Consider the following 144,179-nt stretch of genomic DNA (forward strand, 5'->3'; position numbering starts at 1 on the left):
TAGAGAAGATAACAGGACAGGCTAGGAGCAGTAGTGGGAAGCAGGGGCAGGCTGGAGTAGTAGTGCAGATAAAGGGACAGGCTAGGAGCAGTAGTGGGAAGCAGGGGCAGGCTGGAGTAGTAGTGCAGATAAAGGGACAGGCTAGGAGCAGTAGTGGGAAGCAGGGGCAGGCTGGAGTAGTAGTGCAGATAAAGGGACAGGCTAGGAGCAGTAGTGGGAAGCAGGGGCAGGCTGGAGTAGCAATAGAGAAGATAAGGGGACAGGCTAGGAGCAGTAGTGGGAAGCAGGGGCAGGCTGGAGTAGTAATAGAGAAGATAACGGGACAGGTTAGGAGCAGTAGTGGGAAGCAGGGGCAGGCTGGAGTAGTAATAGAGAAGATAACGGGACAGGCTAGGAGCAGTAGTGGGAAGCAGCGGCAGGCTGGAGTAGTAGTAGTGTGGATAAGGGGACAGGCTGGGAGCAGTAGTGGGAAGCAGGGGCAGGCTGGAGTAGCAATAGAGAAGATAACGGGACAGGCTAGGAGCAGTAGTGGGAAGCAGGGGCAGGCTGGAGTAGTAGTAGTGTGGATAAGGGGACAGGCTGGGAGCAGTAGTGGGAAGCAGGGGCAGGCTGGAGTAGTAGTAGTGTGGATAAGGGGACAGGCTGGGAGCAGTAGTGGGAAGCAGGGGCAGGCTGGAGTAGTAATAGAGAAGATAAGGGGACAGGCTAGGAGCAGTAGTGGGAAGCAGGGGCAGGCTGGAGTAGTAGTAGTGTGGTTAAGGGGACAGGCTGGGAGCAGTAGTGGGAAGCAGGGGCCGGCTGGAGTAGTGGTAGTGTGGATAAGGGGACAGGCTGGGAGCAGTAGTGGAAAACAGCAGCAGGCTGGAGTAGTAGTAGTAGTGTGGATAAGGGGACAGGCGGGAGCAGTAGTGGGAAGCAGGGGCCGGCTGGAGTAGTGGTAGTGTGGATAAGGGGACAGGCTGGGAGCAGTAGTGGGAAACAGCAGCAGGCTGGAGTAGTAGTAGTAGTGTGGATAAGGGGACAGGCGGGAGCAGTATTTGTATGGTTATAGCTAGGCTGCAGGGAATTATTATTAGGGTTAGGCTGAGTTGTGTGTAGAAGTAGGTTTAGGCTGCAGGGGGGCAGGGGGTGTATGGTTAGGTTGTGTGTGTGTTTTTTTTAGTTAGGGTAAGGCCTGTGAGGGATATGAGTAGGGTTAAGGTTAGGCTGCAGGGGTGCGAGTATGGTTAGGGTTAGGCTGTGTGTGTGTGTGGGGGGGGGGGGGGTTTCAGTGGCGTAACTAGAAATTTTGATCCCCTCAGCCAAAAACAATTGGACTGTTTCTTGGCAATTCGGCTCCCAGTGCAAACAGTAAAAAAACTGGAACAGTGGCCATGGCCTTACAATGGTGTGGTCTCAAAGGGAATGATGTAGAGAGGCAGTGGGTGACAGTGAAAAGGTAACAGGAAGAGGCAAAGAGTGATGTCTAAAAAAGTCAGAGACCAACAGGAGAGAGAGGGAAATGGGGAGATAGTGACAGTCACACCGGGGAAAGGTAGAGGGTGATGTAGTGGACGATGGGGATTGATAGTGGGAGAAAGAGTGGCAGTGGTTTACAGAGAGAGACAAAGGGTGATAGAGAGAAGCAGTGGGTGACCTCAGGGAGAGAGTAAAAGAGGATGGCAGGTAGAGGCATTGGATGACAGAAGAGAGAGGTGACAGAAATAGATAGTGGGGAAGGAGGAGGGGGGGGGGGGAGAGGGGACAGAGGGAAAGAAGGGAAGAGGGGTAAGAGGGGAAGGGTGGAGGGGGATAGAGGGGAATGGATAGGGAGAGAGGCGGAGAGAAGGGTAAGAGGGGGAGAGAAAGGAGGGGGATAGAAAGAGAGGGGTAGAGGGAAATGATGACTGTCGTCTCTCCTCCACCCTGATCACTGCTTCCCATGCTAGAGTACAGGACTTTGCCCGTGCTGCACCCCTTCAGTGGAACGCACTCCCTCGCTCCATTAGACTCTCCCCGACCTTGCAAAGCTTCAAGCAGGCACTGAAAACTCACCTATTCATCAAAGCGTACCCTTCCACTGCATAAACCAGCTGGTTCTCCGACCCCCTGCCTGTTTACATCCTGCTATCTAACCACCACCCACTCGCTTGCACCTCTTGCAATCTGTCTGTCTCCCCTTCCTACTAGATTGTAAGCTCCTCTGAGCAGGGCCCTCTTCCCTCCTGTTGTCAAAGCCCACTTCTCTTCACATGTCACTCACAGCTCTCCTATACTCCAACACTCAGTGACCATCTTTGTCCGCATACTCATCTCCATCATTGGCATCTAGCCTCTAGTTGTATGTTGATTGAGTCCTCACTACTTATATCCAAGCTGTAATGTGTATTGATCTGTGGCGCTCTTTATTTGTACTGTATTTTTGTTATTTATTCAATGTTATGCCAAGCTTTGTCTCCCTGTATTATTCCTTTGTACGGCGCTGCAAAACACTTGTGGCGCCTTATAAATAAAATTATAATAATAATAATGGAGAGGGAGAGACAAAGTAAGAGAGGATGAGAGGGAGGGAGGGAGATAGAGAGGCTAAGGATGGAGAGAGAGAGAAGGGGGGAGGAGGAGGAGAAGGAGAGAGAGGAAGAGAGAGGAAGGAGAGAGAAGGAGAGGAGAGAGAAATAGAGAGGAGGGAGAAATCAGGTGTAAAGGAAAGGAGAGAAAGGAAAAGAGTGACGGAGGGGTGGATAGAGATAGAAAGGGAGAGTCGGAGAGAGAGAAAGAGGGAGTTATGTAACATTGGTGCAAGTGTGGTGTGAAGCAGCTTGTGAGGTAGAGGGCCATACTGCCACATCCTAAGCTGCGCTCGACCCCCCGACTTACCTCCGGCTGTCAGCTCCAGGCTGCTGCACGGCTCCTGCTTCTAGTTGCCAGCTCCCGGCAGCTGCGAGTGTCCGATCCGATCTCCAGGCTCGTGCTTCTAGATAACAGCTTCCGGCTAGCACCAGGTTCATACCTCAGCTCCTGACTCTTGCTTCTGGTGTCAGCTTCAAGCAGCTTTGTGGGTCAGGCTCCCGTCTCTAGCTGTCTGCTTCTGGTTCCCGCAAGGTTCAGACCGCAGTTCCCGTCTCTGGTGTCAGCTGCAGCTTAAACTAGATTTAAAAAAAATAAGCACCTAAATGACGGGTGGATGTTAGGGTAAAGTCCCTTACAGCCCTACCACAGAAGGCATTCTATACGGCATAGTCTACCCTCACAACACAGGACCCCAGACTCTCTCCTTACTATGTAGCATCCATCACCCCTCACCCAGCACAGCACCCCTCATTTAAAACCCCTCTTCAAGCACAGCACAGATCACAGCAGAGCACCCATCCCTGTATGCCATCTCGCCACACTCACCACCCCTGTTCCAGCACAACACAGTCCCAACACCTATCCCAGCATGTCAGCACCCCTAATCCTTCTTCCTGCACAGCAACCCTCACCTACCAGCACCGCACAGATCACAGCAGCAGCACCGATCTCCCTACACAGCACTCAGTGGAGGAACTAATGTCTAGTAGGCCCAGGTGCAAACATATGTTTTAGGCCCCCACCAACCTGCCTCCCACCACAGGACGTCAGCCGCACGCCCAGGTCTAGGACCTGACTCCGCAAGTCTAAGCCAACCAGAATCAGGTCTTACAGTATATCTCTACACTGAAAGAAATCACTACATTACAGTACATTGCCCCCACTCCTCTACACTACAGTACATTGCTCCCACTCCTCTACACTACAGTACATTCCCTCAATATGCAGCACTATATCACTACACTGTAAATGCTACACTACAGTGACATTACAGCTTGTGCAGGAAATCGATTGGTACTTGTTTCCTAGCACGGCCACACCGATTAAGATCGGGGTGGTCGTGCTGAAAAAAATCGGGTCGATCGCATCGCATGCGATTTGGTCGCATGCGATGCGATCGACGCGACCGACCGATTTTTGACCCGATTTTTTTCATTGAATCCAATGTAAATTGGGTCCCTGGGACCCAATTTTACATTGTATTCAATGAAAAAAATTCCCAACCCCCCCAAATTGAAGCGCGTAAACAGCAGCCCACGATAGACGCCAACCCGAAGCGTGGCGAGCGCAGCGAGCCCGCGAGGGGCGGCGGTACGCGTCCTCCGACCTTTTCATGCCCTACTATCCACTAGGGCGTGGAGTGAGAATAGAATAGTGTGGCGAGCGCAGCGAGCCACTGAGCCCGAAGCGTGGCGAGCCCCGCGAGGGGACGCGGATACCTTCACAGGTAAACGCGTCCCTTCGCGGGCTTCACAGGTGTCCGCGTCGCCACGGACACCTGTGAAGCCCGCAAGGGGACGCGTATAACTGTGAAGGTATCCGCGTCCGCTCGCTGCGTTCACCACACTATTCTATTCTCACTCCACGCCCTAGTGGATAGTAGGGCATGAAAAGGTCGGAGGACGCGTACCGCTGCGCTCGCCACGCTTCGGGTTGGCGTCTATCGTGGGGCGACGACGGGGACATCTATAATGTGAAATGGGTCATATTGACCCATTTCAAATTTTTTGACATTTTGACACCATTTCAATGTTAAAAAAATTTTTAACATTGAATCCTATGCAAAAATCGGGGGCATCGCGTCGCATCGCGTCGGGACCAATGTTAATGGTCCCGACCGACGCGATGCCCCCGATATTTTACCTTTCCCGACAAGATTTCAATGTTAAAATATTTTTTAACATTGAAGTCTATGGAAATATCGGGGGCATCGCGTCGGTCGCGTCGGGACCAATGTTAATGGTCCCGACCGACGCGATGCCCCCGATATTTTATCCTAGCCGGCAAAATGGACCTGATTTCAAAAGAAATCGGGTCCATCGTGGGTAATCGTGTCACTTAAGTAAGGGACACGATTACTCACGATTGTGGCCGTGCTAGGAAACAAGTACCAATCGATTTTTTCACTGTCTTCACTCCCTCCAGCTCAGTGACCAAAGTCTGCAGTATGCTGTGCCCTGACCCTGCTCTTACACCCCCCCTGGGAGCCCAGCTTCTGTCTACTGCACCTATACTGTTAGCTGAAATATAAGTCACTAAGCATGGAGACGCAGTTGGTTAGACACATCATCTCACCGCTGGCCATGCCCAGAGCCCCATTCTGCCTGTATCAAAGCATATGACAGCTCTGGGATGGGGGAAGGGATCCAGCAGATTAAATGGGAAGGTGGGCTGCACTGTGGCAGAGGAAATGCAGATGGCATGCCTGCCCTGCAGAAACTGTCCCTTAAAGCAGTGGTTCCCAACCCTGGTCCTCAAGTACCCCCAACAGTGCACATTTCCAGGTCACCCAGCAGGTGCACTCATTATTCAGACACGTTTTAAAAGATCACAGGTGGAGCTAATTATGTCACCTGTGATTCTGTGTGGAGACCTGGAAAATGTGCACAGTTGGGGGTACTTGAGGACCAGGGTTGGGAACCACTGCCTTAAAGGATGGCCTCCCCTTTTCTCCTCCAGTCTAAACTGCCCCCCTCCTTCTTTGGCTACTGTACTCTAATGCATGATCCAGATGAAAAAATGACAGGGGGTGCACTGTAATTGGGGGAGAATGTTATCGCAAAGGTGGGAGAGCAGTAGAGAGGAGGATTAGTGGGAGAAACAAGAGGAGAGAGAAGGAATAGTGGGTGGATGGAGCAGGAGAGAGGAGGAAGAGTGGGTGGATGGAGCAGGAGAGAGAAGGAAGAGTGGGTGGATGGAGCAGGAGAGAGGATGAATAGTGGGAGAGTAGGAGAGAGGAGGAATAGTGGGTGGTGGATGAGCAGGAGAGAGAATTATGGTGTACATTGGGGCAGTGGGGCCAGGGATAGTAATCTCAGAGCAGCTAGGTGCCATTTTGCAGTGTCAGGGTCCTGGCTGAAAGCACTCCATTACAGCTGCTGTCATTGAAATGGGCAGGGGAGGGCAAACTAACATGCACACACAGTGACAAACACACTGTACAGTGGAAGTGCATTACCTGTCAGTACCCCGATGAATCATGCCCTCAGCCACCACCTTTATAGAACTGGAGCTTCATTCTTCTGACACAGGAAGTTCAGCAGCACGCAGCAGCAGCCTGTGCAGGGAGATTGTAGAGTGGAGCCCCAGGCATACAAATCAAGTGAGGAACAACACATTCGATCCCTGCCTGTTCTGCTTGTCACCCAGCCGGCTCCTCTGGCTGCTGATCCCCCGAGCCCGGCACCCCTCCGCATCATTTCAGCCGAGTTGGGTGCGGTCCGAAAGGGCCACCCCGGGGCGCGGTGCAGTGTGAGCGGGTGATTGGTCCCGTTCATAGTATGGAGGAGGCAGCGCTGTCAGCTCCAAGCTACATGGCTAAAGTCCACACAAGCATTAGGGTGACAATGCCTATGTCCACATGAGTTTCTCTTTATAAGGCCAGCATGTGCCGACAGGCGGAATTTCATGCCCTACCATCCACTAGGGTGTAGAGGGACAATAGAGTAGTGTAGCGAGGGCAGCGAGACATGTGGAATTTGGGACAAAAAAAAGTGATTGCTTCATGTTGACATTTTGACTGTTGACCTAGCCATTGTCATCCTTGTGTCGACCTTCCACCCCTGTGGACACAAGCATTAGGGTGACAATGGCGAGGTGGACCGTCAGGTAACTGCTATGACTGCTAATTACTAGTGTTACAGTTACCGGGATAAGCGGACGGGTCACACAATGGGAAATAGGCCAAATATTTGTTAATCACAAATTAATTTTTGAGAATAAAAATACAAAACATTCCCATGTCCGAAATAATGATGCAGCTGATAAACCTCCCATTCTCGGGTTACATACATGAGGATAAGATTGAATAATACACAAAAGATGATAACAAGAGCCGGATGCCCCCCGACAGTCACTATACCGACATTGGAATCCCGACTGCTAAATGCCTGATGAGCCACCGAACCTGCACGGGGCTTCTTTGCGCTCGCTCCCTTGTCGGAGTACCGGTAGTCTGTAAATAAAGATAAAACCACAATTAGAAGCCAAATTAAGGTGTAACTTGGCTTTAAGATAAAATAAGTCATAAGACATTAAGGAGTCTGTTCCTTTAAACAGCCCAAATACCTGTCTACTACTACCGGTGTACTACTACCTATGTACTACTTACTACCGGTGTAATATTACCTGTGTACTCATACATGTGCACTATTATCTATGTACTACTTACTACCGGTGTAATATTACCTGTGTACTCATACATGTGCACTATTATCTATGTACCACTTACTACGGTGTAATATTACCTATGCACTACTACCTATGTACTGCTTACTACCGGTGTAAAATTACCTGTGTACTACTACCTATGTACTGCTTACTACTGGTGTAATATTACCTGTGTACTACTACCTGTGTACTACTACCTATGTACTGCTTACTACTGGTGTAATATTACCTGTGTACTACTTACTACTGGTGTAATATTACCTGTGTACTACTACCTATGTACTACTTACTACCGGTGTAATATTACCTGTGTACTCATACCTGTGCACTACTACCTATGTACTACTTACTACCGGTGTAATAATACCTGTGTACTCATACCTGTGCACTATTATCTATGTACTACTTACTACCGGTGTAACATTACCTGTGTACTACTAACTATGTACTACTTACTACCTATGCAGTACTACCTGTGTACTACTTACTACCGGTGTAATATTACCTGTGTACTACTACCTGTGCACTATTATCTATGTACTACTTACTACCTGGGTACTACTACCTGTGCACTACTAACTATGTACTACTTACTACCTATGCAGTACTACCTCTGCACTACTTACTACCTATGCACTACTTCCTATGTACTACTAGCTATGTACAACTTACTACCTGGGTACTACTACCTGTGCACTACTAACTATGTACTACTTACTACCTGGGTACTACTACCTTTGTACTACTTACTACCTTTGCAGTACCACCTGTGTACTACTTACTACTTGTGCACTACTTACTACCTATGCAGTACTAACTGTGTACTACTTACTACCTGTGCACTACTTACTACCTATGCAGTACTACCTCTGCACTACTTACTACCTATGCACTACTTCCTATGTACTACTAGCTATGTACAACTTACTAAAGCAAAAAGGGTATGGAGGTTGAATAACAGGTGCTTAGGTTTGATGTAAAGATACGGAATGTCTAATCCCAGTATTAATGTAAAAAAGTATTTACTGTTACGCTCTGGAAACAATGGTTTTTTTTTTAAAGATAAAACCCATAAAAAGAGACACAATCCAGCTGCTGATGTCGCCAAAGTCCACACTGAGTAATACGGGGTGGGAAAGCAATCCAAGGTTAGTACCTCCACTACTGTGTACGGAGACTCACCTCCCTCCGCTGCAGCCATGGTCCCGGCTTCCAGTGGTGCAAACAGGCAAGTCTTTAAAGAAGGACCCCTACAAGGTGACCCTCCAGGACCTGGGTATAGCTGAATCGGTCAAATAGGAAAGATAAAATAAGGGTGACGTGCTCATAACAAAAAGGCAAAAAACTTTCCCCCAACAAAACCCGGGTGTGGTATGTTTTTCCGACAGTCGGGATCCCAACAGTCATTATCCCGACGTTGGGATCCCGACTGGCCGGACTCAGACAGTGTGGCCAGCGCAGCAAAGCCCCTTGCGGGCTCGCTACGCTCGCCACCTATTCTATTCTCCCTCTATGGGGGTCGTGGACCCCCAGGAGGGAAAATACCCGACAGCCGTCGGGAACCCGGCCGTCAGTGTTTTAGCAGTCGGGATCCCGACGTTGGGTTAATGACTGTCGGGATCCTGACTGTCGGGACCCCGTCCGGCACCCCAAAACTCTTTGAGTGCCAAGGGAATAAGTCAAAATCGGAGTGAAAATTGGCAAGCAAATATTTGTATTCCTCATAATGACCTGTAATCAGGGCTTAAAGTGGTTATGCAGAGGTGGGGGAACTCATTTCTCTATGCCACCTACTTACACCCCCTCCCCTCCCCGCATTAGGCAGAGACAGGGCCAGTGGTAGGGTTTTTTAGCATCCCCGTGCAAACTACAATGCTTTTCTGTAAGAATTACTGTGCAGAGCCAATGGGGGAAATTTACTAAAGGAAATTTGTAAAAAATATGTGTACTTGTATCCAGAAATACACTTATTTTTGACATTTAGGGGGAAATTTACCAATATGAAAAACCTAGTTTTTCGTATTGGTATTTTCCCTACGGTTGCATACGACTGTTTAAGTCGTATGCAAACTCGTGTTCCGGAGGGTCAGTTACAAAGCAGTCAGATACGACTGCTTTGTAACCCACCGATGGTGTAACAATTCGTATTAGCGGCCGTATATACGGCTGCTAATACGAATTATTTCTAGCAGTCTGCACGGATCAGTCAGATCCGTGCAGGCTGCAAGGTGTAAAAAAAAATAGAAAAATAAATAATAATAAAAAAAAAAAACGGCGTGGGGTCCCCTCCACAGCCGAAACCAGCACCAGGCTGACAGAGCCGGGGCCGGTAATTAAAAATCAGGGAACCCAACAAATAGGGGCTCCCCGATTTTTAACAACCAGCCCCAGGCTCCAGGTCCAGGGCTGGTTCCCAAAATACGGGGGACAAAATGACTAGGGGTCCCCCGTATTTCAAGAACCAGTCCCAGGCACAACCAGCCAGCAGGGTAATGCCACAGCCGGGGGGAGACTTTTTATGCAAGTCCCCCCGGCCAAAGCATTAACCCTACCGACCAGTCAGCCTGGCCAGGGGCCCTGGGGGAGTGGGGACCCCCCCAATGAAGGGGTCCCCCCCCTCCAGGACTTACCTGACCAGGCTGAAGCCTGGTACTGTCCCCGATGCCCCTGGGCCCACCGGGCTGATAAATGTTGTAAAAATAAGGATAAACTATTGTTTTTTACTGTGGCACTACAAGTGCCAGCAAGCTGGGACTTGGAGAACCACAAGTCCCAGCCTGCTGGGCATTAAAGGGCCCGCTGGCACTTGTAGTTCCATAGTTAAAAAAATAGTGCACAAAACACACTGACAAACTTTTAAAATAAAACTTTATTACATACATTACACACATACTAATACTTACCTATCTTCTTTCCGTAGGTATCCCTGGTCCAGTGTCGGCGTCTTCTGGTCCTGTGTCGTCTTCTTCCTCCATGTCGACCGTCGCTGTCGCCGTCCGGATCCGACGAAATCCATTTGGGAAGCTGTGGAAGGAAACCATACTCACCTGTCCCAGCGCGACGTAGTCCAGGTAAGTGTCTTGGCAAAAAAAAAAAAAAAAAAGGAACACCCGAATCCAGCCGGACACGGAGACGCACGGTGTTTGTTTACATCGTGCGGCTCCGCCTCCCGAATACCGCTATTGGCCGCCTTGCGGCCTAGAGGCCAATCAGGAGCCGCTAGGCCGCAAGGCGGCCAATAGCGGCATTCGGGAGGCGGAGCCGCACAATGTAAACACCGTGCGGCTCTCTGTCCGGCTGGATTCAGGTGTTCGTTTTTTTTTTTTTCCAAGACACTTACTACAGGGCTCAACTACACAAAAGCAGATAATGCTTATAAAGGGACATCAGGCACCCGTCAGACCGACATCATAAGATTAGTTCCGCCATTGTCCGCCTTCCATGCACACATGGACGCTGATCTCCAACACCACGCTGGCATCGAGGTAACTTCCGGCTTTTAGACGCTGGAATACATGGAGGTGCAGGTGGAACGCACCTACCACTTCCGGACTCCAGCACGCCAGTCTGCAACTAAGTTTACAATTGGGAACGCTGCTTGGTTGAGGCTGGAAGCGGCCAGTGGAACATACCAGTCACTTCCAGGACCTCACCACAGTCCGCCGATCTTCTCAGCGGATCACTCGAGAGCAGACTACGTCAGTGCGGTGCTCCCCCACGCAAACTGGTGCTGTTACTCAATCAGCGAACCGCCCCCTCAACCAGGCAGTAGCATCCATAGTAACAATTATAATTCTTAAACACAACTGTGGTGCTAATGTTCTAAATAGATACACTGGAAATTAGTATCAAATCCCTAATATTTCACATACTATTGTAACGGACACGGGTTCTGGTCATAATAGTAGCCTGACAGGCACCATCAACCCCATACTCTATTAAACCATGTTTATTTAGGATGCTTAAATCCATTTCCATGACCAATATCTATACCGTACTATCAACTAACAAATACGGCAACAAGAGAAGGAAACTACTATTACATGTAGGCAATTATGAATAAACATGTATATAAATTTAAGACGCAAATGCTTATCAAAGACAGATCTGTGTTACATATAAGAAAAGGCTATTCACCACTGGTAATTTGCAAAATGTCAGGTACCCAACCACACTTCAGTAGGCCCACCATGTACGTTATACCACAATAAACAATAAATCATAAAACATAAATCCTGTACAAGTAGGTCACCCTACAGAAACACGTTCAAATTAAATTCCTCACTCAGTCCTTTTGGTGTCATGGAATCGAATTTGTAAATGTATTTGCATTCTAGATAGATAGATAGATAGATAGATAGATAGATATATAGATACCAGAAAGAACCCCCACTGGGGGAATAAACAGCACTCACCAGTCTGTAGTTCAATGGAGGTACAACCAGGAGGTAATCCAAAGTTTATTTTCTGCAAGAGAGATCTTCTGACGTTTCGGTCCCCGCTGGGACCTTTATCAAGGCAGCCACTGTGTCAAATAGTCACAATTTAAATCTGTGTGGGAAGGGGGATATATAGCCTTTGAGTATAAAGAAATATAAAAATATATGATACAGCCAGTATAGGCTATGGCGGGGGAGCCAGTGACAGGGACTATAGAGAGAGTAGGGCAGGGAATGAGATCATTCATCAGACTGCATTTAGGTCTACAGTCATTAGGTCGACCCCACTAGGTCGACTGACAGGAAGGTCAACCGGACTTAATGTCGACATGGCCCAAGGTCGACATGACTTAAGGTCGAATTTGCATAAAGGTCGACATGGGTTTTCACTGTTTTTTGATCCGAATGTCAACACAGTCGACATGGACACAGTTGGCAATGAGAATCGGACCCTCGCATCACTCGCTTCGCTCGCAATGCTTCGGGCACGGTGCCTCGCTGCGCTCGGCACACTATTTTATTCTCCCACTACGCCCTAGTGGATGGTAGGGCATGAAATACCGCCTGTCGGCACATGTCGGCTCAAAAAACAGTGAAAAACCCATGTCGACCTTATGACCAGTCGACCTTCCTCATGTCGACCTTTATGCAAATTCGACCTTACGTCATGTCGACCTTGGGCCATGTCGACCTTAAGTCAGGTCGACCTTCCTGTCAGTCGACCTAGTGGGGTCGACCTAATGACTGTAGACCTAAATGCAGTCTGACGAATGACCGCATCCCTCCCTGGAGAGGACAAGGGCCTGTGCAGTGCTGTGAGCTGCTGACCTGTAAGGAGCTGGGGCTGCGCAGCTGTGTGACCAGGAATGGCGCCAGGAGAGCCAGGCTCCTCCAAGTCCCCTACTGCTGCCACCTGCCAGAGGGAAGGGAACCGCGCTGCCCCCACTAGCTGCCAACCACAGGAGGAGCCCCAAACCCGGAGAGAACAGAATGATGTGTGCTGCCGAGGTGTCCTACATAGTGCCTGCCCGTGGAGGAGCCGAGAGGATGAAGACTAGAACCTCGAGGAAGAAGGTGCTGAAGGGGTAAATTACCTGGGAGCACACCCAGCAGGAGGATTCTCCCGGGGTTGCTCCGAAGAAGATAGAGGACGCAGCAAGTGGAGACCAAGGACTGCAGGCACCGCGGAGGACACCCGCTCTCGAGGAACCAGGACTGGAGGACACGCAAAGGACCCCTAGCTGGAGACCTGTAGAAGCCCCCTCAGTGGTGCGGAGCTGCCCTTAGAGATGCCTGTCCGAAAGTAAGTTAAGAACACGATGCAATATCAAGGACAGGAGCTGCGCAGAGGACAGGGGACAGCCCAGCAGAGGAGAGGACAGAGGAAGATCCCCAGCCTGATAGGAGCCGGTGGTGGAAGCAGAGGCCGACCCAGAACAGCACGACAGGCGGAGCAGAGGACGACCCAGCACCTCCTGCTGCAGGAGCCGAGGACACAGGACACAAGGCAGAGCCTGTAGGAGTAGCCACAGGGAATAGTCAGAGCTATTAGACAGTCACATCATATGTACCTCTGCTTTCTTATAATACAGAATAAAGCCTGATTTACCGTTTTTTTGTGCTACTGCTTTCTCCTACTGGCATAATAAAAATCTGCATTACAGTATGTCATCCACAACACTATTATTTAAAACACAAATGTCGTAGGAAATGCAGTACCTAAATAACATAAAAGTGGTGTTAAATTATAAACAACACATACAACCAATTACCTGTCTCCATGTGTTTGTATAAGTGGTATATTCATAAAAGCAGTAACCACAACAATTAAAACATTCAGTGCTTTGAGAAATTGCAGTTGCATGTATCTATATTATTACTTATAGCAACAGTGGGATAACTACACTCTGCAACCTGATCTGAAAACATGTTGGTGCTACAATAAAGTATAATCACATACATGAATGCGATTATGCATCGCAGAAAATCACAAACTGCTTTATAATAAAAAGCACAACATATTAGTGGAACATACCACCTAGGGTGGCCAATCCCGGGATCGGGATCGGCGGGATCCCGGGATTTGGCCCCAAAATGTCCGGGATTTCAATCCCGGGATTGGAGTATCCAATCCCAGGATTTCGGGATTAGACTGCGCACGCGCAGTCTAATGCCGAGCAGCTTCTGAGCACCCGCTCAGAAGCTGCCCGGCTGTTCCCGGCGTGCGGCCTGCGCAGCGTGACCTCTGACTGTCACGCTGCGCAGGCCACAGCAGCCTATCACAGGTGACTGCTTCCGGCCGCACTGACCTCCCCTCCTGCAAGCTTCACCATCCGCAGCGCTATGTGCCCCAATCCAGCCCGCCTATGTAAGGTAATCTGCGGGGCTGCAGCAGGCACCCCCTGCAGCCAGGCTCGGACTGGCCAGGGGGGGAACCGGGGGATTCCCCGGTGGGCCCCTTTGATTTATAGCTCCGCCCACTTTGAAAGCAAGGCGGGGCTTAACACTATACATTATACGCTGCTGGTTAGTCAATAGCTAACCGCTACTATGCTACTAGTAGCGGATGACTCACCTGCCGGCGGAGGCAGTGAGCTGGAGGTGGAGAGGGCAGCTAGGAGGCGGAGAGGGCAGCTAGGAGGCTCCATATGCAGTGCGCCCTACAGTGACGTAACTAGTGCACACTAAAAAACTATTGGGGCGCGCTACAAAAACCGGAAGCAGGGGGGAGCGCAGCGGGCAGCGGGGTCTGTCAGAAGTGAGAGGCAGAGTGCCGGCATCCTGAGAGCCCAGATCCTGCAGGGAGCCATCCTCCTCCCATCCTTTCCCTCCGCTACATCTGTTCTCAGCGTCATCTGCCAACCAATCAGAAGCTGCCCAGGCAGGGTATCGGAAGCCGCTTCTGTGAGATGCAGGAGGTCCGGGACTTCACTACAAGTTGCAGTTCTCTGTGTCCCAGAGCAAGCCGGTAATTATGGACACAAAAGAAGGAGAAGAGGTCAGTAGGAGGAGCAGCTCGCTGTCGGACACACTCCGCTGCTGCTGTGCTGCTGCTCGGCAAGGGAAGGATCTAATGCCAGGATCTAATTCCGGGCACCCAGACCAGCGTTGACAAATGTCCTGTAGCACAGCGCCAGACGCCGGGAGAGCATCCGCAGGTACTGTATGTGCAGAATCTGGGTTGCCCCTGCAGTGCTGACTCTGGATTTAGTTGCAGAACTACAGTATGTGGACCTAACTGCCAGTGAATGTATTCCCTGGTATAGCAGCAATGGATGGGGGTTAGGGTGTATCATCATGCACATTGCACAGTGTCACTCTCATGCTGCATGAGCAATACTTAGGATCTGGGGCATCAGTAGTGAAGTCACATGTTTGATGGATGAGATGGGCCAAGCTTGGTGATACCATACTGACAAAAAACCCTCATTAATCCAGTTTCTATTTGCCCCCTATAGGTATGTGTTTTTTTAGAGTGACCAACTTTTTTTAAAATTAAAAATAAGTGCATTGCAAATTACTGCACAATGAGGCGTTAGAGAAATGTTCTCGTATTCAAGTTGTCTCCCTTCTAGTGGTACATATTTATACCATTGAGGTTCATTCATGGTGAACATAGGTTTTCCAATGTGGATCTGGCTATATCAATGTATATAATGTGGTTCTTGTTTTATATATGAATATGTGTGTGTGTAGCAACAATATAGCTTTCCCTATATATTTTGTATAGACTTTGAGACCCCAGGTGCTGCGTACATAGTGGGGTGATCACGCTGTGCACCTCCGAAGCAGAACTGCACATATTCCACCTGCTGCTGCATATACTGTAAAGAATACTCTATTATTCCATGTTTAGTGCCCCAGAGTCTCTATATCCGGCATGTCCAAACTGTGGCCCTCCAGCTGTTGTGAAACTACACATCCCAGCATGCCTTGCCATAGTTTTAGCATTCCTTTATAGCAAAACTGTAGCAAGGCATGATTGGACTTGTAGTTTCACAACAGCTGGAGGGTCATAGTTTGGACATGCCTGCCCTATATGGTTCCCCTGTCACCCACTATCTCCCTGTCACCCCTGCCTCCCTGTACTTTTGGCGGTACCGTTGTGCGGCCACACTCCTTTTACCTTCGGCATGTGCTATCCCTTTAAAATGTTTATCCCATCAAGGGGCACAAAAATTTTGACTTGGTTACCCAAAAATTGCTTGTGTGGGTGGGTGGTGGGGGACGACGACGACTTTTTTGGCTTGGGGGAGCTAAATTTCAAGTTACGCCACTGGCGCTGGACAATGTGCATGCTGCCACCGATAGCTTCAGGCCACAACACACAGGCTTCCCGGCCTCTCTTTGAGTCTCTATGGCGAATGCCCCTCCAAAAATGTCCGCCGCCTTGTACTGCCATACCTCTAGTGACTGTCGGAGGAGCGCAGCGCTACCCGGAAGTGCAGATTCCGGTAGAGCTGGCATGCTGTTTGAAAGGAAGCCCCCTTGGCCACAAGCATGTAAAACCCTTTGGCAACGAGCAAACATGTAAAATCCCTTGGCAATGAGCATGCAAACCCTCCTTGTCCCTGACAAAAGCATATACACTAAATCCCCCTAGCGACTAGCATGTAACCCTCCATAGCCACATGCATGTAATTTCCCCTAGCAATGAGCATGTAAAGTCCCCCCTCCCCCTGGCAACGAGCATGTAATCCCTCATGGCAACGAGAATTAAACCGCTAGCAAGAAGCATGTATCCCCTGGCACTGAGCAATATACCTCTGACAACGAGCATGTAGGTAAGAGGCAGTTATGTGGCATAATATGTAATAGGCATTATGATTTGTGTCATTATGTGTAATGGGCTTTACGGTGTGTGGCATTATGTTAAAGGGCATTACAGTGTGTGGCATTATGTTTAATGAGGATTATGGTGTGTGGCATTATGTTAAAGGGCATTACGGTGTGTGGCATTATGTTTAATGAGGATTATGGTGTGTGGCATTATGTTAAAGTGCATTAGGATACAGGAAATGCATGGGCAGACGCACCTCTCTGGTCAGGAGGCCACACCCCTTTGGTCTGGCAGCCACACCCCTTAAAGCAAATGACCCCGCCTCTCGGTGGGCCCCTATGAGTGATTTCCCTGGTGGGCCCTTTATACCCCAGTCCGACACTGTATGTGTGTATGGTTGGGGGATTGGAAGTACCAGCACGCTCTTCTCCCCCCTGACGCCGGTCTGACAGCAGGATATGGAGCCTTGGTTGGTAGCGATGCATGGAGTTCAGTATTATCTACATGGCGACAGGAGAAGAATGATCACTACACAGGGAACATACGGTGTATATATATGTATATGTATATATATAATATATACACTTAACATCGGCACTCACCTTTCCTAGTTTTGGGGTGCCCTATGGCTTGTGACCACATTGTTTAAACAGACATTGGATATCGCTGAAAATGGCTACAATACACATAGCTATCACATCAATGTTTGATTCCAGGCATGCTCATTCTCTCATGCACCATGCTTTAACTAAGATTCCATAGCTTATGTTAACCATTTCCCTAGATGATTAGTGACAGGTGTGTTGGTAGCTGCTCACCTATAAAAGCAGGGCCGTTTCTAGAGGCGGACAAGCCGTGCAGCAGCCCGGGGCGCCGCACGGCTTGTCCGCCTCTGTAAACAGCCAGGGCGCCTGGCAGCTCCCCCCCAATACCTCCCAGAGCCGGCCCTGTAATGCGGCAGCAGCAGCGGCAGGGTCATAACAAGTGACGGAACGGATCCGCGCCACTTCTCCCCCCTGTGACAGACAGCTCCCGGCGCAGGCTGCCCAATCACAGAGCTCAGAAGACAGCCGGCTGACTTCTGAGCTCTGTGATTGGGCAGCCTGCGCCGGGAGTGCAGGAAGAAGGCAAGAAGCCCAGCCTGCGCAACAGCGCCAGGACCCAGGACGGAGTGCACATGCAGGAACTGGAAGGAGAGAAGCTATGATCATCCTGCCTGGGTTCGCTGATGCGCTGGTAAGTCACTGTCAGTGGCACTGTGGCTTACCATCAAACAAGAAGAGGGACAACGCAGCTGCCACGTGTGGCACTGTGGGGGCATATCTGTAGCACTGTGGGGGCATATATGTGGCACTGTGGGGGCATATATGTGGCACTGTAGGGACATATCTGTGGCACTGTGAAGGCATATCTGTGGCACTGTGGGGGCATATATGTGTCACTGTGGGGTCATATCTGGCACTGTGAAGGCATATCTGTGGCACTGTGGGGCATATTTGGCGCTTTGGGGGCATATATGTGGCACTGTGGGGGCACATCTGGCACTGTAGGGACATATCTGTGGCACTGTGAAGGCATATCTGTGGCACTGTGGGGGCATATATGTGGCACTGTGGGGGCATATCTGGCACTGTAGGGGCATATGTGTGGCACTGTTAAGGCATATCTGTGGCACTGTGGGGCATATTTGGCACTGTGGGGGCATATATGTGGCACTGTGGGGGCATATCTGGCCCTGTAGGAGCATATGTGTGGCACTGTGAAGGCATATCTGTGGCACTGTGCGGGCATATTTGGCACTGTGGGGGCATATATGGCTCTGTAGGGGCATATGTGTGCCACTGTGAAGGCATATCTGTGGCACTGTGCAGGCATATTTGGCACTGTGGGGGCATATATGTGGCACTGTGGGGGCATATCTGGCCCAGTAGGAGCATATGTGTGCCACTGTGAAGGCATATCTGTGGCACTGTGCGGGCATATTTGGCACTGTGGGGGCATATATGGCACTGTGGGGGCATATATGGCTCTGTAGGGGCATATGTGTGCCACTGTGAAGGCATATCTGTGGCACTGTGCAGGCATATTTGGCACTGTGGAGGCATATATGTGGCACTGTGGGGGTATATGGCAGCGATGGCGGGGGACTGGAGGGGGAGACCCAGGGCCAGTGAGTTGTGCTGCTTGTGGCACTGTGGGGGCATATGTGTGGCACTGTGGGGGCATATGTGTGGCACTGTGGGGGCATATGTGTGGCACTGTGGGGGCATATCTGGCACTGTGGGGTCATATTAGTAAACGGCATCAGTTGTATGACAGCGGCGCGTAGGGCAAAATGTGTAATAGTCATTACGGTGAGGGGAGTATTGTGTAATTGCCATCACAGTGTGGGTGTAATGGGCATCAGAGTGGGGGGGTCTAATGGGCATTATGGTGTGAGACATAATGTGTAATTGTCTTCATGGTGTGCGGCGTAATGTGTAATTGTCATCACAGTGTGCGGCGTGATGTGTAATTTGCATCACGGATTAATAGTGTATATTGATTTACGTAGCCTGTCATTGTTTGGCCTTGATTTGTGAGGTGTACTAGGTCACTGTGTGGGCCTTTATATTTTTATGTCACTGTGTGGCCTTCAGCCTGCCAACTTAAGTGCGGGAGGACAATGACAATTCCTGCGGTAACCAATGTCTGGTCATGCAGGTTGCAAAAGTGAGATGTAAGGTAATTGTTTTCCTGCTAGGCCATGCCCCACGCCCCTATTTTTTGGCGCGCACAATTTCTTCTATATATTTGGGTGGGGTGGGGGGGGGGGGGGCGCATTTTTTATTTCTTTGCCCTGGGAGCTAAATTGTCTAGAAACGGCCCTGTATAAAAGCACAGTCTGCTGTGAGCTTCAGACCAGATAGCATGCCTGGAATCAAACATTGATGTGATAGCTATGTGTATTGTAGCCATTTTCAGCGATAGTGTTAGGACCTGCAGAACAGTGGGGTCCCTTGAAGGGGGCTGCAGGCTTAAATGCATTGATCAATTCATGAACCAAATCTCCACTATTTATTATCAGTTAATTTAGTGTGTGCAGAGCCTATCCAATTAGATAGATGTATTTCTATGTCTCTGCGCTGGATTCCTCTTACTAATACTTTGTTATATGTCACAATGTTGTCACATGACTCAAAGGCTGTACAGATAACATTACATTCATATATGTTTTTGACGTACAAGTGGAGCAGCAGGGCCAGCAACAGACACCTTGGGGCCCGGTACACTTGTAACTCTCAGGCCCCTTCTCGTCCTTAACATCCTCTGCTCAAATTGAACCCAAGAAACATGTGGTGGATATATGGCAATCCACACACATTATGCATCACTGCAGTCCCCACACATTATACCACACTGCAGTTGGATGGGGATGTACTAAAAGGAATGACAGTGGAATGACAGTGTTGTCTGCAGATAAGGAATGCCAATTGACTATAATGGGAGAAAATGACTTTTATATTAATATTTCTGAAATTATTGCACATAACTATATTTTTGGTATAATTCTTGCTAAGACCATTACACATATTTTACATGCAGAATGACGCGGAATGACGGCTGCCTCCTATGGAATGACGGGCGGCCTTTTAATTCGCCATCCTGAAGCCAAAATAGCATTAAAGCAGCTCCATTATGCGATATTAAGACCCCGATGTTACGGTGATCCCCATAGCGCACGCGCTCATCCTTTTCCAAATATGCCCGCCTACACCCCTACTCTCGTAAACATGTCACATGACGCGGAATGACGGCTGCATCCTATGGAATGACGGACTTTTCATTTGCCATCCTGAAGCCAAAATAGCATTAAAGCAGCTCCATTATGCGATATTAAGACCCCGATGTTACGGTGATCCCCTTAGCGCACGCGCTCATCCTTTTCCAAATATGCCCGCCTACACCCCTACTCTCGTAAACATGCCACGTGACGCGGAATGACGGCTGCCTCCTATGGAATGACGGCCTTTTAATTCGCCATCCTGAAGCCAAAATAGCATTAAAGCAGCTCCATTATGCGATATTAAGACCCCGATGTTACGGTGATCCCCATAGCGCACGCGCTCATCCTTTTCCAAATATGCCCGCCTACACCCCTACTCTCGTAAACATGTCACCTGACGCGGAATGACGGCTGCCTCCTATGGAATGACGGCCTTTTAATTCGCCATCCTGAAGCCAAAATAGCATTAAAGCAGCTCCATTATGCGATATGAAGACCCCGATGTTACGGTGATCCCCATAGCGCACGCGCTCATCCTTTTCCAAATATGCCCGCCTACACCCCTACTCTCGTAAACATGTCACATGACGCGGAATGACGGCTGCATCCTATGGAATGACAGCCTTTTCATTTGCCATCCAGAAGCCAAAATAGCATTAAAGCAGCTCCATTATGCGATATTAACACCCCGATGTTACGGTGATCCCCTTAGCGCACGCGCTCATCCTTTTCCAAATATGCCCGCCTACACCCCTACTCTCGTAAACATGTCACCTGACGCGGAATGACGGCTGCCTCCTATGGAATGACGGCCTTTTAATTCGCCATCCTGAAGCCAAAATAGCATTAAAATAGCTCCATTATGCGATATTAAGACCCCGATGTTACGGTGATCCCCTTAGCGCACGCGCTCATCCTTTTCTAAATATGTCCGCCTACACCCCTACTCTCGTAAACATGTCACCTGACGCGGAATGACGGCTGCATCCTATGGAATGACGGCCTTTTAATTCGCCATCCTGAAGCCAAAATAGCATTAAAGCAGTTCCATTTTGCGATATTAAGACCCCGATGTTATGGTGATCCCCATAGCGCACGCGCTCATCCTTTTCCAAATATGCCCGCCTACACCCCTACTCTCGTAAACATGAAAGCATGCAGTGCATTAATAAGATGGAATACAGTATTTCAACATTGCATACAAAGCCAAATCAAACGTGAATTACCAAAATAAATGTTTTCTAATGAGTGTTAAGCTTTTATTTACTTTCTTAGAATTGTTTTGAAAAATATTGATAAATGTTTTTGGATCTATAGATGATGTGTATGATTTTTTTTTAATTAAATTAGCCAGATCGAGAGACAAACACACACACACACACACACACAAAGGAGTCCATTTATCACAAAAACTGTTGCAGTGCAGTATACAATTACATCAGGTGCCACTGAGTCTTATTATCACAAATTTAAGGCTGAATCTAATGGCTATAGATGATGTGTGTGATTTTTTACACTATGCCGGGACATTAGGACAAGTTGGCCTAATGTCGGCCCCGACTTCCACTGAGCTCCCCCCGGCAGCTCCTGATATGATTTGGCACTTGATGTGGGGGGGGGGGGGGGGGCGTCAGGGTCCGTCCGGGGGAGCGGGGACCAGAGACCGGAGAGACTGGGCGAACGCTGATTGCCCGAGAGCTCAGCCAATCAGCGACCGCCCTGCCCACCCAGTCTTTTGAATAGGATGTTTCCTATTCTCCCGCTCGCCGATACCTGGACTCTGCTTTGTGCCGTGCGCTCCCCGCCTGTCGCTACCTATCCAGTCCACCCGCTAGCCCACTACCCCTCCTGCAGCTGGACCGGACCCCGCTCCCCGCCACCTCTCCTGCCACTAGCTGACTACCCCCTCTGCATCACCCACGGACCGGACCCTGCTCTCCGGTCTCTGGTCCCCACTCCCCCAGACCAGCTCAATGCCGGCTGCACATAATTTATCTTATGTGCAGACCGTCCGACATCCAGATCTGATCCGATGCGCACGGGACCACGCATCGGATGATATTGGATGTCATACCCTACGCGATTTGGGCAATTTCACCCGATTTCTTTGTCCGATCCTCCAGAATAGGGTGAAATCGGGCCCAAATCGTGTAGTGTATGGGGGCCTTAAGAGATGAAATACACATGAATGAGTGGCAGTGAGGATGCTGACAGTCAGAAAACCAACACCGGCATCCTGTAAGACGGAATCCTGAAAGGGGTCTTGTAAGTATACTTTACAGCCCCTTCCTATCCCTAACCTTCCCCCAACCACACAGACTAACCCTAGTACTCTGCTCACTAAACCGAACCCTGCCACCCCAAAGCCTAGCCTTAAACACATTTCTAAGTGCATAACCCTAACTCCCACCTACCCAGAATTGACCTATGTCATCCCTAGTGCCTAAACCTTAACCCCCCCAGCCATTCCTAATGCACATACTTGCATTCAACATTCCGGCGTAGGCATTTCCAATGATCTTGGTATTCTGGGGCAGGACTCCTGGTGGTAGTCGGTATGCAGGGGTGAGTATTGTGAATGCCAGCATACCCACCGCCCCAGTGCCAACTAAAAAGTTACAGCCAGGACCATGCTCAACCTACTGTACATACCAGCTTGGCCAATGCTGATGGACACCTGTCCACAGAGGGACACCTTTACACATAATGATGCTACTTTTCCAGAGCTGGGATGCCATACTCAATCCCAAGGCTGCTATTTTTCTTTCTCCGGCAAGATCAAAATGGTGGCCAGATCTGGCGGTATGTCATAAAGTTGTTTACTGCCACACTTCAAGCACTTTTGTGAAACCCCCCCCCCCGGTAATTGTGTATTATCACAGCGCCTGGCTATGCTACCTTTTCAGCGCAGGCCAAGCTACGTTAGCGTAGCCCAACAGCTGCCTAGCGTAGTCAGTGCAGTGTCCCCATCAGGCAGCCCTGCGTAGTCAGTGCAGTGTCCCCATCAGGCAGCTAGCCAGCGTACTGTCCCCAGAAGAGCTGCGGCTCTGTCCCCAGCATCCCTGGCCAGCCTAGTGAGTGCCTCTCACACAACGCTGGTAACCGCCAGATCCCCTGCGCTGGCAGACACCAGCGGAGAGGGGATCATGCGGGCGCCGGCGGAGAGGCGCTCCATCTGTCTGAGACGTCTCAGTAATTATTGCGGCAGGGTATGGCAGGGTTAGGGGTTCGGTAGCACGTGCGTCTCCTGCGCAAAGGGGGGGGGGGTTTGGCAGCAAGTATGTCTCATGCACAATAAATGAGTCATTTGCCAGTGCTCCATGTTACATACTGGCAAATGCCTCCATTTAAAACCCCCACTATCCACGTACGCCTGAAGCGTTGCGAGCCTAGCAAGCCCCGCAAAGGGGATGCGTTACGTGTCCTCCCGACCTTTTCATACCCCCACTATCCACATCAGCGGGGAGTTGATTTTAGAAAAGTGTGGCAAGCGCAGGGAGCCACCGAGGCCGAAGCGCGGCAAGCGTGCAAGGTGACGCATATTACTTTACATGTATTCCGCGTCCCCTCGCAGGGCTCACTGCGCTCGCCACACTTTATAAAATCAACTCCAACATGGATAGTGGGGGTATGAAAAGGTCAGGAGGATGCTTGACGCTGCACTCACCGCACTTTGGGCTGGCGTGGATAGTGGGGGTGTTTCAGGAACACATTCACACCTGTCATGTCAGGCAGGTTAAAATGGTCAATGGTTCCCACACAATACAATATGCGATCACTGACTACGCTAACTACGTAAGCTCCGGCTCGACGGGCGGGAACACTAAACTACGCTGGCCGCGGGAACACTACGCCTATTGTGACAGGGACGCTACGTACGGGCGCTGCAATAACACACAAGTACCAAAAAAAAAAAAAAAGTAATTTGACATATTAATAAGAGTAGGGGTGTAGGCAGGCGTATACGGAAAGAGGTTAGTGTGTGCACTTATTGGATCATAGTAAAATCGGGGTCTTAATATCGCATAATGGAGCTGTTTTAATGCTATTTTGGCTTCAGGATGGCGAATTAAAAGGCCGTCATTCCATAGGAGGCAGCCGTCATTCCGCGTCAGGTGACATGTTTACGAGAGTAGGGGTGTAGGCGGGCATATTTGGAAAAGGATGAGCGCGTGCGCTATGGGGATCACCATAACATCGGGGTCTTAATATCGCATAATGGAGCTGCTTTAATGCTATTTTGGCTTCAGGATGGCGAATTAAAAGGCCGTCATTCCATAGGACGCAGCCGTCATTCCGCGTCACGTGACATGTTTACGAGAGTAGGGGTGTAGGCGGGCATATTTGGAAAAGGATGAGCGCGTGCGCTATGGGGATCACCGTAACATCGGGGGGGTTAATATCGCATAATGGAGCTATTTTAATGCTATTTTGGCTTCAGGATGGCGAATTAAAAGGCCGTCATTCCATAGGAGACAGCCGTCATTCCACGTCAGGTGACATGTTTACGAGAGTAGGGGTGTAGGCGGGCATATTTGGAAAAGGATGAGCGCGTGCGCTATGGGGATCACCGTAACATCGGGGTGTTAATATCGCATAATGGAGCTATTTGAATGCTATTTTGGCTTCAGGATGGCGAATTAAAAGGCCGTCATTCCATAGGAGGCAGCCGTCATTCCTCGTCATTCTGCATGTAAAATATGTGTAATTGTCTTAGCAAGAAGTATACCAAAAATATAGTTGATATGTGCAATAATTTCAGAAATATTAATATAAAAGTCATTTTCTCCCATTATAGTCAATTGGCATTCCTTATCTGCAGACAACACTGTCATTCCACTGTCATTCCTTTTAGTACATAAAATGGGGCGAGGGGGGGGGGGGCAAACCAACCCACTGCACTCTATAGTTGCTATCCCGGCATGATACTGACTGGATGGAGGTAGGAGGTGAAGCTGCTACAAGTGCAGACTCTGAAACCTAGCAGCGGCGCCAGCAGTGTGCGGCTGCCGCTGATTGTACAAACATAATCATTGCGCGTCCATCAGCCACACACTGGCTGCACATGAAGCGGCTTTGCCTCCTACCTCCGTTGTCTGTCCTTCATCATCCCTCCTTGCAGCAGCCACAGTGACTCCTATAGAGGGGCTGGCTGCCCATAGTTCCAGGGCTGCCATGAGGGAGTACTGTATCATGCTCAGGATCATTTCTATACTACCCTCCCCACTGTCAGACACTGTGCAGGGCAGCATGGAAGCTCCTGCACAACAGGAAGAGGCAGCGATGAGCAGTCCACAGAAGCCCCGCCCCTAGGGTTACCACCTTTTTGTTGAGAGATTCCCGGACAGTGGCCCGCCCCTTGACACACCCACAGCCCCGCCCCCACCACGCCCCCAGCTCCGCCCTTTGACCCGCCTAATGTTGATTTTTTTTTTTAACCTTTGCTTCAATTTCATTCTTGATTTTGCATACCATAATGCCAGTTACATGATACATCATACACAGTAATGCCCATTACACGTTATGCCACACACCGCGATGCCCATTACATGTTACGCCATACACTGCAATGCCCATTACATGATATGCCAGGACTAAAAACGTTCTTTTGTAAAGGAGGAACAATATAGACAGTGCGCGCCGTAGGCGCGCGCAAAAAATTTTCAACATAATACTGATTACACGTCACACACCCATTACATGGTATACAAAATGCCATAGTATACCACATGCCATAATGCCCATTACATGTTATGCCACACACCATGATGCCCATTATACATTATGCTTATTATTTGTTATGCCAGGACTAAAAAATAATTCTGAGATAGGGACAACACAGGCACAGTAATGCTGATTACACATCATACACCTATTACATAGTATACCACATGCCATAATGCCCATTACATGTTACGCTATACACTGCAATGCCCATTACATGATATGCCAGGACTGAAAAAGGTTTTCGTAAAGGAAGAAAAATAGACAGTGCGCGCCGCAGGCGCGCATCAAAAATTTTCAACATAATGCCGATTACATGTCACACACCCATTACATAGTATACAAAATGCCATAGTATACCACATGCCATAATGCCCATTACATGTTATGCCACACACTGTGATGCCCATTACACGTTATGCCCATTACTCGTTATGCCAGGACTGACATTTTTTTAAAGTAGGGATAACATAAACTGTGCGCAGCAAAAAAAATCACCATAATGCCGATTAAAGGTCGTATACCCATTACATTGTATACAGTATACCACATGTAATATTGCCCATTACACGTTATATCAAACATTGTACCGCCCATTACATGTTATAGCAAACACCGTGATGCCCATTAAACATATGCCACACACAGTTATGCCCATTAAACATATGCCACACACCATTATGCCCATTACACGCTATGCCACACACTCTATGTACCCCACTATTGCCAGGGAGGGGGCAGATGATAGGTACCCCAATACTGTCACATGATTCCCCCCCACCCCATCACCATTACCTTTTCGGATCAGCTCCTGCGTGACCTTGTTAAAGCCCTCCTGCTGGCAGTTGTGGAGTTGAAGCAACAGCTGCACTGGGAGTCTCCAGCCAGGTAGGGACGAGGGCAGCCTGGGTGCCCGTGGGTGGCTCCTCTCCATGGCTCACCCCAGGGTCCCTCACTCTAGAGACACATTGCAGCTTGCCTTGCAGTCCCCTGTGCTGGAAAGTCCCACCCGCGGACGGCCCTGCTCAGTCAGGATGCCCGGGCGTTATTTCAAAACAGGTTTCTGTGCAGAGTCAGGCGTTGACCGGACACTCTCTCCCCGCCACGCCGCGGGCCGCCCTCCCGCCACTAACTTCCTCCTCCCGGAGCAATCACCCCGCTCTCACCACAGACACGAGCGCGACCTCGGTCACACACCGTCACCTGGCTCCGGATCTCCGACGTCCTGTCACTCACTCCGCATCTCCGGCTGCTCCTCACCCGGCAAAACGAGATTTGTAAAAGCCGCGGACTGTCCTGCACATCACACACAGCGCTGCCGGTATCTAGCTGGCTTTCTCCGGCAGCGCTGCGCAGGATCTCCCTCAGGTCTTTAGTTCCCGGACATTGTATAGTCCGGGAACGCCACCCCTCCGGACTCCGGACACCCGGTCTAATTACCGGACTGTCCGGAGTAATCCCGGACGGGTGGTAACCCTACCCGCCCCCGCCCTAGTACATCCAGCAGCACTTATCCCATCCATGATCCAGCAAGTGTGTAGATTCCTCACCACCACAATCTGCAGTGCGCATGGATTTGGGACAGACAGGAGGAGATGGAGGGTGACTTCTGCTGCACAGATAAGGTAAGAGTGAGTCACTGTGCAGTGTCAGGCTGCTTCCACCCATCCCCCCAGTTAAGTAATCTTCTTCCAGGGCTTCATTCATGATTTATGAGGGGTCTTTTATCAGGCACAAAACAATACTGTAGTTTGTGTAGGGATCTCAGGCCCTGTGTTTTGCATTTCTCTACCCCCCTCAGTTTCACCCTGCATCTATCTTTTCCCTTCCTACTGCTCTGTGTCTCTCCGTCCCCATCCTACCACCCCGCGTCTCTCCATCCCCATCCTACCGCCCTGCGTATTTCCGTCCCCATCCTACCGCCCCGCGTCTCTCCGCCCCATCCTACCGCCCTGCGTCTCTCCGCCCCATCCTACCGCCCTGCGTCTCTCCGCCCCATCCTACCGACCACGTCTCTCCGCCCCATCCTACCGCCCTGCGTCTCTCCGCCCCATCCTACCGCCCTGCGTCTCTCCGCCCCATCCTACCACCCCACGTCTCTCCGTCCCATCCTACCACCCCGCGTCTCTCCATCCCCATCCTACCGCCCTGCGTCTCTCCGTCCCATCCTACCACCCCGCGTCTCTCCGTCCCATCCTACCACCCCGCGTCTCTCCATCCCCATCCCACCGCCCTGCGTCTTTCCGTCCCCATCCTACCGTCCTGCGTCTCTCCGCCCCATCCTACCGCCCTGCGTCTCTCCGCCCCATCCTACCGACCACGTCTCTCCGTCCGATCCTACCGCCCTGCGTCTCTCCGCCCTGCGTCTTTCCATCCCCATCCTACCATCCTGCGTCTCTCTGCCTTCACTTACACAGCACCTCCCCGCTACTGCGGGGGCTGCGGGGTTATTGTTATGCCACTGCCCCTAACCTCCCTGACATCAGCCTTTAACCCCTTGGGTGATATGCCCGGAAATTTTCCGCAGCGTGCTGTCCCAGAAAATTTCCGGGCATACCACTTTGCATTAGGGGCAAGCCAGTGGTTCCTCCAGCGTTGTCCATAAATTTTTTCAAGATGATTTTTGTTATAAATAAAATCAACTGTTTAATGCAGTAGTAATACTGCGCTGTATATACTGTACGTACCTAATGTGTTTTTAATGAAGTGGTTCCTACATGATCTTTGTACAGCTTTGACACCATACGTGATGTACCATTTATGGGTCCCGCCTAGTACATTTAACCTAAAATATATATATTTTTTGCGAGCCGGATGGCTCCCCGACAGTCGGGATTCCGACAGTCATTACTCCGACGTCGGAATCCCGACTGCTCCCTCGTGGGGGTCTACAACCCCCATAGAGGAAGAATAATATAGGCGGCGAGCGCAGCGAGTCCCCAAGGGGCTTCATTGCGCTCCCCACGCTGTGCAGTCGGGATTCCGACATCTGACTAATGACTGTCGGAATCCCGACTGTCGGGTTTTTATACCACACCCATATTATTTTATCCCAGTTACTGATACTTGGTAGCCGTGGGCCAGCAGCTTCTTCTCTAACTGTTCAGTCATGTATATGTAACGCAGAGTTGCCTACCCTCCCGGAATGGCTGGGAAGGTCCCGAAAATCGTGTCCCCCTCCCAGGCCCCTCGGACAGGTGGGCAACCCTCCTAGATACCGGCAGACCCCCGCATTTTCCCGGTGGCAGATTTTACATTTAAAATGGTCGGCGGAGGGGGTGGGGCTAAATATGGAAATCACCGTTATTTAGCCCTGCCCCTTCCTCAGAGACCCACAAATTGCAGGATTTGCATTACTGGGGGCAGGGACTAATGATCTCTCCATCAGCCCCGCCCCCAGAAGTGCTGCTGACAGTCTCCTCTCCAGGGTTCTCCCGGAGAGGAGACTGTAAAAGTCGGCAACCCTGATGTAACGTCAGATGCTTTGCCAGCAGGGAGGGTGACATGAATCTACGTTCTGTGATTGTCCCACGACAGACAGTGGCCAATGATGATCCGCGTATCCTACTACAGAAGGAATCGCGCACGGTGCTAGTTGTCTGATATATAAATATACGCCGATCATTTTCTGTATTTATATACCAGTAACCTGTATTATGCAGTTCTACATTTCTACATCAGGTCATTTGTGGCTCTCAGTTTGGATGTGGATCACAGTCTGCAGGAATTAGGTTGACATGCACAAGGTCGACATGGTGGTTGAATATCGGCCACAGAATCCCAATCGGCAGCAACAACACCGTCCTTGGAATCCTGACATCAGTGGAGATGCCAGCTCCGGAATCCCGACATATAAGTACAGTATGTGGGGAGTTGTAGGCCGAGGGGGTTAGTACAGGCCTGATTAAAGGTTCCAGGTGCCCTGCGCTAATACACATGTAGCTCACTTTGTAACGCTGCTAAACACACGTGTATGAGAGCTCAGGGACTCGCCAGTCATACGGCCCATGTGCATGTATCTATCATAAGTGTGTGCACCCCCTAATGAGCGGCACAACCCCGCAAGGGTCCACATATCGCTATCGCTATGGCCCCTACACATTGCCAGATCAGGGCAGCAATAGCCGTGCTTTATGGCAGCCTGATCCCATGGCATGCCTTGAGGAATATACACCTGGTATGGAAACAAGTTGGTGCGGAGGGATTACCAGAGCGCTGTTATGGGGTGTACACACGGTGCAATATACTTTCTATTCAGTCCCGAATAAATTGGGATCGGATCGAATGTTGCGAGTACACATTCGATTTAGACTGTAAAGTACAGATCTGTACTATATAGTCTTGCCGCACAGTCTATTTTTCTATTCGATTTCGATGCCACTGTGCCGTGTATTGGGGATCGAATGAAAATCTAATACATTAAATTTCTATTTGATTTGAAGCAAAATCGAATAGCAAAATAGACAAACAGCGCGCCCCCTGGGAAATGGAGCCTTCCTCACCGTCGCTCTTGCCGCCCCGAACGCCCCCTAGCACGCGTCCCAGTTGAGTGAACCCCCTGCCGCCGGTGCTCGCCAGCGGGGAGGGTCTGGCAAGCGCCAGCCAAGGATGGCAGAGGCTCCATCTGTAATCAAACCGTGTGCACGCCCTATTAGACTCTGAGCCTGGCGGGTAACCTGCCGGGTAACTATGAGCCCGCCGGGTAACCTGGGGGCACCTGATGTACTGTACATGTTACTGTTGTGATTACGTTACCTTTTTCTATAGTAGACTATACAACTAGTGAGAGTCCAATTCACTCCTGCACTTTATGTTTTTATTCTTCTGCACTTTATTAAATAGATTTCTCCATTTGTTTCATAGGAGTTGTTGCTGAATGGTGACGGTGTGATTCCCAATATTGGCCTCATCCGAATAGGGTGTAATCCTCTCTGTGGATGCGCAATTGTCAGCCATAAAACATAGCGCATGTCCTCTGGTAGGAGACTCCACCTGACCTGCTTGGGGTTGTACTTAGAATGATGCTGTTATACACTAGGGCAGTGGCTCCCGAACATCATGGCGCCCTAGATAATCACATGCTTTTTGCGTCACCCCGAGACCAAAGGTTTCCTATTGAGATATTTCTCAAAGAATATGAAGTAATTTGTGTTTATATGTCATTCTTAGGTTCTTCTGTCTGTCCACACATCTGGATTTTCCTATCACAATGACCATAAATAATTGAAGTTTTTCCTGGACCCCCAACCAAAGTCACCCCTGAAAGTGTCCTGAGGCCCCCCAGGGGGCCATGGCACACAGTTTGGGAACCACTGCACTAGGGAGTTTTGCTTCTCCTCTCTGGGAGCGTCTAAGTTCGGGGGAATGATATCGCTGAAGATTACATTTTGCAGAATTAAATTGCAGGACATTTTATCAAGCTAGTGCTGACAGATGCTTTGGTGTAATTGTTCCCATAGTGTGCCCAGGGCTGTGTACGCAGCTTTACCAAATGTTGGCCAGTAATGTGAGCATTGTATAGCGGGGCGGGGACAGGATAATCCGACACAGATTTTCAGGACCGTTTTACAGAGCCGCGGTGGCCAATTTGTGTATTCTGAAGGTTATCCAGATAAGGAACGGTCACTAGGTCGACGACATATATTGGGTCGGCCATTGAAGGTCAACAACCTCAAAAGGTTGACATGGGTCTAGGTCGACAGGGTCATTAGCTCGACACAAGAATTAGGTCAACATGGGGAAGGTCGACAGCTGACATGTGCCGACATGTGGATTTTCATGCCCTACCATCCACTAATAAAATAGTGTGCCAAGCGTAACGAGTTACCGTGCCCGAAGTATGGTGAGCACAGCCAGCCATGCGAGGGGACGCGATGCACCGATACGGTGTCCATGTCCACTGTGTCGACCTTTTGAAAACCCCATATCGACCTTTTGAGTTTTATTGTAGATCTAGACCAAGAATAGTAATAGAATATTAGGACAGAACAAGGGTGACATGTACATTAAATACGGGGTTTATAGGCAACTTGTAATCCCTGTGGACAGATTGCCAGACTCCAATGTCCAGAAAGCCGATCTGCTTCATTGTGCGGACACTGAGGTCTGTGGGAACCTGATACTAATCCTGACCACCCGACTAATTCATTCAGAGTATTGGTTCAAGTTTGGGTCACATCAAGAATCACAGTACTGTAATAGTACGTCTGCAAGTACCCCAACACCCCATATTCCATTTGTTATGGCATTGTGTATTCCTGGAATTAGAAATGTATTCACATCACAGGATGAGAGATCACGCTCTTAAGGCTGCATAATATATGTAATACAGGAGCAATAAATAAACCAGAGAAATAAGGGTGATGGGTACAATAGATAGAATTTATTATAAAAAGAAGTTGTACAAATATTGAGAGAGAATGTAAACTTCCAGCAGATGTTATTTCAATAATAAAAGATCTGTGAGTAGCGATGTCTTCTACCATCCTGGACAGGGGGCGTTCCATGCTGCAGTATGCAGGGGACAGAGGACCTTGGCTCCAGCACATTGGATCTGGCAGTACCGTCAGCTGCCCACAAACATCTATGGGACCAGGGCATGCGCAAATATATTGGTTTCTAGGGTCTGCATAACTCATTATTTTGTATACACTGAAGCCTATTTAGCAAGATGTCAATTTATTAATTGCTGCAGGAGATAATAAACTACAGATCCCAGGGTAAACTGGCACTTGTGGTTCTCTAGTTGTATTGATATAAATACACATGCAAAAGTGTTTTTTATTTTTCTAATAAAATGTTTATTTACTCAAGGCATACAGAAGTATACAGACACTGCCCGCTTGCCTCTGTGACATCACAAGTTGGAGAGAGACAGAAGTTGGCTGGTTGACACTAATGATAAAGTTGGTTAGGTATGTGGAGCAGCACAGAACATAAAAGTTGGATGGTTGGAGGAAAGTTAGGGCCCATACACACTAGGCGCTTTTGAGCTCAATGTTGCCACTTTTTCCATTTTGAGCTACTTTTAACTCAAAATCTCCTAGTGTGTATGGGCAGGCAATGAGCGGTGAGCGCTGATGTACCACAATCCTTCACCCTGTATAACAGGATGAGTGGGAGACTATGGAAAGTCATGTCAACTCCTCTTTCTGCCAGCACTGCTTGCTTGTTGCGTCCCATTACCCATAACCTCCTTTTCTCTATCTGCCACCCCCGCCTGCTTTCTGTGTCCCATTCCCCATTACCTCCTCTGCTCTCTCTGCCACCACCGCCTGCTTTCTGTGTCCCATTCCCCATTACCTCCTCTGCTCTCTCTGCCACCCCCGTCTGCTTTCTGTGTCCCATTCCCCATTACCTCCTCTGCTCTCTCTGCCACCACCGCCTGCTTTCTGTGTCCCATTCCCCATTACCTCCTCTGCTCTCTCTGCCACCACCGCCTGCTTTCTGAGTTCCATTTCCCTTCACCTACTGTCTCTGCTGCCACCGCCTGCTTTCTTCATCCCATTTGGTCACCTCCTCTCCTCTCTCTACTGCCATCACCTGCTTCCTACTTCCTATTCTCCTATCACTTCCTCTCCTCTCTCTCTGCTGACACCACCTGCTTTCTGCATTCAATTCCCCATAGCCTCCTCTTCACCCTCTGCTGCAAACAGCCTGCTTTCTGCATCCCATTGCCCAACACATCCTCTCCCCTCTATACTACTACTGCCTGCATTCTTTGTCCTATTCCCTGTCACCACCTCTCTCTGCTGCACCACCTGCTTTCTGCATTCCATTACCAGTCAGCTCCACTCCTCTCTCTGCTACTTCCACCTGCTTTCTGCGTTCCATTCCCCTCCTCTCCTCTATGCCACCACTGCCTGCTTTCTGCATCCCATTCCCCAACACTTCCTCTCCTCTCTCTGCTGCCACCACCTGCTTTCTGCATTCCATTCCGCAACACTTCCTCTCCTCTCTCTGCTGCCACCACTGCCTGCTCTCTGCATCCCATTCCCCAACGCTTCCTCTCCTCTCTCTGCTGCCACCACCTGCTTTCTGCATTCCATTCCTCTCCTCTCTCTGCTGCCACCACTGCCTGCTCTCTGCATCCCATTCCCCAACACTTCCTCTCCTCTCTCTGCTGCCACCACCTGCTTTCTGCATTCCATTCCTCTCCTCTCTCTGCTGCCACCACTGCCTGCTCTCTGCATCACATTCCCCAACACTTCCTCTCCTCTCTCTGCTGCCACCACCTGCTTTCTGCCTTCCCTATCCAGTCAGCTCCTCTCCTCTCTCTGCTACTGCCTGCATTCTGCATCCCATTCCCCTCTTCTCCTCTATGCCACCACTTCCTTCTTTATGCATACTATTCCCTGTCACCTATCCTCTCTCTGCTAACACACCTGCTTTCTGCATTCAATTCTCAGTCGCCACCCCTTCTTCCTCTGCTGCACCACCTGCTTTCTGCATCCCATTACCAGTCAGCTCCTCTCCTCTCTCTGCTACTTCCACCTGCTTTCTGCGTTCCATTCCCCTCCTCTCCTCTATGCCACCACTGCCTGCTTTCTGCATCCCATTCCCCAACACTTCCTCTCCTCTCTCTGCTGCCACCACCTGCTTTCTGCATTCCATTCCCCAACACTTCCTCTCCTCTCTCTGCTGCCACCACTGCCTGCTCTCTGCATCCCATTCCCCAACGCTTCCTCTCCTCTCTCTGCTGCCACCACCTGCTTTCTGCCTTCCCTTTCCAGTCAGCTCCTCTCCTCTCTCTGCTACTGCCTGCATTCTGCATCCCATTCCCCTCTTCTCCTCTTTGCCACCACTTCCTTCTTTATGCATACTATTCCCTGTCACCTATCCTCTCTCTGCTAACACACCTGCTTTCTGCATTCAATTCTCAGTTGCCACCCCTTCTTCCTCTGCTGCCACTGCCTGCTTTCTGCATCCCATTACCAGTCAGCTCCTCTCCTCTCTCTGCTACTTCCACCTGCTTTCTGCGTTCCATTCCCCTCCTCTCCTCTATGCCACCACTGCCTGCTTTCTGCATCCCATTCCCCAACACTTCCTCTCCTCTCTCTGCTGCCACCACCTGCTTTCTGCATTCCATTCCCCAACACTTCCTCTCCTCTCTCTGCTGCCACCACTGCCTGCTCTCTGCATCCCATTCCCCAACGCTTCCTCTCCTCTCTCTGCTGCCACCACCTGCTTTCTGCCTTCCCTTTCCAGTCAGCTCCTCTCCTCTCTCTGCTACTGCCTGCATTCTGCATCCCATTCCCCTCTTCTCCTCTATGCCACCACTTCCTTCTTTATGCATACTATTCCCTGTCACCTCTCCTCTCTCTGCTAACACACCTGCTTTCTGCGTTCAATTCTCAGTCGCCACCCCTTCTTCCTCTGCTGCCACTGCCTGCTTTCTGCATCCCATTACCAGTCAGCTCCTCTCCTCTCTCTGCTACTTCCACCTGCTTTCTGCATTCCATTCCCCTCCTCTCCTCTATGCCACCACTTCCTTCTTTATGCATACTATTCTCTGTCACCTATCCTCTCTCTGCTAACACACCTGCTTTCTGCATTCCATTCCCTAATACTTCCTCTCCTCTGTTAGTTTATTGTTACATAATACAACATCACAAATATAAAAAAAAAAAACCTACTGGCCTCCAACCGTCCCCACTAGCCAGACCATCACACGCCTTTATTGTGTTGGTGTATCATGAAAAAATAAACTGACACAAAAATATAAGACCTCCTGTCTTTGCTGCCACAGCCTGCTTCATCCCTTTCCCCAACACCTCCTCTCTTCTCTCTGCTGCCACTTCCTGCTCTCTACATCCCAGTCAGTCACCTACTCTCATCTCTCTGCCTGCTTTCTTCATCCCGTTGCTCGTCACATCCACTCCACTCTTTACTTCAAACCACCTGCTTCCTACTTCCTATTCCCCTTCACCTACTGTCTCTGCTGCCACTGCCTGTATTCTGTGTCTCATTCACGTCACCTCCTCTCCTCTCTCTATTGCCACCGCCTGCTTCCTACATCCTATTCCCCTTCACCTACTGTCTCTGCTGCCATTGCCTGTATTCTGTGTCCCATTCACTGTTGCCTCCTCTTTGCTGCCACCACCTGGTCCCTGTATCCCATTCACAGTCACATACTGTCTTTGCTGCCACCGCCTGCGTTCTTCATCCCATTCCATCACCTCCTCTTCCCTCTCTGCTGCCACTGCCTGCTTCCTGCATTCCATTCCCCATCACCTACTGTCTCTGCTGCCACTGCCTGCTTCCTGCATTCCATTCCCCATCACCTACTGTCTCTGCTGCCACCGCCTGCTTTCTTCATCCCTTTCCCCTCACCTCCTCTATCCTCTCACCCTCCACCGCCTGCTTTCTTTATGCCTTTCCACATCACCTATCCTATAAAAAAGTATACTAAAATAAAAGTAGTAAAATGTATGTTGATTTCTAGACTTGTATATTTAATGTTGTATATCTTCACTATAATTTCAATAAACTTTTATGATTAAAACAAATATTACATTGTAAATTCTCCATCACCTCCTGTCTCTGCTGCCACCTTTCTTCATCCCATTCCTATCCTCTTCTTTCTATGCTGCCACCGCCTGTAATTCTGCACCCCATTCCTCACCACCTTTGCTGCCACCGCCTGCTTCATCTCTTTCCCCATCACCACCTCTCTTCACTCTACTGCCACCGCCTGCATTTTTCATCCCATTCTGTCACCTCCTCTCATCTATTTACTGCCACCACCTGCTTCCTGCATCCCATTCCCCATTACCCCATGTCTCTGATGCCACCTCCTGCTTTCTTCATCCCTTTCCTGTCTCCTGCTTTCTTCCATTCCATTCCATCACCTCCTCTCCTCTCTCTGCTGCCACTGCCTGCTTCCTGTGTCCCATTCCCTGTCACCTATTGCCTCTGCTGCCACCACCTGCTTTCTGCATCCTATTCCATATGTCTTCCTCTATGCTTTCTGCTGCTGCCCCCTACTTTCTGCATCCAGTTTCCCATTACTTTCTCTCTCTGCCACCACTGCCCCTTTCTAGCCATGTTTTGTGTTTTTTTATTTTTTTTTTTTCATAATACAACATCACAAAAATATTGAAATGAATAAAAAAAAAACCTGGCCTCCATCCGTTCCCCCTCTAGCCAGACCATCACACGCCTTTATTGTGTTGTTGTATCATGAAAAAATAAACTGACACAAATATATTAAACCTGCTGCCACCGCCTGCTTCTTCCCTGTCCCCATCACCTCCTCTCTTCTCTCTGCTACCACGGCCTGTTCTCTATCTATCATCTACCTGTCTATCTATCTACTTACTATCTGTCTATCTATCTACCCACTATCTATCTACCCACTATCTATCTATCTATCTATCTACCCACTATCTATCTATCTATCTGCCCTAGTGAAAGTCACCAATGACCTGCTGTCAGCCAAATCCAAGGGTCACTTCTCCCTGCTTATCCTTTTGGACCTATCTGCTGCCTTTGACACTGTGGATCACCTTCTCCTCCTCCACACACTCCAAAACATTGGCCTCTCTGGCACAGTCTTCAACTGGTTTTCCTCTTACCTCTTCAACCGTTCCTTCTCAGTCTCTGCCTCTGGCTCCACCTCACCACCTTCTATCCTTCCTGTCGGGGTCCCTCAGGGTTCCGTCCTTGGCCCCCTTCTGTTCTCTCTGTACACCTCCTCTCTGGGTGCACTCATTAACTCCTTTGGCTTCCAATATCACCTCTATGCGGATGACACCCAAATCTACCTCTCCTCTCCTGATCTGTCCCCCACTGTTTTCTCTCAAGTTTCCAACTGCCTCTCTGCCATCTCCACCTGGATATCTGGATGATCTTTCCCCCAACCAGAGCTATGCCCCCTACTAATATCTCTATCACTGTTAACAACACCATCATCTCCCCCGTTCCCCAACTCTGCTTGACTCCTCCCTCTCCTTTGCACCCCACATCCAAGCCCTGGACCATTCTTGCCGGTTCCAGTTACGCAACATTGCTCGCATCAGGCCCTTTCTCTCACAGAGTGCAACTAAGCTGATCATCCACTCATTGGTCATCTCACGGCTTGACTTCTGTAATGCTCTCCTCATCGGCCTCGCTCAATCCCAACTGGCTCCTCTCCAATCTGTCCTCAATGCTGCAGCCAGGCTTATCTTCCTCTCCCGCCGCTCTAATTCTGCCACTCCCCTTCAACACAATCTGCACTGGCTTCCATTCCCCTAAAGAATCCTCTTCAAACACCTCACACTCACATACAGGGCCATCTCTAATTCCGTTGCTCCATATATCTCTAACCTCATCTCCATTCATACACCCTCCCGCCCTCTACGGTCAGCTGACGACTGTCGTCTCTCCTCCACCCTGATCACTGCTTCTCATGCTAGAGTACAGGACTTTCCCTGTGCTGCACCCCTTCAGTGGAACGCACTCCCTCGCTCTATTAGACTCTCCCCGACCTTGCAAAGCTTCAAACGGGCACTGAAAACTCACCTATTCATCAAAGCATACCCTTCCACTGCATAAACTAGCTGGTTCTTTGACCCCTTGCCTGTTTACATCCTGCTATCTAACCACCACCCACTCGCTTGCACCTCTTGTAATCTGTCTGTCTCCCCTTCCTACAAGATTGTAAGCTCCTCCGAGTAGGGCCCTCCTGTTGTCAAAGCCCACTTCTCTTCACATTTCACTCACCGCTCTCCTATACTCCAACACTCAGTGACCATCTTTGTCCGCATACTCCTCTCCATCATTGGCATCAAGCCTCTAGTTGTAGGTTGATTGAGTCCTCACTACTTACATTTAAGCTGTAATGTGTATTGATCTGTGGCGCTCTTTATTTGTACTGTATTTTTAAGAAAAAAAACCTGGCCTCCATCCGTTCCCCCTCTAGCCAGACCATCACACGCCTTTATTGTGTTGTTGTATCATGAAAAAATAAACTGACACAAAAATATTAAACCTGCTGCCACCGCCTGCTTCATCCCTGTCCCCATCACCTCCTCTCTTCACTCTGCTGCTACAGCCTGTTCTCTACATCCCATTTAGTCACCTACTCTCCTCTTTACTGCCACTGCCTGCTTCCTGCGTCCCACTCCCCTTCACCTACTGTCTGTTGCCACTGCCTGCTTTCTTCATCCCATTCTGTCAGCTCCTCTCTCTACTGCCACCACCTGTTTCCTACATCCTATTCCCCTTCACCTACTGTCTCTGCTGCCACCATTTGTTTTCTGTGTCCCATTCACCGTCACCTCCACTCTTTGCTGCCACCATCTGCTTCCTGTGTCCCATCCCCTGCCACCTACTGTCCCTGCTGCCACCGCCTGCTTTCTTTGTCCCATTCAGTCACCTCCTCTCCTCTCTCTACTGCTGTCACCTGCTTCCTGCATCCCATTTCCCGTAACCTACTGTCTCTGCTGCCACCGCGTGCTTTCTTCATCCCTTTCCACATCACGTCCTCTCTTCTGCCACCGCCTACTTTCTGCATCCAGTTTCCCATCACTTTTCTCTGCACCAATGCCAATTTCTAGCCATGTTTTGGGTTACTTTATTTTTTCATAATACAACATCATAAAAATATTAAAATGTAAAGAAAAAAAAAAAACCTGTCCTCCATCTGTCCTCACTAGCCAGACCATCACTCGCCTTTATTGTGTTGTTGTATCATGAAAAAATAAACTGACACAAAAATATTAGACCTCCTGTCTTTGCTGCCACAGCCTGCTTCATCCCTTTACCCATCACTTCCTCTCTTCTCTCTGCTGCCACTTCCTGCTCTCTACATCCCAGTCAGTCACCCTCTCTCATCTCTCTGCCTGCTTTCTTCATCCCGTTGCTCGTCACATCCACTCCACGCTTTACTTCAAACCACCTGCTTCCTACTTCCTATTCCCCTTCACCTACTGTCTCTGCTGCCACTGCCTGTATTCTGTGTCTCATTCACATCACCTCTTCTCCTCTCTCTATTGCCACCGCCTGCTTCCTACATCCTATTCCCCTTCACCTACTGTCTCTGCTGCCATTGCCTGTATTCTGTGTCCCATTCACTGTTGCCTCCTCTTTGCTGCCACCACCTGGTCCCTGTATCCCATTCACAGTCACATACTGTCTTTGCTACCACCGCCTGCGTTCTTCATCCCATTCCATCACCTCCTCTTCCCTCTCTGCTGCCACTGCCTGCTTCCTGCATTCCATTCCCCATCACCTACTGTCTCTGCTGCCACCGCCTGCTTCCTGCATTCCATTCCCCATCACCTACTGTCTCTGCTGCCACCGCCTGCTTCCTGCATTCCATTCCCCATCACCTACTGTCTCTGCTGCCACCGCCTGCTTTCTTCCTCCCATTCAGTCACCTCCTCTCCTCTCTCTACTGCCACTGCCTGCTTCCTGCATTCCATTCCCCATCACCTACTGTCTCTGCTGCCACCGCCTGCTTTCTTCCTCCCATTCAGTCACCTCATCTCCTCTCTCTACTGCCACTGCCTGCTTCCTGCATCTAATTCCCCAGCACCTACTGTCTCTGCTGCCACCGCCTGCTTTCTTCCTCCCTTTCCCCTCACCTCCTCTATCCTCTCACCCTCCACCGCCTGCTTTCTTTATGCCTTTCCACATCACCTATCCTATAAAAAAGTATACTAAAATAAAAGTAGTAAAATGTATGTTGATTTCTAGACTTGTATATTTAATTTTGTATATCTTCACTATAATTTCAATAAACTTTTATGATTAAAACAAATATTACATTGTAAATTCTCCATCACCTCCTGCCTCTGCTGCCACCTTTCTTCATCCCATTCCTATCCTCTTCTTTCTATGCTGCCACCGCCTGTAATTCTGCACCCCATTCCTCACCACCTTTGCGGCCACCGCCTGCTTCATCTCTTTCCCCATCACCACCTCTCTTCACTCTACTGCCACCGCCTGCATTTTTCATCCCATTCTGTCACCTCCTCTCCTCTATTTACTGCCACCGCCTGCTTCCTGCATCCCATTCCCCATCACCTCATGTCTCTGATGCCACCTCCTGCTTTCTTCATCCCTTTCCTCTTCTTTCCTTTCTATCCTGCCACCGCCTATATTCTGCATCTTATTCCCCATCCCCTCGTCTCTTTTGCTGCCACCTCCTGCTTTTTTCATCCCTTTCCATCACCTCCTCTCCTTTATTTTCCGCCACTGCCTGCATTCTGCCTCCGTCTGCATCCTTTTCCCATAATGCTCCTACCAGCGTCACCATCAAATACAAAGGTCTTATACTACTTGACCCGTGTGTAGCCTTTGCCACTGTAGATGACACTCATTCAAATGCTGCCACTGCCTGTACTCTGCGTGCCATTCCCTGTCACCTAGTGTCTCTGCTGCCACCGCCTGCTTTCTTCATTCCATTCCATCACCTCCTCTCCTCTCTCTGCTGCCACTGCCTGCTTCCTGTGTCCCATTCCCTGTTACCTGCTGTCTCTGCTGCCACCACCTGCTTTCTGCATCCTATTCCCTATGTCTTCCTCTATGCTTTCTGCTGCTGCCCCCTACTTTCTGCATCCAGTTTCCCATTACCTTCTCTCTCTGCCACCACTGCCCCTTTCTAGCCATGTTTTGTGGGGTTTTTTTTTTTTTTCATAATACAACATCACAAAAATATTGAAATTAATTTAAAAAAAACCTGGCCTCCATCCGTTCCCCCTCTAGCCAGACCATCACACGCCTTTATTGTGTTGTTGTATCATGAAAAAATAAACTGACACAAATATATTAAACCTGCTGCCACCGCCTGCTTCTTCCCTGTCCCCATCACCTCCTCTCTTCTCTCTGCTACCACGGCCTGTTCTCTATCTATCATCTACCTGTCTATCTATCTACTTACTATCTGTCTATCTATCTACCCACTATCTATCTATCTATCTATCTATCTATCTATCTATCTATCTATCTATCTATCTATCTGCCCTAGTGAAAGTCACCAATGACCTGCTGTCAGCCAAATCCAAGGGTCACTTCTCCCTGCTTATCCTTTTGGACCTATCTGCTGCCTTTGACACTGTGGATCACCTTCTCCTCCTCCACACACTCCAAAACATTGGCCTCTCTGGCACAGTCTTCAACTGGTTTTCCTCTTACCTCTTCAACCGTTCCTTCTCAGTCTCTGCCTCTGGCTCCACCTCACCACCTTCCATCCTTCCTGTCGGGGTCCCTCAGGGTTCCGTCCTTGGCCCCCTTCTGTTCTCTCTGTACACCTCCTCTCTGGGTGCACTCATTAACTCCTTTGGCTTCCAATATCACCTCTATGCGGATGACACCCAAATCTACCTCTCCTCTCCTGATCTGTCCCCCACTGTTTTCTCTCAAGTTTCCAACTGCCTCTCTGCCATCTCCACCTGGATGTCTGGATGATCTTTCCCCCAACCAGAGCTATGCCCCCTACTAATATCTCTATCACTGTTAACAACACCATCATCTCCCCCGTTCCCCAACTCTGCTTGACTCCTCCCTCTCCTTTGCACCCCATATCCAAGCCCTGGCTCATTCTTGCCGGTTCCAGTTACGCAACATTGCTTGCATCAGGCCCTTTCTCTCACAGAGTGCAACTAAGCTGATCATCCACTCATTGGTCATCTCACGGCTTGACTTCTGTAATGCTCTCCTCATCGGCCTCGCTCAGTCCCAACTGGCTCCTCTCCAATCTGTCCTCAATGCTGCAGCCAGGCTTATCTTCCTCTCCCGCCGCTCTAATTCTGCCACTCCACTTCAACACAATCTGCACTGGCTTCCATTCCCCTAAAGAATCCTCTTCAAACACCTCACACTCACATACAGGGCCATCTCTAATTCCGTTGCTCCATATATCTCTAACCTCATCTCCATTCATACACCCTCCCGCCCTCTACGGTCGGCTGATGACTGTCGTCTCTCCTCCACCCTGATCACTGCTTCCCATGCTAGAGTACAGGACTTTGCCTGTGCTGCACCCCTTCAGTGGAATGCACTCCCTCGCTCTATTAGACTCTCCCCGACCTTGCAAAGCTTCAAACGGGCACTGAAAACTCACCTATTCATCAAAGCATACCCTTCCACTGCATAAACTAGCTGGTTCTTTGACCCCTTGCCTGTTTACATCCTGCTATCTAACCACCACCCCCTCGCTTGCACCTCTTGTAATCTGTCTGTCTCCCCTTCCTACTAGATTGTAAGCTCCTCCGAGTAGGGCCCTCCTGTTGTCAAAGCCCACTTCTCTTCACATTTCACTCACCGCTCTCCTATACTCCAACACTCAGAGACCATCTTCGTCTGCATACTCATCTCCATCATTGGCCTCAAGCCTCTAGTTGTATGTTGATTGAGTCCTCACTACTTACATTTAAGCTGTAATGTGTATTGATCTGTGGCGCTCTTTATTTGTACTGTATTTTTGTTATTTATTCAAATTGCTCTTACCAGCATCACCATCAAATACTTGTAGTCTTATACTACTTGACCTGTGTGTAGCCTTTGCCAGAGTAGATTACACTCATTCAATTGCTGCCACTGCCTATAGTCTGCATACCATTCCCCGTCACCTAGTGTCTCTGCTGCCACTGCCTATAGCCTGCTTTCTTCATGCCATTCCATCACCTCCTCTCCTCTCTCTGCTGTCACTGTCTGCTTTCTGTGTCCCATTCCCTGTCACCTGCTGTCTCTGCTGCCACCACCTGCTTTCTGCATCCTATTCCATATGTCTTCCTCTATGCTTTCTGCTGCGCCCTACTTTCTGCATCCAGTTTCCCATTACCTTCTCTCTCTGCCACTTCTGCCCCTTTCTAGCCATGTTTTGTGTTGTTTTTTTCTTTCTAAATACAACATCACAAAAATATTGAAATTAAGAAAAAAAACCTGGCCTCCATCCGTTCCCCCTCTAGCCAGACCATCACTCGCCTTTATTGTGTTGTTGTATCATGAAAAAATAAACTGACACAAAAATATTAAACCTGCTGCCACCGCCTTCTTCATCCCTGTCCCCATCACCTCCTCTCTTCTCTCTGCTGCTACAGCCTGCTCTCTACATCCCATTTAGTCACCTACTCTCCTCTTTACTGCCACTGCCTGCTTCCTGCGTCCCACTCCCCTTCACCTACTGTCTGTTGCCACCTCCTGCTTTCTTCATCCCATTCTGTCAGCTTCTCTCTCTACTGCCACCACCTGTTTCGTACATCCTATTCCCCTTCACCTACTGTCTCTGCTGCCACCGTTTGTTTTCTGTGTCCCATTCACCGTCACCTCCACTCTTTGCTGCCACCATCTGCTTCCTGTGTCCCATCCCCTGCCACCTACTGTCTCTGCTGCCACCGCCTGCTTTCTTTGTCCCATTCATTCACCTCCTCTCCTCTCTCTACTGCTGTCACCTGCTTCCTGCATCCCATTTCCCGTAACCTACTGTCTCTGCTACCACCGCCTGCTTTCTTCATCCCTTTCCACATCACGTCCTCTCTTCTCTCAACCTCTACCGCCTGCTTTCTTTATTGCATTTCCCTATCTATCTATCTATCTACCCACTGTCTATCTATCATCTACCTGTCTATCTATGTACTCACTATCTGTCTATCTATCTATCTATCTATCTATCTACCCACTATCTATCTATTCATCCACTATCTATCTATTTACCCACTAGATATCTATCTATCTATTTATTTATCTATTAATCCACTATCTATTTATCCACTCTCTATCTCACTATATATCTCACTCTAATATATATATGTCTTCACTATAATTTCTTATAACTTTTTTGCTTAAATTTTCTTTTGCTGCCACCGCCTGCTTCATCTCTTCCGTCACCCCCTCTCTTCTCTCAACCTCCACCGACTGCTTTCTTTATCACATTCCCCTATCTATCTATCTATCTATCTATCTATCTATCTATCTATCTATCTATCTATTCATCCATCCACTATCTATTTATCCACTCTCTATCTCAGTATATATCTCACTCTACTATATCTTTTCACTATAATTTCTTATAACTTATATGCTTAAAAAAATTTCATATAAATTTACATTTTTTCCTGACAACGCCTGCTTCATCTCTTCCATCACCTCCTCATCTCTCTACTGCCACGCCTGTATTTTTCATCCCATTCTGTCACCTCCTCTATGTACTGCCACCGCCTGCTTCCTGCATCTAATTCCCCATCCTCGCCTCTCCTTTCTATGCTGCCACCGCCTATATTCTGCGTCTAATTCCGTCGCCTCCTCTCTTTTGCTGGAACGTCCTGCTTTCTTCATCCTATTCCTCTCCTTTCTTTGCCACCACCACCTGCTTTCTGCCTCCTTCTGCATCCTATTCCCAAACTGCTCTTACCAGCGTCACCATCAAATACAAAGGTCTTATACTACTTGACCTGTGTGTAGCCTTTGCCACTGTAGATGACACTCATTCAAATGCTGCCACTGCCTGTTTTCTGCGTACCATTCCCCGTCACCTAGTGTCTCTGCTGCCACCGGCTGCTTTCTTCGTTCCATTCCATCACCTCCTCTCTCTGCTTGTGATTTCTAGACTTGTATATTTAATTTTGTATATATATTTACTATAATTTCAATAAACTTTTATGATTTTATGATTAAAACAAATATTACATTGTAAATTCTCCATCACCTCCTGTCTCTGCTGCCACCTTTCTTCATCCCATTCCTATCCTCTTCTTTCTATGCTGCCACCGCCTGTAATTCTGCATCCCATTCCTCACCAACTTTGCTGCCACCGCCTGCTTCATCTCTTTCCCCATCACCACCTCTCTTCACTCTACTGCCACCGCCTGCATTTTTCATCCCATTCTGTCACCTCCTCTCCTCTATTTACTGCCACCACCTGCTTCCTGCATCCCATTCCCCATCACCTCATGTCTCTGATGCCACCTCCTGCTTTCTTCATCCCTTTCCTCTTCTTTCCTTTCTATCCTGCCACCGCCTATATTCTGCATCTTATTCCCCATCCCCTCGTCTCTTTTGCTGCCACCTCCTGCTTTTTTCATCCCTTTCCATCACCTCCTCTCCTTTATTTTCCGCCATGCTTTCTGCTGCTGCCCCCTACTTTCTGCATCCAGTTTCCCATTACCTTCTCTCTCTGCCACCACTGCCCCTTTCTAGCCATGTTTTGTGTTTGTTTTTTTTTTTTTTTTCATAATACAACATCACAAAAATATTGAAATTAATTTAAAAAAAACCTGGCCTCCATCCGTTCCCCCTCTAGCCAGACCATCACACGCCTTTATTGTGTTGTTGTATCATGAAAAAATAAACTGACACAAAAATATTAAACCTGCTGCCACTGCCTGCTTCTTCCCTGTCCCCATCACCTCCTCTCTTCTCTCTGCTACCACGGCCTGTTCTCTATCTATCATCTACCTGTCTATCTATCTACTTACTATCTGTCTATCTATCTATCTAGTTATCTATTCATCCACTATCTATCTATCTATCTAATCATCCACTATCTATTTATTTATCCGCTATCTATTAATTTATTTATTCATCATCTATCTTACTATCTATCTATTCATCCACTATCTATTTCTCCACTTTCTATCTCATTATATATCTCCCTCTAATATATATATGTCTTCACTATAATTTCTTATAACTTTTATGCTTAAATTTTATTTTGCTGCCACCGCCTGCTTCATCTCTTCCGTCACCTCCTCTCTTCTCTCAACCTCCACTGACTGCTTTCTTTATCACATCTATCTATCTATCTATCTATCTATCTATCTATCTATCTATCTTGCTATCTATTCATCCACTATCTATTTATTTATCCACTCTCTATCTCACTATATATCTCACTCTACTATATCTTTTCCAGTGGTGTAGCTGGGTCCACGGCGCCCGGAGCAAGGGCATGTTTTGCGCCCCCCCAACACACACAATCCCCCCCCCCCATTTGTAGTAGGTGGGACTCTTGCGCGGCGAAAAGGGGGCGCGGACTAACATTATACCACACACCGTAATGCCCACTACACATTAAGCCACACACCGTAATTCCCACTACACATTAAGCAACACACATTAATGACCACTACACACTATGCCACAAACTGTACTGCCCATTACACAATATGCCACACATTGTTGAATGTAATGTCCCCAGTACTCCTGCTTATAAATGTAATGCCAACAATAGTGCACCTTTCACAATGCCCCTCAAAAGTGCCACTTACATTTTGTTCCCAGTCCAGCCAGGCCACCCAACATTCGCTGCCTTCAATGCTGCTGTGGTGATGGGAGGAGAGCAGAGCAGCTACACAGAGTAGAGATGTGTTGCAGCTGTCTCTTTTTCTCGGTGTGGGGGGGGGGGGGAGTGGGGGAGAAAAGAGGCAGCTTCCCTGCTCCGTGCTGCTGCCAGCGGGGGGTCCGTCGCCAGGCGGACAGTGTTGGGGGAGAAAGGAGGGAAGATCCGCTTCTGCTCCCTGGTGGGAGGCAGCTTCCGTCTTTTTGGCAGCAGCGGGGGCACAGTGCGGTAACAGTGCGGGACACATTACTCCAACCTACATGGGAGTTGAAGCTCCGGAGGTGGACTCCCGGCCGACACATGTCTGTGTACCGGGGGAGCTGGGGCAGCGCGCGCAATTTGTGTACATCAAGTGTGCGGCCCGCCTATGTCAGTGTCAGGGGCGGACCCATCCGCCGCTGTCACTGTTGGGGGCGTGCCCCAACTGCGGAGATCCTGGGCTTCCTTCTGTCCCCTGAAGTCTCCCTTGCTTGCATTCATGCACACTGGGCTGACTGGCTGTTTTAGCAGGGCGGGGGAGCCGGCGGCAGAGCTCCGGCGCCAGGAGACATGTCTGCGCCCGGAGCTGGTGCGCCGCCGGCTCCACCCTAGCTACGCCTCTGATCTTTTCACTATAATTTCTTATAACTTATATGCTTAAAAAAATTCAAATAAATTTAAATTTTTTTCTGCCACCGCCTGCTTCATCTCTTCCATCTCCTACTCTTCTCTCTACTGCCACGCCTGCATTTTGCATCCAATTCTGTCACCTCCTCTATTTACTGCCACCGCCTGCTTCCTGCGTCTAATTCCCCCTCCTCGCCTCTCCTTTCTATGCTGCCACCGCCTATATTCTGCACCTCATTCTGTCGCCTCCTCTCTTTTGCTGCAACGTCCTGCTTTCTTCATCCCATTCCTCTCCTTTCTTTGCCACCACCACCTGCTTTCTGCCTCCTTCTGCATCCTATTCCCAAACTGCTCTTACCAGCGTCACCATCAAATGCAAAGGTCTTATACTACTTGACCTGTGTGTAGCCTTTGCCACTATAGATGACACTCATTCAAATGCTGCCACTGCCTGTTGTCTACGTACCAGTCTCCGTCACCTAGTGTCTCTGCTGCCACCGGCTGTTTTCTTCATTCCATTCCATCACCTCCTTTCCTCTGTCTACTGTCACCGCCTGCTTCCTGTGTCCCATTCCCTGTCACCTGCTGTCTCTGCTGCCACCACCTGCTTTCTGCATCCTATTCCCTATGTCTTTCTCTATGCATTCTGTTGCTGCCCCCAACTTTCTGCATCCAGTTTCCCATGACCTTCTCTCTCTGCCACTTCTGCCTCTTTCTAGCCATGTTTTGTGTTGTTTTTTTTTTTCATAATACAACATCACAAAAATATTGAAATGAAGAAAAAAAAAAACCTGGCCTCCATCCGTTTCCCCCTCTAGCCAGACCATCACACGCCTTTATTGTGTTGTTGTATCATGGAAAAATAAACTGACACAAAAATATGAAACCTGCTGCCACCGCCTGCTTCATCCCTGTCCCCATCACCTCCTCTCTTCTCTCTGCTGCTACAGCCTGCTCTCTACATCCCATTTAGTCACTAACTCTACTCTTTACTGCCACTGCCTGCTTCCTGCGTCCCACTCCCCTTCACCTACTGTCTGTTGCCACCGCTTCTTTCTTCATCCCATTCTGTCAGCTCCTCTCTCTACTGCCACCACCTGTTTCCTACATCCTATTCCCCTTCACCTACTGTCTCTGCTGCCACCGTTTGTTTTCTGTGTCCCATTCACCGTCACCTCCACTCTTTGCTGCCACCATCTGCTTCCTGTGTCCCATCCCCTGCCACCTACTGTCCCTGCTGCCACCGCCTTCTTTCTTTGTCCCATTCAGTCACCTCCTCTCTCTACTTCCGTCACCTGCTTCCTGCATCCCATTTCCCGTAACCTACTGTCTCTGCTGCCACCGCGTGCTTTCTTAATCCCTTTCCACATCACGTCCTCTCTTCTGTCAACCTTCACCTCCTGCTTTCTTTATCGCATTCCCCTATCTACCTACTATCTATCTATCTATCTATCTATCTATCTACTCACTATCTATCTATCTATTCATCCATCCACTATCTATTTATCCACTCTCTATCTCATTATATATCTTACACTTATATGTCTTCACTATAATTTCTTATACTTTATATGCTTAACATTTTTTTTTGCTGCCACCCCTTGCTTCATCTCTTCCGTCACCTCCTCTCTTCTCTTAACCTCCACTCCTTGCTTTCTTTATCGCATCTATCTAGTCATCCACTATCTATTTATATATTTATTCACTCTATATCTCACTATATATCTCACTCTACTATATCTTTTCACTATAATTTCTTATAACTTATATGCTTAAAATTTTTTTTGCTGCCACCGCCTGCTTCATCTCTTCCGTCACCTACTCTCTTCTCTCAACCTCCACCGCCTGCTTTCTTTATTGCATTCCCCAATCTATCTATTCATCCCCTATCTATTTATTTATTCACTCTATATCTCAATATATATTTCACACTACTATATCTTTTCACTATAATTTCTTATAATTTATATGCTTAAAAATGTTTTGCTGCCACCGCCTGCTTCATCTCTTCCGTCACCTCCTCTCTTCTCTCAACCTCCACCGCCTGCTTTCTTTTTGCATTCCCCTATCTATTTATTCATCCACTATCTATTTATTTATTCACTCTATATCTCACCATATATCTCACACTACTATATCTTTTCACTATAATTTCTTATAATTTATATGCTTAAAAATGTTTTCCTGATATATAGCCTCCAATTATCACCTGTTTGGGGGTGCCCTCCGCTCCTGATACCTCCACCCAACCTCCTAAGAACCTCTGGAGAGGGGAGACAGCGACTGCAGACCCGGGGTCCCCTCTGACGGTGATTTGCTGATCGCGGCCTAGTCCGCGGCAGAAGCCGGGGCCTAAATTTTTTGCCGCGGCCGACACGCGAGCTCCAGTACCGCTCGGCAGCTCCAGAGAAGCGGGGAAGTGGCCCAAAAGACTCCTCATAGCCTCCCCGGGTGAGCGGACACCTGCCCAGACCCCAGGAGACCCCTTGGAGAGACCCCTGGATTATATATTTTACTGCAAGGTTGGTGCCCGCAGCTATCTCACCTTGCTGTTCAGCCCTTGGCACTGGGGGAGCTGTAAGTGCCCCGCGCATTAGGCGGTCTCGCTGGTTGGAGGCAGCGGAGTCGGGGCGGTCGCTTACGGCCGCTTGCGGATTGCGGCCTACTCGCCCGTGGGAGCCGGGGCCTAGTGTGCGTGCAAACCAGGGGACGGGTGGGACCCGTCCTCCAGGCGGGAGAGTGCGCCGGGTGTACAGAGGGCGGAGAGCCTGCTCCGGACACCTGGGGGCAGCCGGGGGCATCTCTCCAGGGCTGAGTGTCTGGAGCGGCAGCGGGCGGATGCTTGCTGGCTGAGGCCTACACAGAAGCCAGGACCCAGGGTGATGGAGGCCTTCATTTTGACTATTATGGCGGGAGTGCTGAGGGGGAACTACCCTGAAAATATCCAGCAGGACCACCGGTGAGTCTCTACCTACAATAGCCGACCCTACTTGGAGCAAGTTGTGGATTAGCCACATACAATCTATCACCCCCCTGCAGTGGGATCCCATAGGCAGGAGAGCAAGGTTGAAGACTATTGTCCAGAGGAGCCCAATACGAATAACAGGGTCTGAGGAAGTCCCCAGAAAGTGTCTTCTTCCCGGGCAACGGCACCTCCATTCTTAGAGATAATATGTAATCCCACCATGGCTCTTTAAAGTGGGGGCACCGGATGTCTCTTAGACACTTCAATGATTTGTACTTTTGAGGCACACTTAATGTAATCCTGCCAGGGGCCTGCAATTTTTCTATTCTCCTATCCACCCTGCTTCATCAGATTGTCTTGCCTATCTCACTTCTGTAATCATTACTAACATAATGCCGTCTAGGCGTCAGAAAGATGTACCAGGGACTTCTAAATCTTCTTTCTTCAAACACCCGTCCCCAATCCAGGGGATTAAACCCAAGTCTCAACAAAAGCTTCCAATATCTAACGCCTTCAAACACCCGTCCCCAATCCAGGGGATTAAACCCAAGTCTCCGGTCCCAGCATCTCAACAAAAGCTTCCAATATCGAACGCCTTCTCTGAACCCATTCCGGCACCCACTTCTCCTATTCCCAACATGGGAGACAACGACCCACTAACAATTGGTGCCATGAAACCACTGCTGCAGGCTTTCAAAGCAGACATCTCGCAGGAACTCAAAGCAACTTTTCAATCATACCAGCAATCTATTGACGCTGTGGAGCAACAGGTTGATCACCTAGAAACTAAAATGGGGGAGGTGGTGAAATCCCACAATGAGCTGATTGTCTTACATGAAGAATTACAGGAGGAGAATGCCATTCTACGTGGCAAGCTGTGTGACCTGGAGAACTGGTCACGCCGCAGAAACAATCTCAAGATCAGAGGGATTCCAGAGTCGGTTACTTCGGAAAACCTAGTGCAATTCGTAACTGACACATTCACAAAACTCCTACCCACGGTACACGTGTCTGATTTCCTCTTGGATTGCATTTATCGTATCCCTAAGGCTAAAATCGCTCCACAGGGAGCCCTCCGAGACACTTTGACGAGGTTCCATAACTTCCACATAAAAGAGCGTGTTCTGCGAGCAGCGAGATCTTCAGACGACTCTGAATCAATTTTGGGGGACTTACAGTTCTTTGCAAATTTCTCCGCTTCTACCCTGGCTATGAGACGGTCTTTTGCACCAATCACCAGATCCCTAAATAATGTAGACATCCCCTATCGTCGGGGCTTCCCGACAAAACTGATAGTGAGACGTAATGAGACCATAACCATTATCACATCTCCATCAGAAGATTCTAGCGGATTGGAACATTACCCTTTGCACGCCTTCTACCAACAGGGTGGCGCAAGACTGGTCTACAGCTAGCCTCCATTTGGTGGCTCGTGCTGGGGCGGGGTGTGGAATACGTTTAAATGTTCGGTAGTGGACATGGTCTGGGCCTTCCCACCTGCCTCGGTCGGAGGATTCACCACTGGAGGGTTATTAGTGTATCTATGCTTATTAATATAGTTATGTTTAGCATGTCTTATACTCTTGTTCACTCACATCCTTCATTTCCTCTTACGATGGACTGCAATATTTTCTCATGTCCTTGAGTAGGTTGTCCTAGAAGCTCAGGGCGGATAGGCACCCGGGACTTTGCATGTTACAATAATATGATTTAATGGCCCATACCCACCCATCCACAATTTGCTAAATCACTGATGTGCCGTTTATATTTATATTTGCATCATTGTGTACATTACACCTATTGTCGAGACTCTTCGGTGCACCATTGTACTAATACCCACGCCCCTATGTGCTGCCAACCTGGGCGGCCTTTTCAAACATCCGTACGGTGTCTCTTTCTTTGTTTCTTTCCCACACTGTATTTTTCCTACCCTACCGGGCTGTTAGCCCAATGTCTACCCCTTTTAATCTCATTCCTGAATTATCACCCCTTATGCAACACTCATACAGCATTTAGGTACACTGGATTTAACACTATAAGTCTTCGATGTACAATATTGGACCTAGTCTTAATGCTCTTGAATATTTAGCGAGGTTTTTGATGCGCATTTTGCTTGTAGTTCCCGAGCTGTTTTGGTCCAAGAGGTCTGGAATACTTATTATGCCTATGGTACTCCTAAAGCTATGGTATAGGTTTACTTATGACCCCAAATAAGCTTAAAATATTGTCTCTGAATGTCAAGGGCCTAAATTCCCCCAATAAGCGGAAAATGGCGTTGACGCATTTCACTATAATTAAAGCCCACATTGTGGCAGTCCAAGAGACACATTTCCCCGCCTCTGCCCCACCTCGCTTTTATAATAATAAATTTTCACATTGCATCACAGTCAATGGCCCGAATAAGAAGGCTGGAGTGGCCCTTCTTTTTTCACATAGGTGCAATTTTTCACTCGCACAACAGATTGCAGATCCAGAAGGACGGTATCTAATAGTTATGGGAAAAATTGACGATAGTTCAGTTACTCTTGCTACTGCTTACGCCCAAACACTAAACAAATCCCATTTATACGAAAATTTTGCTTGACTCTCCACTCGTCATATAAAGGTTCGTTGATTTACTGGGGGATTTCAATTTAGTTCTTGATCCTAACATGGACAAATCAAAGCCCCGGTCTAGACCAGCTGTGCCCCCTAAGAGAACCCAATCACAAGCGTTCCAGCGCATTTTATGTGAGTTTGGCCTTTATGATGTGTGGAGAGCGAGGAATCCTAGTGGCAGGGATTACACTTTTTATTCTGCAGTCCATAGATCCTTTTCTAGGATTGACTTGTTTCATTCGGATGGGAGGGCCCTCCAGCAGATTGAGTCTGCGGATATACTGCCGATCGCATGGTCTGATCCTTCAGCTATATCGCTTACCTGGGATTTTCTGTTTAATCAAATTGCCCCCCAGACCCTGGAGATTGGCTGGGTACCTACTATCTGAGAGAGACTCTAAAGCCCTAATTGATAAATCCCTTGACCTCTTTCTTGCTACTAATTCTCCTTCTGAGACCTCCCTTTTCACACACTGGTGTACATTGAAAGCTGTTCTTAGGGGATCCTTTATTCAAGCGGCGGTGCAACATAGGAAGAAGTTCAATAAGAAACGTGAGGAAACAGAAGCCAAGTTGCTAGACCTAGAGCATAAACCTAAACTAGACCCTACTAACCGTTCTTTGTACAGGGAGCTTCTCAGGACAAGAGATGTGTGGAATACTCTCTCTATGTCTGAGGTATGAAAAAACTTATTTAGGATGAAGCAGACATTTTATTCTCAAGGAGACATTGCAGGTAGATTGTTAGTGAGAAAACTAAGAGGGAAACAAGCGTTGGAACGCACTAAGCAAATTACTCACTTGAAGGGAATCACGGTAACAGATCCTCTAGATATTGCCAATTCTTTCGCAGAATATTATGCATCATCATATAACCTCTAAGTGTATCGAACATTCTCACATACTAGTTTCTACTAGACGATCATGGCTAACCCTAGTGGCGAAGACATCAGAAATCAGTCTCCCTTCCCCCGATCTGTCCCTTGTGGGATAGGCCCATATGATTCCAGACCTGTCACTGGACCTGTGGATAGCTCGGGGTATATTGACATTAGACTCCCTCCTTAAAGAGGGCACTTTAATCCCTTCTCCATTCCCACCAAGCATTTTTACAAATATTTTCAGGTACGACATTGGCTGCAGAGCACGAGCCCCTCTCCACATAAAGTAGTACCTTTGCCCAAATTCATCTCCCATAGATTTGCAAGATTGACCACTAGAGGCTCCATAACCTGGTGCTATAACCTACTTACAGACCCACAACAGCCTAATAACTTGAATTTTCAAGGTAAATGGGAACGAGATTTGCAGGTTTCGTTATCCGAAGCTGAATGGAAAACAGTTTACTACAATTGTTTCCATATATCTAAATGCCAATCGCACATAGAACAATATTACAAATTGACCCATAGAATAAACCTTACCCCTGCCCTCCTACATTCTATGTGGCTATCTACTGATAGCATATGCTGGAGACAGTGTGGGGGAGTGGGAACACTGTATCATATATTCTGGTCATGTCCAAACCTGAAGGGAATGTGGGACAAAGTATTTTCGCTACTCTCGGACATATCGGGGTTTGCCATATGTCCACATCCGAAGATAGCACTATTTCATCTATTTCCAGACCACATCCATAAAGATGGTCATTATGTGAATCTTAATCTCTACCAAACTATTTCTGGCTAGTCACTGGCAGACTCCTATAGTTCCTACGATCTTAACTATTAAAGAAGCGGTACACAACCATTACCGGTTTGAAACAGAGGTTTCTGCTTGCGCCATATCTTCTCTGTCCCCATCGGCAAAGACGGCCTGGATGGCATATAAATTGTCCAAACCTACCTAAGATTTCTAGCCTAGATTTTATATATTATGATAACCTTTTCTTATTTGTCTAGAAATTGTCATGTCTCCTTTCTCAATGCTGTATGTAATACATTATACCTGTACCTACTTATTGTTAGGATCCGCGAGAGAGGCCTCCCCCGCCGCCCGGCGGTCTCCCGGCAGCACGTCCCGGCTGTTGCCGCTGCGTGACGATGCCGGCGGGTGGGGACAGAGTTAAGAGCCGCACAAGCAGCTTCCGCCGCCGCCTGGCGATTTCCCGGCAGTGCGTCCCGGCGGTTGCCAGGCAACCAGGATGCCGCTCCGTGATGACGCCGGCGGGCGGAGATAGGACAGGGAACAGGGTATCGACGCTTCCTTCCCTGCCGCAGCGGTTGCCTAGGCGACGGGGGACGCCAGGCGGCTGCGGGAAGGAAGGGGTTAATACTCAGCTGCGTCCAAGCCTCATATAGGGCTGCAGGTCAGGCATTGGCTGCCTGCATTATTTAAACTCCTGCTGGTCACTGGTCAGACGCCGGTTATAGTTCTGACCTTCACAGTCCAGAGTGTTCCCAGTTCCTGAGGCTTGTCCTGCCTGTCAAGCTCGGTTGCCTGTCCAGTGGGTTCAACCCAGCATTCAGCGATCCAGCCCTGATCCTGTGTCATCCTCCGCTCAGTAGTATTCCTGTTTTCCAGCAGATTCCTATCTCTCAGATAAGTTGGGGATTTTCTCCCATCTCTTCCTCACTTATCACGCTTGCTGTTTACCATCTCAGCTGTGTATAGGTTCATAGGTAGCTGGAATTGTCTTCTGTTGCCATTTCATTGTTATATACCACCTATAGAGCATTGTTGCCATTTTATTGATATTTACCACCACGTTGCCATTTGATGGCTCTTTCGGACGTGGCTATTATAGGCGAAGCCTAGCATTGCACGCGTCTGTCAACTGCTAGTCCGAGGCAACAGAGTTAGGTTAGGCGAGGACGCCCCAGAACCCTAACACTTATAAACTGTATGTCCTACTTGATCTACAGTGTTGTTATCTTCCCCTTCCCCATCCCTCCCCTCCCCCCTCTCTTGTCTCTTCTTTTTTCTTCCCCCTCCCCCTCTTTATTCTGTATTCCTTATCATAATGTCTGTTTTGACATGTTTGAAAATTTCAATAAAAATGTCATCTTGAAAAAAAAATTTTTGCTGCCACCGCCTGCTTCATCTCTTCCGTCACCTCCTCTCTTCTCTCAACCTCCACCGCCTGCTTTCTTTATCGTATTCCCCTATCTATTCATCCACTATCTATTTATTTATTCACTCTATATCTCACTATAAATTCTATACATTTCTACTATATCTTTTCACTATAATTTCTTATAATTTATAAGCTCAAATTTTATTGCTGCCACCGCCTGCTTCATATTTTTCGTCACCTCTCTTCTCTCAACCTCCACCGCCTGCTTTCTTTATTGCATTCCCCTATCTATCTATTCATCCACCATATATTTATTTATTCACTCTATATATCACTATATATCTCACTCTACTATATCTTTGCACTATAATTTCTTATAACTTATATACGTAAAAAAAAAATTTTGCTGCCACCGCCTGCTTCATCTTTTCTGTCACCTCCTCTCTTCTCTCAACCTCCACCACCTGCTTTCTTTATTGCATTCCCCTATCAATCTATTTATCCACTGTATATTTATTTTTTCACTTTATATCTCACTATATATTTTCACTATAATTTCTTATAATTTATATGCTTAAAAATGTTTTGCTGCCACCGCCTGCTTCATCTCTTCCGTCACCTCCTCTCTTCTCTCAACCTCCACCGCCTGCTTTCTTTATCGCATTGCCCTATCTATCTATACATCCACTATATATTTATTTACTCTATATCTCACTATATATCTCACTCTACTATATCTTTTCACTATAATTTCTTATCATTTATATGCTTACATTTTTTTTTGCTGCCACCGCCTGCTTCATCTTTTCCGTCACCTCCTCACTTCTTTCAACCTCCACCACCTGCTTTCTTTATTGCATTCCCCTATCAAACTATTTATCCACTGTATATTTATTGTTTCACTTTATATCTCACTATATATCTCACTCTACTATATCTTTTCACTATAATTTCTTATAATTTATATGCTTAAAAATGTTTTGCTGCCACCGCCTGCTTCATCTCTTCCGTCACCTCCTCTCTTTTAACCTCCACCGCCTGTTTTCTTTATTGCATTCCCCTATCTATCTATTCATTCACTATATATTTATTTATTGACTCTATATCTCACTCTACTATATCTTTTCACTGTAATTTCTTATAACTTATATGCTTAAAAAAAATTTTTGCTGCCACCGCCTGCTTCATCTCTTCCGTCACCTCCTCTCTTCTCTCAACCTCCACCGCCTGCTTTCTTTATTGCATTCCCCTATCAATCTATTTATCCACTCTATATTTATTTATTCACTCTATATCTCACTCTACTATATATTTTCACTATAATTTCTTATAATTTATATGCTTAAAATGTTTTTTGCTGCCACCGCCTGCTTCATCTCTTCCGTCACCTCCTCTCTTCTCTCAACCTCCACCGCCTGCTTTCTTTATCGCATTCCCCTATCTATCTATTCATCCACTATCTATTTATTTATTCACTATATATATCACTATATATCTTACACTACTATATCTTTTCACTATAATTTCTTCTAACTTATATGCTTTAAATTTTTTTTTTGCTGCCACCGCCTGCTTCATCTCTTCCGTCACCTCCTCTCTTCTCTCAACCTCCACCGCCTGCTTTCATTATCGCATTCCCCTATCTATCTATTCATCCACTATGCTTAAAAAAAAATTCAAATGTAAATTTTTTTTTTTTTTTTTTTTAAACAATTTTTTTTATTTGAAAATACAAAATAAACAAAATATACATTTTACAATACTGATGTGTATACTGTAAACATCGTGTATATTCAAGAAATAACAACATTAAATATGTCTCTATAAGGCTCCGTGTATCCATTTTACTCGTATTCATTATTACACCTGCCTCTGATGTTTTTGTGTACTTTTCTTCCGACTAATCCTAATGGCATTATTAATTGCAGGTAGACTTATTCTAGACTAAAATAAACTCAAAGGATTACGAGCCTGCTATTATTTCTATTACAAAGTACATGTCTGAAAGTCTATTTTACATCGTCTCTTCCACTATATCTCGCCGGGCCCATGTTGTTAATTCAAGGTCACTAAGTTGCGGCAGGAAGAATATATTTCTACGATTAATTATTATAATGGCGGATGCCAATGACTATATTTCTACCTTTAACATCAATCAACATTTAGCTCTTATTTTTATACATATACTCATCTATATAAAGAACAGGGGGTAAAAGGGGGGGAAGGGAAGAGTTAGGGGGGGGGGATCCTTTCAAAATCAATTTTCAGGTTTCGTACCTCAGTGTCTTACAATTTATCACTTTCCCTTTTTTTTTTTTTTTATATTCTCCTGCTATTCGCCGTAGGAGATACCAGGAGGTAGATTCAAAGAGTTTCTGTATGCGTTCCTGTATAGTCTGATCTAAACTCCTAATATATAGCTCCCATTTCTTATAAAACCGAGGGGCACCCTTTTCTAAGTCTGATAAAGTGCTCTGTCTTTCATAAAACAATATATTGAGGATAGCTTTTTTTAATTCTAATATAGAGGGGGCTCTTCTATGGATCCAATGTAGTAGTATTAATTTTTTTGCTAGAGTTAATATAATCGTAAGGATTGGTATTATCTGCGGTTTTTTAGGGCCTAATTCCCATGTGTGGTATTGCAAGAACAGACAAGCCAGTGGATTTTTCTGTAGTTTCAGAGTATACGTTCGGTTAACAAAATCCACCAGTTTATCCCAAAAATTTCTGACCTTACGGCACTCCCAAAAGTTATGATAATACGTGGCTTTTGTTTTTTGACACTTATAGCATTCCCCCGTGTCCTCAGAGATAAAATGGGCTCTTTGGACTGGGGCAATATATGCTCTATTGATGAATTTGATATGTGTTTTCTGTAAGGAAATGGATTGTAGATATTTCATCGTATATGAGAGTTTGTTGAACAACTTGGGAGGAGCCGCAAGATCAGGAATATCTATTAGCCACTTTTCATGTAATTGCTTATGGTGGCGTTCCACATCAGCTGTGATCAATGAGGAATAAAGGTAACGTATCTTATATCCCATCACGAATTCTGGTCTAAGTAGTGTGTCTATGGGGTCAGCAATTTCTCTTTTATCCATGGGGTGTACCTGAGTTTGAACAAAGTGTCTGGTTTGCAAGTACATGTAAAATTGCCTGTTTTGGATGCCATATTTTTCTGATAGCTTTGCAAATGGCATTAGTGAGCCGCCTGGATCAAAGAGTTTACGGATATTGGTAATTCCTTTATCTCTCCAACCCTTAAACTCCATATTGTCCACGCCGGGGACGAACAACGGGTTTCCCCATAGTGAGGTGTAGGAGGAGGAAGTAGGGTTTCTATGCAGTATCTTATTTATTTTCTTCCACGATCTGTACGTGTCCCCAAACAATACTGACTCCCTGATCTGCCTGGGAATCATTCTGACCGGAGCATGAAGAAGTGCTGCCGGAGAATATGGTTGAAATAACTGTTCTTCCAGAGTGGGGATCGTATATTCAGCCCTGCCCACAAACCAATCTGTTATGTATCTGAAATGTGATGCTAGTGAGAAGGCCTGTATGTCTGGCATAGCAAGACCACCATCTTGCTTTGTAAGGCGAAGACGGTCAAAAGGGATGCGAGGCTTTTTGCCCGCCCAGGTGAATTTAATAAATAGCGTCTTAAACTTTTGGAGATCTGGTTTTTTCAACTGGAGGGGCAACATCTGTAGTAGGTAGGAAAGTTTAGGGAAGGCTACTGACTTTATTACTGTTATTCTGCCTGCGAGTGATAGAGGGAGTGTCATCCAACCCATTAGCTGTTTTTCTACTGTTAAATATGTGTGGGGAAAGTTAGCTGTGTAAAGGTCTTCTAGTTTGTTAGGAATCTGGACTCCTAAATACTTTAGAGTAGGGTGGCATATCGTAAATTGTGAGGCGAATGAGGGGGAGGAGAAAAAATCTTGGGAGGAGTGGAAGGGTAGTAGGCGAGATTTGTCATAGTTTACTTTAAATCCTGTAAACTGAGAGAAATGTAATATTATGTCTTGTATTGCAGGGATGGAAGTATTGGGGTCAGATATAAACAATAAGATGTCATCTGCGAAGAGGCTTATCTTGACCTCCGATGTATGTATCATTATACCTCGAAAGTCTTGGGATGTCCTCAGGGCCACTGCCAGGGGTTCTATCGCCAGAGCAAAAAGCAATGGCGAGAGGGGGCATCCTTGTCTTGTCCCTCTTGATATGGAGAGGGAAGCTGATAAGTAATTATTGGTTAATATTTGGGAAGTAGAGTTATTATATAATAATTGGATTGTACGGATGAAGTCGGTCGGGAGTCCAAATCGTCTCATGGTATTAAATAGGTGGTCCCAATCAACTAGGTCAAACGCCTTTTCCGCGTCCAACGAAAGCAGGGCGTGTGGACTCGTGGTCCCAACCGACTCCACCCACTGCATTGCTGTGAGGGCCTTCCGCACATTAAGTACTGAGTGGCGTCCCCACACAAATCCTGTTTGGTCAGGGTGGACCAGTGAAGGTAGTTTAAGTTTGAGTCTATCTGCTAAGAGCTTTGTGAATATTTTATAGTCGGTGTTTAGAAGGGAAATAGGCCTATAGGAGCTCGGGAGGAGAGGGTCTCGACCTGGTTTGTGTATGATTTTTAGGATAGCTGAGTTGAAGTATAGTGGAGGGGGCGCACCCTGTAGTATTGTATTATAAAGAGAGCATAGGGGCTTGACTAGTTTAGGGGCTAAAAGCTTGTAGTATTCATTGGTTAGTCCATCGGGGCCTGGAGATTTTCCTGACTTAAGGGCTTTAATGGTGGCTAGTACTTCTTCTTCTGTTATTGGGGCTGTCAGTGTGTGTGCGGAGTCTACACTTAGTGTCGGATGTGTTAAAGTGTCCCAAAATTTTTCTTTTTCCTGTAGGTCTGTTTGGGGCTGGGAGTATAGTTTTCCATAAAAGGAATGCAAAGTTTCTGCTATTTGTGCACCAGAGTGTACTACTGTGCCATCTGTTTTCTTAAGTGCTTGTATAGTGGTAGGAGGGTGTTGGCCTCGCAATAGGTTTGACATAAGTCTACTCGCTCTATTGCCATGTTTGTGGAATCTGGCCTGGGAGAGAAATGTGAGTTTAGACTCCATTTTAGACAGTAAAATATCGAAGAGAGATTTTTGCTCCTCATATTGAGCTTTGTTTGTCCTTGTGGGGTATTTTTGGAATATCTGGTATGACTCAGTTAACTTAGCTTGAGATTCTAAATATAGCTTCTGGGATTCCTTTTTATGTTTGGAGGTGTATGATATTATTGAGCCTCTAAGGACCGGCTTAGAAGCCTGCCAGAATAGGAGTGGAGTGTCTTCTTCTGCCTGTGTGTTAGAATGTTTGTAATCCATCCAGGTTGCCTCAAGCATATTACGGAAATTTTCTGAATCAATTAGTTGGGATGGGAAGCGCCATTGTCGCACAGGGCCTCTATCAATGTATGTCGCGAGCGCCACCCAGCTGATCCCATGGTCTGATAATGTTATAGGTTCCAGTGCTGAGTCCTGGACCCTTGAGAATAGGGTCGAAGACATCAGCACATAATCTATCCTGGATAGGGAGCCATGTGCCGCCGAGAGACATGTGTACTCCCGATCAACCGGGTGACACGCCCTCCACACATCTACTAGATGTAATTGGGTTAACAGATACTGGATACCGTATTTGGATACTTGGCGTCTAGTGGGTATAGTGGTATTCCTGTCAAGTATGTCAGAACTCGTCAAATTAAAATCTCCTGCTAGGACTATTTGCTGGTGTGCATAGGGTAGTAATCTTTTTACCATATCTATGTTAAACTGGCTCTGGTTGGTGTTAGGGGCGTAGATATTGGCAAGAATATATCGAGTGGAATGTATGGTCACATCAGTTATTGTGTATCTACCCTCTGGATCGGACCGAGAAGAATGAATCTCAGTCGGTATTGATTTCTTTATTAAGGTGACCACTCCCCTAGCCTTGGAATTATAAGGAGCCGACGACAGTACCTGCCATCCTAAGGTATTCAATTTAAGTATCTCCTTTGGGACTAAATGTGTTTCTTGTAAGAACGCTATCTCAGTCCCCACTCTGGAAAGGTACAGCAGGATCTTTTTCCTTTTAGCGGGGGAGTGGAAACCCCCCACATTAAGTGTTCCAAGTTTCAGGGACGTCATTATTTAGTCAGGGGACAAGGTAACTCACAGATTCGCGGACAGTTGACCAGGATAAGCATATGGGGACGGCCTCTGGACATCTGTGGTCGACAGGGTGTAGCTGAAGTGTATCTGAGAGAACGAAACCATGTTAGATATCTTTTGGGATTTTGGGGGAAAAACATGAGGGAAGGAGGGGGGACATACAACATAATCCACAAAAACAGTAGCAGTAATACAAACCAGGTGCTTCTGGTGCACCTAACCTTCTTATTTTCCATTATCAACTTCCGGTTGGTAACGAATGAGGTGAGTATAGGCCTGTGCCTAAGGGGCTGAACCAGCAGACCCTGGCTCCCTCAGCCTTACCAAGCGGGTATTAACAGACACCTTAGTGGTGTGAACTTATGGACTACCAACTTATAATACCTTCCTGCTTAAAGCAGCAAGGAGCAGAGATTATCATAAATTATAATCTTAACCTCGCCGGTCCTCTCTACTTAGTATAGTCATTCTGGGTTCTCCCAGCTTGGAGTTCCCACAAAGTGTGAAGTAGCCAAGTGCCATACCAGGGGACCAAAAGTTAGGAGAGTTTTCTTCGATACTGGTTACTTTCCCCAGTATAGACTCCTGGCGGGTATAGCAGGGAGGAAGAGGGGGGGGGGAGAGAGGTGAGAGTGATTCTTCATCTGTTAGGATAAGTATAGTTTTTGAGTCTTGGATTGGAATGCCCTTTCTGATAGGAGTCTCATTTTTGGGATCTTTTCCAGTGGTTATACAGGGGAGAAATATCTAAGAAGCATCAAGGTGGGTGGGTGGGTGGGGGGGGTGGGAGGGAGAATTAGGTTCGATATTTGCAGGGGGTAGCTGTGGCAGGAGGACTCAGTCACTCTTGTTGATCTTGGGTGAAGAGGGGTTGTGAGACTAGTGATGCTGATGTCTCTTCGGATGTTTCTTCTGCAAGGAAGGCCTCACAATCTGATGGTGAAGAGAAGTCTTTGAAGGTGGATCCTATAAATATGCGGAGGCGTGCCGGGTAGAGTAAAGCAAACTTCCTGTTATTCTTGGCGAGACGGGAGCAGAGAGGAGTGAACTCCTTTCGTGCTCTTGCTACTTCTGCAGAGTAGTCTTGGAAGAGTATAAGTTTGGAGCCATTCCAGGATATGTCTCGTTTCCTTCTCGAAGCCGACCACAGCGCCTCCTTGTGGATGTAATTAAGACAACGAAAGATAACTGGTCTGGGGCGTGCATCCGTTGAAGGTCGCTGGGGGCCTATTCTGTGGGCACGTTCAATTATCATTCCCGTGCATTCCCCAGTGACTGATAGGATTTCCGGGAGAGTAGTTTGTATGAAAGTAAGGAGGGCCTGTCCCTTTACATCTTCGGGTAGACCCACCACCCTGAGGTTGTTCCTTCTGGAACGGTTCTCCAGGTCATCTATTTTTGCCTGCATTTGGTATTGTGACTTCTGCATGGCTTAATGCTGGGCTTTGAGAGTGGCGACGTCTTGAAATGTCTCGCCGGCTAGGTGTTCTGTGTGGGCCACCCTTTTAGTAATTTGCTTAAATTGTGACTTCATGTCTTGGACTGCTTGTGTCACTTTCCCAGCGTGGGCCTCCATAATAGGGCCAATAGTGTCTTGGATGGCCTGCACAATGTCTGCATAAGTAACTGGTCCTTCATGTGATTTTGAAGTTTGAGTTAGTTGTCGCCTCAGAATAGGTGATGATGACGGTGAGTTATCCGCCTGGTCAGTTGGTGACTCATCTGTAGAGGTCCATAGCGGGGTAGGCTCAGTGGTTTCCGACTGTGTGGGAGCAATTGGGGTGTCCTGGGGTTCCCCTCCCTTTCTACCTCTGGTTGCAGTGTTCTGGGGGGTGGGTAGTGGGTGCCCCCGCGGACGCCATTTTGTCTCTGGCCTGACGGCTGGACGAGCGGTGTCGTGGGGTTTCTTCAACTGCGGGTGCTTGCTGCCCTTTATTCATGGTAGGGGTGGGTGTCCGAGGGTCAGCCAGGGCTCGGAGGCTGGGGTGGTTATTCACCTCCTGAGGTGTCTCTGGTGGGAGGTTATGCTGTGCAGAGGATGTCTGTGTGACCAAATCTTGCTGCTTAGGGTGGGTAAGGGATGCTGTGTGTCTGTTGCAGCAGGGTTAAACACTGCCAGCAGATTTATTTTGTGGGTGAGGAGGCTGTGTTGTTTGGGTGCAGGAGTCAGGGGGGTTATGGGCTTACCTCCACCTGGATTTCCTGTGACAGGGATGGTGCTCCGTTTATGCTGCTTCTGTGTGGCCTTGCTGGTGGCAGGGGTCTTGCAGCGCTGCTTATGCTAGTGGAGATGATTTTTGCCTGGGGCTTCTGGAGTCCCCATACAGTGTGATGTCTTGTGGAGGGTGTGGGTTAGGTCCAGGGCAGCCCGCTAGTGGTTAACAGCCGGGGAGGGAAGTGCCGGCGTCTCTCAGAGTGAGAGCGCGTCTCCTGCCTCGTGCTGCTGCGGCTGTGATGTCACGCGGCAGCGGGGTCCGTGGTGCTGCGATCCCGGCGGCGGACGGCGCTATTGATAGCGGCAGACTGCCCCTGTATCCTCGGGTAGGTTAGGAGGGGGGACCAGCGGGGTCTTCTATGGTCGGCAGCTGTGTTAGGCTGGGGAGCGCAGGGAGCCCTATTCGGGAGCTGCTGCTTCCTCCAGCGCCGGAACCGGAAGATTCCTCAAATGTAAATTTCAACTTTTTTCTGCCACCGCCTGCTTCATCTCTTCCGTCACCTCCTCTCTTCTCTCTACTGCCACCGCCTGCATTTTTCATCCCATTCTGTCACCTCTTCTCCTCTATTTACTGCCACCGCCTGCTTAATGCGTCTCATTCCCCATCCTCTCCTCTCCTTTCTATGCTGCCACCGCCTATATTCTGCGTCTCATTCCCTGTCACCTCCTCTCTTTGCTGCCACCGCCTGCTTTCTTCATCCCATTCCTCTCCTTTCTTTGTCACCACCACAACCTTTCTGCCTCCTGCATCCTATTCCCAAACTGCTCTTACCAGCGTCACCACCAAATACAAAGGTCTCATACTACCTGACCGGTGTGTAGCCTTTGCCACTGTAGATCACACGCCTTCATATCTTACCTGTTGACATCCATCCTCTTACCTTCTGTATTTCAGCTGATCTATATGATAACAAAAGTACATTGTACCTATTACACCATGTGCAATCTGGTCACATTTATAACAAGATACAAAATAGCACAATATATATCTTTGGGTACTTGTTTCCTATCTGGGCGCCCAGGTTTTCAACGTACGGCACCGTAATGAAATCGCATTGCATCGGATGCGGTACTCGATGATGTACGATCGCATACGATGCGATGCGATCCGATCCGATTTCAATGTGAAATGGCTCAATTTAGCCAAATTATCATAGGAACAATAGTAAATGGGCCAAAAACACCCCTTAACATTGAAATGTCCCCCCAAAAGTAGTTGACGCCACCCCGCCATCAACGTGAACCCGAAGCGTGGCGAGCGCAGCGAGCCCGCGAGGGGCGGCGGTACGCGTACTCCGACCTTTTCATGCCCTACTATCCACTAGGGCGTGGAGTGAGAATAGAATAGTGTGGCGAGCGCAGCGAGCCACCGAGCCTGAAGCGTGGCGAGGGGACGCGGATACCTTCACAGGTATACGCGTCACCTCGCGGGCTTCCCAGGTGTCCATGGCGAAGCGGACACCTGGGAAGCACGCGAAGGGACGCGTTTACCTGTGAAGGTATCCGCGGGGCTCGCTGCGCTCGCCACGCTTCGGGCTCGGTGGCTCTCTGCGCTCCCCACACTATTCTATTCTCCCTCCACGCCCTAGTGGATAGTAGGGCATGAAAAGGTCGGAGGACGTGTACCGCCGCCCCTCGCGGGCTCGCTACGCTCGCCACGATTCGGGTTCACGTTCATGGCGGGGTGGCGTCAACTACTTTTGGGGGGACATTCCAGTGCTCTGTGGGTTTTTTGGGGGTTTCTGGCCCATTTACTATTCTTCCCTATGCTGATTTGGGTAAATTGATCCATTTAACATTGTTTCCTATGGGGAATCGCATCGCATCGTTCAATATCGTGTATGTGCATTTGTGGTATCCGATGCGATGCGATCCGATTTTATACGGAGAATAGCATGGTAAGCAATTAACTTAGCGGGCGCCCAGATAGGAAACAAGTACCTATCTTTGTTTCCACGATGAAATCTATAGACACTTGGATAAGTTACTAGAATGTAACATTACGGGACTGCAGAGCATAAGCTGCTTTGTGACGCTTCTGTTTGCACTAATGCGCTCATCTGTAGAGTAAGCACCTGGACCTGCACATCAGGGGTTCTATGGGGAGGGGCCACATCTTAATGGGAAATGGTGGATGGGACAGAGTGTTTGTAAGTAATTGTACGCTGGCTGCATGTACAGGATATAATATGTAAATGAGACTGAAGGGGTACAGACTGAGTATCTTTAGTTACAGAGAGGTCGCAAAATCTCTTCCCTGCTTACGAATCTTTCTTTTACAGGTTCTCAGTAAAGACCTTATTCTGCTCCCCATGAGATGAATGTCACAGCGTTGCGTGTGGACCAAACTTCGTCCGCAGTGCCTGCCGTGCTCCCCCCCCCCCCCCCCACTGCACGCCGCTATCCCCGGTACGGCTGCGAATGGATGATATGCATAATAATCCGTAAGCAGCCGGGGAGAAATCACTTGATGGTCGGCAACCATCGAATGATTTCTCCAGCGCTCGTAGATCAGAGACACCTGTATGGAGGTACCATTGGAATGCCCAGCGTGTTAGTTGGGGTGGTGCTTACCCTTTCACTAGGCAGCGAGTGTACACTGCCTAGAGATCAGGTCTGAATCAGGCCCAGGGTGATCATAATGAATAGCAGGTAGGAAATAAATATGTGGTACACAAAAGTGGCAAGTTGCTTAAATGATTGGTCCATTTGGACCTTATTGGTCCATTGCAAGTGCTTGCAAGGGAGGGGCTAGTTCAGGCAAGGGAGGAGCTAGTTCAGGTAAGGGAGGGGCTAGTTCAGGCAAGGGAGGAGCTAGTTCAGGTAAGGGAGGGGCTAAACAAGGCAAGAGAATCACAGAATTCCCCCACCCTAAAGGATAGTAGTAATGCAGAGAACTCCATCTATTTCTCCTTCGCTCCATAGGGATATATGTACACTGAGTTCTCTGCATTACTACTATCATACATGTATTCCAATGCACGGATTAATCCTTTTGCTGTACATACCATCTATGTATATTACATGCCGCATAGATAATGTAGTGCTGGAATAAATTCACCAGCAAATGTAGGGGCATTTTCTAGTGAGATCACTTAGAGCAGGCATGTCCAACGTTGGCCCTCCAGATGTTTTGAAACTACACATCCCAGCATGCTTTGCCACAGTTTTGCTATTAGAGAATGCTAACACTATTGCAAAGCATGCTGGGATGTGTAGTTTCAAAACATCTGGAGGGCCAACTTTGGACATGCCTGACTTAGAGAATGACCTGAAATCTCCCTGGGTGTACGCCCCTTTAATGTACAACTTTCCATTCTGAACATGTATTATTGGTTATTATAATACTGCTATACCCAGATCTAGCTCCCTTTTTCTTTCTTTATCATGCCCCCATTTAAAGTTGAAATCTTCAATCAAACATGGTTAAAAATAATAAGAAAAATGAAGATATAATGTACTTACATGCAGAACCTGGCATGGTCGCATCCAGCAGTGCCTCTGCCTTACTAGATGTACTTAGACCAGGTGGATTTGGGAAGGTTCTCCAGCTGGAGGTAATTGACGAGAAACCCGTAAAATTTGCCTGCTCCGCCGCTGTAATTGGTGGGTAATTGGCCTCTTCTGCCTCCATTAGTTCTAGATGGTTATTACTGGAGGCAGAGGGTGGAAAGAATGCCTAGAGAAATAAGAAGTAACAGTGTATATCAGTGATTATTACATCTACCATAGGACTGATAGAGGACATAAGACAGACAGAGGCATTTAGCAAACTTCTTGTTTGTGCCATTCAACCATGTGCCATTCAACATTCTTGGGGGTGATAGAGCCAAGGCACTTCTTCAAAAGGAGGCCCGATGGACATACATGTTGAACACTATCAGCGCGTTTGGGCTGAATGAGCAATTGAATTTGAATTGTTTTCTCTAACTCCACCTTGCCTTTATAAAAATTTTCTCTTTGCTGACAGTGCCTATTTGCTTAACATGTCTTATTCATTTTTGCCGTTTTTTCACTTCTCATGTTTAGATTATTCAATCTTTGCCTAAAACATGTAATTATAAGGTTTTTTTTGTCTCTCACAGTGCTGCGGCCTCTAGGCAACTGCGGGAAGCTAACGCCATCACTATGGCTACACCGTGCCTCCGATTGGATAGTGCGGGATGCCGGAAGCAGGAAGTGGCTGCGACTTGTGGTACGCAAGCAGCCGGCTGTTCCTTAGCAACTGGATACCCGTGACGTCATCCAACGTGCAACGAGTCAGCGTGCAGGTGAGCGGAAACGCGGGCTGTAGGCGGGGACTGTGCTGAACACCGGGCTGGTGAAGGTATTTATTCTTGTTTATTGCATGTTTGTATTCTGTGGATATATATATATATATATATATATATATATATATATATATATATATATATATATATAAAAGCACAGCATTTCAGTAGATGTGAGGTCGCTATGGTGCAATTACAGGTGTTCGTCTACTCTGTGCTATCAAGAGACATCTATATACTCTAGAAGTGCAGAGAGGAAAATGACATTCCAGAAGCTCACTATGGAAAGTGTAACCTGTGCTCTATAGTCCACTTTGTCTCCTTGTCAGCTTATTATGAGGCGCAGGATTATCAATTATATTAGAAAAATGTCAGAAGATGTAACGGAGCTCACATCTGGGACAATAAGAAAGTATTGGTAACATAGTAATTATGTCCTTTCTACTTGTGTGTCCCCTGCTAGAAAGAAAACTAAAAATGTGTCTTTGTCAGTGATTTTTATGTAACCCTGAGCACAAGAATAACTGTGTTAGGGAACTTTACACTGTTAAGGCCCCCGTACGCTACGCGATTTGGGCCAGAGGATCCAGCAGATTGTCTGTGACATTCGATCGGATCCGATGCGCTGTCCCGTGCGCATCGGATCAGAGCTCGGACGGGCTGCACATAAAATACATCTTATGTGCAGCAGTCAGCAGGACATCCTGGGTGCGGTGAGCAGGGTGCGGCAGGTGGCAAGGACAATTGAAAAATCCTATTCAAAAGACTGGGTGGCCACTGTTTGGCTGAGAGATCTCTTTCAGCCAATCAGCAGCCACCTGATCTTTTGAATAGTATTTTTCAATTCATACACCCCCTGCCTGCAGCTCTCCGAGATTATGTGTGATAAATCACATGTAATTCATGTGTAAGAAAAGGCCCATCATGTGCCAAATCTTATTGAGCTCTCCCAGGTAGGGTTAGGGTTAAGGTCAGGGTTAGTCTGCAGAAGAGGACAGTTAGGGTTAGGCGCGAGGGGCGGCGGTACTCGTCCTACGACCTTTTCATACCCCCACTATCCACGTTGGCGTGGAGTTGAGAATAGAATAGTGTGGCGAGCGCAGCGAGCCACCGAGCCCGAAGCGTGGCGAGCGGACGCGGATACCTGTGAAGCCCGCGAGGGGACGCGTATAGCTGTGAAGGTATCCGCGTCCCCTCGCGGGGCTCGCTGCGCTCGCCACGCTTCGGGCTCGGTGGCTCGCTGCGCTCGCCACACTATTCTATTCTCAACTCCACGCCGACGTGGATAGTGGGGGTATGAAAAGGTCGTAGGACGCGTACCGCCGCCCCTCGCAGGCTCGCAGCGCTCGCCACGCTTCGGGTTGACGTTGATAGTGGGGGTGGTGCACTATGAAAAATGGCATTTGGGTGCATTTCACAAGTTTAATACACATTTCAATGCATTCTGATGCATTTCAATGCAAAATCGGGTGCGATCGCATCGCATCGTATGGCATCCGATGCGATCGCATACGATTTTTGAGCAAAAAAGGTCAAAAATCGGTAAAACATCGCATCGCATCGTATGCCATCGTATGCCACTACATATGGCATACGATGCCATGCGATGGCATACGATTTTTGAGCAAAAATGGTCAAAAATCGGTAAAACATCATATCGCATCGTATGCCACCGTATGCCACATGCGATGCGATGCGATTTTTAGCATACGATCTGCATACGATGCAGGTCGTGGGAGCCGTGATACTCCACAAGTACCATTTTTTTTACACAGCAGCCAGCAGGGGGCGCCGGAGCCGAGCCGCTCATTACATATTCATATATTCACTGCACCCGATCGTTACGATCGGGTATAGTGAATATAGGTCCCCTGCTGGCACCCCCAGGGGGCAGCCTGTGCTGCCTGGCACCCGGGGAGCCCACCTAACCCCCACAAACGTTCTGGGGCAGGCAGAGAGACTTCCATCTCTCTGCCTGCCACCGTCCTTAGGCTCCCTGCGGCATACGCCGCAGGAGCTCATATTCGCCAGTCAGGGGCAGCGAGCCCCTGACACGTTGAATACCGGAGCCTGCGAGGCTCCGGAACGTGGCGAATGTGCAGCGAATCCAAAAAAGGATTCGCTGCACCTCGCAGGTATTCTCATTGAATACCACCCACTGTCTAATTCATGGGTCCTCAAACTGCGGCCCTCCAGATGTTGTGAAACTACAAATCCCAGCATGCCTTGCCACAGTTTTGCTATAATGGAGTGTTAAAACTGTGGCAAGGCATGCTGGGATTTGAAGTTTCACAACATCTGGAGGGCCGCAGTTTGAGGACCCATGGTCTAATTAGTGACCCTGTCAGCCTATTGCATGCTGACATAATGGCTGTCTATATAGACAGAGCCGATCCCTTCATCCACACCCCATGTATGTGTTTGGCACTTATGCATTATCTGCTGACCAGCAATGAGTAGCTCATGGAAGTTCTGTTTTATACTTACAGGGAAGTATGGGGGCTCCATCCCAAGGGATTCCATGGCGACCCAGTTGATGTGCTGGAAGAAGGGGTGGTGGCGGATGCTGTCAGTAACTCCTGGTTCTTGGCCCAGATGGTTATTGACAAGCTGAAAAAGGTATTTGGATGTAATTATACAGCACAGTTGCTCAATACAATCATTGTACAAACATTTCTGCTGCCGGCACAGAAGAATATAAAGGGATTTCTCCATGGCCACAGTATGTTACTACTGACATTCTATCTGGGATCTGTTGTGTGTCTCACATTACATTCCCCATTCCAAGAACATGTCACCATTCTGCCATTTCCTGTCATGTGTCCTAAAGGTCCATACACACTGGGCTATTATGCCCAGTGTGTGTGCACAGCGATGATTGCTATCATCACTGAGGGGGAAAGCTGCTCAGTGCATACACACTGAGCGGCTTTCCCCCTGCCCGGCGGGGAGGACGGCTTTGCATAGTGCAGAGCTATGCAAAGCCGTCCTCAAAGCCGCTCATCTGCTTGTAATAGCAGCAGATGAAGCGCTTTCCTGGCGATGATGCGGGAGCGTGCAGCATCGCTCACCACTCATCGCCGGGGCACACACACTGGGCGGCTATGAGCTGAAAGCCGCTCAACCTGCTGTTTTGAGCGACTTTCAGCCCAGTGTCTATGGGCCTTAATGCTGATGTGTCTGTGTAACAATAGCTGCTCAGGTTTTGCTTGCCAATTGTATAGACATTTGTAAATAAGACTACATGCATTACTTACATACATCTTATAGATATACACAACATATAACATAGGCATGGGACACTAAGTGAACTCTGCCAGAACTTTCTATACCTGTCATCACTAGAAATATATGTATTAGTGTTTGATAGAAACATATCTGTACATTGTTATATTGTCACTATACAATAGTCTAACGTTACTTATCTGATTATTGTCTGTCTAACAGGAATGACTGCAGAGACACCAGTGGGATGATGCAGGTGAGGGGCAAACACACGGGCGATTTATGCCCTATTTCTAAGCGATCTGTCTAGAACACTTAGAAATGAAGCTCGGATCGCTCTCTTTGTACACTCTATAGCTATGGCGGTTCGCAGCCCTGCACGTCACTATCGCCCACAGATATAGACAGTGCATGCACGTTCTATCCTGCTTACATCACCAATCCGCATAGGCAAACACTGCTCAGCACAGATTGCTCAGCGCATATAGCAGGTGATTCCCATGTGTGCAGCGATGTGTGCTGAGCCACCTGTGCTTAAGCAGCACAGGACTCAAGTCGCCCCGTGTGTACAGGGCTTTAGTTGAGTATGCACTCAATTGTGATGCTCTTTATATTTATTATTCCTATTTATAAAATGCAGAAAAGTCACCTCTCAATAAAAAACACCTATGTAGATCTTTTACTTATCTGCCAATAGTTATAGCATAGCTAACAGCTGCGTCAGCCGTCGCCAGAGAAAAGATTCAGCTATTTTCCATAAAGCCACAATCTTTATTCACTGCTGCACAATGCGCAGCATAGCGGGACATATGGTATGCGTACACTCCCGCTATGCATTCACTTATATAGGAGCTGGCTGGTGCGGGCACATGCACCCTGCTGCTTTATGGGAGCCTGCTGCGATGCGCTCACACTGCAATCCCACTACAGCAAGCTGCTATACGCAGCAAAGCTGTAGCAGGACACATCTGTAGTCAGCGGCGTAGCTACGTTTTGGGCGCCCCCCGCCGTTAGGGGGGGGCGCCACCCGCCGCCCATTCAAACCCCCCAATCCCCCGCAGCCTTACCTTTCGTGCTGGTCCCGGCGGCTCCGTTCTTCTGCTGAGGACCACCACAAAATGGCCGCCCCCATACAGCAGACAGTTTCAGAGAACTGTGTGCTATATGGGTGCGGCCATTTTGTGGTGGTCCTCAGCAGAAGAACGGAGCCGCCGGGACCAGCGAAATAGGTAAGCCTGCGGGGGATTGGGAGGAGGTTTAACTATAGCACCGCAACCCCCTGCGCCCCCATATGCACAGCGCCCCCCCCCCCCCCCCCCGCGCGCGCGGTGGCGGGGGCTGCGGTGCTATAGTTACGCCAGTGTCTGTAGTCAGTAATAGTGGCCGGCTGTCAGAGTGCAGAGTTTACTTGTAGCAGTAATTGGACAGTAGAGTAGATCAGATACTCTGGTTTTCAATAGAGATCAGAGGACTGAACAGATTGATCCTATAACACAGTGACTAATGGTTACTTACATCCAACATCTTATAAAGTTATATACAACCAATGACATCATTTATATTAATAATTGATAAATGTAATATCATATTTACCATGTTAATGAGGTCCATGGCGGCAGATTCTGTTGCGCAGAATCTTGAGTGAGCAGCATGACCTCCGGTTATCATTTCGTTCAAGATGACTCCAAATGAGAACCAGTCTTCGCCAATCATGTACTCCTTGCCGAAATACAGCTACCACAAGAGAGCAATTGGTTACCAACATTTTAGCAATCACTTTATTTTTTTTTTTAATTAACAAAATAGCGGTAAAGATAACCCCTACATGTTATAGTAACAGCAGCAATATTTTATATTGTTTATAAATAATAAGTACTTCGCTGTTTTTAGGTATATTTTGTCCCGAGTTATTGCTCTTTCACTTGTATATGCTAGTTCACGTACTATATATTGTTTACAGCAGCTGTCCTGCCAACACACGGCAGCAGTCTTACGTCATCTTCCCCTGGTAAGAGCCGGACCGGAAGTTGCATGTACAGTACCCGTTCCCATGGAGGACGCTATGGTGGAGGGTAGTCACTTAAGGTAATGCTGGTTACACACCAGAACGATTTTGCTCAGTCCCATCAATGTCTATGCAATTTAGTCCGATTTTATGTAAATTGGGCACGTTTTGGCATGTTTTAGATCCGATTCCGATCTGATGGTTACCCTTTGAGCGCTTATTGTATGTATGCACTATTTCCATCTTTATCACTCTTGGGATTATTACTTTGTGCATGATATGTTTGCAGCACTTTGGGTTCAGCTGCGCACTTTGGTCTGATTTGTATTTTTCAATCATAATCATTCTGGTGTATACCCAACATAAGAGTCGTATTGTTTACTGTTAATTCTGCACCAGACCCAGAAGTCCAATGCCAGAGCTGCATCGCAATTGACAGCTCTTATGGAAAGAGCTGTCCTCTGCATTAATAATCGCATATGTTAGTGCATATGGAATTATTAATAATGCGGTACCCGGGGAATGCTGGTGATGTGGTGGTGGGGGGGATGTTAGTGCATCTTCCACATGGAGAGAAATTGCCAACACTTGGCAGAATCAGAATTACCCAGCAATGTGCAACGATGCATGTGCGTGCTACAGTGAATGCCCTTTTTACCCAACTTGGCTATATGCCGTCACATACGGGGTTGGAATCAGGCCCCATGTACATAGTTACATGAGGAAACAGTAGGAAACCCTTTGCATTTACCTCAGGAATAATGACACCACACCTTCTAGCACAGCCAGTAACACCCTCGTCTCTAGGCGTGATCTCAAGGGCCAGACCGAAGTCGGCGATCTTGAGATGTCCTGTTGGAGTCACCAAGATGTTCTCTGGTTTTAGGTCGCTGTGAAGAAAATAAAATCTTTGTTTTCATACAAACAGGAATTATTTGGTACATAGATTATATTGCGCGTTACATGTGTACATTCTAACTAATAGTCGTTTCATATGTTTGGGAGCAAGGACTAATGTAACCATATTTAGGTTAGTGTCCATGTGATTCCACCATGTCATGTACATCTGTATGTGTTCTGCAGACATCTAGGTTATGTAATAGTGGAACCTTCCTCAGCCCAATAACCCCTGTGATACTAATATGTGTGGTTACAGCAGACTGTAAATAACTAGTGATATTGATGTCATAGGAAGCGGCAAATGGAGGCTGATGCTGGTCGTTCCCAGCTGGGGAAGGGGAGCAGCTTATAAATGGGGTCAGTTTATTCTTATTTGTAACCAGAAGAGAAATAATAACAATACACGGACACGTGGGCCAGGCAGCACATTGTGCTTATTGTTCTGTTATTCCCTGAGTGCAGCCGCTTCAATTTATCATTGGGGATTGTAAGCTTTTAGGGGTAATGGGCCTTATTCAGATCTGAGCTCAGTACTAATTTGTTTGGAAAATGGGCAAAACCATGTGCACTGCAGGTGGGGCAGATGATACCTGTGCAGAGAGAGTTAGATTTGGATGGGGTGTGTTGAAACTGAAATCTAAATTGCAGTGTAAAAATAATGCAGCCAGTATTTACCCTGCACATAAACAAAATAACTGACACAAATCTAACTCTCTATACATGTTACATCTGCCCCACCTGCAGTGCACATGGTTTTGCCCATTTTCCAAACAAATTTGTACTGAGCTCAGATCTGAATAAGGCCCAATGGGTGAGTTATTTACCTGTGTAGTGAGTGCCAGACACCTTTAGATTCATATAAATAGCAATTGGAGATGGAATTAAAGGAACCATATTAGGTGAAGTTATCCAACCTGTGTCCATCCACCTCTTCCGCAATTATTTATTTTAGCTTTCCTTAATTTGTCACCTGTCACTCCTGCTCCTCTTAATTCACCTCTCATAACCTCCGTCCTTTTTTATGTACCGCCCACTCCTTCCAACTCATTACCCTGCACCTCCCACACTCTCCCTCCACCTCCTTCCCCTCCACCTTCCACTTCTTTCTCCTCTGCACCTCCCACTCCATCCCTCCACCTCCTTCTCCTGCATGTCTACTCCCTCCTTGCTCCTCTGCGCCTCCCACTCCCTCCCTCCACCTGCTTCCCCTGCACCTCCCACACTCTCCCTCCACCTCCTTCCCCTCCACCTTCCACTTCTTTCTCCTCTGCACCTCCCACTCCATCCCTCCACCTCCTTCTCCTGCATGTCTACTCCCTCCTTGCTCCTCTGCGCCTCCCACTCCCTCCCTCCACATGCTTCTCCTGCACCTCTCACTACCTACTTCCTCCTCCTTCCTCTGCACCTCCCCCTCCACTTCCTTCCCCTGCACTTCTTACTCCATCCTTCCACCTCCTTCCCCTGCATCTCTCACTCCCTCTTTCCTCCTCTACACCTCCCACTCCCTTCATCTACCTCCTTCCCCTGCACTTCTTACTCCATCCTTCCACCTCCTTCCTCTGCACCTCTCACTCCCTCTTTCCTCCTCTACACCTCCGACTCCCTTCCTCCACCTCCCTCCTCTGCACCTCTCACTCCCTCCCACCTCCTTCCCCTGCACTTCTCAGCACCTCCTTCCCCTGCACTTCTCACTCCCTACTCAATACTCTCCTCAGCCATAATTGACAATAAAAGCATAAAACAATTGTGCAGAGACAGCCTCTGTGGCTACTGAGAGCTGTAGATAACGATTGTACATTACTATGTAAAGGAGGCCATGTAACATGTAAGTGGGAAATATGTGCTAATTGGTAACATGTATAGCGTGTAGGGAGCAGACATGATCAGCATATTACATTCTGCATTATACACTCCATAGTAATATTGCTTTATTATACTATTATCATACTGTAACTATATAATTACCCATGGACTATTCCCTTGGAATGGAGGAATTGAATCCCGCATACTATCTCTGCTGCATAGAACCTGTTGGATAGAAAACAGGTTAATGTTATATTGTAGGATGTATAAATAATGGGTGTGGTACAGGGGTCCGACAGTCATTAGCCCAACATCGGAATCCCGACTGGCCGGACTCAGACAGCATGGTGAGCGCAACAGAGCCCCTTGCGGGCTCGCTGGGGGCACGGAGGCTCTCTACGCTTGCCACCTATTGTATTCTTCCTCTATGGGGGTTGTGGACCCCCACAAGGGAGAATAGGCGGTGGCCGTCGGGCATATGAGGTTAATATGAGGATTCTGGTTTTGTGCATTGGTGCAATTCACTTCATATTGGGGGTTATTCTGGTTGATTCCCAAGGCTATGAATTCGCAGTCTTGCGAATCCATGTAACCCCGCAGTTGGAATGGTGGTACGTCATCCCACCATTCGCAAGGGCGATTCGCTGGCAGGGACTGCGAATGGATGTTACACAGTAACATCCCTTCGCTGCCTTGTGCGATCAGCCCATATAATTCCATGGTCACCGACAGCAGCTGTATAATCCTGCCACATCTGACGTGCGTCATTTCCCAAACCACATACACAGCTGCCCCTTAGTACACGGCCACCTTCATGTTGCTGCACACAGTGATGACAGCAGCTGTATAATCCTGCCACATCTGACGTGCGTCATTTCCCAAACCACATACACAGCTGCCCCTTAGTACACGGCCACCTTCATGTTGCTGCACACAGTGATGACAACAGCTGTATAATCCTGTCACATCTGACGTGCGTCATTTCCCAAACCACATACACAGCTGCCCCTTAGTACACGGCCACCTTCATGTTGCTGCACACAGTGATGACAGCAGCTGTATGATCCTGTCACATCTGACGTGTGTCATTTCCCAAACCACATGAACAGCTGCCCCTTAGTACACGGCCACCTTCATGTTGCTGCACACAGTGATGACAGCAGCTGTATAATCCTGTCACAGCTGACGTGTGTCATTTCCCAAACCACATACACAGCTGCCCCTTAGTACACGGCCACCTTCATGTTGCTGCACACAGTGATGACAGCAGCTGTATGATCCTGTCACATGTGACGTGTGTCATTTCCCAAACCACATCTCGCACCTCACACTAGCCCACCCACACCACCCATAAGCACCCCCACTTGCATACCTCTGCCACACACCATACTACAACACACACAACATCACCGCACCCGCTCCTCCACCACCACCACCCACAGCACCCCGCCATCCACTTGCGCAAACAGGACAACCGCCCATCATACACCGCCACTACACCCACACCCCCCCCCTCCCCCATGCAGAGGCGGAACTACCATTGGTGCAGCAGGTGCACTGCACCGGGGCCTCTGTGGACTAAGGGGCCCACTACTGCCTAGACCAGCAGCTTGTACCTCTGTCACCCACTGTTGAGGGGCCCAAATTGTACTTTTGCACCTGGGCCTACCACTCACAAGTTCCGCCACTACCCCCATCAACGCTACACCGGCCTTTCACACATCCACAACATGCCCAAACCCCTTCCCTAACCCACCCCAAAACCCCACAACCGCCCCTCCAACACTGGCATCAACCACCCCCCACCCAACTACAACACTCTCACCCCCGCACCTCACACAACCACACCACCCACATGCACCTCCAACTCCACCACTCTCAAAAAAAATACCCCTCCAACGACACCAAGCCCCCCCTTTCACCACACGCAGCACCCTTACATCCACCTGCCAAAACACTGCACCTGCCCCTCTCCATTTCGCATTACCCCTGCAACCAGCCACACCAACACCACAGACGCCCATCGTCTGTAAGCCCTGTTCATACCAACAAAATAACATACTCCCTCTTCACAATCCAACGCCCTTTTCATCTTAAAAATGAAACCTCTAACTATAGAACCAATACAGGTCATCCTCTATATAATACAATGCAGATTTCACACACTAAAGGCATTCACATGTTAAGTGGGCGGAGCCCCTTACAACGGTGTGAAGAGCGCCCGTAGGGCGAGATGAATCACCTAGTGCTTTTATATACTGTATTATCTATTGATACATCAGAACCCTTCTGACTGAATACAAAATGTATATGTATAATATATAATCTATCAGTAAGTCCTCCCTCTATCAGCGGCTGTAACAACACATTACTCTGTATCCTCACCTTGCACTGGAGATGTCCATGGGCCCATTCCTCCTCAGGAGACTACGGAAGTCTCCGCCACTGGCATACTCCATCCCAAAGAACACGTGATTCTGTGTATGGTAGAGGCAATAGTGTTATTATGTACATGGCAGGACAGGCAGGACGGACAGAGCTAGGGGAATGTCACCTTTGTCCGAAATAACTAAGTAAGGGGAAATTCTATACATTATTCATTCACTTCTCATCTTCTCATCGGAATATAATGGACAGTCATGGGGAGGGGACGGGACCAGGGGGGCGGTGCCTAGGCCAGCAGTACATAAGTGGACAGTCATTAGGCTAAACACTATAGGTCAATAGGTCAACACATGAAATATGTCGACCTGCATTAGGTGGACATGATAAAAAGGTTGACACAAGCATTAGGTCGACATGTAAAAGGTCAGAGGCAGTCACAGCCTTACCGTGCTCTGATGGGAGAAGTAGCCATGGATGAGGAATGGGCACCCAGATGCAAGGTCTAGCACTTTTCTTTCCATGAATGCATGTTCTACGCCGATCTCTAGGAGCCATCTCTTGCTCATGACCTTCACAGCCAACAACTGGCTGTGAGCTGAGTGTGAGGCCAGGAGAACCTAGAGGGAATATTACAGTGTTAACCTCATAACCACAGTGTCCTGGTGACGTCATCCCTTGTGGGTCCCTTACACTAAGCTGAAAGGCCCCCATACACCAGTCCAATTTGGGCCAATTTCATCCAAATCTGATGGATCGGGCAGAGACATTGGCCTAATTTGGATGTGTATGACATTCCATTGGGTCCGGTGCGAGGTCCCTTATCATAATGGAGGCCAGACCTGCAGGTCTGACTCTGACCCACTCACGGGAGGGGGGGGGGGGGGGGGTGTTGCTTGCGATATATCACATGTGAAAGGACCATATGCAATGTATTGCTTGTGATGTTGCCGTCTAGGAAGATCCGGGGCAGCTCCAGGGGGGGATGGCCATACACTTCTGCGATACATTGCAATAGTGTATGGCCAGCTTTACATCTGGGGCACGGAATCCCCCCATGCCGGTAAAGCCCAGCCACCACCGGGCACCACCCTAGAAATATGCTTTTGTGTTACTGTTAATAAGAAAAACTATGTGCTAAGGAGTGATATATAAGTGATGGACATAAATTAGACAGTGTTACACTGGTAAACAATAATAAAGTGCTACATTGAATGCTACCATGTGATGCCCCAAGCAGCCAGGCCGTACCCACTCTGGAGTATTATATAATACTTTTACTGCCAGAGATTTTGCACTTTGCAGGTTGCGTTTCAGTGAAGCAGCATCTTCTACACAATGTAAAGACGTTTCACACGTATATAAGTGCCACATGTAATACAGGCAACATTCCCTGATGTTCTAGCTGATGCTGCACTGATAATGTAAGAAAAGGGGCCACTCTATAGCGGTAGGAGGTCACACATTACACAGTGCGTCTATCCTTCAATGCTTCTATCACCCCACATACTGTAACCTTATTACAGTGACTACTAGAAGAGGTCGCCCTACCAGAACCATCGGACACTGTAGTGTTATATTATAGCGGGGGAATGTTACACATCATGCAGTTATACTGTGTGCAATATCATTACATGGAATGGTGAGTCACAACTGACATTGAATGATATTGCACTGCAGCCTTGTTCCCCTCTAATAATATGGAGACATATAGTAATTCCCCTGTGACCACTGAAACCTCATTGCTTACCTTCCCAAAACCACCTTGGCCTAACTGATGGTGAAACGTCAGTCCCTGGATGGTACGAGAGACTGCATCTCTGAGGCAGGATGATGGAGCACTGCTGGTTTCTAATGGAGAGAGAAGCCAGAGGAGAACATTTCAGCAGTGCCCATATATGATAGAACATGAATTAAGGTGACATTTATATTACCATGCCCCCAACTTTGGCAGATGAGGAAGAGGGATGCTTGTATGTGCCCAAATTTCTGTGGGTGTGGCCTCATGCTCCATGGGTGTGACCTATGCTCATGGAACTGCTGCGAGGCACGCCCCATCTATGCAGCTCTGGGGGCATGTCCAGCACTTAGTGAGCTACTGGCCATGCTCCCAGCCCCTCTGCCTGCCTGAATAGATGCTGTGCACAGGCTCACAGCATTTATTCCCCGCTGAGCAGCGGCAGGCAGGGGGGATTCCCTGTTGCCGCACCATCACCACTGCGGAACGCTGCCGGCCCCGGGTGGGATGGCAGACTATCACAAAAACTGGATGGTTCAGCGAAAATCAGGACAGTTCGGAAGAATGTATTACAGCAGGAAAACAGTGTAAAGTGACCAGAAAATCAGCCAAGTGACATGAAGATTTCCATTCAGTTATCCTACTGAGGAAAATGTTAGTCCAGTAGCATCAGGAGGCTAATAAGCTATTTTGCTTAGAGATTTTCTTTTATGAAAACAGGACAGGATATTGTCATATGCACACGTGTGCAGCTCTGACGGGAGAAGTACATATCCAACTCCACCAACTGTATCTTGTCCCCATTGGGTAATGCTATCTTCAGATAGGGGGGGGGGAGTGTGCAACAAATAATCACTGGCTGAGTAAGTTACATGGTCAGAGGAAGTATTGTATGGTTGGATGGAGACCACATCTGGTGGACACTTTGTCCCTCCCTTATTGGTTGGGTATAGGAGACGGATGCCAGCAGCTGTTTATGCAATTGACCCATCACACTTGTTATGTTCAATCTGAGGAAGGGGCTGGAGGGGAGGAGCTTATGTACCGCTCTCAATAAGTGCTGACTACATTTATCTACACCTCTATCTGCTTCTCTCACAGACACAGTGATCAGCGCTGGGCCTTACCCACTTACACTACCTATAATCAGGGCCAGAGCACCCCAGGGGGAGGGGCGCTCACCCCCTCCATGGGGGGGGATGCCCGTGCGCCATGCTGCTCCAGGGTAGGGGTATGGGGAACGCGATGATGCCTGGGGGGGTTTGCCGTGCTGCTCGGGGTGGGGGGGTGGATGCCGTGCTGCACACTCACCGAGAAGCATCTTCATTCTGCCGGGCGGCTCTCCTCTGCTTCTGCAGCAGCTCACTACTGCCCTCCAGTGGCCGGTGCCCTAGGCAAATGCCTAAACCTGCCTACTGGTGGCGCCTGCCTATAATGACTATTATACAACTGGCACTAAAGTTAATATTAAACATGATTTACAGAAATCATTTATAAAACTGATGGGATAACTAGTCTGTTAAATCAATACAAATTAACATAGGTCAAAAACAGCAGAAATATCTCCTTTACTGTCAGCAAGAAAAGCGCTGCTGCTGGCGGAGAGAGGGAGTCACACTGCAGGGGTGGCAGACTGCAGGAGGGAGTCATGCTGCGGGGGGCAGACTGCAGGAGGGAGTCATGCTGCGGGGGGGGGGTGGCAGACTGCAGGAGGGAGTCATGCTGCAGGAGGGAGTCACACTGCAGGGGGGGCAGACTGCAGGAGGGAGTCATGCTGCGGGGGGGGGGGGGCAGACTGCAGGAGGGAGTCATGCTGCGGGGGGCAGACTGCAGGAGGGAGTCATGCTGCGGGGGGGGGGGGTGGCAGACTGCAGGAGGGAGTCATGCTGCAGGAGGGAGTCACACTGCAGGGGGGGGCAGACTGCAGGAGGGAGTCATGCTGCGGGGGGGGGGCAGACTGCAGGAGGGAGTCATGCTGCGGGGGGCAGACTGCAGGAGGGAGTCATGCTGTGGGGGGGGGCAGACTGCGGGAGGAAGTCACGCTGCAAGGTGGAACAGACTGCAGGAGGGAGTCACGCTGTGGGGGGGAGACAAACTGTGGGATGGAGTTACGCTGTGGGGGGAGACAGACTGCAGGAGGGAGTCACACTGCGGGGGGAAACAGACTGCAGGAGGGAGTCACAGGGGTGAGACTGGTGCATGGGGGAGTCATGCTGCAGGGTGGGAGACATACTGTGGGGGGAGTCACGCTGCAGGGGGGGGGACAGACTACAGGAGGGAGTCACGGGGGTGAGACCGGTGCATGGGGGAAACACGCTGCAGGGAGGAGATAGACTACAGGAGGGAGTCACTCTGTGGGGGGGACAGAGTGCAGGAGGAAGTCATGATGTGGGTGGGGACAGACTGCAGGAGGGAATCACACTGTGGGGGGCAGACTACAGTAGGGAGTCACGCTGTGCATGGCCGGCACCACTACTAGGCAGCTCTAGGCATTTGGTTAGGGCGCCGGCTACTGGAGGGCGGCAGTTCACCCCCGCATGGAGGTGAGCGGAGGTGCAGAGACTGGAGCGGGCAGGGTTGTCCGTGCCGCAGGGGTACCACTACCTGCGGCCCTGTGTATTAAGCTGGCGGCGGGGTCCCTGCAGTGATTAGCAAATAACTAGTGCTATCCGGCAGCCGGGCGGCGGCGCGGGAAGCACTGCTGGGTTTGAAAACACTTGCCGCACGCTGATTGGCTGAGATTCAGCCAATCAGCGTGCGGCTAGTGTTTTCAAAATCAGAAGCACTTCCTGCACCACTGCCCGGCCGCCGAATAGCGCTAGTTATTTGCTAATCACTGCAGGGACCCTGCCGCCGCCAGCTTAATACAAAGCACAGCAGGTACACCCGCTACACGGACACCCCTGCCTGCACCTGCAGACGGCGCAGCAGGTACCCCACAGCAGGTACACCCCCCTGGGCACCGGGGCGCACCCCCCCCCTCGCCTGGGGCACTCCGATGAGTGCGCGCTGCAACAACACGGCACCAAGCAGAAGTGACACCGGTCACCCTAAACTGCACCTACCGCCCACTCTGCCGAAAACCTAGGAGTGACATCAGGCTGTTAAAGGGGTACCCGAAGAATCCACTAGCTTATCTGACAGCGGGACGCCGCACTCAGATAACCCTAAGAGACTATTATCCAAGTGCTCTCACCAGAGACTTATCAGACTGTTCCTAAAGTTTTCGCAATCCTAGGGAAGAATCACCAACCTTTGATGCAGTTAGGACTGAGCATACAGACTATCCAACTTATGCTTATGACCAAATGACCCTTTTTTGTGGCCAATTGTGTACATTTTAATTGAATCCTTGTTTGAAGTAAATTACAATTGCAAACATACTGAGTCTATTACCAATTTCTACTGTATACAGCCATATGCCCCCATATATATGTATATTCACTGCATATTGATTAATAATTAAGACAGAGCGCGACACTAGATTGGATCCCAGTCAGATCCATAAGTGTTCGCAGCTCGTCATAACATCAATCTCAGTGCGCAGATACAACAAGAAATTCTCTACCACTGATAATCTGCCAAAGCAGGTGATCTCTAGTGCAGTGCCGGATTATTGTGGTATACCTGTACTGCTATATATAAGCATTATTGTATTTAACAACAACGTAGATATCACTGAATTAGATTTGGATGCAAGTAACTGAGCATGTTGTACATAAATTCATGGAGATGTATTTTCTAATATAAGTAGTAGACACAGAGGCCTCGGCACCTAGCTCCTATACTACAGCTACCAAACTACATTCAGTGCCTGTATAACCACCGTGTGTGTGTATGTATCACTTACTTCTTCGGTCTGCATCTGCTTGTGGGTCTTCTCTCTTCTTTCTTACCGCGCTGGTCTCTGAGCAGGGTGATGTCCTCCTGCAGATCTTCTTTCTCCTTGTGGCTGCCTTCCTCCTCGTCACCGTCCTTTTCTGCATGCCAAAACTCCACTTGGCCTTCCACCGCATGGCCAAACTCCACCTGGTCATCCTCCGCATGGCCATGCTCCACATCGAAGTCTTCATTGCCGTCTTCTTCATGTTTTCTCTCTGCAAAGCCGTCCTCATCCACGTAGCGATCTTGCCTGTAGCTCTCCTCCACATCTATAGCTACCAACTGTCATCTGACTACCAACTGCCACTTTTGCAGCAGAGGGTGGAAAGTAAACAGCTTGGTTGCCATGATAACAGCCAAAGCAGCAAGTGCTGTGCTGTGGCATTACCCAGTTATAGCTGTGCACTACATACAAGTTGTATATGTTATATCAATTGGGGGGAATGTGTGATATTAGCATTGGATTTAATAGGGATTTCCTAAATTATGGTGGGGGACATTTTTATAAAAGTGTTTGTCACTTCTATTATAAAAAAAAATTCTTAGAAACATTCATTTATATTCCTATTTTATATTTTACCAGTTACTTCTATATATAGCTCATTTTAGAGCAGTGATTCCCAACTTCAGCCCCCAGTCCCGCTAACAGCTTTCATATTCCAGGTCACCTGTGGATTTTTGAAATGTGACCGTTGCTGATACACACAGCACCTGCTGGGTGACCTGGAATAGGTAGTAGATTGTGGGCCAGATGCACTAAGCTTCAAAAGTAATAAAATGGAGAGTAATAAACAACCAACCAATCAGATGTTGCCTGACATTTTTTGTCTGTGACATTGAATTTAGGAGCTGATTGACTGGCTGTTGCATCTGGCCCACAATCTACTATCTATCACATGCACACGCAGTGTATAATAATACCAAATAGTCACTAAAATGATACATACAGAACACACAGATGCACTGACAGCTGAGCACAGAAGCATCTAAAGCTGGGTACACACTAATAGATATATCGGTACTCTTTACCTAGAAGGGCGGCCATCGCGACCATCGAATGCACTAAAAATCGGGTGCGACGCGATGGCCGCGATTTCCCATAGGGACCAATGTTAAAAATCAGATTGACCGCGATTTTAGTGTTCAATGGCTCAATGCCCGCGATTTTTACATAGGAAACAATGTTAAATGGGCCACAGAGCCCTAATAGTCACCGTGAACTCTGAAATGGCCCCCACAATTGTTAACGCCACCCCACGATCAACGTGAACCCGAAGCGTGGCGAGCGCAGCGAGCCCGCGAGGGGCGGCGGTACGCGTCCTCCGACCTTTTCATGCCCTACTATCCACGTCGGCGTGGAGTTGAGAATAGAATAGTGTGGCGAGCGCAGCGAGCCACCGAGGCCCGAAGCGTGGCGAGGGGACGCGGATACCTTCACAGTTATACGCGTCCCCTTGCGGGCTTCACAGGTGTCCGTGGCGAAAAGCGGACACCTGTGAAGGTATCCGCGTCCCCTCGCGGGGCACGCTGCGCTCGCCACGCTTCGGGCCTCGGTCGCTCGCTGCGCTCGCCACACTATTCTATTCTCAACTCCACGCCAACGTGGATAGTAGGGCATGAAAAGGTCGGAGGACGCGTACCGCCGCCCCTCGCGGGCTCGCTGCGCTCGCCATGCTTCGGGTTCACGTTGATCGTGGGGTGGCGTTAAAAATTGTGGGGGCCATTTCAGAGTTCACGGTGACTATTAGGGCTCTGTGGCCCATTTAACATTGATTCCTATGGCCAAATCGCGGGCATTGAGGCATTTAACATTAAAATCGCGGTCAATCACCGTTTTTAACATTGATCCCTATGGGAAAATCGCGGTCATCGCGGGCACCCGATTTTAATGTACCCGCGATGGCCGCGATTTTTTACCCCCGACGCCCGCGATTCCAATCGCGGGCGCTGTTCTAGGTAAAGAGTACCGATATATCTACAGACGGATTGGGCTTTGTGTTCTCCATGCCCGCTACCTGATCCGTCGGGACTAACATCACAAATGGGCGGTGATTTACATGCGCGCACCCACTAAGCTGTCAATCACGGTGGAGCGCCTTGATATATCAAGCATCGGCTGTGGTGCATAATGATGCTATATATCTGTGAACGACGCAGTTCACAGATATATCGCTCGTACACATCAGCCGATGGTGCATCGATATATCAACCATACAATAGTACTATAGGAGGCAAGTGCTGAGGCCTCTATTTCTATTACTACCAATTATAAATACATTTCCATGAATTTATGTACAACACGCTCAGGTACTCGCACCATAGTGTCATTTAGTGCTGTTTGCCTTGTTGGTAAATGTAATAATGCTTATAAATGGAAGTCATGGGTGTGTTGCACATGTGTGATGTATGTGCCTCTGAGCTGATGCAGCAGCTCCTGTGTGTTCTCACATCGGGAATGCACCAACACTTACAGTACCCGAGTATGAGTGATGCAGTGGTGTATGTGGTATGCTCACAGGATGCTGTCACATAGGTACCGTACAGTGCGGGCGTGTGGGCAGGACAGGCGGCTATGCAGCACTCAGCTTTGTCTAGTTCCAGGTATATATCTTACAGCATGTCGTCATTAGGTCGACAGTCAAAAGGACAACACAAGCTGCAGGTCGACATGAAAAAGGTCGACCCTGAGTTTTTCATGATTTTTCTTTATGACTTGTTCATACATTACCACACCAGTGGGCATAGAGGGAAGGTATAATAGTGTAATAGCGCAGCATGGCTCACACAAGGGGATGCGGTAGACTGATGCAGTGCCCATGGCGACCTATGTCAACATAGACACCAAAACAATGAAAACCTTTTTGCTTGTGCCGACCTTTTGACTGGGATGCGGTACACTGATACAGTGCTAATGATCATGTTAGTTAGTATTTAATGATGGCAGACACTACTATGGCCACCTTTACTCCGGAAAAAGGAAACTACTTGTGTTGACTTTCCGTGTGATAAGGTGGGCACTGCGACACTGTGTAATAAGGCGGGCACTGCGACACTGTAATAAGGCTGGCACAGTGTCACTCTGTAATAAGGTGGGCACTGCAACACTTTGCGTAATAAGGCGGGCACTGTGACAATGTGTAATAAGGTGGGCACTGCGATGCTCTGTGTAATAAGGCGGGCACTGTGACACTCTGTGTAATAAGGCGGGCACTGTGACACTCTGTGTAATAAGGCAGGCACTGTGACACTCTGTGTAATAAGGCGGGCACTGTGACACTCTGTGTAATAAGGCGGGCACTGTGACACTCTGTGTAATAAGGCAGGCACTGTGACACTCTGTGTAATAAGGCGGGCACTGTGACACTCTGTGTAATAAGGCAGGCACTGTGACACTCTGTGTAATAAGGCGGGCACTGTGACACTCTGTGTAATAAGGCGGGCACTGTGACACTCTGTGTAATAAGGCGGGCACTGCGACACTGTGTAATAAGGCAGGCACTGCGACACTTTGTGTAATAAGGCGGGCACTGTGACACTGTGTAATAAGGCAGGCACTGCGACACTTTGTGTAATAAGGCGGGCACTGTGACACTGTGTAATAAGGCGGGCACTGCGATGCTCTGTGTAATAAGGCGGGCACTGCGACACTTTGTGTAATAAGGCGGGCACTGTGACACTGTGTAATAAGGCAGGCACTGCGACACTTTGTGTAATAAGGCAGGCACTGCGACACTTTGTGTAATAAGGCAGGCACTGCGACACTTTGTGTAATAAGGCGGGCACTGCGACACTTTGTGTAATAAGGCGGGCACTGTGACACTGTGTAATAAGGCAGGCACTGTGACACTTTGTGTAATAAGGCGGGCACTGTGACACTGTGTAATAAGGCGGGCACTGTGACAATGTGTAATAAGGCGGGCACTGCAACACTTTGTGTAATAAGGCGGGCACTGTGACACTGTGTAATAAGGCAGGCACTGCGACACTTTGTGTAATAAGGCGGGCACTGTGACACTGTGTAATAAGGCAGGCACTGCGACACTTTGTGTAATAAGGTGGGCACTGCAACACTCTCTATGTAATAAGTCAGGCACTGCGATATCCTATGTCATGTAACAAAGCAATGAAGAAGGCAAGTCAGATGCTTGGTTGCATAGGGAGAGGTATCAGCAGTAGAAAGAAAGAAGTAATAATGCCACTGTATAGGTCATTCGTACGACCTCATCTAGAGTACTGTGTTCCGTTCTGGAGGCCATATCTCCAGAAGGATATAAATACATTAGAGACTTTTCAAAGAAGGGCAACTAAAATGGTGCTTGGGCTACATCACAAAACGTACCAGAAAAGACTAAAATATCTTAATATGTATACTTTAGAGCAGAGAAGGGAAAGAGGGGACATGATAGAAACTTTCAAATATATCAAGGGTTTAAACAAGGTACAGGTGGGAGACATTCTTCACAGGAAGAGGAGCAGCAGAACATGAGGACATGCTTGGGAAAGGTATATTGATATCCTTACAAATAAATAAGGGACAAATTTGGTTTGAGGTAACATGTTTAAAAAAGGGGCAGAGTAGATGACCAAGTGGTTCTTATCTTATAGTTGTTACTGCTAAATGCCTGTGCTCTCAGAGACACTGAATAGCATGCAGACTATCTCTGCTGCCTTACTGGAATTTTTCGATGGGGCCCATTTGGGAACCTCATATTACGTCTTTGTTTCCCATATAACTTGGGGTTATGTTCCTGTAACACATTATTATCTGAAAGATGTTATTCCTTCTCTGCTTCAGGCCGGGCAATCTGTGTTGGTTACACACTAGCTTTGCGTCCTGCACACTTTCTTTGCTTCCTTTCTTTGCCACCATACTTTCTCTTAAATATAAACTTAAATAAGTAATAGCTCTTTTTTTTCTGCCAAATCTATATATCTGTGTTTTTATTTATTAGATATTTCTTATTATTATTATTACATTATTGGCAAGCGATTTGCATACATGGCGCCAATGGTGAAACAATGGCACTGCAGCCCAAGCGGTGCATGGTCTCTGCGGATTCCAATGGGTCTGGCCATCCATGTGTAATCTACTAAAAATGTCCCTCCCAAAATGTCCGCTGCCTTTTAGGAGACAGATGCTATAGAGGTCCTACTGGACAGATGGATAGATGCTAGAGGTCCTACTGGGTAGCGTATATCGCTACCCGGAATTAATATATACATATATATCCCTCCGGAAATGAGTATGAAAACCCTAGCAATGGCGTGCAAACCCTGTTAACAAGCATTTAAATCCCATCAATGATCATAAAACCCCTTGCAATGATATTTTAGGTATATCAAATTATAATAAATGTATGGGGTGGGGGCAGAGATTTTTGAGGGGGGGGGGGCAACATTTCTAGTTCCACAACTGCATGACACACTTCATCCGTCGGAAAGCAGAGTTTTAGGAGGAGGGATGGAAATCTTTGAAGAAAAGGTGAGGGATAAGTGCACATTTGAAGTTGGTGAGACTTGTCAGTAGTGGCCATAAGACATGTTCTGTTTTGCTGCCAGCAATGCTGATAAGCAGAAACCAAGGGCGAAATTTAATATGAATAGAGGGGGGGGGGGGGGGGGGGGGGGGGGGATTGCGCTGCTGATTAGAAAAATTTGGAAACACACTGATTGGCTGAGAGAAGATGAATGAATGCTGGACACACTGTTATATTTATAATTTTTATATGGAAAAATATATCAATACATATACATACATTTAATACATACAAACAATCAATAAAATTACACTAAAATATCTCATGAAAGGGGATCCCTTAAGGTAGGAAAAAATATATATCTTTAGCCAATTGTGGCAGACTTGCAGCAAGGTAGCTTGTTTTAATAAGGTTATATAACCATGAATAGAGGGTGGTAATTGTGGTGATAAATGGGGAAGAATGTCCAGTTCATACACAGTCAAGTGGTAATTTAATTTACAAATATAGGTCGCAGGTTTTAATTTTATTGCTCACCCTTGAAGATAGCACTTGCTTCGTGCTAGTATGTGGGGGTATCCTGCGAGCGGTCCCAGTTGTTGGAGGATGGTAGCTCCTTTTCTGATGTGACTTGCACGTCTCTCGGCTGCTCGCCGGTGAAGCCTGCCTGTAGTCAGATACGAATTCACCGCACTGACCACGGCGGTGAAGGAGTGAGTCGGACAGTTGGTGAGACGCTCTACTCTGTGTGGAGCCCCGACTCTTCTGATGTAGCGTGGAGAGCGGCTGGATGAAAGCAGCTGATTGCCGGCAGCGAGGGGGGCTGCACTTCAGCTGTGGGACAGAATGTGAAGACGGCGGTGAGCCTGTACTGCGATACGCTTAATCAGCGTGAAGCGGCTGAATTGCCGGCAGCGTGTAGTGGGCTGCGCTTCTTCTGTGAAACAAGCTGGAGGTCTGAAAGTCAACCAGGTAGATCACCTATTGAGGTGTGTGATGATGTCATCACTTTCTGACCCAAAAAATCACCTTCCAATGCGAAAATAGCACAAATACGCCGTGAAACAGGGCGAATTATCCTCATTGAATACTGCCCTATGTGAGCTGCTGGACACCCCTGTCCCTCTGATACCTGTGTATGCGCACAGTGTAAATTAGTGTGGCAGGGGAGACTGCCAACTGTGGCCCCACAGTGGTACACTGCAGGCCCCGGGTGTGACGTGGGACCGTCCTGAGAAAAGTGACAGTTTGGTGTAAATCAGGACAGTTGGGAGGTATGCATCTTCAGTAGAATTCACATCTTAGTACATTTTCCCCTAAAAGTCACTTAGTCCAATAAAACACAACAGATCAGCCTCATCCTGCAGAGCCCCATAGGTCCTGACAGGTGCCCGAATGTGTCCCATAGATTCCAATAACTTTAAATAACAGAGTATAGTGGGTATATAGGGCCTGATTCTAGTGAATTCGGTCCCTCGCATGTTCGCGTGGTACCCTGCACATACGCATAATCAGCACTGTCAGTGTGGGGGGAGGGGGGGGGGAGTGAGTGGCGGCGGCTATGCGCCATGGGAACGCCCAGCGTTTCATGGACGTTGCAGGGAGCAGGTGGCTGACGTCACATGATGTCAGCCACTCGCCCTGTCTTCGGCCGGAAGCCCTTAAATATAACTCAGTCTCCACTGACTATATATGTGAGCCCTGCAGAAATCATTAGATGGTCGCCAACCATCGAATGATTTCTCCAGCAGCGGGACATGTAAGGGGATGTGTTTTCATACCATGTAGTGCGGGGTATATAGTGTAGTGTTGTAGTGCAGCGTACAGGGGGTATATAGTGTAGTGATGTAGTGCAGAGAATTTTGGTTATACAGGGCCAGATGGAGCTGCAGCTCCAGGCCTACACATAAAGTAGGCCCATCATCATGTGGGCCAAAAATCATGTTTGTATTTTGATGTGTTTAGGAAGACATTGGTGCTTATAGTGTACGGGTTCTACATGGCATTGGCCTCACCTCCTCCACTTCTCATAATAGGCCCTTGTAAATTATTAGCCAGGCCCGTGACTAGGGTAGCCAATCCCGGGATCGGGATCGGCGGGATCCCGGTATTTGGCCCCAATATTGCCCAATATTTCGGGATTAGTCTAATGCTGGGCAGCGTCTGAGCACTTGCTCAGACGCTGCCTGGCTGCTCTGAGTCCTGTGCCGGCTGTGCAGCTCAGACGCGCAGCGTGATGTGGTCAGAGGTCACGCTGGGTGTCACACTGTGCAGCCAACCGAACACGCCCCCCCGCACCGCCGCCGCTCTCTACAACTGGAGGTTCTTTGCTGAACGGAGGTCTTTGGTGTTTATTTGTGTAACCCTGAATTGGATCTGAACTTCTTTTACCAACCGCAGAGAACTTTGGATGACGGATTCCCAGGGCCATCGCCACCACTAGGCAGCTCTAGGCATTTGCCTAGGGCGCCGGCACCTGGAGGGTGGCAGTTCGCCCCTCACCCCCAGCGAACTGTGTAAAAAACTTGCGCCCCGGCATCCCTGCAGTGCTGCTGGAACGGTCAGGGGTGTCCGTGCCGCAGGGGTACCTGCGGCGCCGTCATGTGTATAAAGCTGGCTGCGGCCGGCGGGGTCCCTGTAGTGAATAGAAAATAACTAGCGCTATGCGCGCGGCGGTGCGGGAAGCGCTAGTTATTTTCTATTCACTACAGGGACCCCTCCGGCCGCAGCCAGCTTTATACACATGACGGCGCCGCAGGTACCCCTGCGGCACGGACACCCCTGACTGCTCCAGCAGCACTGCAGGGACGCCGGGGCGCAAGTTTTTTACACAGGTACCATCCCCCCGCCACCGGGGCGCCCCCACCCCGACTCACCTGGGGCGCTCCGGTGCCTTGCACCGGCCCTGCGGATTCCGGACAATCATCCTTTTGTATTTCAAGCGTTTTTGAGAACTGATTCTATTCCGATTCTCCATTCCATCCGGTACTTATATTTTCTTTTCTTGTACTATCACATCACTTGTTTGTCGTATATCAATAAAAGTGGTATTGCACCATATGTATCTTTTCTACATTTATTTTGGGGTCTCATCCGGACCGAGATAAATGATCTATGGTTGTGAGGATTGGTGTTCCACTATCCAAATAAGCAGTCGATTTGGGAGAAGAGGAGAAGCTATTGGGACAGGAGGAACGTATGGTTATATATATCTGTATATTCTAGCCAGTATTTAGAGAAGAGGACCGTTCCTATATATCTAGGGACATATTTTACATTCACAAGGGCGCCGGTGGAGGGAACATGCCATCTTTTGTCACTTTTTCCACTGTTTCTTGGGGGTCCAGGGTCAAGGGTGAAGGTTGGATGTACCCACCATAGGCTGCCCAGACGCACAGAACTTACTCTCTACCTTTCTTTCTTCGCTGAACTCGCCTGCCGCTGTGACCAGGTTAGGCATGACTGTGTGCGGCCGGGAGAGGTTGGACGGCAAGCAAGTTGTGACATCGGAGCTGCAACGCAGGCCGCAGCACCGAACCCGCTCGCCGCCCGACTTCTCCCGGCTGCACAGTCTAGTGACACACTGACCTCCCTCCGGCATCACACTCGCAGCCTGCCTCCATTCCGCTGCCACCTGCCCCCCTTAAAGTAAGGCAACGTCGGGGATGTGCAGGCAGGGGAGGCAGTGCCTCCCCTGTCATTAATGATAATAAATAATGATAAACATAATAAAAGAAAATACTTATGACACATTGTGTGTCATAAGTAAATGCTTAATATTATTCTATTCATTTTTATGCCATAATTATTATATTTTTATTGGTTTCGGCGGCACTGGGAGCTGATAATGTTCAGGTTCCAGAAACAGGGGCGGGGCCAAGCAGCAGGCTGCAAAATCACATTTAAAAAACCTATATAGCGGTGCCTCAGTTACAGGGGGGTGCTTTCTGCCTTTATTATAGCACGCCCCTGTCACTCAGACTCTCTGCTGCCTATGCCGGTCAGTGCAGCAGCACCCTCTGCATCCCCCTTTCCCCACTCGGCAGGTGCACGGACTTCCGCACCCACCCCCTCTTCCCCACCCGGCGGATGCACGGACCCGCACACCTTCTCCCTCTCCTGGTGTGTGCATAACGGAACATTGCAAACCCTCCTTCCCAACCCGGTGGCGGCAGCACGGACCCCCACACCCTGGCGGGTGCATGCCGGAGCTTCGCAAGGCTTTCTTCCCTGTCGGACCGGGTGCACGGATTTCCGCATCTCAGCCCTCCTCCCCGCATGTCTGGCATAGGCTGCTCCCAACCCCGTGCGAGCCTCTGCTATGTGTTTCAAAGGGACACCCAAGAGCCATGCCCAGAGCCGGGTAAGTAGTAGCTCCCTGGGCATGGACTGGGCAGATGGGAGAAAGCCAGAGGCGGGAGGGTAGTAGCCAGGAGGAATGTAGGTGCCGTGTGCCACCTGTCTGGAAGTTGGATCCCGGCTGCTGCTAAGTAAGAGCAGGGGAGCAAACAGTGGGGATGTGTGGGAAGGTGCATTATATGTGGGGGTATCCTGCGAGCGGTCCCAGTTGTTGGAGGATGGTAGCTCCTTTTCTGATGTGACTTGCACGTCTCTCGGCTGCTCGCCGGTGAAGCCTGCCTGTAGTCAGATACGAATTCACCGCACTGACCACGGCGGTGAAGGAGTGAGTCGGACAGTTGGTGAGACGCTCTACTCTGTGTGGAGCCCCGACTCTTCTGATGTAGCGTGGAGAGCGGCTGGATGAAAGCAGCTGATTGCCGGCAGCGAGGGGGGCTGCACTTCAGCTGTGGGACAGAATGTGAAGACGGCGGTGAGCCTGTACTGCGATACGCTTAATCAGCGTGAAGCGGCTGAATTGCCGGCAGCGTGTAGTGGGCTGCGCTTCTTCTGTGAAACAAGCTGGAGGTCTGAAAGTCAACCAGGTAGATCACCTATTGAGGTGTGTGATGATGTCATCACTTTCTGACCCAAAAAATCACCTTCCAATGCGAAAATAGCACAAATACGCCGTGAAACAGGGCGAATTATCCTCATTGAATACTGCCCTATGTGAGCTGCTGGACACCCCTGTCCCTCTGATACCTGTGTATGCGCACAGTGTAAATTAGTGTGGCAGGGGAGACTGCCAACTGTGGCCCCACAGTGGTACACTGCAGGCCCCGGGTGTGACGTGGGACCGTCCTGAGAAAAGTGACAGTTTGGTGTAAATCAGGACAGTTGGGAGGTATGCATCTTCAGTAGAATTCACATCTTAGTACATTTTCCCCTAAAAGTCACTTAGTCCAATAAAACACAACAGATCAGCCTCATCCTGCAGAGCCCCATAGGTCCTGACAGGTGCCCGAATGTGTCCCATAGATTCCAATAACTTTAAATAACAGAGTATAGTGGGTATATAGGGCCTGATTCTAGTGAATTCGGTCCCTCGCATGTTCGCGTGGTACCCTGCACATACGCATAATCAGCACTGTCAGTGTGGGGGGAGGGGGGGGGAGTGAGTGGCGGCGGCTATGCGCCATGGGAACGCCCAGCGTTTCATGGACGTTGCAGGGAGCAGGTGGCTGACGTCACATGATGTCAGCCACTCGCCCTGTCTTCGGCCGGAAGCCCTTAAATATAACTCAGTCTCCACTGACTATATATGTGAGCCCTGCAGAAATCATTAGATGGTCGCCAACCATCGAATGATTTCTCCAGCAGCGGGACATGTAAGGGGATGTGTTTTCATACCATGTAGTGCGGGGTATATAGTGTAGTGTTGTAGTGCAGCGTACAGGGGGTATATAGTGTAGTGATGTAGTGCAGAGAATTTTGGTTATACAGGGCCAGATGGAGCTGCAGCTCCAGGCCTACACATAAAGTAGGCCCATCATCATGTGGGCCAAAAATCATGTTTGTATTTTGATGTGTTTAGGAAGACATTGGTGCTTATAGTGTACGGGTTCTACATGGCATTGGCCTCACCTCCTCCACTTCTCATAATAGGCCCTTGTAAATTATTAGCCAGGCCCGTGACTAGGGTAGCCAATCCCGGGATCGGGATCGGCGGGATCCCGGTATTTGGCCCCAATATTGCCCAATATTTCGGGATTAGTCTAATGCTGGGCAGCGTCTGAGCACTTGCTCAGACGCTGCCTGGCTGCTCTGAGTCCTGTGCCGGCTGTGCAGCTCAGACGCGCAGCGTGATGTGGTCAGAGGTCACGCTGGGTGTCACACTGTGCAGCCAACCGAACACGCCCCCCCGCACCGCCGCCGCTCTCTACAACTGGAGGTTCTTTGCTGAACGGAGGTCTTTGGTGTTTATTTGTGTAACCCTGAATTGGATCTGAACTTCTTTTACCAACCGCAGAGAACTTTGGATGACGGATTCCCAGGGCCATCGCCACCACTAGGCAGCTCTAGGCATTTGCCTAGGGCGCCGGCACCTGGAGGGTGGCAGTTCGCCCCTCACCCCCAGCGAACTGTGTAAAAAACTTGCGCCCCGGCATCCCTGCAGTGCTGCTGGAACGGTCAGGGGTGTCCGTGCCGCAGGGGTACCTGCGGCGCCGTCATGTGTATAAAGCTGGCTGCGGCCGGCGGGGTCCCTGTAGTGAATAGAAAATAACTAGCGCTATGCGCGCGGCGGTGCGGGAAGCGCTAGTTATTTTCTATTCACTACAGGGACCCCTCCGGCCGCAGCCAGCTTTATACACATGACGGCGCCGCAGGTACCCCTGCGGCACGGACACCCCTGACTGCTCCAGCAGCACTGCAGGGACGCCGGGGCGCAAGTTTTTTACACAGGTACCATCCCCCCGCCACCGGGGCGCCCCCACCCCGACTCACCTGGGGCGCTCCGGTGCCTTGCACCGGCCCTGCGGATTCCGGACAATCATCCTTTTGTATTTCAAGCGTTTTTGAGAACTGATTCTATTCCGATTCTCCATTCCATCCGGTACTTATATTTTCTTTTCTTGTACTATCACATCACTTGTTTGTCGTATATCAATAAAAGTGGTATTGCACCATATGTATCTTTTCTACATTTATTTTGGGGTCTCATCCGGACCGAGATAAATGATCTATGGTTGTGAGGATTGGTGTTCCACTATCCAAATAAGCAGTCGATTTGGGAGAAGAGGAGAAGCTATTGGGACAGGAGGAACGTATGGTTATATATATCTGTATATTCTAGCCAGTATTTAGAGAAGAGGACCGTTCCTATATATCTAGGGACATATTTTACATTCACAAGGGCGCCGGTGGAGGGAACATGCCATCTTTTGTCACTTTTTCCACTGTTTCTTGGGGGTCCAGGGTCAAGGGTGAAGGTTGGATGTACCCACCATAGGCTGCCCAGACGCACAGAACTTACTCTCTACCTTTCTTTCTTCGCTGAACTCGCCTGCCGCTGTGACCAGGTTAGGCATGACTGTGTGCGGCCGGGAGAGGTTGGACGGCAAGCAAGTTGTGACATCGGAGCTGCAACGCAGGCCGCAGCACCGAACCCGCTCGCCGCCCGACTTCTCCCGGCTGCACAGTCTAGTGACACACTGACCTCCCTCCGGCATCACACTCGCAGCCTGCCTCCATTCCGCTGCCACCTGCCCCCCTTAAAGTAAGGCAACGTCGGGGATGTGCAGGCAGGGGAGGCAGTGCCTCCCCTGTCATTAATGATAATAAATAATGATAAACATAATAAAAGAAAATACTTATGACACATTGTGTGTCATAAGTAAATGCTTAATATTATTCTATTCATTTTTATGCCATAATTATTATATTTTTATTGGTTTCGGCGGCACTGGGAGCTGATAATGTTCAGGTTCCAGAAACAGGGGCGGGGCCAAGCAGCAGGCTGCAAAATCACATTTAAAAAACCTATATAGCGGTGCCTCAGTTACAGGGGGGTGCTTTCTGCCTTTATTATAGCACGCCCCTGTCACTCAGACTCTCTGCTGCCTATGCCGGTCAGTGCAGCAGCACCCTCTGCATCCCCCTTTCCCCACTCGGCAGGTGCACGGACTTCCGCACCCACCCCCTCTTCCCCACCCGGCGGATGCACGGACCCGCACACCTTCTCCCTCTCCTGGTGTGTGCATAACGGAACATTGCAAACCCTCCTTCCCAACCCGGTGGCGGCAGCACGGACCCCCACACCCTGGCGGGTGCATGCCGGAGCTTCGCAAGGCTTTCTTCCCTGTCGGACCGGGTGCACGGATTTCCGCATCTCAGCCCTCCTCCCCGCATGTCTGGCATAGGCTGCTCCCAACCCCGTGCGAGCCTCTGCTATGTGTTTCAAAGGGACACCCAAGAGCCATGCCCAGAGCCGGGTAAGTAGTAGCTCCCTGGGCATGGACTGGGCAGATGGGAGAAAGCCAGAGGCGGGAGGGTAGTAGCCAGGAGGAATGTAGGTGCCGTGTGCCACCTGTCTGGAAGTTGGATCCCGGCTGCTGCTAAGTAAGAGCAGGGGAGCAAACAGTGGGGATGTGTGGGAAGGTGCATTATATGTGGGGGTATCCTGCGAGCGGTCCCAGTTGTTGGAGGATGGTAGCTCCTTTTCTGATGTGACTTGCACGTCTCTCGGCTGCTCGCCGGTGAAGCCTGCCTGTAGTCAGATACGAATTCACCGCACTGACCACGGCGGTGAAGGAGTGAGTCGGACAGTTGGTGAGACGCTCTACTCTGTGTGGAGCCCCGACTCTTCTGATGTAGCGTGGAGAGCGGCTGGATGAAAGCAGCTGATTGCCGGCAGCGAGGGGGGCTGCACTTCAGCTGTGGGACAGAATGTGAAGACGGCGGTGAGCCTGTACTGCGATACGCTTAATCAGCGTGAAGCGGCTGAATTGCCGGCAGCGTGTAGTGGGCTGCGCTTCTTCTGTGAAACAAGCTGGAGGTCTGAAAGTCAACCAGGTAGATCACCTATTGAGGTGTGTGATGATGTCATCACTTTCTGACCCAAAAAATCACCTTCCAATGCGAAAATAGCACAAATACGCCGTGAAACAGGGCGAATTATCCTCATTGAATACTGCCCTATGTGAGCTGCTGGACACCCCTGTCCCTCTGATACCTGTGTATGCGCACAGTGTAAATTAGTGTGGCAGGGGAGACTGCCAACTGTGGCCCCACAGTGGTACACTGCAGGCCCCGGGTGTGACGTGGGACCGTCCTGAGAAAAGTGACAGTTTGGTGTAAATCAGGACAGTTGGGAGGTATGCATCTTCAGTAGAATTCACATCTTAGTACATTTTCCCCTAAAAGTCACTTAGTCCAATAAAACACAACAGATCAGCCTCATCCTGCAGAGCCCCATAGGTCCTGACAGGTGCCCGAATGTGTCCCATAGATTCCAATAACTTTAAATAACAGAGTATAGTGGGTATATAGGGCCTGATTCTAGTGAATTCGGTCCCTCGCATGTTCGCGTGGTACCCTGCACATACGCATAATCAGCACTGTCAGTGTGGGGGGAGGGGGGGGGAGTGAGTGGCGGCGGCTATGCGCCATGGGAACGCCCAGCGTTTCATGGACGTTGCAGGGAGCAGGTGGCTGACGTCACATGATGTCAGCCACTCGCCCTGTCTTCGGCCGGAAGCCCTTAAATATAACTCAGTCTCCACTGACTATATATGTGAGCCCTGCAGAAATCATTAGATGGTCGCCAACCATCGAATGATTTCTCCAGCAGCGGGACATGTAAGGGGATGTGTTTTCATACCATGTAGTGCGGGGTATATAGTGTAGTGTTGTAGTGCAGCGTACAGGGGGTATATAGTGTAGTGATGTAGTGCAGAGAATTTTGGTTATACAGGGCCAGATGGAGCTGCAGCTCCAGGCCTACACATAAAGTAGGCCCATCATCATGTGGGCCAAAAATCATGTTTGTATTTTGATGTGTTTAGGAAGACATTGGTGCTTATAGTGTACGGGTTCTACATGGCATTGGCCTCACCTCCTCCACTTCTCATAATAGGCCCTTGTAAATTATTAGCCAGGCCCGTGACTAGGGTAGCCAATCCCGGGATCGGGATCGGCGGGATCCCGGTATTTGGCCCCAATATTGCCCAATATTTCGGGATTAGTCTAATGCTGGGCAGCGTCTGAGCACTTGCTCAGACGCTGCCTGGCTGCTCTGAGTCCTGTGCCGGCTGTGCAGCTCAGACGCGCAGCGTGATGTGGTCAGAGGTCACGCTGGGTGTCACACTGTGCAGCCAACCGAACACGCCCCCCCGCACCGCCGCCGCTCTCTACAACTGGAGGTTCTTTGCTGAACGGAGGTCTTTGGTGTTTATTTGTGTAACCCTGAATTGGATCTGAACTTCTTTTACCAACCGCAGAGAACTTTGGATGACGGATTCCCAGGGCCATCGCCACCACTAGGCAGCTCTAGGCATTTGCCTAGGGCGCCGGCACCTGGAGGGTGGCAGTTCGCCCCTCACCCCCAGCGAACTGTGTAAAAAACTTGCGCCCCGGCATCCCTGCAGTGCTGCTGGAACGGTCAGGGGTGTCCGTGCCGCAGGGGTACCTGCGGCGCCGTCATGTGTATAAAGCTGGCTGCGGCCGGCGGGGTCCCTGTAGTGAATAGAAAATAACTAGCGCTATGCGCGCGGCGGTGCGGGAAGCGCTAGTTATTTTCTATTCACTACAGGGACCCCTCCGGCCGCAGCCAGCTTTATACACATGACGGCGCCGCAGGTACCCCTGCGGCACGGACACCCCTGACTGCTCCAGCAGCACTGCAGGGACGCCGGGGCGCAAGTTTTTTACACAGGTACCATCCCCCCGCCACCGGGGCGCCCCCACCCCGACTCACCTGGGGCGCTCCGGTGCCTTGCACCGGCCCTGCGGATTCCGGACAATCATCCTTTTGTATTTCAAGCGTTTTTGAGAACTGATTCTATTCCGATTCTCCATTCCATCCGGTACTTATATTTTCTTTTCTTGTACTATCACATCACTTGTTTGTCGTATATCAATAAAAGTGGTATTGCACCATATGTATCTTTTCTACATTTATTTTGGGGTCTCATCCGGACCGAGATAAATGATCTATGGTTGTGAGGATTGGTGTTCCACTATCCAAATAAGCAGTCGATTTGGGAGAAGAGGAGAAGCTATTGGGACAGGAGGAACGTATGGTTATATATATCTGTATATTCTAGCCAGTATTTAGAGAAGAGGACCGTTCCTATATATCTAGGGACATATTTTACATTCACAAGGGCGCCGGTGGAGGGAACATGCCATCTTTTGTCACTTTTTCCACTGTTTCTTGGGGGTCCAGGGTCAAGGGTGAAGGTTGGATGTACCCACCATAGGCTGCCCAGACGCACAGAACTTACTCTCTACCTTTCTTTCTTCGCTGAACTCGCCTGCCGCTGTGACCAGGTTAGGCATGACTGTGTGCGGCCGGGAGAGGTTGGACGGCAAGCAAGTTGTGACATCGGAGCTGCAACGCAGGCCGCAGCACCGAACCCGCTCGCCGCCCGACTTCTCCCGGCTGCACAGTCTAGTGACACACTGACCTCCCTCCGGCATCACACTCGCAGCCTGCCTCCATTCCGCTGCCACCTGCCCCCCTTAAAGTAAGGCAACGTCGGGGATGTGCAGGCAGGGGAGGCAGTGCCTCCCCTGTCATTAATGATAATAAATAATGATAAACATAATAAAAGAAAATACTTATGACACATTGTGTGTCATAAGTAAATGCTTAATATTATTCTATTCATTTTTATGCCATAATTATTATATTTTTATTGGTTTCGGCGGCACTGGGAGCTGATAATGTTCAGGTTCCAGAAACAGGGGCGGGGCCAAGCAGCAGGCTGCAAAATCACATTTAAAAAACCTATATAGCGGTGCCTCAGTTACAGGGGGGTGCTTTCTGCCTTTATTATAGCACGCCCCTGTCACTCAGACTCTCTGCTGCCTATGCCGGTCAGTGCAGCAGCACCCTCTGCATCCCCCTTTCCCCACTCGGCAGGTGCACGGACTTCCGCACCCACCCCCTCTTCCCCACCCGGCGGATGCACGGACCCGCACACCTTCTCCCTCTCCTGGTGTGTGCATAACGGAACATTGCAAACCCTCCTTCCCAACCCGGTGGCGGCAGCACGGACCCCCACACCCTGGCGGGTGCATGCCGGAGCTTCGCAAGGCTTTCTTCCCTGTCGGACCGGGTGCACGGATTTCCGCATCTCAGCCCTCCTCCCCGCATGTCTGGCATAGGCTGCTCCCAACCCCGTGCGAGCCTCTGCTATGTGTTTCAAAGGGACACCCAAGAGCCATGCCCAGAGCCGGGTAAGTAGTAGCTCCCTGGGCATGGACTGGGCAGATGGGAGAAAGCCAGAGGCGGGAGGGTAGTAGCCAGGAGGAATGTAGGTGCCGTGTGCCACCTGTCTGGAAGTTGGATCCCGGCTGCTGCTAAGTAAGAGCAGGGGAGCAAACAGTGGGGATGTGTGGGAAGGTGCATTATATGCATAAGGGCAATTAATAATATGGGGCAAAAGTAAGAGATTATGTGGGGCATTATGTATAAAGGAGCATTGAATAATGTGGGGCATATGTAAAGGACATTATGTGTATGGGGCATTATGTTTCATTATATGTATAAGGGCATTAAAAATGGGGGACATACAGTATGTGTAAGGTGCATTATGTGAATAAGGGCATAAATAATGTGGGGCATATGTGTGTAAAAGGCCTTATGTGTATATGGGCATTAATCATGTGGGGCATATGTGTAAGGTGCATTCTGTGTATAAGGGCATAAGTAATGTGTAGGAAGCAGTTTGTGTATGGGGGAATTATTTGAATCAGTGGATTAATAAAATGTGCCATATGTGTAAGGTGCTTTACTGTGGCAATATGTGTATACGGTGTATTACTGTTGCATACTACGTATAAGGGTACGACTCCTGTACACAGCATCAGGGCCAGACTAACAATGGGGCGGATGGAGCTGCAGCTCCAGGCCTCCACATAAAATAGGCCCACCATTGTGGCAGCATGATGATCACCAGGCAGAATAGCGCCGCCTCCTCCTGCCTCTTGTACTTCCCGGTAAGACTCTGAGACAGTCAGAGGCTCTGCCTCCCAGACGAGGAGGGGCAGTCTCACTGAGAGAATGGTGGTTGTAGTAGGGGATCTCTGGGGGTGTGTGTCACTGGCCCTGACTCCTTAAAAAGGATTCTTGCAGTGTATTTTTGCCCACAGAGAGACACAGGAATGAGGAGCTGCCAATACTGTCACTGTAACTTACGAAGAACATTCAATGATATTGTGTCTGTGTAATTACACCGTGTAGGCATCTGTATATGTGTTAGAGTATAGGTGTCTGTGTAATGGTAACGTGTATCTGTAACTGAATATATGTGTCTGTGACTACATGACGATGTAGAGTGTGGGGAGTCGGTTCTGGCAGGCACTGTGACACTGTATAACAGGGCAGGCACTCTCTGTAATAAGGAGAAGGTATTCCTCCACAGGGGAGGAAGGTGGTAAAGGTGGCGCTGTGACCTGGGTTGAGTCACTAGCAGCTGCTGGTTTAAATCGGGTTAGTTAGGCCCGAACTAGGCAAAGAGAAAAAATAGGGGTATAGCAGTGCTTTAAATGGAATATTTAAAATACCATTAAAATTATAATTAGTAAAGGATTGGACTGATTGTACAATTAAAAGCAATGATTCATTTTATTCATAAAGTGACCAAATTGTGCTGGTACGATAAAAAGTTTGGGGGGGGGGGGAGAAAATGGGATCACAATGCGAGGCTGTCCATTCCTATTATGCCTGGGACCATATAAAGTGCAGATGCAAAGACAATTGGGTAGGGATTACCGTCCACCTGTAGACATGCTGGGGTGTAAGTTGCTCTCCCTGGGACTCAAGGCCCAAGTTGGTATTAGGGCCGAGTCACCATCCAGAGTAGGGGAGACACCGGAGTTGGCACTCCCAAAGATGGTGCTGGGGTCCTTAGAGGTGTTATATGTCCACGGTTAGGTCAATCCAATTTGGTCCAAGGCTGGTCTGGAACAGTCCAAAGATGGGGGTAAAAAGACACCTGACACGTTTCGCCGACTCAGCGGCTTTATCAGTGGTTTTATACAAAAAATCGTATTCTTAATACGAATCACTATGACTGCATATGACTGTTTCAGCCGTATGCAAAGTCATGTTCCGGAGGGGAATTTACAAAGCAGTCAAATACGACTGCTTTGTAATCCCCGATGTTGTATTGATTCGTTTTAACGGCCGTATATATGGCCACTAATACGAATTCGTGCAGGCAGTCTGCACGGATCAGTCAAATCCGTGCAGGCTGCAATGTGTAAAAAAAAATAGAAAAATAAATAAAAAAATCGGCGTGGGGTCCCCCCACAGCCGTAACCAGGCTGAAAGAGCCAGGGCTGGTAATAAAAAAATCAGGAAACCCGGCAAATAGGGGTTCCCCGATTTTTTACAACCAGCTCCAGGTCCGGGGCTGGTTCCCAAAATACGGGGAACAAAATGAGTAGGGGTCCCTCGTATTTTAAGAACCAGCCCCAGGCCAAACCAACCAGCAGGGTAATGCCACAGCCGGGGGGAGACTTTTTGTACAAGTCCCCCCGGCCAAAGCATTAACCCTACCCGACCAGTCAGCCTGGCCAGGGGTCCCGGGGGAGTGGGGACCCCCCAATAACGCGCCTCCCCCTCCAGGACTTACCTGACCAGGCTGAAGCCTGGTGCTGTCCCCGGTAACCCTGGAGCGGTGGTCACGGGGCTGATTCTGTGTAAAAAATATCTCACATGGGCTGGTAAGTGAAAGACCTCCAGCAGATGGGGGCAGTATATTGAGTCCCCTGCAACCCCCTCCAGCACTGCCCCAGTCCCACGCAGACCCTGCTGCAGGGCATTGCCCAGCGGCACCTCCTCAGTCTCGCTCTCCCCCCTCCAGCACCGCAGCTGAAGTCATGGTCCTGCCGCCACCGTCCCATGCTCCCTCCGCCGGCGCTGGTGAGAGGGACCTACCAGATCCAGTGAGCCACGGTCCCATTGTACTCCAGCGTCGTCACTTCAGTCCTGCGATCCTCCCTCCAGCACCTTATGCGCCGTTCCATCCTCCCCCGCCAGCACTGATGAGAGGGAGAAAAGCTGAGCTGCCAGAGCCAGTGAAGGAGCGGCGACGATGTGCGACCCGGGCCGACCCTGTGCTGCCATGGCTTTCAGGTACACTGTAGTACCACCATAGGAGTGCTCAGCCCATTTTATTAGGGGGTGCACCATTGGAGGGGCGTGTTCATCACGCCAACTGGGCGTGTCCATCAAAGCCTACTGGGCGTGTCCATCACGCCTACTGGGCATCAATGCAAACTAAATAGAAGGTGACTTATTTATGTATATGGGCTTCAGAATTAATCATTCCCATCACACACACGAGAAACAGGGACAGTGCGCGCTGCAAAAATTTACACTGTAATGGCCATTACACATAATGCCAGACACCATAATGCCCATTACACATAATGCCACTCACCGTAATGCCCATTACACATAATGCCACACACCATAATGCCCATTACACATAATGTCACCCAGCATAATGCCCAAAACACATAATACCACAGACCATAATGCCCATCAAACATAATGCCACACACAGTAATGGACATTCCACATTATGCCAGGGCTTGACGAATTTTTGTAAAATAGGGATAATAAGGACAGTGTGGGCTGAAGGCGCGTGCCAAAAATTCACACTGTAATGCCTATTACACGTCACACACCCACATGCCATAATGACCAATACACATTATGTCACACACATTATACCAAACACTGTAATTCCCATTACACCACAAACTGTAAGGCCCTTTACATATTACGCCACACACCGTAATGCCCATTACACGTTGTGACTCACACCGTCATGCCCGTTACACCACACACTGTGAAGCCCGTTACACGTTGCGCCTCACACTGTGATGCCCATTACATATTGCACCTCACACTGTGATGCCCATTACACCTCACACCATGATGCCCCTTACACATTGACCCAGACCACGATGCCAAGTACATCTCACACCGTGATGCCCATTACACATTACGCCTCACACTGTGATGCCCATTGCACATTATGCAATAATGCCCAGTACACATTCCATAATGCCCATTACATATTATACCACACATTGTAATAGCTATTACATATGATGCCACATAAGTGTCACTGGGGGCCCCACACGCTGTACACCCTTCACCCATTTAATTCTACTCACCTCATCATCGGTCCGGCAGAGCAGCGGTAAAGACCACTGGGAAAATGGCTGCGTGGGGACCCATATTCACATTACTCAGCATGTAGTGACCCATAATCACTATACACAGCATGCAGTGACCCATATTCACATTACACAGTATGTAGAGATCCAAATTCACATTACACAGCATGTACTGACCAATATTCGCACTTAGTGACCGATATTCACATTACACAGCGCGTAGTGACCCATATTCATATTATACAGCGCGCAGTGACCCATACATTATACAGCGCACAGTGACCAATATTCACATTATACAGTGCATAGTGACTAATATATGTATTATATGTATACGCTAGATGTACCCTGAGGGATATAGACGCAGGGAACATATATTCGCTGAACTGTGCAGGGCTTAGGCAGCCATCAGCTGCGCCACTGGACCCCCAAGTGGGTAACAATATAAGCTGAGACGGTACAGTTATCACACAGGGAACACGTACCTGTCGAGCAGCACAGAGCCTAGGCAACCAAAGAAAAAAATTCTTATCCACGGCGCCACTGGTCGCCGCAACAGCCCTGCCTGGCTGTTGCGGCGACCAGTGGCGCAGTGGATAAGATAATACAGCAGGGACAGTACGGTTAATACAGCAGGGACAGTACGGTTATCACACAGGGCACACATACGTGCTGAGCTGCACAGCGCCTAGGCAGCCATCAGCGGCGCCACTGGTCACCGCATCAGCCAGGCAGGTAACAATACAGCAGGGACATTACAGTTTTCACAGTTATTTGCGGGCGGTGCTCTACTTGCTAAGCAGCAAAAGATTGTTGCTTAGTGAGTGATCCTGAATCAGGCCCCCTGTTCCCCTCACTACATTCTCACACACAGCCCACTCCCTCACAATAAATGTCACATTCCCTGACTCCCCAGTCTCTGCACACAGACATTACCTTTAGGCTTCAGCCAGGAGCCAGCCTGGGAGCCTGCCACGACAGAACAGTAGGCAGGGCCGCTGCAGCTGCAGGGTGGTCTACCCGGGCACAGGAAAAGGCAGGGGCGTGGCCTAATCACGGACCCCCCGTGGTCACGCCCCCTTTTGAACACTCGACTCGTGCTGACTGCTGCTGCTGAAGGAGCCCAGCCAGGCCAGCAGCAAAGCGCAGGTACTGCTAGCCGGCCGGGGGAGGGGGCACTGCCGGTAGGAGGTGCTGCAATTGTGCGGGGGGTGCCAGTCATTAGGAGGTGCCTGTGCACCCCCTGGCACCCCCTGTGCGCACGCCTATGAGTACCACCTATACAGAAGGGGAAGAGAGGGGCGGCACAGTGAAGCCGGTACTGAAGGGGAGGGGGGGGGTGTGGTGGACATGTAATGTGTGTTCCAAACACTTGCGCGCTCTCTTTCTGTCTCCCTCTTATTTTTCTTTCATCTCTTCTGTGCTTTCTCCACCTGCCCGACCTCTCTCTTCCTCTTTCTCTTGTCTCTCTTTCCTCTATCTACCCCCATCTTTTCCCCAGCCCCCCTCACGCCTAATAAGGGGGGGAGAGGCCAAAAAAGTTGTGCCTAGGGGCGGCTTGACCCCTAAATCCGCCCTGGCTGACAGGCAACATTTAGATCGACAGTCAATAAGTTGTCAATTATGGGCAATATACAAATGGTGGACATGGTCAAAATGTCATGAACACATGACACGTTTCACATGATCTTTAAAATATTTTTTTTCCATCTACGTGGACTCGGATTGGGATCGTTAAAGTACCGAGCACAGTGAGACGAGGCAACCTGGCCTGAAACATTCCAGTACACTACCTGACCACGAGTCCGCGTGCTCAGGTGTCAACATTAACACCAAGACACCCTGAAAAATTCATGTCGACCTTTTTATGTGTCAATGTTTTCTGTGTTGACCCATTGCTTGTATCAACATTTTTGCTGTGTTGACTTTAGGTATAATTTTCTTCCATTTTGCTGTTCGCTCTGCATGGACCCTCAGGTATTAGTGCACATTGCTCTGTGTGTGTATTATGTCTCACATAACTGAGGAGAAGCCGGCTGCAAACGCTAATTGTGGGACACACCTCAAACCCAGTGATTCTTCTCTGCCATTAACTGAGAATATACCACATTGCTCTCTTGTTCTTCCAGGTGTTTTCTTTAAAGTTGAATGAAATAATGTAAATAACACCCCCCCCCCCCCCCCCCCCCCTCAGAAAAAGAAAAAAGAAAGATAGCAGGGGAAATACCGTATTTGTGCATGTCTGCAGAGCCATGCACATTTTGGGATGCTTACACCTCTGCAAATGTGGCGTGTATATGATCCTGCTCTGTGGCCCCATACAAAGATGCAATTTTGGCTCAATGTTACATGATTCCAATGGATTGGGATGGGAAATCATGTGAAATTGTACCAAATCGCATTTGTTTGACATCCACTCTCTGACCCGATGTGTGGCCCCGCGTGCATTGGGTCAGAGTTGGCGATTGGACTTGCTGCATATAACATAAATCATATGCATCTTGCAGGAACCAACATAAACCTCTATTCCACGTTTATGTACTGTAAGTTAGACTGCATGCAGGGTGCTCTGTATGGCATATCAACCTCCAGGCAATGAGCACGTACCAATATTAGTGTCCAGGCAATAAGCACTGTATTGTATATTGGCCTCCAGACAGTGGGCTCTGTATTCCATATTATACTTCAGGCAGTGGGCTCTGTGTTGCATATTATCATCCAGGCAGCGGGCACTGTATTGTACAGTAGATTATCATCCAGGCAGTGGGCACTGAATTGCATATTATCATCCAGGCAGCGGGCACTGTATTGTACAGTATATTATCCTACAGGCAGCGGGCACTGTATTGTACAGTATATTATCCTCCAGGAAGTGGGCACTGTATTGCATATTATCCTCCAGGCAGTGGGCACTGTATTGTACAGTATATTATCCTCCAGGCAGTGGGCACTGTATTGCATATTATCCTCCAGGCAGTGGGCACTGTATTGCATATTATCCTACAGGCAATGAGCACTGTATTTAATATTTTCCTCCAGTCAGTGGGCTCTCTATTACATATTATCCTGCAGGCAATGTATTGTAATATTAAGATTAAGGGAATGTGCAATGTATTGTATATAAGATTAAGGCTCCAGGCAATGGACTTTACTGCAATACAACTGTATTGCATATACGGTAATCAACCTGCTCTGAGGACAGTGTCAGGTTGGGTGTTTGACAGGGACGGTATACTACCTCTCAAACCATAATGCATGTTAGGCTTCAGACAATGGGCTCTTATGTACACTACTCTTGTATACTACACTGCCAGGCATATAGTAATGATTTCTGTATTGTATACTAGAATAGCACACAGGAAGTAATGGGTTCTGTATTGTATACAAGAATACCAGACGGGATTGATATGAAATCCCGGAGGTCGGAATCCCGGCGGTCAAAATCCCGACGCCTGAATCCCGACCGACGAAATCCCGACAAAGGACATAGCGTATTGGTCTCTGTATTGTATACAAGAATACCAGACACAAAGTAATGGTCTCTGTATTGTATACCAGATGTATACTAGGACATCTAAAATAAAGTAAATTCCTCACAAGGTGTGGGCCCTAATGACAAAATTAGCCCAGCATCACCCCAACACTTCCCACCTGCTTCTCCTCTGTGGGCATGACTACTTTCCTAGAATATATAGATAGATTTAATAAAGCAGTGGCTTATTTGTCTGTGTATTCTGTTTATATACATGTATATAGCAACACATATACTATATGTTAGAGTTGTGCTTCTCCGACTCAGTTCTCAGGATCCTCCAGGCTGAGTACACACCTATAGATATATCTGAAGACCAGTCATGTATCTGCAGTAGGATTGGGCAGTGTGTTCTGCGTACATGCTGCCTGATCAGTCTTGGCTGATGTCACAACTGGGTGGGCATTTACAAGGGTCCTTCCAGTTGCGCTGTCAACCTCCAATTTCTGCAGTCGGTGGACGGGTGGTTCAATTGAACAGTCAATATACTGGTCAGGGTTTACCCAGTCTCCTAGCTGATGCACAGGTGTATTCATTATTAGCAGTCTGAGCTGTCAGGGGTCTTGAACTAGTTTGAAGAACACTGTGCTAGAGTATAGCTATCCATCAAACCACAGTCGTAGCCAGAAACTAGTGGGCCCTATAGAAACATTTTGAAGGGGCCCCTGTCCCAGTGCTTGTATAGAGACACCACTCTGCATCAGTGGTTATTTATATACCCCATAATAGTACCCTAGTTCATTTTCTGAACTATGTTAGTGCCCTACTGTAGTTACTTTTCTGAACTATAATAGTGCCCTAGTTAATGTTATAGAAACATAGAATTTGACAGCAGATAAAAACCACTTGGCCCATCTAGTCTGCCCCTTATGCCCCATAGTAGTGCACTAGATCCTTTTCTGAACTATAGTAGTGCCCTAGTTCAGTGGTTCCCAACCTGGAGTACTAGTACCCCTGGGGGTACTCTGCAGACCAGTTGGGGGTACTTGGAAATAATATTGGTAATGGCGGAAGAAGAAAAAGTCTCCCAATGGTAAAAGAAGTCTGCCAATGACATGGAAACAAGCCACGTTGTGTCATTTCCAGTTCCATCTGCAGCATCATCAGCATCTCCTCGTGCTTTTGCCCAACCAGCAATTCACTGAAAGCTACCTGTGAACATCCGCCCCGTACTGACATGGGTGGAAGAAGCATTAATCCTACAGGCGTTAGCAGGAACTCTGGAGACAATACACAGCCAGCGGCCAGACAAAGAGGGACCCGATTCCTGACCATATACTAGTCTACGGCTACTCCTTAATATTAGGACACGCATACTGCTCACTTCCACTCATAAGTACTGTGGACATTTCAAATTGAGAGGAGGGGTACTTATAAATGAAAAGCCTAAACAAGGGGTACGGGAGAGAAAAAAAGGTTGGGAACCACTGCCCTAGTTAATAGTGCCCTATTTCCTTTTCTGCACTATAGTAGTGCCCTATTTAATGTTATGCCCCATTGTAATGGCCTAGTTCACATGAAGTCACATTGTACGGCTGCCAGTACACATTATTCCACACCTTTTCCAATTCATATCATGCCATACAGTGTCCCCAGTTCATATTATGCCATACAGTGTCCCCAGTTCATATTATGCCAAACAGTGTCCCCAATTCATATCATGCCATACAGTGTCCCCAATTCATATTATGCCATACAGTGTCCCCAGTTCATATTATGCCATACAGTGTCCCCAGTTCATATTATGATATACTGCTTACACTTCATATTGTGCCATATTACAGTTCGTCAGTTTATATTGTGTAACACTATAATGCCCTTCAGTCATGGGCGGATTGGCCCACCGGGAAACCGGGCTATTTCCCGGTGGGCCGGCCCATTTCAGCCATGTAGCGGCCGCTCGTCCCCCCGGCTGGGCCGCGGACCACCCGACCGCTATCCCCACGGCACTTTTGCCCACAACTAAGATGGCCGCGGCCAGCCTCATCCCGTGCAGCAGTAGTAATACTGGCCGCGGGAGCGCTGGTGCGCATGCGCGGCCGCACGCAGCAGCTCCCGCGGCCCCTCTGAGCATCTGTGATGCTGTGTTGAATTGATCCCTCCCCAGCATGCAGCGCAAGTTTTTTTCAAAACAGGATGGGCGGCTGAATTAATGAGTAGTGTGCACTGTGCAGCGCCGCCCACTCTTCTACTATCCACCCTATAGCAGCAGCAGAAGCAGCCTGGCAGCCACAGCCATACACTGGAAGAGCCAGCCAGGCATGGGCAGAGCCAGGAGCAGTTCTACAGCAAGCCAGCCAGGTATGTAATGTGGGCTGGGGATGGGCATTATATGTTAATGTGCTAGGGAGGGGTGTGTGTACTGTGTAACATGTTAATATGTGTGTGTTTGTGTGGGGGGGGGGGTGACATGTTCATATGTGTAGGGAGGGGGGGTGTCATGTATATGTGTGCTGCTATTGGCTGGCAACCCATCACGGTGTGTGGCATATGTATAATGGGCATCACGGTGTGCGGCATATGTATAATGGGAATCAGGGTGTGCGGCATATGTATAATGGGCATCACGGTGTGCGGCATATGTATAATGGGCATCATGTGTGGGGCATATGCATAATGGAGCATCACATTGTGGGGCATATGTATAATGGGCATATTTATAATGGGCATATGTATAATGGAGCATCACGGTGTGCGGCATATGTATAATGGGCATCACGGTGTGCGGCATATGTATAATGGGCATCAGGGTGTGCGGCATATGTATAATGGGCATCAGGGTGTGCGGCATATGTATAATGGGCATCAGGGTGTGCGGCATATGTATAATGGACATCACGGTGTGCGGCATATGTATAATGGAGCATCACGGTGTGGGGCATATGTATAATGGAGCATCACGGTGTGCGGCATATGTATAATGGGCATCACGGTATGCGGCATATGTATAATGGGCATCACGGTGTGCGGCATATGTATAATGGGCATCACTGTGTGGCATATGTATAATGGGCATCACGTTGTGTGCGGCATATGTATAATGGAGCATCATGGTGTGCGGCATGTGTATAATGGGTATCACGGTGTGTGGCATAAGTATAATGGGCACCACGGTGTGCGGCATATGTATAATGGGCATCACGGTGTGCGGCATATGTATAATGGGCATCACGATGTGCGGCATATGTATAATGGGCATCACTGTGTGGCATATGTATAATGGGCATCACGTTGTGTGCGGCATATGTATAATGGAGCATCATGGTGTGCGGCATGTGTATAATGGGTATCACGGTGTGTGGCATAAGTATAATGGGCATCAGGGTGTGCGGCATATGTATAATGGGCATCACGGTGTGCGGCATATGTATAATGGGCATCAGGGTGTGCGGCATATGTATAATGGGCATCACGGTGTGCGGCATATGTATAATGGGCATCAGGGTGTGCGGCATATGTATAATGGGCATCACGGTGTGCGGCATATGTATAATGGAGCATCACGGTGTGGGGCATATGTATAATGGAGCATCACGGTGTGCGGCATATGTATAATGGGCATCACGGTGTGCGGCATATGTATAATGGGCATCACGGTGTGCGGCATATGTATAATGGGCATCACTGTGTGGCATATGTATAATGGGCATCACGTTGTGTGCGGCATATGTATAATGGAGCATCATGGTGTGCGGCATGTGTATAATGGGTATCACGGTGTGTGGCATAAGTATAATGGGCACCACGGTGTGCGGCATATGTATAATGGGCATCACGGTGTGCGGCATATGTATAATGGGCATCACGATGTGCGGCATATGTATAATGGGCATCACTGTGTGGCATATGTATAATGGGCATCACGTTGTGTGCGGCATATGTATAATGGAGCATCATGGTGTGCGGCATGTGTATAATGGGTATCACGGTGTGTGGCATAAGTATAATGGGCATCAGGGTGTGCGGCATATGTATAATGGGCATCACGGTGTGTGGCATATGTATAATGGAGCATCACGGTGTGCGGCATATGTATAATGGGCATCACGGTGTGCGGCATATGTATAATGGGCATCACTGTGTGGCATATGTATAATGAGCATCACGTTGTGTGCGGCATATGTATAATGGAGCATCATGGTGTGCGGCATGTGTATAATGGGCATCACAGTGTGGGGCATATGTATAATGGGCATCACGGTGTGCGGCATATGTATAATGGGCATCACGGTGTGCGGCATATGTATAATTAATGGGCATCACGGTGTGCGGCATATGTATAATGGGCATCACGGTGTGCGGCATATGTATAATGGGCATCACGGTGTGCGGCATATGTATAATGGGCATCACGGTGAGCGGCATATGTATAATGGGCATCATGGGGTGGGGCATCACGGTGAGCAGCATATGTATATGGGGTGGGGCATATGTATAATGGGCATCACGGTGTGCGGCATATGTATAATGGGCATCACGGTGTGCGGCATATGTATAATGGGCATCACGGTGTGCGGCATATGTATAATGGGCATCACGGTGTGCGGCATATGTATAATGGGCATCACGGTGTGCGGCAAATGTATAATGGGCATCACGGTGTGCGGCATCTGCATCCTACCTGCATCCTCCACCACTTTGTGACTCCCCTCCCTGCATCCTCTGCATTCCCCCTCCTACCCCCTCCTACCCTGCATCCTGTGCCACCATGCCGCCCTCACACTCTGCGTCCTGTGCCACCCTGCGTACGTCCTCCCTCCCTACGTCCTAGGCCACCTTGCATTCCCCCTCCCAGCATTCTATGCCATCCTCCGTCCCCCCTCCCTCCCTGCATCCTCTTCCACCCTGCCACTCTACTCTCACCCTTCATCACCACCCCCTCTCACCCTGCACCAACCTCACCCTGTGTCTTCTCATTCCGTTGCATAATGTGAACTTTAGTGCATACTGTTATGATGCATAATGTAATGTAGGGTGCTGCATAATGTTTTTTTTTAACTTATTCTGTGTGGCATTTTGTGAATTTTGGATCATTCCATGTGTCATAATGTGAATATTGGCTTATACTGTGTGGCATAAGGTGTGCAGGTTTTTCAATAGAAAAAAGGGCCCTCTTGTTATGGTGCATAATATGTTCAAGGGAGGTGGCCCATACTCAGTGTCCCATGGCACGGGGGGGGGGGGGGACAGTTGGGAGACCCCCTGTCACCCCCGCCACACAGGCTGCAGAATAGACGCTGTACGCATGCGCCTATTCTGCATGGGGCATGGTGAAATAGGCCACGCCCCACACCGATAGGCCACGCCCAAAAAAATTGGACGCGCCTACGGCGCGCAACATCACTCGCCGCCAGCCCCCCCCCCCCCAGTTTAGGGCTGCTGCGAGATATTTCCCGGGCTGGTTTTATTTCCCAATCCGCCCCTGCCTTCAGTCCATTGTATACCACACTACACTGAGCAGGCCCAGAGGTACTGTACATTGTATACCACATTACACTGAGCAGGCCCAGGGGTACTGTACATTGTATACCACATTACACTGAGCAGGCCCAGAGGTACTGTACATTGTATACCACACTACACTGAGCAGGCCCAGAGGTACTGTACATTGTATACCACATTACACTGAGCAGGCCCAGAGGTACTGTACATTGTATACCACACTACACTGAGCAGGCCCAGAGGTACTGTACATTGTATACCACATTACACTGAGCAGGCCCAGAGGTACTGTACATTGTATACCACACTACACTGAGCAGGCCCAGAGGTACTGTACATTGTATACCACACTACACTGAGCAGGCCCAGAGGTACTGTACATTGTATACCACACTACACTGAGCAGGCCCAGAGGTACTGTACATTGGAGGTAAATCCCAGCACATGTAACACGTGGGCCCGGGTGTGTATTATTAGATAGGCAGCGGGGAATTTAGTAAGTTCTACTTCACATAGGATGTTGCTATGGGCAACCACTCAGAATATATTTATCTAGCATATTCTAGAAGATAATAGATGGTATGTGATTCGTTGCCCATAGCAACATCCCATGTGAAATAGAGCTCCCATCTTAGTAAATTTCCCCCCACATGGTCTATCCAAAAGGTTGACACTCAATACGCCAACAGTGTAAAAAGGTCGACATGGGAAAGGTGGACAGGGTCAACAGTTTGACTTGGAAAAAGGTAGACACATGAAAAGGTAGACATGAGGTTTCCCTATTTTTGGGCTGTCAATGTCGGCAATTGTCGACACGGACACCCAATTATTTTAAGGCGTACCCTTGTAGGACTCGCTTTGCTTTCCATGTTTCGGGGACTATTATTTTTTCCTTTTATGCCGACACGGGTGGTGAAGTAAGTGAACAAGTTGGTTTGAAAACAATACACAAAAAACTCATGTCATGTGTCTACCCCTTTTCATGCCGACATATTGCATGTCAACCTTTTGGGGTAGACCTATTGGTATGATAATGATGAATGATAATGACTTATAACAGCTTTGACATTGTAGGTCTTCATATTTCATCTGGTCAATGACTGTGATTTCTCTTGCAGAACCTCATCTGAGGTGAGACTCCTCGACACCCCCCGTTATCCTCCGGTAAGGTCCTACATGTCCTCTTATGAAGTCAGTCACTTTGTGCAGAGGTGCCAGAAGGAAAGGGAGGACGCCCTCCGCAGGGAGGAGTCATCCAGGGACAAACTGAAATGTCTTGAAGTCTCATCACGCAGCCAGATCCAGGAACTGAAAGCCAAGCTGAAAGAGCTGACCAATGAGAACAAAGCTCTGCATAGAACAGTGAAGAAACTCCGGGTGGACTTGGGTCTGGAGGGGAACCCCAAATTCAGAGGCAAGATGACCAAGGATATCATCAAGGAGCTGCACGAGAAGGAAGACCAGTGTTCCCAAATAAGGGACGAAAACCAAATGCTCTCCGTGCAGCTCCGAGAAATGGTCCCGGTCATTGTGAAGACTCAGAAGCAGAAAGCTGAACTGCAGGCTCAGCTTGGGGGCATGGAAAGCAAGGTTTGGGATCTGTCAAACAAGAACAGCCAGCTCTCCCAGCTACTGCAGGAGACCCGGCAAGAGAGAGATGATTTAGAGAAGGCATACCTCATGTATAAAAAATCCATAGAGGACAATAAAAAAGTTACAAGCCGCTCGGTACAGACCATTACCTCCATCCCTGTCATTTTACAAAGCACCTATAAGAAAGTTTCCAGAGAATCTTCCAGCTCACAGGCATCACAAGTCACGTCGGATAAGGGAAAAGTCTCTCTGGAAACCAGTAACTCTCCTCCAATCACTGCAGACAACAAACAAAAAACATACAACCGAACCACACGCAACCAATCCTGACGAATGGTCGTCCAAAATTGTACTTTATTTTTGGAGGACTTTTCCCAATCTGCTGCATATGATTCAGTTATTTATAATAAAATATAAATCACATGCAAGTTTCCCGTTATGAGTTTAACAAAACATGCGAGTAATCATCACCTGCTCTCACTGGTAATCCAAATGATGGACCGTGTATACGTCAATATAGTCAATAGGCTAACACAATATAGATAACAGAGATTACAGGGGACAAGGTCACATGACAACGGTCATCACATGAATGGTTGATATACTGAATGTTTTTTGCTTTTTTTTCCCCATGTTGTCCCAAATTTAGGTTTTGCTTTCCACAATTACTACAATTGGAAATCATAACCTGGGGGAGCAGAGGGTAACGAGCGAAGCAAACCCACCAGGGTATATGTTTCTAATGATGGTGGTCACATATTACCAATCATACAAGATTTGACCCCAAAAAATGGAAACAAATTACAGTATGTACCTTTCAACCTTAACCACTGTCGGCCCTTTTATCAGTCAACTATTTTGTATTTGTCAACCTAATGCAGTGGTTCTCAAAGTTGCCCCCCCAGGACCACACACAGATCCCATTTTCCAGACCACCTAACAGGTGCACATTACTCACTAACAGATTGGAAAAGATCCACAGGTGAAGATAATTATTTCACTTGTAATTTTGAGACCTGCAAAGCATTCTCCTGTGAAGTACAGATGGGTCTTGTCCCATCTTGGCAGGGGATGGCGCTGGCGTCGCCAGCCGCCATCCCCCGCCATGGCAATGGTGAGAAGGGGACGCGCGCGCACGAGAGGCGCGCGCGTCCCCTTCCGACGGCGCTTCCATCCGTTCCCCCGGGTCCCCGCCGGCTTGCCGGCGGTAACCCGGGGTCCCCGCCGCCTGCCCGCACCCCCCCCTAACCCTGTCCGTCTCCCTGAGGCGGAGACGGACAGGGTTTCCGTCACGCTAGCGACGGAGACTGAGACGCGCGTGCGCGTGAGACGCACGTGCGTCTCAGTCTCCTCGCTGGCGTGGCTGCTGGCGGGTCGCCAGCGCGGACGTTCTGGCGACCCGCCAGCAAGGATGGGACCTGCCCCATCTGTACTGTACTTAGGGTTATCACCTCTCCCGGATTTCCGGGATTCTCCTGGATTTGGTGGCAACCCTCCAGTAGGCTTTTCCAGTCACCCAGATTCCGGGATTCTCACGGAATTCAGGTGACTGGAAATTCCTGGACAGCCTCCCGCTGCACTATCGGTAATGGCGGAAGCCTGTCTTGGAGACGGAGCTTCATCGCCTCACATCCGTCTCCAGCATCAGCGGCGGCTCCTGGTCGGCTCTGCAGCGTTTCCTGCATACTCCACAACAGGATCTGCTGGCCCATGAAGAGGGACAGATGGAAGAAGACAGGAAAGCTCCTTCTCTGCAGGGTGAGGTGGGCAGTGGCGAACAGCAGGCAGTGGGCAGTCTTGGCTATGTGGGAAGTGCTGCTAGCAGGAGATCAGCCTATCCAGGGTCAGGCAGCTTTGTTCTGGTGCAAAACAGGATTAGCCAACACTCCTTCTCATGTGCGCTGTGCATGGGGCACCGCATCTCGGTTCCCTGCTCTGTTCCCTGTGTCACTGTCACCTCATGCTGTCCCAGTGTTCTCATCACTACAGTAGCTAGCAGCGTTAGATTACTGGAGACACAGTGGGAGCAGCCTGTGGTGTCCTATTATTATACAGTTGGAGCAGCCTGTGGTGTCCTATTATTATACAGTTGGAGCAGCCTGTAGTGTCCTGTTTTTATTATACAGGGGAAGCAGCCTGTGGTGTCCTGTTATTATTATACAGGGGAAGCAGCCTGTGGTGTCCTGTTATTATTATACAGGGGAAGCAGCCTGTGGTGTCCTGTTATTATTATACAGGGGAAGCAGCCTGTGGTGTCCTGTTATTATTATACAGGGGGAGCATCCTGCAGTGTTGTTATTATAAATATTATTATCATAGAGGTGTAGCCGCCCATGGTGTCCCCCCTCCCCCCACCACCACCACCACCACCACACCTCTGATGGAGCAAATGTTTGATGGGGTTTTGTTTTATCTAAACAAGGGTTGATATCAAAGCCCTGTTCTCTTTCTGAATTATTCACCCCCCAATATTTATTTTTTATGGGGTCTATTTTTCTATTCGATGCTTAGATCAACAGAATCTAAATCGGATGGACATTGAACGGTTTTCAGTGGCATTTGATGCCGATTCCATCCCGATGCGTTGCCCCGTGGCATCGATATCGAACCGCAAGGAATATTGCACCGTGTGAACACCCCTTATGGCATAAGGCGCACAGTAATAAAATGCTATTTTGGCTTCAGGATGGCGAATTAAAAGGCCGTCATTCCATAGGAGGCAGCCGTCATTCCGCGTCAGGTGACATGTTTACGAGAGTAGGGGTGTAGGCGGGCATATTTGGAATAGGATGAGCGCGTGCACTATGGTGATCACCGTAACATCGGGGTCTTAATATCGCATAATGGAGCTGCTTTAATGCTATTTTGACATGACAGAGACTGACTGACACCTGACCCAATCAGTGTGCCAGAAACCAACCAATCAGGAGGACCCACACCAGGCCTTGTCCCGCCCTCCTTCCTTAACTACTGCAAGCATTCAACTACATGCATTAACTCCCTAGAAGAAGGCCCCCGGGCCGAAACGCGTTGGAGGCACAGCACATTTCTGACACTCTACCACACATAAGTCTCCTCCACATCCCGGAGTAGAGCACACGGAGCTCCGTCTGGCCAGGTACGCTCCCGGCGGACGAGATCTCGCGAGATCGCCCGACCCGGAAGTCATAGCAGCCGGCGTTGAAGCACCGTGGAACCGGAGCTGCAGGAGCAGCCCGGCACCAACAGCGCCCACCAGTAGAAGCAAGCCGCCGACGAGGATCGAGAGACGCAGACAGTGCGGGTGCACCACCCGAGGTAAGGGACGCCGTCCTCCGGTGCCACCTTGCACAGACGCTCACCACCCACCAACGTACTGCAGTTTTCTTGTGTGACACTTGACTCTGGTGAACTCTCACCGATCTCAGCCGCCTTCTCCAGGAACTGTATTGGTTTTTCATTCCCCCCACCCCCCCCACTGTCCAGAACGCTTTGACCGCCCTGACCTAACCCCTATTAGGTAGACCAGCTACTGTCCCCATCAGCATAACATCGTTAGCGACATAGCTGGAGAACCTTAAGGGTTTTTTCTCAGCAGGAGACCGGGACAGTCCAGCCCTGACAGTGCAGAACCCAACTCAAGTGATACAGCATATTGGCACAGACTGCCAAGCACTCACCTTTTCGCCACTATACCTGTGTTTTTGCACAATAAAAATCACTTTTGAGATTAAGCACAGATCTCGTTTCATTCTTCATTTAGGGGTGGAGCGCCGAAATTTCTGTATTTATTCTTAACCTCTGCAGGCTGATCACCTGCATATTTCCAGCAGCTAACCCCGCACATTCGCACCTAGTGCGCAGTTTCACAAACCCATTCTATCTTTTAATGCTATTTTGGCTACAGGATGGCAAATTAAAAGGCCGTCATTCCATAGGAGGCAGCCGTCATTCCGCGTCATTCTGCATGTAAAATATGTGTAATGGTCTTAGCAAGAAGTATACCAAAAATATAGTTGATATCAGTGTTCCCTCTAAGTTGTGCGTGTGTGCGCGCGCACACAACTCGACAAACATGCGCACAGACATTACAACAGAGCGCACAAAGCAGCAGTGGTCCGTTTTTGTAGCTGCGAACTCAATTAATATGTGTTTCACCCATTAAATGCATTGTGTGCTGTGTTTTGAATGTTCAAATGTTTAATATCATTTTGAAGTAAAGTTAACACAAATGCTGAACGTCATTTTCCAGTTATATATGTGACGCACAAAAATTAAAATTTCCTTCCAAAGTTGCACAGCCAAAATCTTTTGCAGCACATAGCCTTCGTAAAATTAAAGGGAACATTGGTTGATATGTGCAATAATTTCAGAAATATTTATATAAAATTCATTTTCTCCCATTATAGTCAATTGGCATTCCTTATCTGCAGACAACACTGTCATTCCACTGTCATTCCTTTTAGTACATCCCGGAGGTGGGTAAGTTCAGGAAGAACCCGATTGGTCGATGGGAGCCAGTCCAAAATGCCAAAAACATCTCATCAAAGTGTGTAATTGTGTATATAATATATATATATATATATATATATATATATATATATATATATATATATATATAATTGTGAAATACCTGCATTACTCTTGCACTTTAGATAGATCACTAATAAAACAAATGACACATGTACCTATTAATATATGGGGAAATATCAGGAAGGAGGGCCATTACACCGCCACTGCATCACAAGTCCCTCTGGATTCGCTACACAGCATGCCCGGGATGCTGCGCTCCGCAGTTGCGGTGTAATGGCTGTGGCTGCTCCCAGAGGATCTCTGTCTTGTTGTGTTCCGTGTCATCGGCTCCTGCAGCAGGAGGTGCTGGGTCGTCCTTGGCTCCGCCTGTCGTGCTGTTCTGGGTCGGCCTCTGCTTCCACCCTCGGCTCCTTTCAGGCTGGGGATCTTCCTCTGTCCTCTCCTCCGCTGGGCTGTCACCTGTCCTCTGCGCGGCTCTTGTCCTTGATGTTGCCTAGTGTTCAAAACACACTTTCGGACAGGCAACTCTAGGGGCAGCTCCGCACCACTGAGGGGGCTTCTACAGGTCTCCAGCTAGGGGTCCTTTGCGTGTCCTCCTCCAGTCCTGGTTCCTCGAGAGCGGGTGTCCTCCGCAGTGCCTGCAGTCCTTGTTCTCCACTTGCTGCGTCCTCTATCTTCTTCGGAGCAACCCCGGGGGAATCCTCCGGCTGGGTGTGCTCCCAGGCAGGGGCGGATTGGCCATTGAAGTCACCGGGAAGTTTCCCGGGAGGCCGGCCGCCCCTGAGGCCGAAAAGTGCATGTGACACTGACTGAATCCAGGTCACAGGAGAGTAAATGAATCCCTCAGTGCCCCATCGCTAATGTGATGGCAGCAGGAAACAAGGGGCCGGCCACTGCGAAGTTATGGGTAGCAGTGACCGGCCCGGAAGCAGTTCCAACAAGTAGCTGCCCTGCCCTGTTCCTGTTTCTCAGCGCGCATTTTGTACCTGGAGACTGAGGAGCCCGGAGGCCAGCCGGAGTCACCAGCAGCAGCTCATCAGCTGGTGGTGAGCTGCAGCTGCGAAGACACTGACATTGGGGCTGCTGTAGGAGGATTGGGCTGCAGCACAGCATCAAAGGAGCCCTCCGTGACCAGTGGAATCAGCAAGTGGAGGAGCAGAGAACCCCCTGCAGGACGCTCTTCCTGCTCTGCTTCCTGGCTGCTGTTCTCTGTGGCTGCTGCTGCCTGTCACACTACATGACAGGCAGCGGTGCCAGCAACATAAGGCTGAGGTTGAATTCCTTCTCAGCCAGCTCCCAACCCCCCTTTAACTATATGGTCACCAGTGTCAGCAGTGATTGAACAGATGGGCGGAGCCACACGGGATGAGGGGGCGGAGCTACAGTGGAGCACAGCAGGGCTGATGAAAGGAGAGGATGAGCTCCCAGACAGATTTTAAGGTTAAAAAAAAGTGTGTGAGAGGGAGTAATCCTGTCAGCAAATGGTGTGGGCATTGTCCAGATGGAGCCATTGTCATTGTACCCATCCCCGGCACCAATCGCAGCTGTGTGCTGGGTATTCTGGCATGTGTGCGTCTCTTATGCTTGCCCCTCCCCCCCCCCCCATTCCCGGCACTGGACGTGCGAGCATCCAAGATGCTTGCATGTCCACGTATGCAAAGGCTGAGACTGGGTCTGTGACACCCCGGAAACTGGGTACCCCTTTTGTGCCCAGCATTCACATTGGCGGCCAGTGTCACCTCCTTTATGTGGGCACCACAGGGGGTTGCTAGGCAACCGCCCTTCAGTAACAACACGGAGTGCAGAGGACATAGGAATGGGGCACTTGGACCCAGAAATTGCCCAAGGTGCTGGAATCCAGCCAGAAGAAAGAAGCCCTGGGATTGGTGCAAAAGAAATGGCGCGAATGCAGAAAAGAGAGAAGTGTGTGTGAGTGGCGCGAGCCAGAGGACTGGACGGGCGCCATCGTGACAAGGAGAGAAGGAGAAGTGCGCTGGAAGACACGGGGAGTACCTGTCAGATCGGCGGCAGCGGCACCCGGTCCAAGCTGCGGCGGTGACTGACAGCTGGAGAAGACCCGGCGCGAGAGAGCAGCCGCAGCATCGAGCCGCGTCACCAAGGAGCGCCCCGGGAGCAGCCGGAGAGAGAGAGTGGCGCATGATCCCCAGAGCCGCCGCTCAGTGACCTGAGGCCCGGCGGTGATTGACGGACTGCCCCCCGCCGCAGTGACCAGTGGAACAGGGCTGCCGGAGAGAGAGTGACGCGGCCGCAGCAGCGCCGCAGTCCCCCCCCCCCCCCCGACAGGCGCTCCAAGGCCCAGCAGAGCCCAGCAGTAACGGCCCTGACCACCACAGCAGCCGGCGGCGAGACGTAAAGGGTGAGTGCGGCACGACTGAGTGTGGCAACGCTGCAGCTGCAGCGCCCACACTAGCGTGCCCCTTCCCCCGCAGAGGAGGGATCCAGCAGCCAGCAGGGCAGACATCGGGGAAATCCCATCGTTACGGTCAGGAGCCTGCATCTTGTTCCAGCTGCCAGGTACCACCTTTGACCGCCATTAGGACAGACCCCCATGCACTACCAGTCACTACCGTACAGTGCTCCATTCCCCCACAGTACGCAGGGGCCCCAGCTCAGTCCCCCTAGGCAGCGAGGAATTGTTCCCCTTTCTCCGTATCAGTGAAACTTCTTGTACATATTAAGGACATCACTGAATCAGCACCTTATTTAAGGAGGACGCTGCCATCTAGTGGCCCGTTATATTACCGGAGTTAATTTCTCTTTGGTTCAGAGTGACAGTATTAATCCTCTACCGCGGAATATCATTCAGGAACCTATCCTCAACAAGGGCGTATTTTGGACTGTGTTTTTGCGCATTGTTTTAAAGTCCTAGTAAGTGTCTATGCCTGTTTGTACCTTGCCTGAATTGTGTTTCGTGCATGTTGTACGGGTATGTTTTAAGGGCCCGGGTCCACATAGGCTTGCTAGTGCTGTATAGGGAGAGCACCACGTCCCCCCGCACTTAATTGACAGTGGCGGGATCCAGGGCCGGATTATAATGGAGGCACAAGGGGTCAGTGCCCCTGGGCCCCCCTCTAGCTAGGGGCCCCCTGTGGTTGTCATGTATTTAAAAAAAAAAAAAATTAAGTTTTTATTTGTTTTTTTTAGCTAAAGGTTTTGTGCATGGGTGGGGTAGTGCTGCAGCTTCACCTATCTGCCAATGTGACAATGATTTATGGTGCTGAGCATCGGGAGCCAAGGCACACTGATTGCACAAGTGTGCAGTGCATTTCTGGGAGTTGACTAAGTCCCATGACACTTTGCACCAGAGGACAGAGGCTGAGAAGTTTGTGCTGAGCTCTGATTGGTGGAGCTCATTACATGCTTCTCAGGTCCATGGAGAACAGCAGCAGCAGCTTAGTCATGTGAGGGTTTTTAATCAGAGGCAACACTAGGACTGTGAGGTCTCCTCCAGAGTAAGGGGCAGAGGGACAAATACAGGCTTTTCATGTGGTGTGTGTGTGTGTGTGTATATATATATATATATATATATATATATATATATATATCCCCTGCAGTTAACCATTGACCAAGTTTATTCTGCCTTTACTCTGTGTTTTGACAGTATAATATTCTCCCATGCAGTGTGCGGCCAGTAATGACAAGTGCAAGGGGGCCCCCCGGTCTAAAGTACCCCGGGCCCCCCGAAGGCTTAATCTGGCACTGGCGGGATCTGTGCACCCACTCTCCAGGACATGGAACTGCCGTGTTGTATTCTAAAGTAAACTTACTATGGTAGAGTTAAGCTGTGTTTAAGAGAAGTATAGTTATCTAACCGTGTCGTTATATGTGGTAAAGCTGTTGATTGTCTACCTCGGAGTATTGGCACGTGTTGTTAATAAACACCCTTGAAGTGTAGGAAGACGGTGGACAGAGAAAGGAATGTCTCTGTGTGGCGCACCAGAGAAGAAGGATTACATAAAATATAGCTTTTAATTTATTATTTTCTAAAAAGGAGCGAAATAAAAACACAAATTGACACATACATACACAAACATGTATTTAAAACGGGATAAAGCTATCCCTGCAACGTGAGACCCCACTGTTGCCTGTACCTTCCAAATATTATTTATGTTTGTAATTTTAATGTGACAATTTTTCAAAATAAATGCTTGGTTTTATACTGTTGTCTGTTTTTTACACATGGGCATTGGTGGTTCGCAAATATGTTTCTCTGTAGTGGGTATCACAGTTTATTTAGTTGACACTCACTGTGTCGGTAAGTCAGTAAATCTGATTATTTTTATTCCTCTGTGATATATCGAGGTGATAGAGAATTTTTACAGTCACTGGCCGTGATTTTAATAATGTGTCCGGGGTTTTGACATATATACGTCCCCCGTAATTCTGCTGCTGAGGAATGAGACCCGAAGCAGACCGTGGTCTGTTTTCTGTATCTCGTCTCCGACGCAGTTTCTAATAGCCGCCAGAGACTATCACGAAGGCTGCAAACGCCGGGGAACGGATACCACCGGGTGTGCGCCTAAGTTAGCTGGGCACAGAGGTCGCGGTCACGGACGTCAAGTGCCGCGCCTCTGGTTCAGCTACTACAGAGTGCAATGCACCACTTAGATACTATGCCCTATCTAAACAGATCAAAATGCATTCAAATTGGGGAAGGGAACAGGGGGTCACACGGAGTGTTTGGTCAGCGCACGCTTCGCTGGGGAGCTTCGTCAGGACCAACGATTGGGACATTATACAGTAAAACCGTTGGATGCGACCTGAGACGAGACTGCTGGGATTGGGACATTATACAGTAACACGGGGGGATGTGACTCCTGGGAATGTGACATTATAGAGTAACACCGGGGGATGTGACCAGAGAGGTGACTGCTGGGAATTGGGCATTATAGAGTTACACCGGGGGATGTGAGGGAGAGGTGACTGCTGGGATTGGGACATTATACAGTTAAACGGGGGGATGTGACCAGAGAGGTGACTGCTGGGAATGGGAAATTATACAGTAACACCGGGGGATGTGACCGGAGAGGTGACTGCTGGAAATGGGACATTATACAGTAAACCTGGCGGATGTGACGGAGAGGTGACTGCTGGGATTGGGACATTATACAGTAACACCGGGGGATGTGACCGGAGAGGTGGGTGCTGGGAATGGGGCATTATACAGTAACCCTGGCGGATGTGACGGAGAGGTGACTGCTGGGATTGGGACATTATACAGTAAAACCGGGGGATGTGACCAGAGAGGTGACTGCTGGGAATGGGGCATTATAGAGTAACACGGGGATGTGACCAGAGAGGTGACTGCTGTGATTGGGACATTATACAGTAACACTGGAGGATGAGACCGGAGAGGTGACTGCTGGGAATGGGGCATTATAGAGTAATCCTGGCGGATGTGACCGGAGAGGTGACTGCTGGGATTGGGACATTATACAGTAACACCGGGGGATGTGACCAGAGAGGTGACTGCTGGGATTGGGACATTATACAGTAAAACCGGGGGATGTGACCAGAGAGGTGACTGCTGGGAATGGGGCATTATACAGTAACACCGGGGGGATGTGACCAGAGAGGTGACTGCTGGGATTGGGACATTATACAGTAAAATCAGGGGGATGTGACCAAAGCGGTGACTGCTGGGATTGGGGCATTATACAGTAACAACGGGGGATGTGACCGGAGAGGTGACTGCTGGGATTGGGGCATTATACAGTAACACCAGGGGATGTGACCGGAGAGGTGACTGTTGGGATTGGGGCATTATACAGTAACACCGGGGGATGTGACCGGAGAGGTGACTGCTGGGATTGGGACATTATACAGTTAAACGGGGGGATGTGACCAGAGAGGTGACTGCTGGGAATGGGAAATTATACAGTAACACCGGGGGGATGTGACCGGAGAGGTGACTGCTGGGATTGGGACATTATACAGTAAAACCGGGGGATGTGACCAGAGAGGAGACTGCTGGGAATGGGACATTATAGAGTAATCCTGGCGGATGTGACCGGAGAGGTGACTGCTGGGATTGGGACATTATACAGTAAAACCGGGGGATGTGACCAGAGAGGAGACTGCTGGAAATGGGGCATTATAGAGTAACACTGGGGGATGTGACCGGAGAGGTGACTGCTGGGAATGGGGCATTATAGAGTAATCCTGGCGGATGTGACGGAGAGGTGACTGCTGGGATTGGGACATTATACAGTAAAACCGGGGGATGTGACCAGAGAGGTGACTGCTGGGATTGGGGCATTATAGAGTAACACCGTGGGATGTGACCGGAGAGGTGACTGCTGGGAATGGGGCATTATAGAGTAACACGGGGATGTGACCTGAGAGGGGACTGCTGGGATTGGGACATTATACAGTATCACCGGGGGAATGTGACCAGAGAGGGGACTGCTGGGAATGGGAAATTATACAGTAACACCGGGGGATGTGACCAGAGAGGTGACTGCTGGGAATGTGACATTATAGAGTAACACCGGGGGATGTGACCAGAGAGGTGACTGCTGGGAATGGGGCATTATAGAGTTACACCGGGGGATGTGAGGGAGAGGTGACTGCTGGGATTGGGACATTATACAATTAAACGGGGGGATGTGACCAGAGAGGTGACTGCTGGGAATGGGAAATTATACAGTAACACCGGGGGATGTGACCGGAGAGGTGACTGCTGGAAATGGGACATTATACAGTAACACCGGGGGATGTGACCGGAGAGGTGGGTGCTGGGAATGGGGCATTATACAGTAACCCTGGCGGATGTGACGGAGAGGTGACTGCTGGGATTAGGACATTATACAGTAAAACCGGGGGATGTGACCAGAGAGGTGACTGCTGGGAATGGGGCATTATAGAGTAACACGGGGATGTGACCAGAGAGGTGACTGCTGGGATTGGGACATTATACAGTAACACTGGAGGATGAGACCGGAGAGGTGACTGCTGGGAATGGAGCATTATAGAGTAATCCTGGCGGATGTGACCGGAGAGGTGACTGCTGGGATTGGGACATTATACAGTAAAACCGGGGGATGTGACCAGAGAGGAGACTGCTGGGAATGGGACATTATAGAGTAATCCTGGCGGATGTGACCGGAGAGGTGACTGCTGGGATTGGGACATTATACAGTAACACCGGGGGATGTGACCAGAGAGGTGACTGCTGGGATTGGGACATTATACAGTAAAACCGGGGGATGTGACCAGAGAGGTGACTGCTGGGAATGGGGCATTATACAGTAACACCGGGGGGATGTGACCAGAGAGGTGACTGCTGGGATTGGGACATTATACAGTAAAATCAGGTGGATGTGACCAAAGCGGTGACTGCTGGGATTGGGGCATTATACAGTAACACCGGGGGATGTGACCGGAGAGGTGACTGCTGGGATTGGGGCATTATACAGTAACACCGGGGGATGTGACCGGAGAGGTGACTGCTGGGATTGGGGCATTATACAGTAACACCGGGGGATGTGACCGGAGAGGTGACTGCTGGGATTGGGACATTATACAGTTAAACGGGGGGATGTGACCAGAGAGGTGACTGCTGGGAATGGGAAATTATACAGTAACACCGGGGGGATGTGACCAGAGAGGTGACTGCTGGGAATGGGAAATTATACAGTAACACCGGGGGGATGTGACCGGAGAGGAGACTGCTGGGAATGGGACATTATAGAGTAATCCTGGCAGATGTGACCGGAGAGGTGACTGCTGGGATTGGGACATTATACAGTAAAACCGGGGGATGTGACCAGAGAGGAGACTGCTGGAAATGGGACATTATACAGTAAAACCGGGGGATGTGACCAGAGAGGAGACTGCTGGAAATGGGGCATTATAGAGTAATCCTGGCGGATGTGACGGAGAGGTGACTGCTGGGATTGGGACATTATACAGTAAAACCGGGGGATGTGACCAGAGAGGTGACTGCTGGGATTGGGGCATTATAGAGTAACACCGTGGGATGTGACCGGAGAGGTGACTGCTGGGAATGGGGCATTATAGAGTAACACGGGGATGTGACCTGAGAGGGGACTGCTGGGATTGGGACATTATACAGTATCACCGGGGGAATGTGACCAGAGAGGTGAATGCTGGGAATGGGAAATTATACAGTAACACCGGGGGGATGTGACCAGAGAGGTGACTGCTGGGATTGGGACATTATACAGTAAAATCAGGGGGATGTGACCAAAGCGGTGACTGCTGGGATTGGGGCATTATACAGTAACACCGGGGGATGTGACCGGAGAGGTGACTGCTGGGAATGGGGCATTATACAGTGACACCTGGGGATGTGACTGACTGCTGAGAGGCCGCCCTGCCGAATACCGGCCCCCACCGTTTCCCCTCCCTACAGTGCAAGGGGATATGTAACAAAGACACATGCCCTCATTTCCTTTTCAGGGTCCATGGGTCCCACAGGGGACATCGGGGTTGTAGGTGGATCCAGGGGGTCCGAGGCACCAATCAGCGAAGCTTTCAAAGATTTCCCAGGATGCTCAGGCCCTCTCCCCTACAGCTCCGCCTCCAGGCTCATCTAGCCAGTTTTTGTTTGGTGCCTGCAGGAAGCAGATGCACCTTTATATCAGCGGGGGTTACCTCACTGAGGTAACCCCATAAAAGCTATTGTTAATTTTTATTTTTTCTAATTTAACTTTTTTCTTTTATTATGTCTGGCGCCTCGGCGGCAGAAGCCGTTTCGCGGCTGAGGCTGCTCACCACCGTCAATCACTGACGGCGGATCGAGCGACCGCGTCACCGTCCCGGCGCCGGCTCCATCCAATGACGCCTGTCACGGAGGACCTCGGCGGGGAAGACCACGACGCCTAGCACCGCCGACGGTCTCCCCCGGGCAGTGTGTCCAAAATCGAGGGCAGGTAAGGCTCCACTAGGAGCGCAAAACGCTGCCATACCGCGCTTTCGAGGGAGACGCTCGCGGTAGCTGGCATGGGTACAGGCTTCGGCCCGGGACCCCACTAGACCACCGGGGAATGAGCGCAGACCGGGGCAGAGGGGACCCCATTATACCGGCTACTTATATCCCCGTTGGGGGAAGTCCAGCAAGGGGAGGCGGCGTTGGGTCTGCATCCCCTCCCCCAGCTTTGGCGCCAATCTCACTAGAGATCTGCCGATCCATAAGCTGTAACTTATGTGCCCGCCCCCCCTCTCTCGGACAGGCGCCATTTCTGCAGCAGCACTTCCAGAGAGCAGGCACACTTCTCCCCTGTGAAATCGCCTACAGGTTCAGTAGCTGCTTTCACAGCCATCCTTATTCCCACTTTTCTCCATAGAGTTAAGCGGTTGACACAGGGTGAGGTAGTCTATTTCTGACTATAGTGTGTATATGACGTGTGCTAGAATTTCACTCCTTCCTCTGTCAAGTAATCTGTCCCTTTATCACTATTATTGAGGCAATACCTCATTGGTCACATAACACTCAGTCATATCACTCTAGGTCAGGGGTGGGCAACCGCTCATGCCTGGCCCGCCGCTCCCCAGTCCAGCACAATGAGAAGCAGCCCCGACAATGCTGACAAGCGGAATGGTGAGGTCCCGCCGCCGCCGATGCATGACCGGCGACGCGCCATCCCCGCACAGCATTACTGGGAGTGTGGGAGGGGATGTGATCACGCGGCCGCCGCACCAACCAATGGCAGGGAGGCGCCCACACTCCCAGTAATGCTGAGCGGGGATTGGACGGTCATGCATCGGCGGCGGCGGGACTACTAGTCAGAGCAGCAACGCAGGCACTTAAAAAGTCAGGCTCCACAACTGTAAAAGTAAGGCACTGCTGCAGTCATATGTAAATATATTATATCTTGTATGACTGGCACTCTCATAAATATGAAGTCTCATGCTGGGGTGACATCCAAATAAGGGGCATAAATCAGTCCCATTGATATACATATAATGCAGGTTAGGAGTCACGCAACAGGCTTGTATTTGTGCAAAGGGTTTAATCAGCCATCAATGGAAGAAACCATTGGCCACCATTAGCCATTGACGTTTGGCAAATATCTAAGCCTGTTCCTAGGAATTGCTGTCTGGCTGCCAGAGATCCCAGTAACTATACAAATTGCCCAGTAAGAGGCATTATAGTATATAGACTGTCCAATAATACAACAAGGGGTGTAAAATAGGGCAGTTTCTCCAAGATCAGCTAATACAGCTTGGCAAATCATTTTGGTGTGTCCAATGGGAAATGTATTAAGGTTGCCATACACACGCAGATTTATCTGCAGATCTGGCTGGAACAAAAACATGGTTATGGATGAGAGCAGATGACAATTGACCATTTGCTTGGAAATGCTGGAAAACTGACAAACTGTCACTCATCCATAACCATGTTTTTGTTCGAACCAGCCAGATCTGAAGATAAATCTTACTAGTGTATGGGAACCTTTACTCTACTTTAATATTATTCAATCATGGATTCCGACAGTCGGAACGTCCCGACAGCCGGTGTCCCGGGCGGTTTTCGTCTGATCAGACGATAGCGGAATCCAATGTTCCTAGTATCGGAAAGTCCATGGATCGGTGAAAATGGCCGCTGAAACACCTGTGACTGATAATCTGCAGCCGTTGCAGACAAAACCGATTAGAAGAAGAGAAAAAAAGTTTGGAACCGACAGTCTTCAATGCAGTCGTTACCGACAGCATTGAAAAGGGGACTGACGATATTTCCCCTATCAGGAAATATCGGCACATACCTCCCAACTTTCAGGGCGCTGGAGTTGGGACATAGTTGATGCGCGTTGAAATTTTTTTTTTTGGGGGGGTGGCCTAATTTTGGGGCGTGGTCTATACTTGCAGCTCTCCCGCGAGGCCATGCCCCCATTTTGATGCTATGGGGGCATGACCCAGAGGCTGTGTGAGCCTCTAGCCCAGCCCCCAGCCCCCTGGCTGTGGGAATAGACGCTGTGCGCATGCGCACAGCATTTATTCCCCGCTGCTCAGCAGCCGACAGGGGGACTCACAACAGCTCCCCCTCACCGCGGAACACACTGCCGGCCGCAGGTGGGACAGCGGGACAGGCCCTAATAATTGGGACTGTCTGCTAAAAATCGGGACTGTTGGGAGGTATGCAGTGCTAAATATATAGATTCTAATTGGTTTCCCATAGCAACATCCCACGCGAAATAGAAATCCCATTTTAGAAAACTTCCACCAAAGTGTACAAAGAAAGTGAAGAGAGGACCCGTAGCAACCAGCTCCGGTCATTGTTATATCACAGCCCCTAACATGGCAGGAGCGGATTGTCTGGTACTTTATCACTGTCCAATTCAATCCATCACATCAGATACAAAGATATATGGTGCAATTTAGAAAATGAAGCCTCTTCCCACCTTATGAAACCCCAGCTATCACATGCCTTTATCATGTTTATCATGTATCACATGCCTTATCATGTACGCAACACCATTAGATTACCGCAACTTCACTATTTAACAAAACACATACAAGAGGCTCCAGGTTCTGGCTATACATTGTACATTGTATAGATCAGTATCCCTGTATTAATTACTGATGCAGCCTCTAAGTCTTGATGTATCGATCGCAGCCTGAATTCTAACACACCGCCTCATTTGTTGGGAAAACACAGCAGACTCGTCTCCTATTGACCATCCTATCTTCGAAGATTTGTGGCCCAAGACAATTGCCTGATCCTCCAATCCCTGTAGGGACGCTGCAATTCCCTGCCATGTTTAAAGAGTCTCGTTTATCTTGCGAGCGTATCAGTAACAGCTGATCTATACGTTGCATTGATTGTATTCTGGAACAAGTGTGTTTATAGAATCCATAAGCGCTTAACAGATCTGACATTTAAATACATGCAATAGTGTAAAAGAAACCAAAAGATCCCTGAAAATTATATTGTACGGTAGCTTAAAATGTAACAATTTCTCCAGAGACCTCTGCAGCGATAACGCCATATGATATACAGTATGGATGCTAGGGATGGCCATCGACTATCGATGTTCCCAAAACATCGATGGTCAGGACCTAGTGTTCGATGTTTTGCTCATCGATAGGTGAGGGTCGAATAGTTTGATGCCATCGATGGATGGCATCCGATGGCGATTTTTTTCTTCCCCCCTGCTGGCCAGCTGCCCGGCTATACTACCCTCTCCGAGTCCAAGTCGGAGCAGGAGCCGGGTGCGTGCGCGGCGCACGCATACGCAGAAGACACATTATCCAGCGTGTCAGGTATAGTACTATCACGCATGCGCGCACCTCCCAGCGGCCGCCCCATTCTTCCTCTGCGCATGCGCAAGTAGACGATGGTGGGAACCATCGATGGCTGTCGATAGAATGGTTTATAGCCATCGATGGTTCCAGGATAAACTGCCATCGATGGAAGATGCGTCGATGGCCATCCCTAATGGATGCATGGTATAGCCATCTGCACTTACGGTGCCCATACACTTACGGGTTGAGAAATCATCCCAAATCGGATGTGTTTGACATCTCTGCCCACCTGATGCGCATCGGATTGGAGGGGCTGCACATTAAATTTATCGGATCAAACCCATAAGTGGAATTCTCTCAGCCAATCAGATGTGAGACTGACGACTGGCTGAGAATTCTCAGTTGCCCTTCTGAGACAGCCTTGCCTCACGCTAAGGGGGATAGGACCAGGGCCGATGCAAGGTGCCTCAGCACCCTAGGCAAATGTTCAGTGTACTGCAGGGAGAGAGGTCCTTTGGCCCTCCGGCTGTTGAACTACACATCCCAGCATGCCCTGCAAAAGTTTTGCTATTTGGCCATGCTAAAACTGTTGCAGGGCATGCTGGGATGCATAGTTCAACAGCAGGAGGGCTAAAGGTTCCCCATCTCCGGTATACTGCCTCACTCCTCCCCAACCCACACATCAATGCCTACTTTCCAGTAGCTGGCGTCTTAGAAGTTGAACAGTCGCTGCCGCTGCCTGCATTCAGAACAACAAGGATGAATGTTAGAGACACCCTTAACTCTGATTCAGAGGAGTCCCCTGGATCCTGACACCCTAGGCAGCGGCCTAATATTAAGGTCAGCCCTGGATAGGACAAACATTAGAGGGCGTGTGTAAGGCAAGCATGGTTAATGTACCGTAAGGAACAGGTTTGTGGCCCATGCCCACAAGGCAGATTCTTATGCCCTGGTTTGGAGGTAGATGACAGCAATAGGTGTAAGCTTTATATTTGCTGTTGAACTACATATCCCAGCATGCTCTACAACCAGTTTAGCATGGCCAAATGGCAACACTGTGGGGGGAGACGTGATCGCCCTCCCTTGTGGGCTCGCTGCGCTTGCCATGCAGCTGGCACGCTAATTTATTCTCCCTCTATGGGTGTCGTGGACACCCACGGAGGGAGAAAGTTTCGGGATTTCAGTGGTCGGGATTCCGACTGCCGGGAAATTGACCGCATCCCCTATTATTAACCTTGGTACTTGTGTATTTGCAGGGCGTAGTGGGCTATTCTGCAGTGAAATCGCATGGCATGGCATGTTTTCGTGCAGTGCGATGCGATCTCACTAGTTCATTTATTCACTGCACCCTGCCCGCGGATCGCATCGCATGCCATTTGCAGTGCGATGCGATTTTTCATTGTATAAGCACCCATGCGATGAGATGTGATGGTACTTCATTTTAAAAGCACCCAAGCGATTTTATCGCATGCTATTTTGCACACCCCCACTATCCACGTCACCCGAAGTGTGGCGGACCTTTTCATACTGCCAATATCCACGTCGGCGTGGAGTTAATTCTATAAAGTCTGGCGAGGGGACGCAGATTACTTCACATGTATTCCACGTCCCCATGCGGGGCTCGGTGGCTCGCTTCGGTCGCCACACTTTACAAAATCAACTCCAGGCCAACGTGGATAGTGGGGGTATGAAAAGGTCCGGGGGACGGGTAACAGTGTGCGCTCGCCACGCTTCGGGGTGATGTGGATAGTGGGGGTGTGTAAAATAGCACGCAATAAAATCACATGGGTGCTTTTAAAATGAAGTACCATCTCATCGCATCGCATCGCATGGCTGCTTATACAATGAAAAATCGCATCGCATCGCACCGCAAATGGCATGCGATGCGCAGGCAGGGGTGCACTAAAAGTTATCTAAGGAAAATATTCCTACGGTGCCGTACGTATGCAAATTGGGCGCCCTGCAAATACACAAGTACCTAAGGGCGGGATGTACTAACGCTTACCGCTCCGTAGACATCCATGTTTCGCGTCCGCAATGGCTTCCTGTTATGTATTAATCAAGTTTCGTTGTGTTGTTGAAAAAAAAACTCCGCCGGCTTCTGTTCTCGTGGAGTTTCCGGCGCGGCAGATCCCCTCATTCATCTCTGTGTAGCTGAAGCGCCTGTGTGATGTACTAACACTCGCAGCGCTCAGCTTTGTGTGGAGTTAATTCGCCTTGTATTTCAGGCGTTAATACACTATTTTATTTCATGGGGGGTTTTTTGTGTCACAAATATATTAAACAAGAAGGTAATTTTTTTTTTTTTTAGATTTGTCTGAGTTAATAGGGGCGTTGGTTGTCTTGTGGGCATCTCATTAGAATGCATTTTGCTGGATAGCCGTGGCTTAGGGTAATGAGGGCAATGTGATGTTTGTATGGATTATTTGTTTGAGGTAATGCCAAATTGCAAAATGGGGTTTGGTTTGAAGCAGATTAAGGTGTCGTCATTGTTAAATTAGGGAAAGGGATGTTGTTAGGGTGAGGGGTGGTAGGGCTGAATTGATAGGGGTGGTAGGGCGGAGGTGATGGGCACAGTAGGTTTCTGAGGGGAGGTAGGGCGTTGGTGATGGGCACAGTAGGTTCTGAGGGGTGGTAGGGCGTTGGTGATGGGCAGAGTAGGTGGCGCCTGGGAGTGAGAGAAACCCGCGCCGCACAGCAGAACTGACATGACAGGAGTAAACGTCATTGCGCATGCGCAAAAAAAAAAAAAAAAATGCGTAACTATTCCGACGGATAGCAGAGTTAACGCGGACATGAAGATAGGAAAAAAAATTAGTACATAACGCGGAGATCTCCGCAAAAAGAGAGCAAAATCATCACGAAAAAAACAACTACACTTCACTACAGAAATGCGAGTAATAGTACATCCCGCCCTTAACCTCAATAACATTAATTTCCAATCTATTCTGAATACCTGACAGCTCACAATGTTGTTTTTAGGCCAATAGGTTGCACCGAGGTAGTTGGATGACTATGCTAAATGACACAAGTATGCGGCACAAACAAGTGGCCCATCTCGGAGTGGCACTGCAGTGGCAGACAGGATGGCAGTTTTAGAAACCTAGGCCCCATAGAGCACATAATGCCAAAAAAAAAAAGGAAGTGTAAAATGGAATTGTCCTTGGGCCCTCCCGCCCACCATTATGTTGCGGAAATAGGACATACACACTAACAAACCAATCATTTCAGTGCCACACGACTGTGGTTGAAATGATTGGGTGATAAATAGCCAGCCAATCAGCTCCTGTCTGACATGTCACAGTGCAGGCTGGGTTTGAAAAATGTCAGGCAGGTGCTGATTGGCTGGCTGTTTATCACTGCATTTTATTACTTTTGAAGCTTAGAGAATCTGGCCCCCAGAGATAGGTCATAACGTTGACATCGTCCCCATTCATACTCACCGTGCTCTGCTGGCCAGTGCTGCGGCTCCCAGCTACTGCCTCTCCCCTTTCCTGGGCCGCTGCTGTGGCTGCCTGCCCCATTCTCCACCCGCTCTTCCCTAGACGTTGTCATTATGATGTCACTCGCACGGCGACACTGGAAGTGAGGCCCCCCCCCCAAAAAAAATTCCAACCATGCAGTCAGGTGTGAGATTAGGTCACAGCGTCTGTAGTTTGTTTGGGCCCCCACAAAACAAGTTGGAAATTACTCTCCCCGCACAACATGGCTCTAGAGATAAGATACTTACCCAGCTCAGGGGGGCAGGGGCCACAGCAGTGGCTACTTGTTTGGGGGCATGGCCAGAGTGATCACTCCATTTTAACCACGACCCCTCGACAGGAAATGCTGTTTTTCAGGCATTGCACTGCGGGGGCAGGGCTAAAATGGCACTATTCGCATCATTTGACCCACGGACACCCTTCAGTGTTGTGTACATCCTCATAGAATATTAATTCGCCCCTGCTGGAGTGACACTGCAGTGGTTTTGAATACTAGGCCCCAAAGAGCACATGATAGAAGAGGGTAAAAAAGGGGGGGAGGGGGTACAAGATGGAAATGTCCTTGGATGCTCCCACCCACCCTTATGTACATGCACAAATAATTTCAGCGACAGGATCGGCCACACACAGAAAGGGCCCCCACATAAAAATCAGCAATTAATCTCTCAAGTACAACAGTGGCGTCAAACTCATGGCTCTTCAGCTGTTGAGGAACTACATGTTCTGCCACAGATTTTATATAATGGATTGCTGAAACTGTTGCAGGGCATGCTGGGACATGTAGTTCCACAACAGCTGGAGGGCCATGAGTTTGGGCCCCCACTAATAATGTTTGTCATTTCCTTAGCAACATAATTGCGCAAAAAAAAAAAGGTGGGTGGGTGGGGCACAGCTCATAGGGGCGGGGTCATGGCTCATGGAGGCAGTCACGGGGTCTAGGCCTCGCGCTATGCCCCCTTTCTCCATCACCCTCATAGTAACTGTATTATCCCTACTTCTGTGCTGCGTTTGCCAATGGTAAAACTGCTGCACATATCCCAATGTTTTATCAGTGTATATAGAGGTGAGTGGATGAGTTATGTTATGGTTAGTGGGTATTACTGGATATATCTCAGTATCTTCTAACACTGGAGAAAGAATTGGAAATTACCTTTTACCCACAAAATATATAAAAATATCAAAATTACCAACATGCAAAATAACATTGTGTGTCAATAGGACGTAAAAAACTTTCCTCCATATAAGAAACTAATTTTTATTAAAATTGTTCCATATCACATTCATCCACCCGCCAATTACTCTCCAAACCGCTGAATAGTAAATCCATAGGTTTGGAGGTAAATCCACAGACAAAAGGTGATTATTTTGTACATTTCCCTGTTCCCCATTGAGGCCTTTAAATCAGGACAGTTGGGATGTGCGTTGTTCTGCCCCCCTTATCCCTAAACACAATTTGGAGACTTTACTACATTTTTGCTGAATGGCGGCCATCTTGTCCCATGACATCACTATGACATCACAAAGGCTCTGTGTCAGAGGACTTTCTGGCAGCATCAGGTGAAGAAGCGGATATTTTCTCTCCTGTATTACTCTGAATTTTAGCAGTTACCTGCGAAATTATGGGCTGTCTTTGCAGCAAAATGTGCATCCCTGCACCCAGCAGGAAGGTAAGTGCGTGGTTATAATTATGGGTTTTACATTGCACATACAGAGGATACAGAGGCCGCAATAGGGAGGAGCTTATCCAATATTGGGCGTTTCTGGGCAGATTTTAGGGTGATTTGTCCAGTTCTGTAGCCTAAATAGGTTTCTTTGAACATCCATGTAACAAAAAGGGTAACAGTGCTCTTCACCTCTAAGGGGGGGGGGGGGGGGGGGGGAATTCAAGCGGGGTGCAGTGCTTATGGGTATCACAGTAACATGGGCACAGACTCCTTCACAAACAGATGTATTCCAGTACGAGGTCCTCCCCAGCCCAGGGCCTGCGGTGTATTACTTACACCATTATGTATCTGTCCTGTACCCTCCCCTGCACAATTCCCAGGCAGCAGTGTCACATAATTTGGGCATGTTGTGTAGTTACACTCACGTTTCATCAGTAGCCTCTCAGGCTCTCACATTATCAGTACTGAAGCGTCCATCTCCCCAAATTGCTGGGCTTTGTAGTTCGGCAGCACTTCTGCTGCTGTCGTACATGTAGGTTCCCCCTGGAGACCCCCTCTCACATATTTGGCTGTGTGCAGTGTGCTCCTTCTCCTGCCAGTAGCTGCCTCCTGCCCGTTCTCCTCCTGCCTGACACTAACTGCCACTAACTGCCCATGCGCCCTGGTGACCAGTGTTGTCAGATCATCCCTGTAATAAGCGCACATATGAATTACACAGGTCCCAGGTGTCATTATGTCCGATGAGCAGTCATATGTTTAGCCCCAGAACCTGTGTTACAAAAATATTAACTGCAGATTTGATGTAATGACAGTTGGTGTGAACTCTGACCCCCGGGACCTGTGTAATTCATATGTGCACTTATTAAAGTGATGATCTGGCACCCCTGCTGGTGACCCTCATACCAGGGGAAACGCAGGATGTAAGAGGGGGGTTTCTCCCAACATGACCCATTCCAGGAGGGACACAATGCTCTGTTCCTGGGCTTCCCTCTGATATTATGATTGTTGTCACCTGGGTTGAACTAGTTGTTTGTTAAGAAAGGTGATAGTTATCCTAAAATAAGAGTAGGATGGCCAAGAACCATCGATGGTTCATTGTGATTGATGGTTTATGGCTGATGTAGAACACCACATTATTGCCATCGATGGGGGAGAATCAGATGGTTTGCCTTCATCGATGGTGCAACATAACACCTGTGGGGCCTTGCCCCTGGAACAGATTGCCAGTCTGTCGCATAAAGGGGATGACCATCGGTTGGTGAAACCATAATTACATACTGTAGATAGCTGCCATCAATGACTACATGCAATATCACCATCAATGGCAACCACACCGATGGTCATCCCAAATTAAGAGAGAAGTTCAAGAACAGAGCATTTTGTGCATTCTGAAGTGGGTCAGGGGAGATAAAGAGATCACACACACACACACTCACTGTTACTGCAGCGCAGGTGAAGATGGTCAGGTCCAGACAGTCTGCATTATTAGGCTCCGCCCATTCTCGGCATAATGCCAGAAGTAACAGGTCCCCTCACCATAGACCCGCAACTCATGACGTTATGCTGTGAGGGGCGGGGCTTTAACCACCGACCCAAGCACACGTTTAACAGAAAATCAGGGGGTGGGTGGTGTTCTAGTTATTGGGTACCCCCTTTGTGCGCTAGTGCCTACCCCCGGGTACCTAAGGACATGGTCACTTCCCCTCTCCAGCGAATATAACACTAAAGCTGCCCATACACGGTCTGTTTAACGGATCCGTTTGGGACTTACAATAGCGCGCATCGCATGCCTTTTTGCATGCCATGCGATGCGTAGCTAGTACAAAACGTATGTGCAGCACATACTTTTTGTACATACATAGTACAGAACAGAGCCGGTCCACAACGGACCGTGTATGGGCAGCTTCACAATGGTTACATATTACAGACAGTATATGAAACTTATTGAATATACAGTAAGAAAGCTGAGCGGACCTTCTCTCAGTCACTATACATTGCTATAAACTTATTATAACTGCTGACGCCGGTACTAATAGTTATACAGGTTGAGTATCCCTTATCCGAAATGATCGGGACCACGAGCAATCCGAATAAGGGATTTTTACGGTTTTTGGAATATTATTATTTTTTTTTATATACTTACCTGTCCCCTGGTGGGTCCCCGATGGTCCGTCGGCGTCCATGGAGTCCTCCGGCGTACATGGCAGGCCTTTAGCATCATCTCAGGCATCTCCAGCAGTCCCAGGAGTGCATTGGGGGGGGGGGGGATATTTGAACTATTCCCAAAAAAAAAACACGGTTTTGAAATAATTCGGATAACTGATATCCGGATACGGGATACTCAACCTGTACCAATAAATTATAAATCACAATGGTGACGTTACAGCTGCTTCCACTGCCCTGATCTGTTCTATTGCTTCCATGGTAGAAAGTGCTTGTACTGCGGAGAGTTCTGTAGTCACAGCTCATGATGTCTCTTCCTCTGCTCCTTACAGCCTGGCAAGTCTGCGAGGCTGAAGGGAATGACCATGTACCCAGCCAATGTGCAGCCCCACACCAGCGTGCAGCACCCCACCAGTGTGCAGATCCCCACCAGCGTGCAGATCCCCACCAGCGTGCAGCACCCCACCAGCGTGCAGCACCCCGTGCCTTGCGCCATTGTGTGTGATGAACAGTCAGCTAAGTTGGACACTAAAGTGGCACGAAAGGCTTATGTGGCAGCAGCGGTGGCAGCAGCTATTTATGAAGTGGTGGCCTCCTACTTCCCGATTGATGGTAAGTTTCCCCCTGGTGTCATGTATGGGCTGCTTGTTACTGATCACATTACTAATTCGAGTGTTGCTTTGTTCGGACGCACTACAGAGGAGATTGCGCCTCCGCACAGAACTCACATCCTATTACATAGAGCCCATAGACAGTACGGGGTACATATACTACAATGAAAAGAGGTGATGTTGCCCATAGCAACCAATTGGATTCTGTCTCTCATTTTCAGATGATACTACATCTACTGAGCGCTCTGATACCAGCAGTGACTGTCCTGAGCGCGAGGACCTGGCGGATACCAGCAGTGACTGTCCTGAGCGCGAGGACCTGGCGGATACCAGCAGTGACTGTCCTGAGCGGGAGTACCTATCCGATAACAGCAGTGACTGTCCTGAGCGCGAGGACCTATCTGATAACAGCTGTTACTGTTCGGAAACAGCCACTGATAGCAGCACTGCCTCTTCTGGGAGCATGGAAGAAGTGAGCAGCAGTGACTCCTCTCCAGGGTAGGTTGCCGGCACAATCCGCGCGTCCTCCCTGCTCTGGTCGCTGGGGTAGATTTCAGGTCTCCCGTCTTACACACATGCTGTGATGTATATATGGTATCTCCATATCTGCTGCAGCCGGGGCCGCTACACAAGTTCTCTCACACAGCGCTGATGGGCCGGTATCCTACTAGTATGACATGTATATATCAGTATACCATACTTGTCTACTTGCTGGCTGCCCTCTCCGCCAAAGGGGGGGGGGGGGGGGAGTCAGACAGCTCCCCGGGAGGGTTTCCCCTCTCCCGGCCATTCCAGGAGGGTAGGCAACCCTGCATTATACTAAGGGAGTGTAACAATGTAATAGGAGAAATGAAGCCATGTAAATGATGGGGCCTACACACACACGTAGTGAGGTTAGATCTCTCAGCACAGATCACTAAGCACAGATCTCTCACTCTAAGCAGACCTCAGTAATCTGTCACTGCCCATGTTCTCAATAGAGAGAACGCAGGAGATGACCAGATTTATACTGCGTGCAGTATCTGCATCTCCTAGTGATAGCGACATATGGGGCCACGCATCGCCATGGACCCCACACACACAGTGATGCGTGCTTCATTTCTAGGCAATCTAGTCAGATCACAGAAAATAGGCCACAATCGCTCGGTGTGTGGCCCCATTAGAGGGATCTCACATCACTGTACACTGGGCTTCCTGTAGGGGGCCGTCCTTGTCAGGTCACACCCACATTATCAGCACTCTTATTGGTCCAAGGAGGAATCACACAGATAAATGTAGTCAGTAAGGGCCAGTAACATGGTGCAGGCGCCAGATAGCAGCAGGCCAGGGAATAATGAGATGACTTGTACATGGCAAACGTTTGTGTCTTTACAAGAACAGTCACTGATCAACGTTTGTTTTTATAGGATGATCTACAAGAAGCGGGTGGATGTCAGCTTCCTATGGCAGGAGGGGGAGGAGGAGGAAGACGATATGCCCAGCGTGATTATATAACCTGGACATCGGACTCACTGAGCCCTTAACATCAGCTATCCCGTAACCTGGGAACTTGTTTAAAAAAAAGTTTACAGTTGATTTGACTGCTGTCAGTTAATTGCATCAAACTTAATCATTAAAGTTTGTGCAACATTGTTAAAGCCTGTCCTGTTGACGGCTCATCCCCCTAAGCCAGTCCTGTTGACGGCTCATCCCCCTAAGCCAGTCCTGTTGGCGGCTCATCCCCCTAAGCCAGTCCTGTTGGCGGCTCATCCCCCTACCCAACCTGTCCCATTGACGGGTAATCCCCCTACCCCCAATCTCTGTCTTCACAACTCCCTCTCTCCATATCCAGCAGGTCTGAAACATCATTTTGCTGTCACTGTCTATGGAGTCATTTGGTCGCTGAGCGGCCTCTATATGATTCTGTTGTTGTCAACAATAAAAAGCCTGACAAGCCAATCAGTGTCTGATGTGTTATTTCCCACTAATGTGAGTGTTTCCCGTTGTACTACTGTACTGGTCTGACCTATATCCATGTGGTAAATAGCTGTGGGAATGTAATGTGTAATTAAAGTATATGGTAGGTTGGGGTAGTACTGTGGGCTATGAGGATCTGCACAGCTACACTAATGGTGCCCATACACGCACCGATCCCGGCGGTGCGATGCTATGTGATGGGGTGCGCGCTCCCGCGGCACCTCATCGCACAGTACAAAA

The 144,179-nt window shown here is 48.9% G+C and overlaps 1 protein-coding gene across 3 annotated transcripts; it reads left to right on the forward strand.

Moving 5' to 3' along the window:
- Nucleotides 1–25,081: 25,081 nt before the first annotated feature.
- On the forward strand, nucleotides 25,082–117,743 carry LOC146056229 (uncharacterized). Of its 3 annotated transcripts, none has more exons than XM_083168360.1 (8): nucleotides 25,082–29,788; nucleotides 30,791–30,905; nucleotides 32,741–32,841; nucleotides 68,893–69,078; nucleotides 71,568–71,697; nucleotides 72,526–72,559; nucleotides 74,264–74,388; nucleotides 116,846–117,743. In XM_083168360.1, exons 6-8 carry the CDS (start codon nucleotides 72,551–72,553, stop codon nucleotides 117,648–117,650), a joined length of 939 nt encoding a protein of 312 aa, XP_083024486.1. In that variant the 5' UTR covers nucleotides 25,082–29,788; nucleotides 30,791–30,905; nucleotides 32,741–32,841; nucleotides 68,893–69,078; nucleotides 71,568–71,697; nucleotides 72,526–72,550; the 3' UTR covers nucleotides 117,651–117,743. The 3 variants fall into 3 exon arrangements, with proteins under 3 accessions (XP_083024486.1, XP_083024487.1, XP_083024488.1); XM_083168361.1 differs by having other exon boundaries at nucleotides 25,082–27,552; nucleotides 29,609–30,905; XM_083168362.1 differs by having other exon boundaries at nucleotides 25,082–30,905; nucleotides 74,267–74,388.
- The last annotated feature ends 26,436 nt before the right edge of the window (nucleotides 117,744–144,179 follow it).

This window comes from Crinia signifera, unplaced genomic scaffold (genome assembly GCF_055691185.1).
Source record: "Crinia signifera unplaced genomic scaffold, ASM5569118v1 HAP2_SCAFFOLD_76, whole genome shotgun sequence".
NCBI lineage: Eukaryota > Metazoa > Chordata > Amphibia > Anura > Myobatrachidae > Crinia > Crinia signifera.

Coding starts and splice junctions, on each gene's coding strand:
- LOC146056229 (XM_083168360.1), top strand. Junction 74,389..116,845: donor GTGGAGGGTAGTCACTTAAG/GTAATGCTGGTT, acceptor TTTCTCTTGCAG/AACCTCATCTGAGGTGAGAC.